The sequence below is a fragment of the Jaculus jaculus genome, chromosome 23 (assembly GCF_020740685.1).
Source record: "Jaculus jaculus isolate mJacJac1 chromosome 23, mJacJac1.mat.Y.cur, whole genome shotgun sequence".
Taxonomy (NCBI): Eukaryota; Metazoa; Chordata; class Mammalia; order Rodentia; family Dipodidae; genus Jaculus; species Jaculus jaculus.
In genome coordinates, this window is record NC_059124.1 from 1552855 (window position 1) to 1697033 (window position 144179).

General features: G+C 45.0%; 1 protein-coding gene across 1 annotated transcript; it reads right to left on the reverse strand.

Moving 5' to 3' along the window:
* Nucleotides 1-14667: 14667 nt before the first annotated feature.
* Nucleotides 14668-106794, reverse strand: Gucy2c (guanylate cyclase 2C). Its single transcript, XM_004671850.2, has 27 exons — nucleotides 106578-106794; nucleotides 93968-94080; nucleotides 88487-88551; nucleotides 88000-88215; nucleotides 86890-87011; nucleotides 84368-84464; nucleotides 81492-81609; nucleotides 80065-80200; nucleotides 78542-78627; nucleotides 75840-75951; nucleotides 69393-69474; nucleotides 68256-68361; nucleotides 62780-62842; nucleotides 61949-62020; nucleotides 60319-60423; nucleotides 54980-55066; nucleotides 53598-53730; nucleotides 49254-49391; nucleotides 48255-48343; nucleotides 39997-40088; nucleotides 36305-36463; nucleotides 29431-29623; nucleotides 28345-28519; nucleotides 21443-21541; nucleotides 20168-20262; nucleotides 17469-17545; nucleotides 14668-14842 (listed from the first exon to the last, which is right to left on the reverse strand). The coding sequence occupies exons 1-27, from the start codon at nucleotides 106792-106794 to the stop codon at nucleotides 14668-14670; spliced, it is 3222 nt and encodes a 1073-aa protein (XP_004671907.1).
* Between the last annotated feature and the right edge of the window lie 37385 nt (nucleotides 106795-144179).

Below are 144179 nucleotides of genomic sequence, written 5' to 3' on the forward strand. Positions count from 1 at the left end.
TATATTACTCCAAGCCCTTCTGGCTTTAAAAGTTTGTGTTAATAATCTGCTGTAATCCTGATGGGCTTGCTTTTGTAGGTAACTTGATTATTCTCTCTAATTGCTTTCAATATTTTTTCTTTGGTTTATGTGTTTGGAAGTTTGATTATAATATGGCGAGGAGAGGTTATTTCTGGGTGTTGTCTGGCTGGGGTTCTAAAGGCTTCCTGTATCTGCATTGGCACCTCTTTCCCAATTTGGGCGAAATTTTCTTCTATGATTTTGTTGAAGACGCCTACTATGCCTTTGGAGTGGAATTCTTCTCCTTCTACTATGCCCTGAATTCTTATATTGGATCTTTTCATAGTGTCCCGAATATCTTGAAATTCCCACTCACACTTTTCTATAAGTTTGTCTTTCTCTTTGTTGGACTGCATTAGATCTGCCACCTGGTCTTCTAGCTTAGATATTCTGTCCTCTCCCTCATCCATCCTACTGGTGAGATTTTCTACAGAGTTTTTTATTTCATTAACTGTGTTCTTCATTGGCAGTAATTCTGACTGGATTTTCTTTATTATTTCTATTTCCTTATTTATGTCTTGTATTGCCTTCTTTATTTCATTAAATTGGTTTTCTGTGTCTTCTTTGATTCCTTTGATTTCCTCTTTGATTTCTTCTTTGATTTGTTCTTTGACCTCTTTGAACATATTTATAATCATTCTTTTCAACTCTTTCTCAGGCATTTCCTCTAACTTGTTCTCACTGGAGGACATTTCTGATGCATTAATACTTTTACGTGGATTTATATCGTCTTGCCTTTTAGTGTTTCTTGTGTTATAATGTATATATTTTTGCATCTTGGATTAAGTTAATGCTTGGATTTTCTAGCTAGCTGGGTATTATTAGCTGTATCAATTGATTTGATGTAATATATTTTCAGGGTAGGACCTTAAGGTATTAGGTGTGGCTCTTAAGACTCTCAGAGTATCTACAAAGATGTTCCTAGGGGTTGAGTTTCCCTGCTATGGGAGTATTCAAGCAGGCTGAGTGGAATAAAATACAGGTAGATTCTAAACTTTAACTAAACACTGTACACACTCAATCAAAAAACAGCCCCAAGTATGTATGCAAGAGTAGTTATTATAATGTCCAGATGCTCTGTCAACAAAGAGGTTAAGATTTCTGGTCTGTTGAGGGATCCAAGTCAGCTTGCGACCAAGTGAGACCCTTTCCTGGTGCAATCCCAGTTACCTTGGGTGATTTTGGTCTCACTCAAGTTGCTGCCTGGGTCGTCAGGCTGCTGTTCTGATTTCTGGAGCTGGGCACTGGCTTTTCCTGCGGGGCAAACCGAGCCTGGCAAGTGTGGCCCTGCAGATCAGCACCCCTGCTGTTGGAACTGCTGCTGCTCAAGCTGCCCCTGCTGGGACTGTCGCCACTGCTACTGAAGCTGCTGCTGTTGGACCCACCACTGCTGCTGCCTCTGCTGGTGCTGTAGCTGCCACTGCTGGAGCCACCACTGCTGCTGAAGCTGCTGCTGCCGTGTCCACTGCCGCTGCTCCCCCTGAAGCTACTGCTGCCGAGTCTGCTGCCGCTGCTGCTGCTGGGTCTGCTGCTGCTGCCGCGACTGGAGCTGCTACTTCTGGGGCTGCTGTTACCGGTGCCGGAGCCGCTGATGTTGCTGCCGGGCTCTGCTCCTGCTTGGGTCCCGCTGTCAGCTCAAGTTGGCGTGGCCGGGTCCCGGGCCGCTGCTCTGTTCGCCGGAGCTGGGCTCAGGCGGTGGGGGAGGGGAGGGAGCCGCGGCTGCTCTGGTTCTCTCGCTGCTCCACGTGTTCTTCTACCTCGCGGTCTGCTCCTCCGCTGCTCGCTGCCGCTCTCCCCTCACGTTTCCTGAGTTGCGGAGAGCGCGGTGTGAGGGGAAAATCCCGCACCTGGCTTTTCCTGCTGCTGGAGCCGAGCCTGGCGGCTTATTGTTGCACCACTGCCGCCGCAGTTGGCCAAGCTGATGGAGACGCTTTTGCCAGCCTGTGCGGGCTCTGGATGCTCTGGATCTCTCCTACTTCTCCGCTGCCGCTTCAATTTCCTATACACCTCACTTTTCAGTAAAAGTGTATATTTTGCTGAGTTTTTTTGGTCTTTTTCCCCCCAGGCTGCTTTGGCGTGGTACCTATGCCGCCATCTTAACCGGAAGTCTCTTTCTTCTTTCTTTTTCATGACTCATGGAGTTTCACGAGGGTTGCTTACAGGAGCATGGGCGGCAGGGATTTTTTGAGCATGGGCAGCAGGGGATATTCCCAGGAGCATGGGCGGCAGGGATTATCCACAGGAGCATGGGCGGCAGGGATTATCCACAGGAGCATGGGCGGCAGGGGTTATCCACAGGAGCATGGGCGGCAGGGGTTATCCACAGGAGCATGGGCGGCAGGGGTTATCCACAGGAGCATGGGCGGCAGGGGTTATCCACAGGAGCATGGGCGGCAGGGGTTATCCACAGGAGCTTGGGCGGCAGGGGTTATCCACAGGAGCATGGGCGGCAGGGGTTATCCACAGGAGCATGGGCGGCAGGGGTTATCCACAGGAGCATGGGCGGCAGGGGTTATCCACAGGAGCATGGGCGGCAGGGGTTATCCACAGGAGCATGGGCGGCAGGGGTTATCCACAGGAGCATGGGCGGCAGGGGTTATCCACAGGAGCATGGGCGGCAGGGGTTATCCACAGGAGCATGGGCGGCAGGGGTTATCCACAGGAGCATGGGCGGCAGGGGTTATCCACAGGAGCATGGGCGGCAGGGGTTATCCACAGGAGCATGGGCGGCAGGGGTTATCCACAGGAGCATGGGCGGCAGGGGTTATCCACAGGAGCATGGGCGGCAGGGGTTATCCACAGGAGCATGGGCGGCAGGGGTTATCCACAGGAGCATGGGCGGCAGGGGTTATCCACAGGAGCATGGGCGGCAGGGGTTATCCACAGGAGCATGGGCGGCAGGGGTTATCCACAGGAGCATGGGCGGCAGGGGTTATCCACAGGAGCATGGGCGGCAGGGGTTATCCACAGGAGCTTGGGCGGCAGGGGTTATCCACAGGAGCATGGGCGGCAGGGGTTATCCACAGGAGCATGGGCGGCAGGGGTTATCCACAGGAGCATGGGCGGCAGGGGTTATCCACAGGAGCATGGGCGGCAGGGGTTATCCACAGGAGCATGGGCGGCAGGGGTTATCCACAGGAGCATGGGCGGCAGGGGTTATCCACAGGAGCATGGGCGGCAGGGGTTATCCACAGGAGCATGGGCGGCCGGGGTTATCCACAGGAGCATGGGCGGCAGGGGTTATCCACAGGAGCATGGGCGGCAGGGGTTATCCACAGGAGCATGGGCGGCAGGGGTTATCCACAGGAGCATGGGCGGCAGGGGTTATTCACAGGAGCATGGGCGGCAGGGGTTATCCACAGGAGCATGGGCGGCAGGGGTTATCCACAGGAGCTTGGGTGGCAGGGGTTATTTACAGGAGCATGGGCGGCAGGGGTTATTCACAGGAGCATGGGCGGCAGGGGTTATCCACAGGAGCATGGGCGGCAGGGGTTATTCACAGGAGCTTGGGTGGCAGGGGTTATTTACAGGAGCATGGGCGGCAGGGGTTATTCACAGGAGCATGGGTGGCAGGGGTCATCCACAGGAGCATGGGCGGCAGGGGTCATTCACAGGAGCATGGGCGGCAGGGGTCATTCACAGGAGCATGGGCGGCAGGGGTCATTCACAGGAGCATGGGCGGCAGGGGTTATCCACAGGAGCATGGGCGGCAGGGGTTATCCACAGGAGCTTGGGCGGCAGGGGTTATCCACAGGAGCATGGGCGGCAGGGGTTATTCACAGGAGCATGGGCGGCAGGGGTTATTCACAGGAGCTTGGGCGGCAGGGGTTATTTACAGGAGCTTGGGTGGCAGGGGTTATTCACAGGAGCTTGGGTGGTAGGGGTTATTCACAGGAGCTTGGGCGGCAGGGGTTATTCACAGGAGCATGGGCGGCAGGGGTTATTTAAGGAGCATGGGCAGTAAACTAGTGTGTCCTGTAGCAACCGTTAATTGCCAGTAGGTCTTAAGAGCCTCTCCCCCTGAGGTGTATTCGTACACGAGGCATGAGTGAGGGACATAATTTTAAAAAATACATTCTATTTATTTATTTCAAAGAGAGATAGAGAGTGAGAAGAGGCAGAGGAAGAGAGAATGGGTGCTCCAGGGCCTCCAGCCACTGCAAATGAACTCCAGATGTTTGTGCCATCTTGTGTATCTAGCTTATGTGGGTACTGGGGGATCAAACCTGGGTCCTTCAGCTTTGTGAGTACATGCCTTAATTGCTAAGCCATCTCTCCAATCTGAGGGACATAATTTTATCTTTTCTAAATGGCTAACCAAATTGTTCCATCATATTTATATAAAAATTCATCTGAGCCCCCAAATGATTTCAGACACCATCTTCATTGTACATGAACTTCTGTAGGTAATTAGACCCGTATCTCCTTGTTCCATTCTACTTGTCTCTCTACCACATTGCTTTAGTTATGGAGGCTTTGGAATGCGTTTTGATATTTGTTGTCTTTGTTTTTTATTGTTTCTTCTTCGTGTTTTCCTGTCTGCTCTTGCATATTTATTTTTTTCTACTTGAGCTTTAATGAAGTCTTGGCTAACTCAATAGCACTTCGTTGGCATTTTATTGAGACCATTAACTTATTAATTACTTTAGGGAGTTGAACATCTGTGTGAAGTTGAATCATACATTAACCAAGAGCACAGTTCTCAGGAACACGTTTACTGTTGCAAAAGGAAGTCATATCTTGATATTCATTAATAAAACACCTTAATGCTTAACATATGCCAACTACTGTATTGATCACGGGAGATATGGCAAAGAGAAAGAAAATTCTAGATTTTTAATGTGCCATATGAGTAGATGAAAGCACACATGTGTTTCTAATAGAGTAAAGCCATACGCGTTAAAGTCACTCGGTCTTTTGTTTGTGATGTTTGATTTGGTGAAGGTTTGCTATAGTGCTGTTTTATAGTCACACATTTTGCACACTGATTTCTTGCCGTTGCAATTTTGTTTTGAAATGGATAGAACTGGGTGCTGGCGGGTTGGCTTAGTGGGTAATGGACTTGCTGTGCAAGTATGAGTGAGTACTCCAGCTCAGAACCCCAGCAGGACACTGCGGCAGGTGTTTGAAACCCCAGCCATGCCTATGGGCAGAAAGAATCATGGAGACGGGAAAACTCACTGGAAATTCAGGGACCTGCTAATCTGCTGAAAAAAAAAAAGCAGTGAACAGTGTAAGACCACCTTGGAGGAGGTGAGGATCGATACCTGAAAGCTGCCTCTGGGGCCGGAGAGATGGCTCAGCAGTGAAGGCACTTGCCTGTTAAACCTGAGGGCCTGGGTTCAATTCCCAAGATCCACGTAAAGCCAGATGCACAAAGTGGCACATGCGTCTGTAGTTCATTTGCTGTGGCTGGAGGCCCTGGCACATCCATTCTCTCTCTCTTTCTCTGCCTCTCACTGCAAATAAATAAATAAAAATATTTTAGGAAAGAAAGTTGCTTCTGACCTTCACATGCCTGCCATGGCACACATGAACACACACACACACACACACACACACACACACACACACACACGACAGAACTGGCATTATTGAGTTTCTGGAGCTTCCAGATCACGGAGCATCACAATAAACCTCCTGAGGTGTCTTAAATGGCATCACAATGGTCTGCGTAACCCAGCTGGCAAAATGCCCAGGGTTCAGCTAGTCAGCTTTGTCAGCCTCCTGTCAGCCGGGCTCTGGCTGGGGAAAACCGACCCAGCCATACTGCTTTTTACGGTCTTCTCACTTCCTCAAGGATTGCTTTAACCCGTAACTCTTCAAGCTTCCCTCATCACTGATCTTATTCTGAGCCGGTGCTCCAGACTTTGACTATAGGAGGATGCAGAAGTCAGTGTGGGAACTCCCGCGGGCTCTCCCCGAGAAGCTCAAGCACCCCGGGTTTACCGAGCACCTCCCCACACCAGTCTGTTTCAGTGAAAGAGGTTGTTCTTCTCCATCCTCTGAGTTCCTTTCCTCTGCCTGCTTTCTGGCTTTTCTGTCTTTTTTCTCCTTTCGACTCCTTCTTGAGCCTTAGACTACCAACTGTCTATTCTGTCTTTGGTCCCTCTCCTTGTTCTTTCAATTTACAGAAATGTGTGCCTGCTGAAATCTAATATTTAAAGCAAAACAGGGCTGAGACTGTAGTATAATGGTAGACTACCTGCCTGGTGTTTGCAAGGCCCTGAGTTCAGTCCTCAACACCAGAAAAACAAAACAAACAAAACCAGCAGGACTCCAAGCAGCGTTCTCCTCTAGCAACAGCCAGATTCTTGTTTTCTTCTTCACAGCCTGATTTCTCATGTCATCAAAGTTGTGTTTTCTTTTCTTTTTCTTTTTTTGGTTTTTTGAGGTAGGGTTTCATTCTAGCCCAGGCTGACCTGGAATTCACTACGAAGTCTCAGGGTGGCCTCGAACTCATGGCAATCCTCTGCCTCCTGAGTGCTGGGATTAAAGGCGTGCGCCACCACGGCCGGCAAAAGTTGTGTTTTTTTTTTAATATTTATTTTTATTTATTTGAGACAGACACAGAGAGAATGGGCGCACCAGGGCCTCTAACCATGCACCACCTTGTGTATCTATATCTGGCTTTTGTGGGACCTGGAGTATCGAACCTGGATCTTTAGGCTTTGAAGGCAATCGCCTTAACACTAAGCCATCTCTCCAGCCCAAAAGTTGTGTTTTTTAAAAATACTTTTTATTTATTTATTTGCATGAGAGAGAGAGAGGAGATAGAGAGAATGGGTGTGCCAGGGCCTCCAGCCACTGCAAATGAATTCCAGATGCATGAACCCCTTTGTGCATCTGACTTTACTTGGGTACTGCGGAGTTGAACTTGGGTAGTTAGAGTTTGCAGGCAAGTACCTTAACCACTGAGCAATCTTTCCAGTCCTTTTTTTTTTTTTTTAAGTCAAGTAGAGACAATTCACTTGAACGCACAAATGTCCAGATATTGAAAGGAAATGTGGGGAAATCTGCAAACCTCCATGATGAATTCAGGCTTTGGGCCCTGGTTTATTCAGAGGACCTGGGTGTCACAGGGTATGTTTATAGATACAGAATATACACATTTACCTATGGCTTGATGAGCCATGCTCATCATAAATAAGACATCATAACCAAACATCATAAATAAAAATAATATGGCTTTAGTGTGGGGTCTGGAATTCATTTCTTAATTTGAAAATCTGAAATAGCAACAATTACCTCTTAATACTATAGCATTACTTGGAGCATTACAAAGCTAACGTATGCAAAGCCATGCATCATAGCATATGTCTGATGTTACCTGTTATTCTTTTTATAATTATGTTGTCAGATGGGCAGGCTTGTTCAACCAGATATGAAGAAAAAATACACGGTTGAAAATGTAGACAAATATGCCTTAATACAACTGTCTTTGACCAACAAGTGTGACTTGTGCCTCAGACATGGCATTCACTCAGCAGATCAAAAGCTCCTCTCCCATGACCTCACCCTCTTAGGACAGTCAGGAGGACATTAAGCACACAATTAAAATGCAATTTAGTAAGTGCAGTAATTGAGAAGTACAGGGCACTCTGGAAGCCCAAAGAAGGAAGAGCCTAGCTTAGTGTGTGCTGCCTCAGGAGTGAGCTACAATGAGCCAAGGGCTAGCACCGAGGTTATGGGAACCCAGAAGACACCGGGGGAGGAGGCCAGGTGCCTTTGACCACCCTGCTCAATGCAAAGACCCTAGAATCCCATGCTGCATTGAGAGCATCAAGCTGCAGTTCTCAAAAGTTACCTGAAACCCTCCAGCCTACTTGAGTGATGTGTTAAGGAACAAAGTAGGACGTGATAATCCAGCGATGAGACATAGCTTTCCTCATTGGGAGTGGAACGCAGCAGGGATTTCTGTAGGCAGGTGACACAATCCATCTAAAAGAACAAGTGTCTAAGAGTCCAGATACTGCCAATGATGAAATTGTGTAGGATGTTGTCACCACAGTCCAGGATTGTGACCCTAGGTTTTGTTTTGTTTTGTTTTCAAAGATCTATTTTTATTTATTTATTGGAGATGGGGGGTGGAGAGAATGGGTGCGCCAGGGCCTCCAGCCACTGCAAATGAACTTGAGACGCATGCACCACCATGTGCATCTGGCTTACATGGGACCTGGAGATTTGGACCTGGGTCCTCAGGCTTCACAGGTATGCACCTTAACCACTAAGCCATCTCTCTAGCCCAGTTTTTTTTGTTATTTTTTATTTAAGACCTTTATTAACAGGTGCTTGCAGTTTGTGGCCTTTTTTTTTTTAAATCAAGTTGTAAACTTTTTATTACAAATTAAAAATGAAGTTCTTAAAAATCTCACTTGACCAGATATGAAACAATTTAAAAACCTTTAAAGGTATATTGAGAAAAACCAGGCTTTTTTAAAAAACGCATTTGTCATTACCAAAAAGAGACATCTTTAGGTAAAAATAATAAAAAACCTCATGCTGCATAGTCAATGCCGATAGTTCTGGTTTATCTGGTCAATGCAGCCCAGTTTTTTTTTTTTTTTTTTGTGTGTTTTTTTTTTCATGTATTTATTTATTCCAGAGAGAGAGAGAGGAGAGAATGGGCACACCAGGGCCTCTAGCCACTGCAAACTTCAGATGCATTCACCACTTTGTGCATCTGGCTTTATGTTGGTACTGGGGAATCGAACCTAGTCCTTAGGCTTCACAAACAAGTGCCTTAACTCCTGAGCCATCTTCCCAGCCCCGACCCTAGGCTTTGTATGTGCCGAAAGTTTGTGTTGGTTAGCATCTTGTTACTGGGACAACAAACCTGACAAAAGTCACTGATGGGAAGGAGGGGCTGCTTGGGCTTACAGGTCCAGGTTCCAGCCCATCATGAAGGAGGGAAGGCAGAGCAGCAGCAGTCAGAGGCAGCTCACGCTCCTTTGACCCTGGAGAGGTGGCTCAGCGGTTAAGGTGTGTGCCTGTGAAGCCTAAGGACCCAGGTTCAATGATTCTCCAGGTCCCACGTTAGCCAGATGCACCTGGTGGTGCATTCGTCTGGAGTTCATTTACAGTGGCTAGAAGCCCTGGTGTTCCCATTCTCCCGCTCTCCCTTCTCTCTCTGACTGTAATGAATAAATAGAAATAAAATCTTTTTTTTTAAACCTTCAATCCACAGTGAGAGATAGAGTGGAGGATGAATGCGGTGCTCAGCCAACTACCTCCCTCTCTCTCTTGGTTTTTAATTTAATTTTTTTCTTTATTTATTTGAGATGGGGGGAAAATAGGCAGGGGGAGAGAGAAAGAGAGAGAGAGAGAAGGAGAGAGAGGGGGAGGGAGAGAATGGGCATGCCAGGGCCTCCAGCCACTGCAAACGAACTCCAGATGCATGCACCACATTGTGCATCTGGCTTATGTGGGTCCTGAGGAGTCGAACTTGGGTCCTTTGGTTTTGCAGCAAGCGTCTTAACCACTAAGCCATCTCTCCAGCCCTCTCTCTTGTTTCTTTTGAGGTAAGGTCACTCTCTAGAACAGGATGACCAGGAATTCACTATGTAGTCTCAGGGTCATGGAGCTCACAGCAATCCTCCTACCTCGGCCTCCCGGGTGCTGGGATTAGAGGCGTGTGCTACCACGTCTGGCCAGCTCTCTTCTTTTTATACAGGCCAGGATCCCAGGCCTTGGAATGGGGCAGCCCACACTTAATTTGGGTCTTCTCACCTCAATTAACCTAATCAAGACAATCTTTTACCAGGATGTGAGGGCCATCTGTCTGTGACATCTTTCACCCCACTGGTCACCAGGGTTGATTTGATTGGTCTGGCTTAACCCCTGGGACTCCCTAGGCCCAAGCCCCCCACCTCACATCCTAAGAACACAGCTGGTGCTTCCCTGCGGCCGAAATAGGGTACCCGTTACCTGGACAGAGCACAGGTGTCCAAGCGCTAGAGGAGCTGACGTGCCCTTGACCCTTTCCCACCCTAGGGCTCAGCTCCCTTTGCAGGTTCTTAGGGAAAATCTAGGCTTCTGGTAAGTTCTCATTGCTTGTTGGTTCTGCTCTGACAGGAACAAGGAAGAGCAAATGTAAAGGAAGGGGGCTGCGAGGGCTTCAGCAGACGTCCAGGGACCTCGGGAGCAGAGTTCGCCCAGAGAGAGTCTGGCTGGCTGGGCAGCGCTGCGCCGGGAGCTCGGGGCTGAGTTCTTGGGAAGACGTCTGGGGCAGAATTCATTACCAGAATTCCAAGACAGTATTTTAACCAATGGAACTCCATTCCTGACTTGGTTGGCAGGTGACGGGACATGGGAAAGAGCCCAGTATCCATTCCTTTCTTTTCTTCTTGGTAGTTGGTTTTATTGAGACAGAGTCTCCCAATATACCTCTAGCTGGTCTGGACCTTGTCACGTAGACCAGGTCGGCCTCAGATTTCAGCTCATCCTCCCAACCTCTCCTTTCGTGTTCTCACTCAGCATACTCTCTCAGACTGTGTAATTAATTTTCTTTTGGATGTTTAATTTTTGGAGTTCTTTACAGATAGTAGTTATTCTGCTGGGTGTAGTGGCACATGCCTTTACTCCCAGCACTCGGGGGCAAAGGTAGGAGGATCCCCATGAGTTCAAGGCCATCCTGAGACAACAGAGTGACTTCCAAATACCAGGTCAGCCTGGACTAGAATGAAACCCTACCTCAAAAAAGTATTTATTCTTTGTTAGGTATATAATTGGCAGGGATTGTTGAGTCTCTTTCATTTGCTTTCTTTTTTTCCCCTAAAATATTTTATTTATTTATTTGACAGAGAAAGAGGGAGAGAAAGAGAGAGAGAGAGAGAGAGAGAGAGAGAGAGAGAGAACGGGCATGCCAGAGCCTCCAGGCACTGCAAACGAACTCCAGACACATGTACCACATTGTGCATCTGGTTAATGTGGGTTCTGGGGAATTGAACCGGGGTCCTTTGGCTTTGCAGGCAAATACCTTAATGGCTAAGCCATTCCTCCAGCCTTCATTTGCTTTCTTTAATAATACTTTAACAATTATTTATTGATAAGCAGAGCGAGAAAGACATAAGCACACAGAGGACGGGCGCGCCAGGGACTCCGGCCACTGCAAGCGAAGCCCCGACGCACACCCTGCTTTGTGCATCTGGCCGTTAAGTTTTGCAGCAAGCACCTTAACTGCTGACCATCTTTCCTTTTTTATTGGGGTGGGGGTCATGGTAGGGTCTCGCTCTGTAGCCCAGGCTGACCTGGAATTCACTATGTAGACTCAGGGTGGCCTCGAATTCACAGTGATTCTTCTACCTCTACCTCCCGAGTGCTGGGATTAAAGGTGTGTGTCATCATGCACCCCTCCCATCTTTCCTATTATAGGTGACATGTTGTACACATGGGAGACAATTTTAGAGAAATTCTTTTTGTAAATTTCACAAAAATAAAATTATTTATAACTTCACAGAAGTTATTATTATTATTATTATTATTGGGTTTTTGAGGTAGGGTCTCATTCTAGCCCAGGCTGACCTGGAATTCACTATGGAGTCTCAGGGTGGCCTCAGACTCATGGCGATCCTCCTACCTTTGCCTCCTGAGTGCTGGGATTGAAGGTGTGCACCACCACGCCTGGAATTTTTTTCTTAAATAATCTAAAGAATAACACAATGGTTAAACATACAATATAGGGCCTGGGGATATGGTTAAATGGTTAAAGGTACTTACTTGCAAAGCCTTCCAGCCTGGGTTTAATTCTTCAACCATGCATATAAAGCCAGGCAGGCATCTGATTACAGTGTCAAGAGACCCTGGTACATATGTACACACACACACACACACACACACACACACACACAGAGGCAAATTTGAAAAATACAATACAGTTAGTGCTTATTAGGAGAAACAAACCACCTTGTCTCTATGCCACTCTCCTGCCCATGTCTCAGAGTAGTCCTCTGGTTTTTGCTTTTCAAGGTAGGGTCTCACTCACTCTAGCCCATTTTTAATTTTTATTATTGTTTAAAATTTTTTATTTTATTTATTTATTTGAAAGAGAGAGATAATGGCACACCAGGGCATTCAGCTGCTGCAAACGAACTCCAGAAGCATGCACCACCTTATGCATCTGGCTTATGTGGGTCCTGGTGAAACTAACCTGGGTCCTTTGGCTTTGCAGGCAAGTGCCTTATCTGCTAAGCCATCTCTCCAGCCCATTTCCCACCCCCCACCCCCGTTTTGAGGTAGGGTCTCACTCTAGTCCAGGATGAACTGGAATTCACTATGTAGTCTCAGGGTAGCCTTGAACTTTGGCAATCCTCCTACCTCTGCCTCCCGAGTGCTGGGATTAAAGGTGTGTGCCACCACGCCCGGCTCCAGTTTTACTTTTAAAAAATGAGACTAGGAGCCGGGCGTGGTGGTGCACGCCTTTAATCCCAGCACTCAGGAGGCAGAGGTAGGAGGATCGCCGAGAGTTCGAGGCCACCCTGAGACTACATAGTGAATTCCAGGTCAGCCTGAGCCAGAGTGAGACCCTACCTCGAAAAAAAAAAAAGAAAAACACACACAAAAAAATGAGACTTGGGTCGAATGTGGTGATGCATGCCTTTAATCTCAGCATTGGGGAGGCAGAAGTAGGAGAACTGCCGTGAGTTTGAGGCCACCCTGAGACCTACAGAGTGAATCCCAGGTCAGCCTGGATTAGAGCAAGACCCTACCTTGAACAACAAACAAATAAAAAATAGCAATAACAACAAAGACTAGGGCTAGAGTGATGGCTTAGCAGTTAAGGCACTTGCTTGTGAAGCCTAAGGACCCAGGTCTGATCTCTCTCCAGATCCCACATAAGCCAGATGCACTGGTGACACAGGCGCAGGTCGCACATGCCCACTAGGTGGCGCAAGCGTCGAGTTCAATTGCAGTGGCTGAAGCCCTGGTGTGCCAATTTTCTCTCTCTTTTGCTCTTTCTGTATTTCTAAAAAAAAAAAAAAATGAGACTATTGGAGCTGGAGATAGCTTAGTGGTTAAGGTGTTTGCCTGCAAAGGTTAAGGACGTAGGTTCAATGCCCCAGGACCCATGTAAGCAGATGCACAAAGCAGTGCATGCATTTGGAGTTCATTTACAGTGGCTGGAGGCCCTGGTGCACCTATTCTCTCTTTCTATCTATCTGCCTCTTTCTCTCTCAAATAAATTTATATATATATATAAATATATACATAATATATATATGTGTGTATATATGTTTCTTTATAGTCCCATAAAATTTTGAGACAAATCTGGGGTTTGCTAATTTCTGCTCCAACAACAGTGGGCAGCGGCATTGACAACACAAAGCAGGCCTCCATTGAGTGGTGACTATAAACCAGGCATTGGTCTCCTAATTGTAGCTTGTATGGATACGGCCCTATTTTGCAGATGAGAAAAGTGGCTCTGTAGGGTCAGGGGACGTCCCCAAGATCGCACGCTACTGAGGCCACATACTCAGATATGATTCCAGAGCCAGGAACTTCAGACAATCGGAGCACGTAGGTTACACATATGTAAGAAAACCTACACGGTGAGATATGCCATGCTCATGAACTGGAAGAACAACAAGAGGGAAGATGTCAGTTCTTTCCAAACTGACATGTTGGTCTCATGCAAGTGATGACGTTTATTGTCGACATACAGGAGTTTACAGATTTACATGGAGAGTTTATATACACACATGAAAGTAATGAAATACTACATACACAAATTGCAACACTCACAGGGAGATCATGTATCATGTGCAGAAGGGCAACAATGTACTTAGAGATTTGGTTACTTCCCAGCTAGAGCAGAGGAGTGTAGGATTTGAACCCTTGCCTGGACCCCTTCTTGGGTCATTGCCATGACTTGCATTGTGTGTCCACATTGCTAAATAGATGACTCAAGATCCCCTTGTGTCCAGGGGTGACGCTGACCTTTGAGGTGCTAACCCCTGAGCAGCAATGCTAGCCACACCATGCACCATGCTGGGGATGCTTAGTGAGGTTTTCAGCAAGCCCAAGATGTAGCTGGTGCTTCCAGGAAAATAAGCAGAAGAGGTAGTGACACATGCCAGGCTCTTAAAATGTTTAACTTTTATTCTTGCCTAAAATACAGCATATTTTCAGCAAAAAATCAATCATGAGTTAAGTATACTTTCATGGAGATAGGCTACTTAAAAGAGACTTTTTAAAAAAAAGCACACAGAAGAAAAATGTCAGTACACAAAAGAAAACAAAGAAATTAAACAGAACAGACGTCTCAAGTTCTAGGTTGTGGACTCCTTCCTCTTTTCCAGGCAGAGCTCCTTGGGCCGGCTGTGGGTGACGACCCCAAACACAAGGTTAGCATGCTGCTAAGGGGACCTAGCTCACTCTGGAAGTGGAGGCAGGGGAATCAGAGATTTCAAGGGCTGGGATATACAAGATTCTATCTCCAAACAGAAAAGAAAAAGCCACATCTCTTCCACATGGCAGAAAGTCCAAGTTGAGGTGGGCGGCAAGGTGGAGTGCGTTTCTGTGCGCCTTCCGTTTTCAGGATACAGGAGGCAGCTGAGCTGGCTCAGTGCAGCTAGATTGACTCCCTGCCGTCTGAGACCTCATCCACGTCTAAAAGTAGGTGCTTTCCTGTTCTGTGGTGTTGAGCTGCAAGTATTCCAGAGTGCCCCTCTTGTAGCTGGCTACCCGAGCGGGCCTTCGGCTTTTGATGCCCGAGGCCTGTCTTTTCTGCAAAGAGCTGACAATCATGTCAGAAAATTCAGCTTGCAAGCGCTGTTGGTTCTCCCTGGAAAGAAAGCAGGGAAGAAAACAACATAGCAGTTCACACAGGCTGTTCCTCAGGCCGGCAACCAGCAGGGCAATTTCCCCTTTACCCATTGAATCTATGCCACCCAGGGTGGGAGCCCAGGGAACACCAAGCGAGCCTCGTCCTGGCGTTGAGGCGCTTGGAGCCCTCAGCTGTGCAGGCCACAGAAGAGGCAGCTTTGGCTTTGAAGGTGAAACATGCTGCTGGAATTTGGAAGCACAGCTGGAGGAGCTGGGCTTCATACATGCCTCTGAGGTGCGGAACAGAAACCACAGAGAGCCTGCCCGGACCAGTTACCCTGAGAATGCACTGGTCTCCCACATAGCTAGGAATGTGCACATCATTTGGGGAGGGCTCAGCCTGGTTGAAGGGCTTAAAGGTTTAGAGTGGGCATGAGCATGCCTAGCAAGAAGCCAGGTTTTCTTTGCTCTGGGGAGATCTGAGTGGTCTTGATCCCTCTAGCGCCTTGCTCCTGCATGACAGGGTGTCTCCACACCAGTGAGAGCCGTGGCAACAGCCACATGGCTGATGGCTGGAGCACTTACAATCAGCAATGGGATAGCAACTTGAGTCAACTGTAAGAGGTCTCGCTCTGGCCCCGGCTGGCCTGGAATTCACTATGGAGTCTCACTCACAGTGATCCTCCTACCTCCATCTCCTGAGCGCTGGAATTGAAGGCATGTGCCTCCGTACTCAGCAGTAAAAGAGAAAGAGAGAAGAAGAGAGAGAGAGAGAGACAGAGAGAATGGAGAATGGGTGCACCAGGGCCTTTAGTTGCTGCAAACAAGCTCCAAATACATACGCCTCTGTGTGCATCTGCCTTTACGTGGGTCCTGTGGAATTGAACTCAGGTCGTTGGGCTATGCTGGCAAGTGCCTTAACCACTGAACCATCTCTCCAGACCAACTTTCAACTTTTTTTTTTTTTTTTTTTTTTTTTTTAGAGGTAGGGTCTCATTCTGGTCCAGGCTGACCTGGAATTAACCATGTAGTCTCAGGGTGGCCTTGAACTCATGGTAATCCTCTTACCTCTGCCTCCCGAGTGCTGGGATTAAAGGCGTGCGCCACCGCGCCTGGCAACTTTCAACTTTTATTTATGCCTAATATGTTGCATATTTTCTGAAAAATTATGAGTTGAGTATATTTTAGTGGAGATATGCTGTTTAATATATAATTGAGGGCTGGAAAGATGGCTCAGTGACTAAAGGCACTTGCAAAGCCTGATGGCTGAGGTTTGGTTCCCTGGTACCCATGTAAAGGCAACTGCACAAAGTGTCACATGCATGTGGAGTTTGTTTTCAGTGGTAAGAAGCCCTGATGTGCCCATTGTCTCTCTTTTTCTCTCAACCTCTCTTTGCAAATAAATAAATAAAAATATAGAAACATTTAAAAACAATGTTACTGCCGGGCATGGTGGCACACGCCTTTAATCCCAGTACTGGGGAGGCAGAGGTAGGAGGATCGCCATGAGTTCAAGGCCACCCTGAGACTCCACAGTGAATGCCAGGTCAGCCGGGGCTAGAGTGAGACCCTATCTCGAAAAACCAAAAAAAAAAAAAAAAAAAAAAAAAGTTACTGGGTGAGGTGTGATGTACAAAACACAGGACTGAGGAGGCTGAGGTGGAAGGACAGCAAGCTCAAGGCCAGCCTGGGCTATGGAGTGACACTGAGTTCTCTCATTCTTTCTCATTGCCCCTCTCTCTGCGCACGTATCTATCTACATATCACCTATCCATTATCTTTCTTTTTTTAAAAACTTTTTTTTTGTTTATTTTTGCTTATTTATTTGGGAGCGACAGAGAGAGAAGGAGGCAGATAGGGAGAGAGAGAGAATGGGCGCACCAGGGCCTCCAGCCACGGCAAATGAACTCCAGATGCGTGCTCCCCCTTGTGCATCTGGCTAATGTGGGTCCTGGGAAATCAAGCCTTAGGCTTCACAGGCAAGCGCTTAACCACTAAGCCATCTCTCCAGCCCCTATCCATTATCTTTCTTTATCACTGGGACAATTTAAGAAATTTTAAGAAAATATTTTTATTTATTTGAGAGAGACAGAGAGAGAAAGAGGCAGACAAAGAGAGAGAAAAAGTATGGACATGCCACGGCCTCCTGCCACTGTCTTTTTACCTGGGTAGTAGGGAACTGAACCCAGGCCATCAGGCTTTGTAAGGAAGAGCCATCTGTCCAGCCCTGTCGGGGCGATTCAAAAAACATCTTTTTTTGGTGGCCTGGAACTCTTGTGGTCCTCCTATCTCTGCCTTCCAAGTGCTGGGATTAAAGGCGTGTGCCACCACACCTGGCCTCAAAAAATATCCTCTTATAAGTATAAAAGGGAAACAAATAAGTAAAATGAAACAAAAGCAAACTAAATAAAATACGGACAAAATCTCTTCAGGGTCTACAGGGCGGCGAGCCCCCCGCGGCTTCCTCCCTGAGGACACTCCTGCCCGAGGCAGTCTGCTCTGGCCAGCTCCCGGCGTCGGGGTGTCGGGGTGTCGGGGTGTCGCTCACCGCGCTGCACACTCGGCAGCGACTGAGAAGCCGCTGCAGGCAGCACGTGCGACGCCCGCGCCCGCCTCCCGCCGCCCGCCTCGCCACCCAGGCTTACACGGAGGGCGGCGTGGGCAGGTGGTACTCCTGGTCCTTCATCCCCGTCAGCCAGTACGTGGTCTCCGTGCCCCTTCCCTGGGGAGACAGAAGAGGTGAGTGCCCTGGGCGCCTCTGCTCACTTCCCACCAGGGCTTGTATCTAAAGGTGCCATGCAACTTCTTATCTTTTAAAAAATATTTTATTTACTTTTTTTATTTGACAGAGAGAGAGGGAGAGAGAGAGAGAGAATGGGCATGCCACCGGCTCTAGCCGCTACAGATGATCTCCAGACACATGCGCCACCTTGTGAATCTGGTTTAAGTGGGTTCTGGGGAATTGAATCTGGGTCCTTAGGCTTCACAGGCAAGTGCCTTAACTGCTAAGCCATCTCTCTATTCCCCAATGTCACACAACTCCTTATGGCTTGTGGCATCTCTAGACAAATGTTTGTTTTTAAATTGGCTTTTTGCCCCCCCTTTTCTCTCACTTTCAGAAGTTCAAGTCTATTATTGGCTAGATGGTAAGTCCCTGGCCAGCCTTTGAGACTTTGTTGAAGAAGAGGAAGAGACAGAGAAAAATAATCCATCGCAATTCAGCTATGTCACCAAATCTAGCCAATTTCCATTGTCTATATTTTCTTTTAACACCTTTGCCATAAAATTTTGTTATAAAACTTTTACCACAACTTCACTATCTTAAGTGTGTAATTACAAACCCATTTACACCAGATACTCCTGGTGGGACATTTGTCTGGTTCCGTGAGCGTGGGTGGCTGCTGGATTATGAAATGAAAGCAAATTTACTGTAAATTCCAATTCTGGTAAAGTTTATGTTTCAGAAATAGATTGACTCCTATATATGAAGTGAGTATACATAAATGTTTAAATACCCTTAAAAACAATGGTTTTCTGTTATGTTCAGACTATAAAAATCCTCTTAAGGGAACAACGGTGTATAGAAAACATACCTTTATGTGACTAAAAGAGTGAGTGTGATGTTAGAACACTTTTACTTAAACTTTTCCAAGTTTCAGAAAAAGTGTACAGGCCAGAGCATTATGGCTCCTGGTGACAGAAAATTTTATAGCCAGTAGCTGGCTGCAGATCAGTTGTGAAAAGATTGCAATAACTTTCTAAGAGCAGTCTGGGTGCCAAATGGGGCCAGCTGGTGGCTTTGGAGGAGAGCTATGTCACATGCGAGAAGATGCCGGGAACCTTCAGCCATGACTCTCAAACTTCACTGTGGTCACAAATGTTAGAACATTGTCCAGAATACCAAAGCCTTCTCTCTCCCTCAGAGTTGCAGGAGGCTTGGCAGGGTGTCCAGACAGCTGCATTCCAATATTTTTATTAGTTTATTTGCAAGGAGAAAGGGATAAGAGACAGAATGGGCGTGCCAGGACCTCTAGCCACTGCAAATGAACTCCAGACGTATGCACCACTTTGTGTATCTGGCTTTACATGGGTACTGGGGAGTTGAACCTGGTTGTTAGGCTTTGTAGGCCAGCACCTTAACTTCTGAGCCATCTCCCCAGGCCTGACACCTGCATTTTAACAAGTGCACGGCAAATGAGGGGTAAGGGACCACAGCGTGTCATTCACTGGTCAGAGCTTCAGAATCCTGCAAACAGCTGGTAGGCTGGAGAGATGGCTCATTTGTTAAAGGTGCTTGATTGCAAAGCCTGATGGCCCAGGTTTGACTCCCCAGTACCCTGTAAAGCCAGATGCACAAAGTGGCGCATTTGTGTGGCGTGAGATCCTGGTGTGCCCATGCTCGCTCTCTGTGTCTGACTCATTCTCTCTGTCTCTCTCTCTCTCTCTCAAATAAAAAGTATATATATGAAAAAGCAGTTGCTGGGGATATGTCTTCAGAGAGCTGCATTTAGAGACAAGCAGGATTTAAGAAAATTTTATTTATCTATTTATTTATTTGAAAGAGAAAGAGAGAGAGAGAATGGGCACACCAGGGCCTCCAGGCACTGCAAATGAACTCCAGACGCATGCACCACCTAGTGCATCTGGTTTAAGTGGGTGCTGGGGAATCAAACCTGGGTCTTCTAGCTTTTCAGGCAAATGCCTTAACCACTAAAATCCTCTCCAAGCAGCTGGGCATGGTGGTGCACGCCTTTAATTCCAGCACTCGGGAGGCAGAGGTAGGAGGATCGCCATGAATTCGAGGCCACCCTGAGACTCCATAGTGAATTCCAGGTCAGCCTGGGCTAGAGTGAGACCCTACCTCAAAAAACAAAAACAAAAACAAAAAAAGAATCTCTCCAAGCCCGGGATTTTTGATTTATATAAATCCTAGACCAGATGAATTTGTGGGGATTGGAGAATGTGGATATATGCAGTGTTTTGTAGCATATTGATCAGTCTAGGATTTAAATCAGTGGATGAGCACTTGCCTTGCAAGCACAAGGTCCTGGGTTTGATCCTCAGTACCAGAAAATAAATAAATAAATGCAGACCCAAAACAAAATAGAACAAAAAACAAGGGACTAGCATATTGATCATAGCACGCCATCTCTACAGGGTGCCTTGGAGGACAGGGAAGTTGTGAGCTGCCAAGCTTCATTGAGGCTTCTCACACAGGGATGGTGTGATTGCTGTGGGGAGTTTGGAGAAGGGTCTTCATCTTATCTTCAGCTTTCCTGGTGGAGTCTCACGGGAGGTGGCCATGTGACGGAGAGCTCGCATGTGTCCTCTGGAAATTCCTTACCTTTAAGTATGTTTCTCCTCTTACTTCGTACAGGAACTTGCACTCAGTTCTCTTCAGGGTGGCTATGGTGGAGCTGCTCATGTGAATCCGCAAGGCTGGAATGGCAAAACAGAGCTCTGATAGGGCATGCCAGTTCCAACCACTGCAAACAAACACCAAGTGCAGGCACCGCCATCTTCATCTGACCTACGTGTGTTCTGGGAAATTGAACCTGGGTTCTTAGGCTTTTCAGGGAAGCACCTTAACCACTAAGCCATTTCCTTAGACCAAAAATAGCTGTGTTTTGTCAGCTTTTTAAAAATTTTTATTTATTTTTTGAGAGCGATAGGCAGAGAGAGAGAATGGGCATGTCAGGGCCTCTAGCCACTGCAAATAAACTCCAGAAGCATGTGCCCCCTGTGTGGCTCACGTAGGTCCTGGGGAATCAAACCTGGGTCCTTTGGCTTTGCAGGCAAATGCCTTAACTACTAAGCCATCCCTCCAGCCCTTGTCAGCTTTTTTTTTAAATGAGTTTTTTTTTTTTTTTTTAAATTTGAGAGAGAGAGAGGGAAAAAGAAATTGGCATCTCAGCCTCTGCAATCGAACTCCAGATGCTTGCGCCACCTAGTGGGCCTGTGAGACCTTGTGCTTGCCTCATCTTTGTGATTCTGGCTTATGTGGTATCTGGAGAGTCAAATATGAGACCTTAGGCTTCACAAGTAAGCACTCAAGTAACCACCTTAACAGCTAAGCCATCTCTCCAGCAGTCGTCAGCTTTTCTTAAAATTCCATCTGCAAATGCTTTCTCCCTCTGCTATGTCTTCACTCCCATCACTCCCATCACTGAGTTATCTACTGTATGCAGGGTGCTGTGCCTCTGTCTTGCCAGACACATGCACTCTTTGCATATAGTAAATACCTTGATCATTTTTCTTCACTAAAGTCAATTCCTAGAATAAACAAATAAAGAGAAAATATGACTGTGAACAGGGTGTATGGTCCATGTCTAGCTTACTGCGTTACATGTAGCTAAATTTCATCACTGTTCCAGGAGGAACATTCATGAACTCCTTGCCAATGACTCACAAATATTAAAGCAGTCTAAAATGGAATACGAAAGACTAAAATAATGAGCAGTAAACACAACCACAAAGCAAAGGCAGCAATGGCCAGATTAACATGGGCTCAAGCAACGGGAGGACTGCTTTCATAACACAGCACTGCTTGTCTTCTTATTGCACCCAAGTCCTATCACTGCCCGACAAGCAGGAAGGAAACAGTCCTCTCTCTCCTTACGAAGGCCAGTGGATTCCATCCGAGAGGCTGTGTTGACAGTGTCCCCAAACAGGCAGTAGCGAGGCATCTTGATCCCTACCACTCCAGCAGCACAGGGACCTGCAGTGAAGGGCAGAGACAAGAGGCAGGGGGATTAAGAGTGGAGTTAAGCTGGGTGTGGGGGCGCACGCCTTTAATAACAGCTCTCCGGAGGCTGAGGTAGGAGGATCTCTGTGAGTTTGAGGCCATCCTGAGACTAATTCCAGGTCAGCCTGAGCTAGAGCAAGACCCTACCTCAACCCCCCCCCCCAAAATAAGTGGAGTTAAGACACATCAGGAGGCTGGGAAGATGGCTCAGTGGGCAAAGGGCCTGCCAGGTGAACATGAGGTCCTGAGTTCAGATCTCCAGCACCCATGCAAAAAGCCAACCATGATGGTATGTGTCTATAATCCCAGCAGGGGGAAGCAGAGACAGGAGGATCCATAGAGCTTTGCTGACCAGCTGCTCTAGCTGAATTGGTGAGCTCTAGGTTCGGAGAAAGATCTTATCTCAATAAATGAGGCCAGGCTGGGGTTATGGTTCAGTGGTTAAAGACACTTGCTTACAAAGCCTGCTGGCCTGGGTTTGGCTCCCCAGTGCCCATGTAAAGCCAGATGCACAAAGTGGTGCATGCATCTGGGGTTTATTTGCACTGGCAAGAGACCCTGGCACACCCATACTCATTCTCTTTCTGTTTCTGATTCTCTCTCACAAATAAATAAATCAGTAAATAAATTAAAAAAAAAATAAGTTTGACAGTGACTGACATCTGACACCAACCCTCTGGTCTCCACGTGCCTGTGGACATGTGGACATGCATCCTCCCATACATGTGTCCATGCAATATGAACACGTATACACACATGTATGTATACCACACATATGCACAACAAAAAGACAGATCAGGCTCTTCTCAATGTCACAAAGCTGAATACTTTGGGGCTTGGAAACATGGCCAAGCATGTGACTTGAGGCATGACTTTTGCTTTTACTTTACTATTTTATGTTATTTCCATTTTTTATTATTTATTTTAAGAGAGAGAAAGAGGGAGAGACAGAGAGAGAGAGAGAGAGAGGGAGAGAGAGAGAGAGAGAGAGAGAGAGAGAGAGAGAGAGAGAGCGCAGGCGCAAAGAAGAGGATGGAATGGGCACGCCAGAGCCCCAGCCCTTGACTTCTGCTTTGAATTGATGCAGTGAGTCTATTTAATGACTGTGAGCTTTCAGAAGGAAAAGAAAAGTATTTACACTAACAGGAGGCATCCAGACCTTCCCCTCATGACAAACATCAACATTTCAAATAGAAGCTCTCTAGAAGGGGTCCCATAGTTTGCCTAACTGTGTCAAACAACACCTTCCTGAATTCTAGACTGCTGGAAGGAACCATAGACTTGAATGCACAAGTGCACAAGTTAGTTTTGTATTTCTTTTTTTTTAAATTATTTATTTATTTATTTGAGAGCAACAGACACAGAGAGAAAGACAGATAGAGGGAGAGAGAGAGAATGGGCGTGCCAGGGCTTCCAGCCTCTGCAAACGAACTCCAGACGCGTGCACCCCCTTGTGCATCTGGCTCATGTGGGTCCTGGGGAACCGAGCCCCGAACCGGGGTCCTTAGGCTTCACAGGCAAGCACTTAACCGCTAAGCCATCTCTCCAGCCCTAGTTTTGTATTTCTTTTGGGTGGCATTATGATGGAATACCCAGATGACAGGTGTTGCAGTCAGGTTCGCATTACTGGTAGAAATCACCCAACCAAGAGAAACTTATGGGAAAAAGAGATTTATTTTGGCTTACAGGATCAAGGGGGAAGCTCCATGATGGCAGGGAAAACAAAGGCATTAGCAGAGGGTGGACATCACCCCTTGGCCAACATAAGGTAGACAATAACAACAGGAGAGTGTGCCAAACACTGGCATGGGGAAACTGGCTGTAACACCCATAAGCCCGCCCCCAACAATACACCACCTGCAGCAGGCGTTAATTTCCAGTTGCCATCAGCTGGGGAACCTAACATCCAGAATACCTAAGTTTATGGGGGACATCTGAATCAAACCATCACAACGGGGACTTGGCATAGTCTTCTGTGAGCACATGAATGCCACTTGGGGGAAGTCTGTGGCACAAAGTTATTATAACAAGTAAACAAGACAAGGACTGGAGAGATGGCTTAGCAGTTAAGGTGTTTGCCTGCAAAGCCAAAGGACCCAGGTTTGATTCCCCAGGACCCACGTAAGCCAGATGCACAATGCTTCAGGAGTTCGTTTGCAGTGGCTGGAAGCCCTGGCATGCCCATTCTCTCCCTCTCTCTCTCAAATAAATAAAATAAAATAAATGTTTAAAAACAAAACAAAAGAAAAAAACAGGGCGAGAGCGTCAGTGTGACACCTTCGGTAGGTGTTGTGGAACAGCTGCTGCCAACTTAACCAGAGAAGCTTGGAGTACCAACAAGATGCCCTCAGTAAGGGCAGGCTTATTAACATTCCCTCATAGGAGCCGTGCGTGGGCACACGCCTTTAATCCCAGCACTCGGAAAGCTGAGATAGGAGGATCGCTGCCAAGAGTTCGAGGCCACCCTGAGAATACACAGTGAATTCCAAGTCAGCCTGGTCGAGAGAGAGCAAGACCCTACCTTGAAAAAAAAAAAAAAAAAAAAGACAAAACCTCAAAAAACAAAACATCCCCTCCTAGGCGGAGGGAAGGAAAGGGTCATTAGCTCTTGCCTGAGAGTCCCCCCCCACGCCCCCTCGCACGGTCACTGGGCCCCAGCTGCATGTGATCCCAGGAGGCGCTGGAATGAAGAGGTGGAAGCTTGAACTGAAGGGCGGAAACTCCATCCCTGCAGCTGTGAGGAAGGCGTTTTTCGTAACAGCTGTTTGGTGGCTTCCTCACGCTCCTGTAAGTCCAGTAATATACTCACTGGTTCCCCTGCTAGGCTTGGTCTACCATGGGGTGAGCAGATGTTTCTGCATGCCTCGCTAGGGAAGGTTAGGGCGACCCCTAACACAGCGTAGGTGAGGTGACTAAGTGCAGGAAGTGAAGGACAGGCACGGGCACGACCAGCCGACCAGCCCGGGTTCAGGTCGTGGCGACTATTTTGTGATTGGCTGGCTTGTTTTTGACCTATATTAATTTGTTTTTAGGTTTATCCTACCACTTTTTTTGTGGACGACACTGAAACAAAAAAAAAAAAATCGTTGAAAAGGACCGGGTGCGCCCTGAGTTCTGAGCCTTTCATAATCAAGTTTGATGCCAAACAAAACAAAAACAACTGCTCCCACTGCACCCCCCCACACACACCAAAGGCAGCTTTTGGTTCTGAAACCAGGCCCTCATGCCCGCTAGGCAAGTTTTCTACCACTAGCTATTTCCCAAGCCAATTTTGTACCCCTTTATTTATTCTGTTATCTTTATTTTGAGGCAGAGTCTCAATAAGTTGCCAGGGCTGCTCTAGAGCTCCGGGCAGCCTAAGCTGGTGATCTTCCCGTCAGCGGGGCGGCCCGGCGCAGAGGCAGCTTCGGGAGGCGCTCGCTGAGCTCCACCCACGCCGGGCTGCGCTTCGGGCCCAGCAGGTCTATTGACAAGTGAATCCTTACTTCAAAAACAGAGCAAGACTGCAAAGGGCCTACTAGAAAACTTCCTGCAGGCATTGTGCCTTGCTGTCAATTCTCAATACTTGGCCAGTCTTTGTTTGTTAGGTCTAAATACTTCCAGGCATGTGTGTGTCCCAGCTAGTCAACCAGCGGCCCAGGAGCTGCCCCGTCAGGAGGGATGAGGATGAGGAGAGACGCAGACCTCCCTTCTCAGCCTCGCTGCTGTCAGTCCTCGGCCAGCCTTCCCCAGGCCTGGCACTTTCTGATGGGTCAGAATATAGACAGACGCTGCTGCTGTCGGCCACAGATGTGGGGAAACACCTGTGACAGTGGCTGTGATGTGACTGGGGAGACCAGGGCTACGCTCCGGCCGACAGAGGAACGGCAGCAGTTCACAAACTCCTCTTTGCTGTCAGTTTGAGCATCTCACAGAGTAACTGCTCAATCAGCAAGTATTTGCGGTCTGTCTCTGTGCTGAGCAAAGGAGGTTGCCTGTTCCTCATCACAGAGCCTGGGTGGGGCGGTGCTCAGGGCTTTCTGTACTCTGACCTTCTGTGAGGCCCACAGTGTAAAAAAAAAAACAAAAGCAATAACAAGAAAGACTGATTGTTCAACAGTTAGTGCTTCTCACCAATGCAATGAGTTCACTTTGGAAATGACTTTTAGGCAGTGCTGGGATTATTCTAAAATTATTATCAATCTCAGGCAGCCCAGCCTGAGTTACGCACTGTGATGTTGTCTCACAGGACGAAAGGAAAGAAGGCAGGGATGGAGGGAGGGAAGTAGAAAAAGAAAAGTCAGGACAGGACGCCTTAGAAAGGGTTCATGGGGTAGAGAGATAGCTTAGTGGATGACGTGCTTGCCTGAGAAACCTAAGAGCACAGGTTTGATTCCCAGGGCCCATGTAAGCCACGTACATAGGGGGCACACGCATCTGGAGTTTGTTTGCAGTGGCTGGAGGCCCGGGCATGCCCATCCTCTCTCTCTCAAATAAATAAAAATAAAAAATATATACTAAGAAAAGAAAGGATTCATGGAGATGACTTATGAGTTTTCCTCCAACTATGTTTCTAAAACACTGTGACTCATCTCGAACCTGTTTAAGGCCCTCTTTACTGTTGGTGAGAGTGCAAAACGGGCGTGGTCCTAATGGAAATGCATGTGGGGGTTTCTCAGAAAGTTAGAGAAGAGCTACCGCCCAGCAGCACGCTCCCCTGGGCGTGACATCCCGTCACAGAGACTTGCACATCCATGGCCGTTGCTACTCTGTTGGCAATATCTAGGAAACGGAATGGAGCAACCAAAGACTGGATTAGGACAATGTGGCGTATGTATTCAGTGGAATTTGACTCAGCAGTAAAGAAAAATGAAGTTGCGAAATGTGAAATGGATGGAATTGGAAAGAATTATACTGAGGCAACCCAAGCCCAGAAAGACAAAAACTGAATGTTCTTGCTCATATGTAGATCCTAACTTGTAATGTTTACCTGGATGTAAATTAGGAGATGTGATTCCAACTAAGGGCTATGATTCAAGATAGTAGACCACAAAAGAGGAACAAGAGGTGACAGACAAAGGAAGCATGCGGTAGGACAGCTGAAAGAAGGCTCACGTGGGGGTTCAAAGGGAAGAGTAAGAGGGACAGAAAGGAAACAAAGTATTTGTTTGAAAACTCAGTAATAAAACCTAATTATTCTTTTTTGATTTTTTTTTTTTTTTTGTTTTGAGGAAGGGTCTCGCTTTAGCCCAGGCTGACCTGGAATTCACTATGTAGTCTTAGGCTGGCTTTGAATTCACGGCGATCCTCCTATCTCTGCCTCCCGAGTGCTGGGATTAAAGATGTGCGCTACCATGCCTGGCTCTGAAAACTAATTCTTCATGTGCTAATAAAGCAACTGAAAAGCAAGCAAGCAAGCAAACAAACAACAAAAAAAGAAAACTGAATTTTTCCTGCAGCTGCGTCCTACTTTGAGTCCCTATATAACAATACAACCATCTTGGTTCCTAAGCAGGCTGAATGCCTGAGTTAGACACACGTCTGTAACCAGTGCCTGGGCCTCAGCAGCGGAGCCTCTGCATGGATCACGGCGCTCCAGCGTGGCTGCCGTGGCGCTGCAGCCAGTCAGGCCCTCGTCCTCACTCGTTCACTTTCTGGCAGGACGTTGCCACGGAGCTCAAACTGGCCCAGACTCAGGACCCTCCTCCCCCTGCTTCCCTGAGTCCTGGGACTACCGTGTGCAGCTGGCACTCTTCTGTTTTCCATCTAGAGAGGTTGCCTGCCTGCTTTGACCACTAGAGCTTTTTGGTTCTGAGCCACGATTTATGAATTGTCCTTTGGTCAAATTGATTCCATTACTTTTCCCCAGGTTTTTTTTTTGAATTGGGGTAAAACTTTCGCGGTCTTTGAGCTGAGCCATGTGGTCTCTGTGCCACTGCAGTGGCAGGACAAATATATTTGAATCAGGCCTGCTAGTTTTTCTCCCGTAATCACATCTACTTAAAAAATTTTTAAATAAATTCTTTTTAAAAATTGTTTAAAAATATTTTTTAAAATTTTATTTATTTATTTGAGAGAAATAGGAAATAGGCAGGTAGGAAGAGAGGGAGAGAGAGAGAGGGAGGGAGGGAGAATGGGGGCACCAGGGCCACTAGCCACTGCAAACGAACTCCAGATGTGTGCACTCCCCTTGTGCATTTGGCTTACATGGGTCCTGGGGAATCGATCCTTGCTCCTTTGGCTTTGCAGGCAAGTGTCTTAACCACTAAGCAATTTATCGAGCCCTTAAAAAATATTTTTAGAAATATTTTTTGCTTACTTAAGAAAGAGAGAGAGAGAGAGAGAGAGAGAGAGAGAGAGAGAGAGAGAGAGAGAATGGGTGGACCAGGGCCTTTGGCCACTACAAACAAACTCTGCATGCATCTGGCTGTGTGTGAGCACTGGGGAAGGAAACGGGCCAGCAAGGTCCTCTAACCACTGAGCCCGCTCCCAGCCGGCGACTGTGCTGTTCACTGGAGACATGTGAGCAGTGGGGACTTGGAGGGGTGAGGTGACTGTAGATCTGATGACTGAAATGGGAGGCCCAGAGCTTCTCGCGTTCAAATGGAGTGATGTTTCCTCTTCCAGAAGTGAAAAGTGCCGGCCAAGGTGCCATTCCCAGTGTGCTCTGAGGACTGGATGTAAACATTATGTAATGGAAGCCCACGGCTGGCACACGGAACGTAATAGCATCTCGTGTGCCATCAACCATGTTGTAAGATGCTCGATGCTTTCTGCCTCACGTGCTCCCCACTTACCAGAGTGAACGCCAATGCGAATCCACACTGGGAGCCCAGGAAGATGTTCCAGCTCAAACGTGCCGATGAAGCTGAGGATGTCCAGGGCCATCTTGGAAATGTCCACTGCATGCCGATTGCCATTTCTCTTAGGCAAACCACTGGCCACCACGTAGGCATCACCAATGGTTTCCACCTGTCAAAATACTTTCTCATTAGTGTCTCTGCCCTGTGGATGAAATTAATTGAAAGCCTTAATCACCTGTCAAGCGCACATCAGGACTGAGAACTCAGAATGTTCATAATCACATAATCAGTCTCTTCACATGCTGGGGCCAGTTCATGACCAATTCTATGCCAGTGTAACCAGGGATTTTCTTTTTTTGTTGAGGTAGGGTATCACTCTAGCCCAGGCTGACCTGGAATTCACCATGTAGTCTCAGGGTGACCTAGAACTCACGGTGATCCTCCTACCTCTGCTCTGCCTCCCGAGTGCTGGGTTTAAAGGCATGTTCCATTATGCCCAGCTCTCTAGGGATTTTTTTAATGGAGATAAAACAATTATAAAATATTTTGTAACATAAAGGTACTTCATAATTACATAACTGTACAGATATAACACTTATGTAAATGTTTAAATAATTGAACTGATGTAACTTAATTATAGTAACATTACATTACTCAAGAAGTCATATTTAGCACTTATCATTTTTTATAATTTGACCACCAATAATTGTTTATTTCTGCAGGATACAAGCCGTCTTTGTGGAATTGTGCTCGATTCATTATAACTCACAATCAGCCTACATACTGCCTGCTTCCTTTTTGAGGTGATCTGCAACTATGCCATTTTCTCTAAGTTTAGCACTGAAAGTGAAGTGCGTTCTTGCTGAAATATATTTAATTTGTGCTGCTTCTTAAAGATACTTTTAATGTAATTTCAGCAGGTGGTGCCTCTAATCCTTCTACTTCTCTTCCCTTTCAGCTTGGAGTCAACCACCAGCTCAGTAACTGTTAAACCAGGGATGACAAGAGGAACCGCAGAGCAGCCTTGTCTGGAGGCCTTGGGTGGTATTGCTCTTTCGGTCGAATAGGGAAAGTGGCTACCTTGTAGACATCGTGGTGATCCACAATGTGATCAAAGCTCTTGTAGATGTCGTTCAGCATGTCCACCACCTCCATGGGTGTGCTGTACTTGCAGATGGTTGTGAATCCTACAATGTCACTGAAGTAGATGGTGACTTCCTCATAAAGTTCTGGCTCCACGATTCCTTTCTCCTTCAGAGACTTTACCACTAGCCTAGATGAGGAAGGAAAACACAACACCTTTAATGTCTGTAGATTTCTCTTGTCTTACATAAGCATTTCACACTGTAGAATTATCCACCAGGAATCCAAGAATTTGGGATTTCCAGTGAATGCCAGTGTTTGGGAAGCCCAAAATAGGTAGCATACACATTATGTTTATACACACAAACACACTTGAAGTCAGATGAGTACAATCAGATTCAGCATTCTCTTAGAATTAGCTTATTAACCCTAATACACACTGACACATAAACTTTATATATATATATAACTCTAGGAACTATATACCCTTGTCTATCTTTTTTTTTTTTTTTTTTGGTTTTTCAAGGTAGGGTTTCACTCTAGCTCAGGCTGACCTGGAATTTACTATGTAATCTCAGGGTAGTCTTGAACTCACGGTGATCTTCCTACCTCTGCCTCCCAAGAGTTGGGATTGAAGGCGTATGCCACCATGCCTGACTTGCCCTTGCCTACTCTCTCTCTCTCTCTATATATATATATATACACACACACACACATATATGTAAGTATCTAATATATATATGTATTTGAGAGAGAGAGGCAGATAGAACAACAACAAAAAAACAAAAAACAAAACAAAAAAAAAAAAAAAACAAAGAATGGGGCCCGCCAGGGCCTCCAGCCACTGCAAACTAACTCCAGACATATGTGCCACCTTCTGCATCTGGCTTCCATGGGTCCTGGGAAATCGAACCTGGGTCCTTTGGCAAGTGCCTTAACCATTAAGCCATCTTTCCAGCCCCTTTTGTCTACTTTTTCTTAAAAAGCATTTTATTTTTATTTATTTGTTTTATTTGACAGAGAAAGAGAGAGAGAATGGGTGTGCCAGGGCCTCCAGCCAATGCAAACGAACTCCAGACATATATACCCCCTTGTGCATCTGGCTAACGTGGGTCCTGGGGAATTGAACCTGGCTCCTTTGGCTTTTCAGGCAAATGCTTTAACTGCTAAGCCATCTCTCCAGCCCTACTTTTCAACTCCTCATTGATAATCAACTTCAAACAAGCACAGCTCCATATCCAGAAACAGAGATGAAGAGTATGGGATTAATGTAAACTTGACTCCCAAGCTATCAGATCTGACTTTCCCATCAAAGCCAACAGATTTGCTTCTTGGGCATATTTAACATGGTACTGTGTAATATCATAGTAAAGGAATAATGTGTTCAAAATTAATTTTGATACATTCCATATCTGAATTTATTTGATAGATTTTGAACCAGATTTTGATCCTTTACAAAGCAAAGTCAGTCACCACTTAAATAAGTTGCAACTATGACCAAAGTATAAACGTCAATGAGAAGCCACAAAATAATGCTGCTGAAGAGATGGAAGGAATAGCTTACCTGAACGAAGATTAAAAGTGGCAAATAAGCAGAGTGTGGGGCCACGCCTTTAATCCCAGCCCTTGGAAGGCTGAGGTAGGAGGATCGCTGTGAGTTCAAGGCCATCCTGAGACTCCGTAGTGAATTCCAGGTCAGCCTGGGCTAGAGTGAGACCCTACCTCGAAACCCCCCCTCCAAAAAAAAGTGACAAATAAGGGGCCGGAGAGATGGCTTAGTGGTTAAGGCACTTGCCTGTGAATCCAAGGACCCAGGTCGATTCCCCAGGATCCATGTAAGCCACATGTACAAGGGGTGCATGTGTCTGGAGTTCGTTTGCAGTAGCTGGAGGCCCCAGTGCGCCCATTCTCTGTCTGTCTGTCTGTCTTTCTTAACTCTCTCTCCTTGCTAATAAATTAAGTTTAAAAAACTAGAAGAATATGGACAATTGCTCAGTAAATAAAGTGCATGCTGTGCAAACATAAGAACTTGAGTTTGGATGATGTTGTAGCAAACATCTGTAGTCCCAGTGTGCCTCTGTGGTGAAATGGATGGGGGTGGGCAGAGATAGGAGAATCTCTTGAGAGCTTGTAGGCCAGCTAGCCTGGAGCACAGTGGTAAATAAGAAATGTTGCAGAAGGTAAGACTGGTACCTAATGTTGACCTCTGACCTCCCCATGCACACTGTGCACGTGCTCATCTACACTCATTCTTACACACACACACTCACACACACACTTGACGGACAGACAGAGAATCTAATGGGCTCCATAGTTTTTTCTTTTTTGATTGCAAGCAGAGAGAGACAGAGAAAGGATACGGACAGAGATGATGGGCACTTCAGGGCCTCCAGCCACTGCAAATGAACTGCAGATGTCTGCACCACTGGTGCATCTGGTTTTACTTGGGGAATTGAACTCGGGTTGTCAGGCTTTGCAGGCAAGCACCTTAACTGCTGAGACATCTCTCCAGCCCTGGACTGCAGAATTCCTCTATGTGTCAAGCTGCCTTTCCCTGGAGGAAAAGGAGCGGTGCTGACATGCCTTTGCCTGATTGCTTTCTGCTCTTGGGGTCACCTTGAAGTGAACCTGAGTCTAGAAGCCTTAGAATTAGAACCTGGGGGCTGGGAGATTCTACAGTAGTCCACTGAGGATAAACTTATTTGTTTTTAAGAGATGAGAGCTGACAAGAAGTGCAGATCTTCCTGGGAGACATCCTGGCACACCGCAGCATCCTGCCGTGCACACCATGTGTCAGCCACAGCCCGGGCTTGGGATGTTCAGGGAGATGGAGAAGACTGGGGGTGTGCTGACTCTCACAAATGCATGACGCCTGGACTCTCCATGGACACCCACAACCCATCAGCTCCACGAACAGGCAACAGGCATTTGAGAATCTGTGATGTGTGCAGAGAAGTCACCTCAGTTGGTGCAGTGACTCAACTTGGGACCTTTGCAAAACACCCCTTTGACGTGGCTCATTAGGCCTCAGAGACATCATTGCTGTAATGCTTGTCCACGGCTCGCCAGGTTTGGGTGCAGGGCATTTTTGAGGCTAAATGTGATGATTACATTGAGTTTTCTGCCATTTTGTCATTCTGCTTCTTGCTTAAAGTGGAAAAAAAATCGGAGGACCTTGAAAATAGCATGTTACTTAGAGCAAAACCAAGTTTGACAGGTACATGAAGGAAAGGCCGTAACAGCATGGTAGGCTGTAATAACGGGTGCTCCTGATGCTGTCTGAATTTGAGGACAGCACAGCTATCTTAAAAAGGTTCTCTCAAGGGCTTGAGAGATGGCTTAGCGGTTAAGCGCTTGCCTGTGAAGCCTAAGGACCCCGGTTTGAGGCTCGGTTCCCCAGGACCCACGTTAGCCAAATGCACAAGGGGGCACACACGTCTGGAGTTTGTTTGCAGAGGCTGGACGCCCTGGTGCGCCCATTCTCTCTCTCTCCCTCTATCTGTCTTTCTCTCTGTGTCTGTCGCTCTCAAATAAAAAAAAAAAAAATTAAAAAAGGTTCTCTCAAGAAGAAACACTGCATTTTACTATGTTTCAAAACCCTAAGGGGGCTGGACGTGGTGGGCACGCCTTTAATCCCAGCACTCGGGAGGCAGAGGTAGGAGCATTGCTATGAGTTCAGGGCCATCCTGAGACTACATAGTAAATTCCAGGTCAGGCTGAGGTAGACCAAAACCCTACATTGAACCTCCCAAAACCCTAAGGGGTACTGCTCAAATAAGTGGTTTGTTTACTCTTTGGCTATAAGTATTCCTTTTTTGTTCTTCTACCTGGAGTCCAGGCATATTTTCATTTTATTTTGCAAATATGAAGAAGTTTTATGAAGATAACCAATGCGTGCTTTTCCAGAGTCACGGTGAACTCTAGCTATGGCGATCTAGTAAAAATACTTACCATCTTGTGCTTACAGTGACATCTTGAACTGCTGACCCCAGCCTGGGAGAGGCTGAGGTGCTGAGGCAGCTGTTTCTACCATTGCAATGATGCTGTTGAAACACCGATGATAAGAGCCTGGGAAGACCACCAGGCAATCCAAAAGCTGTTTTGTCAATGAGGTGTTAAAGGCCACCAAGGAATGGGCAGCACTGAGTCAACACTCTCAGAGCTCAGGCAGAAACTACCTTCTCTGACGGGTGTGGAAGGTTCTAGTGTCATCTCGAGGATTCTGTTTCCAGCCTGTTCCTGCGTGGCATCAGGCCTCATGAGTTCTGTACCAGGCTGTTCTTCAGCCCAGGGACCAAACAGAGAATGTGTGTCTGTCCCCTACCTCTTCACTCAGACTTGTAGATAAGAAGCTATTTATTTTATTTATTTTTATTTACTATGATTTTTTTTTCCGAGGTAGGGTCCCATTCTAACCTAGGCTGACCTGCGATTCACTATGTAGTCTTAGGGTGGCCTTGAACTCACAGTGATCCTCCTACCTCTGTCTCTCAAATGCTGGGATTAAATGTATGTACCACCACACCCAGCAAGAAGCTATTTTATTTAGAAAACTCATTATGGGGGCTGGAGGGATGGCCTAGCAATTAAGGTGCTTGCCGGCAGAGCCAAAGGACCCAGATTCAAGTCTCCAGGGCCCATATAAGCCAGATGCACAAGGTGGGGCACATGTGTCTGGAATTCGTTTGCAGTGGTTGGAGGCCCTGGTGCACCCATTCTCTCTCTCTCTCCATCTCTTTCTCTCTCTGTGTGTGCCTGCCTCTTTCTCACTCTCTCAAATAAATAAATAAATGAGATATTAAAAAGAAAACTTATTATGTCTCAATATTTCTCCTTCACCTATGAAAGATAATATTCTAAATGGAGCAAGTGCTCAAAATAAACCCGAGTCATATGAAAAGCCAGCAGCCACATGTGGCAGCAGCCAGCACGCAGCCCCCAGGCTCTGATGAGCTCCTTCTGTGGCTCCTGTGAACGGCTCAGGACTCCAGGAGCCACGCTACACGGTCGATGGTGGCTGAGGCTGGCAGTGGGTAGGAACCTGCCCAAGACTGCTCACCCTCAGCACTCAGTGGAGCCATGTTTTGCAGTCAGGCCTCACTGACCTCAGTTTCCATGATTCTACCTACAGCCGGGCTGTTAGTGCGTTCTCCCTCTGACATCACAGAGTCATGCTGTAATGGAGAACATCGCTCCTGTGTGGGTGCAGCGGGGGACCAAGTCAGCATGTTTTAATTCCGTGTATCCAAACATTCTGCAGTGATTCACCTGCATGTCACTGCTTGGGAAACGTTAAGTTGTTTGGGGATTTCAATTGTCACTTCCTTCCCCCCGTCACCACTGAGCTGTTCTGACACAAGGCAGAGGTCAAGGACAGCTCATGGAGGTCTAGTGGGGAGACATCTGATGTGTGTCACCACTTCCTCTTTATTTTTAATATTTATTTACTTGAGGGGGGAAGAGTCAGATAGAGAATGGGCTCATCAGGGTCTCCAGCCACTGCAAACAAACTCCAGATGCATGCGCCACCTTGTGTATCTGGCTTACATGCGTTCTAGGGAATCAAACATGGGTCCTTAGGCTTCACAGACAAGCCATCTCTCCAGCCCTTACCATTTCTTCTTACCACAGATACAGCATACTTCTTTCTTTTCTTTTTTTCTGAGGTAGGGTCTCACTGTAGCTCAGGCTGACCTGGAATTCACTATGTAGTGTCAGGGTGGCCTCGAACTCTCAGTGATCCTCCTACCTCTGCCTCCTGAGTGCTGGGATTAAAGGCTGCGCCACCATGCCCAGCTTTTCTTTTCTTTTTCTTTTTCTTTTCCTTTTCCTTTCCATTCCTCTCCCTTCCTTTCCTTTCCCTTCCCTTCCCTTCCCTTCCCTTCCCTTCCCTTCCCTTCCCTTCCCTTCCCTTCCCTTCCCTTCCCTTCTCTTTTCTGTATTTTTCTTTCCTTCTTTCTTTTCTTTTTTTGGTCTTTCGAAGTACAGTTTCACCATAGCCCAGGCTGACCAGGAATTCACTATGTAGTCTTAGGGTGGCCTTGAATTCACAGCAATCCTCCCAACTCTGCCTCCCGAGTGCTGGGATTAAAGGTGTGTACCATCATGACTGGCTGCCTACATCTTATAAATTCTCTTCTGGAATGGAGAGATGGCTTAGTGGCTAAGGCACTTGTCTGTGAAGCCAAAGGACCCAGGTTTGATTTCCCAGGACCCATATAAGTCAGATGCACAAGGTGGCACATGCACCTGGAGTTCGTTTGCAGCAGCTAGAAGCCCTGCGTGCCCATTCTCTCTCCTTCTCTTTCTATCTGCATCTCTCTGTCTAATCAATAAGCAAATACAAATTTAAAAAATCAGTTCTGCTTGTGATATGAACAAAAACAAAGACATACACACTGCCTGAAAGTCTTTGTGGTCATAACCCCAAGGACACTTCAGTTTCCACGTTAAGGCTGAGGAAGGACAGACAGCGCCTTGTCTAAAGGTCCAGGCTCAGGGAGAGTGCTAGAGCAGAGCTGCGCATGCGAGTCAGAACAAGGCTCAGTAGCGCAGGCACCCTAACCTGACCGACCGACCGACCGTCCGCTGCAGAAATAAGAGATACCAAACACAGCCAGGCATGGCTGCACACACTTTGAATCCCAGCACTCAGGAGGCTGAGGCTGCATATTGAATTCCAGGTCAGCCTGGGCTAGAGCGAGACTCTACCTTGAAATACCAAAACAAATAAAAAAAAATTTTTTGTAAAAGAGATACCAAACTCAGCAACGATGATGTGGTGATGCACCGCAGACGTGCTAAAGCTGTCAGCAGAAAGCCACGAGTCTGGCTGTGCAGTCGTGGGAGGCCACGTGGGAGGCGCGCTTACCGGGGGAGCAGCATGAAGTTGAGCCTGTCTGCCCTGTCCCTCTCCGCCTTGTACAGCTGTGTCCTTTCCTCCACCAGATGCTCCAGGTTTCGCGAATACAGCTGGAGACGCCGGATCAAGGTGTCCATGTACGATTCATTTTTTTGGTCATGGAAAAGGCTGTGGATAGTAACAGACAATGAGCTCTTGGGCATTATTAATAAAAAATGAACACCTAGTAAAAAATATGAGAATATGAAAAACAGGGAGTCAAAAAATAATAGCCAGGCATGGTGGTGCACGCCTTTAATCCCAGCACTTTGGAGGCACAGGTAAGTGGATCTCTGTGAGTTCGAGGATACCCTGAGACTACATAGTGAACTCCAGATCAGCCTGGGCTAGAGTGAGACCGTACCTTGAAAAACCAAAAATAAATAAATAAATAAATAAATAAATAAATAAATAAAATAAAAGACCCAATAACCCCAAAATTGTTACCTTAAAAGAAACTAAAGAGATATGTACTTATAAATTATTTATATAAACATTTATTAATGTATATATTTATCAAAATATATTAAAGTTTAAATCAGCCATTGTACTGGACTACTTTAAATTAAATATTATTTCAGCCAAAAAAAAAAAAAAAAGAAACTAAATAAATAGAAAAACAAGGGCTGGAGAGATGGCCTAGCAATCAAGATGCTTGCCTGTAAAGCCAAAGGGCCTAGGATCAATTTTCCAAGACCCACATAAGCTAGACGCACAAATTGGCATATGCGTCTTGGAGTTCATTTGCAGTGGCTAGAGGCCCTGGTGTGTCCATTCTCTCTCTCTCTCTCTCTCTCAAATAAATAAATAAAACAAAATATATATTAAAAAACTATTTTATTTAGGGCCTGGAGTGATGGGTCAGTGTTTAAAATGCTTGCCTGCAAAGCTTAATAATATACAATTTGTAATGAATGAAAACACTTTAAAGATGATCTCAAAGTGATAGAGACAGGAGACAAGAAAAGCAAAGCTGAGCCTTCTTATCTTCTCAGAACAGAGAACCAGGGTCTTAAAATTAAAAACAAACAGACAAACAACAACAACATCAACAACAAAACCCAAAAATCCAGCTGGGTGTGGTGGCGCACACCTTTGTTTTCAGCACTCGGGAGGCAGAGGTAGGAGGATCACTGTGAGTTCAAGGCCGTCCTGAGAGTACGGAGTGAATTCCAGGTCAGCCTGGGATAGGGTGGGACCCTATCTTGAGAAAAAGAAATTTAGGGCTGGATGGATGGGTTAGCGGTTAAGCACTTGCCTGTGAAGCCTAAGGACCCCGGTTCGAGGCTCGGTTCCCCAGGTCCCACGTTAGCCAGATGCACAAGGGGGCGCACGCATCTGGAGTTCGTTTGCAGTGGCTGGAAGCCCTGGCATGCCCATTCTCTCTCTCTGCCCCTTTCTTTCTCTCTCTCTCTCATAAATAAATAAAATATTTTTTTAAAAAGCTCATGCCTATACCATGTGAAGGGTTAGTGGGAGGTGCTGAGGACCCACATCACTGTGGTCTCATTTACAAATTAAAACTTCTGCTCTTAGGAGTTTGCTTGGCACCTAATTCCCTTAGGTGAGGAGGGATGTTTGTAAAAAATCCAATATATTTCTGAGTCCTATCTCAGTCCTACATGAGTGAAAATTACTTGGGATTAAGAAACAGAAGTTATCAACAAGCTCCCAAGGGACCTAAGCCCCTAAGTAGAGGGCAGCTGTGCAGAATGAGAGCGGGGCAGGTGCCAGGGTGAAGATGAGGGATTTACTCCAGGGCGAATTACATTCAACACTTTCCCCAGCCTCGCCTGACCATCTCTGTCATGCCAGTCTACACCCTGGACCAGGTACATTAGACTCTAGGCAGAATCCAGGCATCTCAGGACATTCCAGTGTGCAAACAACTTTCAAAACCACCAAATTTAAAAAAAATCTAAAAACCCCCACAGAAAATAAAGTTAAGAAATGAAAGCATTACCTGGGGGCTTTATAGATTCTCAAGACCCATGTTGGACTATTTGTTTGTTTGTAGATGTAGGGTCTCACTCTAGCCCAGGCTGACCTGGAATTCACTTTGTAGTCTCCAGCTGGTTTCGAACTCACAGCAATTCTGTCTCTGACTCCTGAATGCTGGAATTAAAGGTGTGTGCCACCATGCCTGGCCCATTACTTTCCTTCATCCCTCTCCACTACTCACATTCCACCGCACCCCTTATTCTTTCCAACTAGCCCATCTTCTATTTTGATGTCTCCCCATCCTCCATCAGCCATGTTGAAATGTGGATGGGCTCAGTATTACGCAGGTCGAGGCAATGCACCAATAGCTGCCACTGCCTTGAGCTCATGCTGCATCCCAAGAGCTCTACCCACCTCTGACTCTGACCTTCTCTCCACTCCCTCTTCCACAGCGCTCTCGGAGCCTGGGAGGGAGTGCTAGAGACATCTCATCTATATTTATTTATAAAGAGAGCAAATGAGAGAGAGGTGAAGAATGGGTGTGTCAGGGCCTCCTGCCCACTGAGAACAAACTCGGGATGCACGCCCATTTTGTGTACTCTTGACTTCTGTGGATACTGGGGACTTGAATTTGGACCACATGTCTTTGTGAGCAAGTGCCTTTAACCACTGAGCCATCTCTTCAGCCTCTTCATTTATTTTTAATAGAAAAATGTATGATTAGATGATTGGTCAGAATTTTTTTTCTTGAAAATTTACTTTTATTTATTTGCAAGCAGAGAGATGGGGGGGGGGGAGTGGGGAGTGAGGCGAGAGAGAATGGGTCTGCCAGGGCCTCTTGCTTCTGCCACTTTGTGTGTTTGGCTTTGCATAGGTACTGGGGAGATGAACCCAGGCTGGCAACCTTTGCAAGCAAGCACATTTAACTGTTGAGCCACTTCTTCAACCCCAGAATTAATTAACTAATTCATCCATCTATCTTTCTTTCTTTCTTTCTTTCTTTCTTTCTTTCTTTCTTTCTTTCTTTCTTTCTTTCTTTCTCTCTCTCTCTCTTTCCTCCCTCCCTCCCTTCCTTCCTTCCTTCCTTCCTTCCTTCCTTCCTTCCTTCCTTCCTTCCTTCCTTCCTTCCTTCTTTCTTTCTTTCTTTCTTACTTCTTTTGGTTTTTTGAGGTAGGGTCTCACTTTAGCCCAGGCTGCCCTGGAATTCACTATGTAGTTCCAGACTGGCCTTGAACTCAACAGCAATCCTTCCACCTCTGACTTCTGAGTGCTGGGATTAAAGATGTGAGCCCCTATGCCCAGCTAGAAAGTTTAAATTTTTAGTTATTCATTTATGAGAGAGAGAGAGAGAGAAAGGAGATAGAGAGAATGGGCGCACAGGGGTTCTAGCCACTGCAAACAAACTCTAGATGCATGTGCCACCTTGTGCATCTGACTTACCTGGGTACTGGGGAATTGAACCTGGGTCCTTAGGCTTCACAGCAAGTACTTTAACTGCTAAGCCATCTCTTAAGCCATGACCTTGCAACTTTTCAAATGAATGTGTCCCTAAGAAAACAGTATTCTGGTCTGTAAATCATTCTTTTTTTTTTTTTTTTTTGGTGGAAGGTGTTACTACAGCCTGAGGTTTTTATTACAGCAGGCAGCCTTAGTCTTTCATATCACTAAATATCAACTATCATGGGAAAATCACAAATTGGTGAAGAAAAATTCAGCAGTACCCAAATATCTTGGCCAGCGTGTTCTCAATTTTTTTGAAATCTGGTCGTTTTTCTGGGTCTTCCTCCCAGCAGCTTTTTACGAGTAGATACACCTGCAAGGGAAAATGGTGGATTACTTCAAACTCTAGCAAGACAGACTCATGTCCTGTCCCCACCCCCATGGGAATCATGAAGGCAGGGAATATTTTACAAATATATGCGATGGCCACCATTAGGGTAAGTGTACCATTCTGCATTTTCTTTTGTTTCTTTTTTTAGTTTTTTGAGGTAGGGTCTCACTCTAGCACAGGCTGACCTGGAATTCACTATGCAGTCCCAGTCTGTCCTTGAACTCATAGCGATCCTCCTACCTCTGCCTCCTTAGGATTGGGATTAAAGGCATGTGCCACCTCACCTGGCCCCATTTTGCTTTTTCTGACATATCCATCACCACTTACCCTGTCTTACCAGCCGTCCCCCTGGGTGAAATTAATGAAAACTCTGATATGAGTTTGTATGAGGCTGGGCAGGAGAAGGGAAGGATTATATGCTTTATAGGAGTGTGCAACGTTTGCCATAGAAGATTAAAAAAATACTGGGGCTTTGTAAATACAAGATAGATGATCGTAAGTGATTCTCGTGTGCAGCCAACAATAGACTCCGCTGAGAATGGATGGCATTCCTTATGCCCACACCCTCAGTGCTCTGACTTGTGAACATCAAGCCTGTTCCCAGTTATGCAGAGGCAAAGACAACACTATATTGTTTCCCATGTGGTTGCAATGCGCAGGTGCAGTGGGCAAAGGAGAGACAGGAGGCCTGCGGGACCCTCATCTCCTCTGGCACCCTAAGTTTGTGTGTGACAAGCTTGCTGTAGCATGTGGACGGGTGTGGAGTGTGTACATGTGCATGCATGTGTGAGGAGGCACACGTGTGTGGGGGCATAAGTGTGCAGGTCCATGTGGAAGCCAGAGTCGGCTGTCAGGCCTTCCTCGGCCAATCCCAACCTGACTGTCTGAGACAGTCTCTCATTGAACCTAGAGTCCACTGACCCACCAGAATGGCTGGCCAGCAAGGCCGGAAGCCTCTGTCTTCGCATGCCCAGTGCGGGGCTGCAGGTGTGCGCTGTGGCCAGCATCGTGTGGGGGTTCTGGGGGTCCAAACCCAGGGCCTCGTGCCGGTGTGTCAACCTACTTACTGAGCCCTGCTGTGGCCTTTGGTTTTTCTTCACCCTAGCCAGAAATGGGCTTATAAATGAAAATTGCATGCAACCCCTTTGCCCTTTGCCTGAACAATGCCCCGGGAAGGGACGGGTGTCACAGCCCCTCTGGCTGCTTATATTCTCAGTGATGTCCTGACTTGTAGCCTTTCCTCCTAATGCCCCTGCCTTGGTGAGCGGCCTGCAGCAGTTGCATGAAATGCAGACTGCTCTGTGACCATAGCTGGGGCTCTCTAGTCCACCGGGACCAGCTGCACCTCAGGATGTTTGTGACCAAGTTCCAGTTCTAGAACCATCCAAGTACATCCACGAATGGAAGCTCATAATGATTTGGGGGAAAAGGTTTCGGTGACATGGAGAGATGGTCAGACCTCTCTACCCGTATCTGTGGGCTCTGCTTTTGCCATGGGTGCATTTGACCAGCTGCCTGTTGAAAATATTCACAATAAACATCGAGTCTAAACACTGAATACAGATGGACTTCTTTCCTAAAAAATATAGAATAATGATTATTTCCATAGAATCTACATTGTCCGTTTCCATATGGCTTGTATATAAGTGATCCAGAGGTGGAGTCAAGCTCTTGGGGATTGTACATATGTACATAGGTTATCTGCAAAGGCTCCAACATTTTCTGTAAGGGCTCTTGCATGCAAGGATTACAGGGTTTGCAGGATTTCTTTCTTTTTCTTTTTTCTTTCTCTCTTTTTCTAAAAAAATATTTTATTTATTTGAGAGAGAGAGATAGAAAGATAGAAAGAGAGATAGATAGATAGAGAAAGAGAGAGAGAGAGAGGAAGAGAATGGTACATCAGGGCCTCTAATTATTGCAAATGAACTCCAGACCTGTGTGTCACCTTGTGCATCTGGCTTATGTGGGTACTGTGGAATCAAACCTGGGTCCTTTGGCTTTGAAGGCAACTGCCTTAACCACTAAGCAATCTCTCTAGGTCCCCTTTAAAAAAATTTTTTTAATCAGGGAGAGAGAAAGAGATAGAGATAGAGATAGAGATAGAGATAGAGAGAGAGAGAGAGAGAGAGAGAGAGCGAATGGGTGCACCAAGGCCTCCAGCTGCGGCAAATGAGCTCCAGATGCCTGTGGCGCCGTGTGCACCTGGCTTACGTGGATACTATGGATTGAACATGGCTCCTTGGGCTTTGCTGGCAAGCACCTTAATCGCTAAGCAGTATCTCCACTTATTATTATTTTTTTTATAGATAGGGTCTCACTTTAGCTCAAGCTGATCTGGAGCTCACTCTAGAGTCCAGTCTGGCCTTAAACCACAGCGATCCTCCTACATCTGCCTCCTGAGTGCTGGGACTAAACGTGTGTGCCATCACGCCTGGTCCTCCCTCCCTCCCTCCCTCCCTCCCTTTCTTCTTTCCTTCCTTCCTTCTGGGTGGTGCTGGGTATTAAGCCCAGGGCTTTGCATATGCTAGGGACAAACTCTACCACTCAGCCTTGTCTGTGGGGTTTAAAACATACCTCCCCCACCCCAAGCCTCAAATAACTTAAAAAAATATTTATTTATTTATTTATTTGAGAGAGAGCAAGAGGGAGAGGGAGAGAGCAAGGCGGGGGGGGGGGAGAGATATGGAGAATATGCCCACCAGGTCCTCTAGTCATTGCAAGCAAACTCCAGATGCATGCATCCCCTTGTGCATCTGGCTTACGTGGGTCCTGGAGAATCAAACCGGGATCCTTTGGCTTTGCAGGCAAATACCTTAACCGTTAAGCCATCTCTCCAGGCCAAAGAACTTTTTTTTTTTTAAATTTTTTTTTTTTTTTTTTTTTTTTAATTTCAGAGTGACAGACACAGAGAGAAAGACAGATAGAGGGAGAGAGAGAGAATGGGCGCGCCAGGGCTTCCAGCCTCTGCAAACGAACTCCAGACGCGTGCGCCCCCTTGTGCATCTGGCTAACGTGGGACCTGGGGAACCGAGCCTCGAACCAGGGTCCTTAGGCTTCACAGGCAAGCGCTTAACCGCTAAGCCATCTCCCCAGCCCCCAAAGAACTTTTTTATTTGTGTTATTTGCTTGTTTGTGTTCTGAAACAGTGTCTTGCTATGTAGCCCAAGCTGGCTTCAACGTCATGATCCTCCTGCCTCAACTTTCCAAGTGCTAGGGTGGTAGGCTTGACCCACCATGCTTGGCAAATACAGAGAGAAAAATTCCATTTCCTTCAGAAGAAGGGTTTAAAGCACCAAAGCATCTTCCTCTGTATTTTCTAGATTATGGCTTCCTTTCTACCTCCTTTCCTTTTCCTTCCTTTCTTCTCTCCCTCCCCTCGCTCCTTCCTTCCACAGGTCTCACGGAGCCCAGAGCGGCCTCAAGGTCACAGTGTAGCTGAGGATGACCTTTATTCTCCTGCCTCCATTTTCCAGATTGTGAAATTACAGGTGTGTGCCACACACGGGTGAGTTTAGTAAAACTTTACACATAATTTTTAGGCTCCTTTAGTGTGCAAAACAGAGCTAGCTATTAAATTAGATTGTACATACAGGTTCTACTTTGCGCTTCTTACCTCTGTGATCCAGTCTGTTTTGTTTTGTTTTGTCTGTCTGTCTGTCTGGGGATAGGTTTTCTTGTAGCCTGAAGCTTGTAACCCTCTGCTGTCTACCTCCCAAGTGCTGCTCTTTACTGGTGTACACCACCGTGCCTCGCTCGTTTTTTCTTAAATCAGTAGAAGTATTTATAAGTCTCACGAGTGTGTCGCTTGCATGTCTTGTTCTTTTGGTTCATATCAACCGAGGCTGTGACGTGTCTCAGCAGCTGGCTTGCCCCTGGGCTAGGCGAGGAGGGGAAGGCATGGGGGATGAAAGCCAGCTGATAACAGATCCAAAGATTAGGTTTTGTCCCCCTCTTCTCCAGCCTATAACTGTCACCTAACAGCTCTCCCTTTTTATCTAGGTTAGATTTCCAAGACTCCCAGTGGATAACTTAAACTGTAGGAAGTTCAAAATCCAGAACCCTATACATGCATTCCTTTGATTAAATTTATCTATAAATTAGACATATTTATATGTAATCTGTATTACTCTCTCTATATTAGTTGGTGCAGTAACACATGTGCTTGTGGGGCATCATTAAGTAAAACAAGGGTTACTTGAACTGAAGCATTTAGTACCTCAACACGGACTCTAACAACCCGGATGTTTGCACACTGACTGACAGAAGGGCAACGTATGCATTGTGGACATGTTGGGCAACGTTTCATCACGCTACTCAAAATGCTACGTGACCTAAGAATTGTTTATCCTGGAATTTTCCATTTGGAGTTTACTATGTAGTCCTACGGTGGCCTTGAACTCACGGCTATCTTCCTATCTCCACCTCCTGAGGGCTGGGAAAGGCATGTGCCACCATACCCAGCTCCATTTAGTAATTCTGAAGCTGTGGTAAATTTTGGTAAATTCATGAACAAGACAAATGTGTCCACTGTCCCCACTTTTATTTAATATATTACTGGAAGTCTTAGCTATAGCAATAAGGCAAGAGACAGTTATAAAAGGGATACAACTTGGAAAGGAAGAGATCAAATTATATTATTTGTAGATGATATGATTCTATACATAAAGGACCCTAAAGACTCTACCAGCAAATGGTTAGAGCTGATAGACACTTTTAGCAACTAGCAGGATACAAAATAAACACACAGAAATCAGTAGCTCTCCTCTCTACTAACAACAAACATGTGGAGGATGAAATCAAGAAATCTCTCCCATTCAGAATTACCTTAGTCCTTGGAATAAACCTAACCAAGGAAGTGAAGGATCTCTACGATGAGAACTTTTAAAACACTCAAGCAAGAACTTGCAAAAAACAGTAGGAAATGCAAAGACATCCCATGTTCTTGGATTGGAAGAATCAATATTGTGAAAATGTCAATGTTACCAAAAGCAATCTACACATTTAATTCAATCCCCATTAAAATTCCAATGGCATTCTTCATGGAAATAGAAAAAACAATCCTAAAATTCATTTGGAAGCACAAAAACCCCTCTAATAGCCAAAACAATTTTGAGCAACGAAAGTAAGGCTGGTGGTATCACCATACCTGACTTTAAGCTATATTACAAAGCCATAGTAATAAAAACTGGCAGACATGTAGATCAATGGAAAAAAATGGAGGACCCAGATATTAATCCAGGCAGCTACAGCCATCTGATTTTTGACAAAAGTGCCAAAAATATTCATTGGAGAAATGACAGCCTCTTCAACAAGTGATGCTGGGAAAACTGGATGTCTACATGTAGCAAGATGAAAATAGATCCTTGTTACTCTGTATGCACAAGAATCAAGTCCAAGTGGTTCAGGGACCTTAATGTCAGACCTGAAACTCTGAAACTCCTAGAAGGAAAAGTAGCAGAAACCCTTCAACATATTGACATAAGGATTGAGTTTTTGAATATAACCCCAATTTCTCAGGCAATAAAACCACACTAATCAACCACTTGGATCTCATGAAATTACAAAGCTTTTGAATGGCAAAGGACACTGTGAATAGAGAAGAGGCAACCTACATCACAGGAAAAAAATCTTTGCCAGCTATAAATCTGATAGAGGATTAATATCTAGGATATGCAAAGAACTCAAAAAATTAAATAATAAGAAATCAAACAAGCCAATTAAAAATGGGCTATGGAACTAAATAGAGAGTTCTCAAAAGAAGAAATACAGATGGCATATAAGCATCTAAACAAATGTTCTATATCCCTAGTCATCAGGGAAATGCAGGTTAAAACTACATTGAGATTCTGTCTCACTCCTGTCAGATTGGCCACCATCATGAAAAGCAATGACCATAAATGCTGGCAAGGATGCAGAAAAAGAGGAACCCTTCTACACTGTTGGAGGGAATGCAATCTGGTCCAGCCATTGTGGAAATCAGTGTGGTTCCTAAGACAGCTAAAAATAGATCTACCATATGACCCAGCTATAGCACTCCTAGGCATATATCCTAAGGACTCATCTCATTTCCTTAGAAGTACGTGCTCAACCATGTTTATTGCCACTCAATTCACAACAGCTGGGAAATGGAACCAACCTAGATGTCCCTCAACTGATGAGTGGATAATGAAGATATGGCACATTTATACAATGGAGTTCTACTCAGCAGTAAAGAAAAATGAAGTTATGAAATTTGCAGGAAAATGGATGGATCTGGAAAGGATAATACTAAGTGAGGTAACCCAGGCCCAGAAAGCCAAGCATCGCATGTTCTCTCTCACATGTGGATCCTAGCTACAGATGACTGGACTTCTGTGTGAGTAGGAAGAAAAATCAGTAGCAAAGGCCAGTAAGCTAGAAAACAGATATAAAGTGAAGAGAAAGAAAGGGAGGCAGGTACTTAATAGGATGGTATTGTATATATGTAAGTAGAAGAATAGATTAATGGAAGTGAAAAGGCCCAAATGAGGTCAGGGGAAGAGACTGAGTAAAGGAAAGGTGGAGGGAGGGCTAATCAAAATCTAAGAGGATATAAATAAATCATATGGAAACCTACTTTTTTGGATAATGAAACACTTAGAAGCCGTAGATTATTACTAGAAAATTTTCAGCGCCAGGGATGGGATACCTTCCAGTGAGTTGTTGGCCAGGGAGGTCCCTGATGCCCCCGAAACATTACAGGCTATTGCCGAGGCCCTTGGTTTCCCACCAGGAATAGAAGGTAAGACCCTATTGCTGAAGACTCCATATACTTGGGCTGCAAGGCCACTGAAAAATCCTGCTGGAACTGAGCTGATGATCTCCTCCATATAGACTAGCTGACAGAAAGCTGGAAGAAGCCATTCTGCATGCAGTTCAGTGGGAGAAAGAGAAATCACCAATGAAGACACTCAACAGTGGATACTGCAAGCCTTATAATTGGCCAGCCAGGCCGAATGAGGCAATGGGTGCAATAGTGGCAGGTCTGTCATGGTGGAAGCCAACTGCCCTCTAATTGGACTGGAAGCCCGCTTCATGGGAGGGAATACATCCCTGATACTGAAAACTTAAAACAGTGGTAGTCATGAGCCCTAAGGTTGTAACATATGCTGCTGTCTGGCTAAATGTATATACTATGCTCATCAAACTGCCCAGTAAGCACTTCTCTTAATGTTCATATCTATATATTAATGCTACTCTCACTTTTGGTTGAGAACCTTCTCTTTTCAGATGGCAGTGACCTTGGGATGACTCAGAAGGCATCATGGTGCTGGGAAGAAATGACAGGAGTGCTCAGCACTGCAATATCTCTATCACACCTTCCAAGGCTCAGGGTCCATTGCTGAAGAGGTGGCAGAAAGAATGTAAGAGCTAAAGGCAGGGTACCACTCCTTACAGTGTAACTGTTCAGGCAGAAATTTGCCTTGATACCCATGACCTCACAGTGCCTACCAATACCTTCACAAGATACTCATAATAAGAGAAAAAGATGATGACATCAAAATAAAAGAGAGACTAATGGAGAGAGGGAGGGGATATGAAGGAGAGTGGAGTTATGAAGGGAGAAGGGGAGGGAATTATCATGGTTTGTTATCTGTAAGTATAGAAGTTGTCAATAGTAAAATTATACACTAAAAAATAGGGGCTAGGGAAATGGCTTAGTGGTTAAGATGTTTGCCTGTGAAGCTTAAGGACTCTGGTTCAATTCCCCAGGACCCATGTAAGCCAGATGCACAAGGAGGTACATGCTTCTGGAGTTTGTTTACAGTGGTTGGAGGCACTGGCGTGGCCATTCTCTCTTTCTCTCTGCCTCTTCCCCCCCCCCTCTTTCAAATAAATGAATAAATAAAATATTTAAAAAATAATAAAGTAAAAAATAATTTTTTAGCCTGGAATTTTCCATTTGGTAATGTTGGTTTTTTTTTGAGGTAGGGTCTTGCTGTAGCCCAGGCTGACCTGGAATCCACTATGTAGTCTCAGAGTGGCCTCCAACTCACATTCCTTTTACCTCAGCCTCCGGAGTGCTGGGATTGAAGGTGCGCCACCACGCCCAGCTCCATCTAGTGATTTGAAGCTGCGGCAATGTGACAGACAGGAGTCAGATACTTGGAACAGGGGCAGTGTCCTCACCTCCAGCTCTTTCTCCTCTGCAGTTTCCAGAAATAGATCTGGGCGGAAGGGTTTTATTCCATCGGAATTTTCCACTCTGTAAATCTTCTCTGATTGGGTGAGAATAATTAAGTTACAAGAAGCATCTAGCATGAAGAAGTTTTAGCACCCTCTGAGTGAGTTCTCTGCCCCCCTCCCCCTGCCCCAAGGAGTGTTGTAGAGCCTTAGACCGTTCTCCCTTGGAGAGATAGTAATGAATGAGCCAAAACGTCTTATCCCACTTATAAACCAGAGGTTACCTTGCAGATAGGTAGCTAACCCTCAAAACTTATTTCAGACCTTTCAACAGGCTTGTTCTGTCTCACACTCCAGCCCCTTCCTCATCCCTCCATCACCCTCCAACACAGTCCTGAGTAAGCACATGTTAGGTGCTCAGTAAGTGAAGACAGAAGTGGGACTAAGTGTTCTCCACTGGGTGGGTGTGACTCAGACTGAGCTTTGGTAAGAATCCAGCGTCCGTGCAGTCTTGCCAGCAGAAGAGCTAGCTCGGGTGTTAAGCAGATACACTTTCTCTTCGTGGTCACTCAGGAGGAAAGGGGGAGCTAACAAGAGAGGGGTCATTTTTGTTTGATTGCTTATTTATTTATTGTGTCTTTGAGATAGGGTGTCATGTAGTGCAGGCTGGCTTTAAACACTTTGTGAAACCCAAGTGGGCTTGAACCCCTGATCCTCCTGCCTCCACTCTCAAGCACTAGGCCACAGGCATGCACACAGCAGCCAGGAAGGGGAAGATTCTCAAGCCCTAACCCGGGCAGCCCTGTCCACTAGTGTGAGCTTTCCAGAGCGCTCAGACTTCGGATCCTTGCAATGCTTGGAGAACGTGGTGCTCAGCACAAGTTATTGCTCTTGGACAAGATGAACAACTTGAGATATGGTCCCAGAGATCAGGGTCTCTGTGAGCCCAGAAGGCAGCTAGGTGGGCTGGCTCCTGGAGGGCCTCCCGGAGGGGTTCCGAGTTACCTGTCTGGTCCCTGCAGCTCAGCGTGTAGAAGGTTTCTTTCCGCAGGATGATCTCCTGGGCGATGATTGCGAAGCTGTACACGTCTCCCTTCTGAGAGACGCTGGCTCGGCGGAGGTGCTCTGGCGCGGTCCACAGGTCTGCGCAGACACAGACACAGGCATGGCAGGGCGGGGCCGGGAGCGGCTGGGGGTCCCCAACATGCTTGACTTTCATTACTTTTAGATGGCTTAGCGGTTAAGCGCTTGCCTGTGAAGCCTAAGGACCCCGGTTCGAGGCTCGGTTCCCCAGGTCCCACGTTAGCCAGATGCACAAGGGGGCGCACGCGTCTGGAGTTCGTTTGCAGAGGCTGGAAGCCCTGGCGCGCCCATTCTTTCTCTCTCCCTCTATCTGTCTTTCTCCCTGTGTCTGTCACTCTCAAATAAATAAATAAATAAATAAAAATATTTTATTTTTATTTATTTATGAGCAAGAGAGAATGAATGGGCACACCAGGGCTTCTAGTCACTGCAAAGAAACTCTAGACACATGTGCCACCATGTGCATCTGGTTTACATAGGTAGTGGGGAATCCATCCTGAGCCCTCCAGCTTCACAGGCAAGCACTTTAACCGCTAAGCCATCTCCTTTTTTTCCCCCAGTGACGCATAGAACCAGGACCAGGGCCTTGTACATGTTAGGCAAGCACTCTAGACAGAGCCACGCTCCCAGCCCTTTGCTTCTGTTAAGTACCTACACAACCTACCCCGGACATGACGCCCAAGGGTTTATATGCTCACAAGCTTGTGGGGAATTTATGCTAGTTCTAGTAACAGAAGCCTTTTAAGCTCATTATGGGATCCCACCATTTGGGTGAGCTCATGTACCCCGATATCCTCTAAGACATCGGCTGTTATGACCCTGAAAACGTCTTCCCCTCAAGGGCTACTTAGAATAGAGCCAGGTGGGAAGTAAGTGTTTAGGAAATACATGTTGAGTAAATGTTGAGGAATATAAATATAAGTTGTCGGGGAATTTAGTTTTAAAACTTTTGCAGTGCTGAGCATTGAGCCAGCAGGTCCTTTTAAAAGCACTCCACCAACGAGCTATACAAGTATAGACAGAGTATACTAATACGTTTTTAATATGTTACTTAAGCTTTAACTTTTTTTGAGGTAGGGTCTCACTCTAGCCCAGGCTGATCTGGAATTCACTCTGTATTCTCAGGGTGGCCTCGAACTCTTGGCAATCCTCCTACTTCTGCCTTCCCAGTGCTGGGATTACAGGCAAGCACCATCATCCCGGCTTCTTAAACTTTAAGTGTTATTATGCCATATATTCACATTGGTTTTTCAATGTAGACTCTTGCTCTAGACAGGCTGACCTGGAATTCACTATGTAGTCTCAGGGTAGCCTTGAACTCACAGTGATCCTCCTACCTCTGCCTCCCAAGTGCCCAGCTCAATTCTTGGTATCTAGCTTGTAGTGAAGGAAGATAGAGAAAAAGCTAGATTTTGTGGAAGAGGTGGCAGAAAGAATGTAAGAGCCAAAGGAAGGGTAGGACTCCTTACAATGTGCTCCTCCAGACACAAAATGGCCTGGATATGCATGACCTCACAGTTCCTGGCACTACCTACCCAAGACCATCATAACAGGAAGAAAAGATCATGACATCAAAATAAAAGAGAGACTGATTGAGATGGGGAGGGGATATGATGGAGAGTGTAGTTTCAAAAGGGAAAGTGGGGGGAGGGAGGGAATTACCATGGGATATTGTTTACAGTCATGAAGTTGCTAATAAAAAAAGAAAGTAAAAAAAAAAAAGCTAGCTTTTTCTTTTTTGAGGTAGGGTCTCACTGGAGCCCAGGCTGATCTGGAATTCACTATGTAGTCTGCGGGTGGCCTGAAACTCACAGCAATCCTGCCTCTGCCTCCTGAGTGAGCCACCAGGCCCAGACTCAAAACTAGCTTTTTAAAGGCAGTTTCAGTTAAGGGTTGAGGCCCAGAGAGAACCAGGAGATGCCACCCCACAAGACACCCTGGCCCAAGAACAGAACTTGGCAGAAATGGAACTCGCGTGTGATGGAGACTGATCTACAGCGCCCCCTGCTGCCCACAGCTGGCGCACTGCCTAGACACCCTGCGCGGATGCTCTGACCCAGGATCCGCCTCTGGCGCTTCCAACCTCGCTGCAAAGGCTCCTGCAGCCAACCGCGCCCACCTCCCCGGCCGGCCCTCCACGCAGCTGTTTTTCTGGCTCGGCCTCTCTTTGCTGGGCCACAGATTGCACCCTCCGCGGTAAGAGCATGACACTGTTTCTTGGTCTGGGGGAACTCTTCTGCTTGCTTTGTAGCTTGGTGTAACTTCTCTCTTTGAGTAACTGCATGCTTTTTCTGGTCTCTAGTCTACCATATGCGTGTTTTCCTTACACTCCACATCTGCCACACACTCTCACCCACTTTAGGCCGGCCTGCTACCTGTGTAACTTCTTTAAACTTGGGGTAACCATTAGTAACTCTTGTCATAGTTCATTTCTCCTCTGAATCTCCTGCTCTCTGTTTGGTATCTTCCCTTTGCTTTCTTTCCCTGAGCCTCGCCATTTGTCCTCTTAGCTTCTCTGAAAACAAGGGCAGAAGCTCTGCCTTTCTACTTTCCACGTGCCGGCAACTTTACCCACCCACCTCTCTCTAAAGGCCTCAATTTCTCCTAAATGTACTTTATAACCTGTGTCCTGCTTCCCATAAGTTTATGATTCTGTTCTAGCTTCCTTAATAAAACCCACAATTTGTGATTTCTCCTTAGATAAACTTAATAATTTATAATTTATCCTTCTTGAGTCAATCCTTATTAATTCTTTATTAAGAGTAGGACAGCCACTTGATGTTCATAAATTCAGGGAGGCCCCTCCTGAACCCCTAAATCCTGCACCAGTACCACTATTTTCGGAGCCCCTGGAAACCTTAGGAGGTGGGACCTGGCTGGCTAGGGGACCAGGAGTTGCTTCCTTGGCACCTGCATCTGCCTGGAATGTGAATGTAAGAGCCAAAGGGAGGGTAGGACTCTTATAACACACTCACTCTTTCAGACACAAAATGGCCTGGACATCCATGACCTCGCAGTCACTGACACTACCTACACAAGACCTTCATAATGGGAGGAAAAGGTGATGACATCAGAATAAAAGAGAGACTGATGGAGAGGGGGAGGGGAGATGATGAAGTGCAGAGTTGTGAAGGGGAAAGGGGGGAGGGGAGGGAAAGGAATTATCATGGTTTACCAACTGCAATTATGGAAGTTGTCAATAAAAAAGCTTAAAAAGTATTTATAAAAAAAGAAATATGCATCAGTTCTTGGATCTGGGTAGAATGCTGAGGTAGCATGAGTTCTGTGTTTCTGAGGTGGTTTTCTGTGACTCTTAGCAAGGAAGGGAGGAGAAATGCTCAACAGGATATATTTGCATATTTTACATATCACCTGTCTTCATGTTATCTTTTTGACCCTCATCACTGTTCTGAAAACAAAAGAATGTATTGCACTGGTGAAAACTCTTACACAACCATATCTTGTTGCACAGATAAGCGGATGATGAAATGAAGAATGGAAAACGGTCCTCCTACTTTGGACTCTCTCATTCTGGCTGAAAGCCTCCCCGCGTCTCAATCCTGTCTTCTACAAAGGACAAGGGTTAAGCTAGAGAACTGTTAGGGTCCCCTCGAGCTCTGATCCTCCATATTTCCCCCACTTCTGCTTCCACAAGTCTCTGAGTTCTCCATGCATCCTCACTTCTCTCAAGGGACACACTGCTGGACATAGACAAGGACAATGACCACAGAGGACATCTGTTAGCTTAAAAGAGCATTCATTGGTTACAAATGTGAGGTGCTGGAGACTAAACCAGGACACTGCCTTTTGTGGCCCTAAGTGTTGATTTAGTGGGCAGCATCATTATTTCCCAAGTACTCCATGTGGACCTGATTTTTTTTTTTTTTTTTTTTGAGGTAGGGTCTCACTCTAGCTGAGGCTGACCTGAAATTCACTGTGTAGTCTCAGGGTGGCCTTGAACTCATGGCAATCTACCTACCTCTGCCTCCCAAGTGCCAGGAGTAAAGGTGTGCGCCACAATGCCTAGCTCTTGATTTAAAAAAAAATTTTTTTTTTTTTGAGGTAGGGTCTTGCTCTGGCCCAGGCCGACCTGGAATTTGCTATGTAGTCTGAGGGTGACCTTGAACTCACTGTGATCCTCCTATCACTGCCTCCCCAGTGCTGGGACTAAAGGAGTGTGCCACCATGCCTGGCTGATTGACACTATGTATATGTATATATATTAAAGAAAGGGAGGATGCTAGCAAAAACTTTGTCTGTACAGACCTTTTTTGGGAGGTAAGATGGAATTGCAGCCAAAATCAGTTATCTTCACTACCATTCTGCTGTCCACCACGCAGTTGGTGGACTTCAGACGCCCATGGACTTCGATCTTACTGGAGTGCAGGTACGACATCCCCTGTGGGTTTGCAGATCACAGGGAAAAAGAAAAATAAGCCATCCTCAGGGGCTCCATTGTGTTAAGGAACGAAGTGATAATGTGTAGCCATTTCGGCATCCATGTAGTAATACTGTCATATTTTAGATTTAGTGCTGTACATCTCACTTTTAAAAATATTGTGAAAACCTTAATATTTGCCTATAAACTGTTAAGTATATTTAGATGGCAGAGTAAAAAGGAAATTGTCTAAAACTCTCTTGATAAGTAGCCATATATAAGAGACGTAAGGTGTGTGTGTGTGGTTTCATTGTTTTTGCTTTTATGTGATTTGGTCTATGATTCTGTGTTGTTCCTCTGACCTCCATCTAGACATATGAATGGTAAGATTTGAATTTATGAATAGTGGTTAGCATATATATATTTTTTTTCCTTTTTTTTTTTTTTCCAAGGTAGGGTCTCTCTCTAGCCTAGGCTGGTATGAAATTCATTATATAATAATCTCTGGGTGACCTTGAACTTAACAGTGATCCTCCTACTTCGGCCACTTGAGTGCTGGAATTAAAGGTGTGCGCCGCCACGCCTGGCTTTAAATTATTTTCTAAAATGGAGCAGATCACTTTCCCTTTGGAAATAGAATTACCATTCCTTTTCATCGGAAAGGGGTGGTCTAACTTTTGGGAAGTGTGCTGCCCTCTGGTGGCCAAAGATGTCACAGCAGGAACTCTTCAGCCAGCTTGGCCAGAGTGAAATGTGGTGCAGTCAGTCTAGACTAACATTTCCCGGGGTGATTCTGCCTGACATGACTTTCAGGTACCTTAAGAATGTACAAAGGACTGAATTTTCTTCCGTCTTAAGCGAGGGTTCTGTTTACCAGGGTCTATTTCTTTTTTATATTATGCCTGAGGATTTTCCTGTCTAAATTTATTACTGCATTGGGCAAAACAGTTGCTTGTGCTTGATATCGTGTCCTATAAAGTTGAGGATTGCGTTTGCCTTCCCTACAGTTTTCTATGGCTTTTATTTCTGAAAAGTCTATGAAAATATGTGCCCTATGCTTAAAATACAGATATTCTTGTAATGAAAAGATTATATTCGATATATATCGAGCGTTCACTGGGCCTTGAATTAACCACAGGCTCACTTCAGACAAGTCCCCCCACAGGAAAGAACCCCTTCTCTTGGTCTTTTACAGAGGAAACCACACAGCGGGGTCTGGTGACCTGCAGGATCTGTCTTCATGGAAGTTCCCTGTCTCCTGGTCTCTTACCTTAGCAATATCGTACAAGACAGAGATCTTAAACTCCCAATCCATGAATGTCCCATCAGGGTAGGAAATGGTGTCATTTAAAACTTCCTGGGTAGAAGGGAAAAAGGAAGACATGAGGCACTGCCAGGAAAAATAGCATGGGGAGAGATATGGAATAGATGCTGCCATGAGCCCCAAACTGGTCAAATCCCGAGACCTTCAATCAGTGACACAAGGGAACTGCTCAGTCCTAGGTCTCGTGAAACTCGCTGTCAGAGGTTCTTTGAGAGGAAACAGTTGGAAAATGTGTTAGGAGATTTTATTGTGTGGGTGTCATGCCATAGAGCGTACTTAGACCCAGAAAGAACAATGAGCTCACCAGACACCTAGGCTACATGGTATAATGTCTACACGTGACTGAAATGGTATTGGTACATGATGACATTCACACACACCATAGTCTACTGCTCCTAGGGCCACAATGGGCAAAACAACATGAGATCAAGGACAATGGAGACACTTTACCATAGGGACTGACTGAGGCCTTCATGACCCTACAACCCCATTGTGGAGGGCCCCCCAGGGTCATGGCAGTTGGGCTGAGGGAATAAAGGCATATAAGCTATTATATATAAAATAAAATTTTAAAAAAGAACAACAGAGAAGGAGGCAATCGAGAACCTACGGGGGGCGGGGGGGGAGGCTGGAGAGATTGCTTAGTCAGTAAGGCACCTGACTATGAAGCCTATGCACCAAGGTTCAAATCCCCAGTAAGTACATAAGCCAGAGGCATGAGGCGGGGCATGTGTCTGTAGTTTGCAGTGGCTAGAGGCCCTGGCATCATACCTGTTTTCTCTCTCTCTCTCTCTCTCTCTCTCTTTCTGTATCTATCTGGCTCTGTCTTAAATAAATAAATAAATAAATAAATAAACAAATAAATAAAAACATAAGGTATGGAGGTTCACACTCGTAATTCTGGCACATAGGAATCTGAGGCAGGAGAATTACTATGAGTTGAGGGCAGTTTGTGATACACAGTGAATTCCAGATAAACCTGGGCTACAAAGTAAGACCCTATCTCCTGGGCGTGGTGGCAAACACCTTTAATCCCAGCCCTGTGGAGGCAGAGGTAGAGGATTACTGTGAGTTCAGGGCCAGCTTGGAGCTAGGGTGAGTTCCAGGTCCATCAGGGCTAGAATGAGACCCTACCCCCAAAACTCCCCTGTCTCCCCAGAAAACAAAACAAATACAAAGCAGGAAGAAGGGAAAGGAAGAAAGACAAGAAGAATAAGTCTGCAGCTGATCAACACAGCACACTGCTCTGCAGGAAACTTTTTGCTATGTAGAAGTGTGCTCTGAAATAATAAAATATATAATACAGGAAGTACATAGAGTAGCGACATATCCTTTTATTGTCATTATCAAATATGTGCAGTACTTGGGAGGCTGAGGCAGGAGGAGCAGGCGTTCAAGGCCATCCTTGGACACATTAAGGAAACACTTCTGTCTGACCTACTTGCCCACTGCCCAGGCAGTGTCTGCTCATTTCTTTACTGCTGATGGCGAAAAGCATCAACAGGAGAGAAAACAAAAACAGACACTAATGATGCTATGGCCATCGACGAGCATATGCACGACAGTGGTCCCACAGCATAACAGACCTGGAAACTTCCCGTCACCTAGTGACGTCACAGCACAGCGCACTGTGGTGTATTTGCGGGGATGCTGATGTCAGCAAACTTGCTCCGCTGCCCGTGCTACGGCGCATGCTCCCGGCTGCACGGTGAGACGGGCTCTCACTCTGCCAGGCTGAACTGGAACTCACTGTAGCCCACGCTGGCCTTGAACTCATGGTGATCCTGCATAGCTTCCAGAGTGCTGGGATTAAGGGCACGCACCAGCATGCCCAGCCTTCCTCATAGTGTTAATATTAAATTAGTCTCGTTAAATGATCCATGAATTTGCAGTGTGATCATGTTTTGGTTTAATTTTCCATCAGTATTTATGTAGACAATGGACATATCAAAGTTTAGAATTATGTTGAATCTGATATTCTTTATATAGAAATTGTGATTTCTTTTTAAAAAATTATTTATTTACTTATAAGAAGAGAGAAATAGAAGAGAGACAGACAGAGAATGGGCATGCCAGGGCCTCTAGCTGCTGCAAACTACTTCCAGATGCATTTACCACTTTGCGCATTGGCTGTCTGTAGGTACTGGGGAATCAAACTCTGGTCGTCAGGTTTTGCAGGCAGGTACCTTAAGCACTGAGCCATCCCTCCAGCCCGAGACTGTAATTTCTTCAGTGGCTAGGAGTGTGATGTTGTGATACAACCTGAAATACATCTGGCCTTCTCACCTCCAGTTGAGAAGGACGCATGTGTTGTTTATAATCAACCCGTCAAATATACCAGCTTCTGCTAATGACTCTCCCTGGACCTCTGCGGAGCATCAGACGTGGTGCCAGGAGGGAGAGCAACAAGCCACAGGACTGCAGGGAAGCTTGGACCCCGTCCCAACTCCTCCACACCCAGGCTGGGGAAAGGTGTTGATCACTAATGGTCAATCAGTCCTACTAGACAGAGCAATTACCATCAAATCCCTAAACAGAGAGGTTTGAAACCTGTCAGGTTGGGGGTGAAGAACTGCACGTGGTGATGACCCCCACCCCAGCTTCAGGGGCTCCCATGCTGGAATTCATTTGGCTCTTCATTCACATCCTTTTTTATTTTATTTTATTTATTTATTTATTTGAGAGTGACAGACACAGAGAGAAAGACAGATAGAGGGAGAGAGAGAGAGACAGAGAGAATGGGCGTGCCAGGGCTTCCAGCCTCTGCAAACGAACTCCAGACGCGTGCGCCCCCTTGTGCATCTGGCTAACGTGGGACCTGGGGAACCGAGCCTTGAACCGGGGTCCTTAGGCTTCACAGGCAAGCGCTTAACCGCTAAGCCATCTCTCCAGCCCTCGCATCCTTTTTGTTGTTTGTTTTCATTCTTTGAGGTAGGGTCTCACTCTAGCCCAGGTAGACCTGGAATTCACTATGCAGTCTCAGGTGGCCACGAACACATGGTAACATAGATTTTACAGCAACCAGCAAAAATAAGTAAACAAACAAAAAACCTGTTTCCCCTGAGTTCTGAGACCCTTATAAGTAGGATAATTTGCTGAGATGGGCCTCAGTCCTCTGGGGAAATGGGTGGCTGTGGAGGTTTATTTATTATGGGGACACGGTAATGTTGTGACGTGGCTCTGTGTGAGGCCAAAGGCAGCAGGTCACATACGCTGACTTGCTTGGGCCACTTTCAGTTTATGTCTGCTCCTTCAGCACTTAGTATAGCCTCCCCTTCACTGTCAAGGCCGCAATGCCAACAGTATGTGAAAAGCTGATGTTATCACACACACCCAGACATTGTTAGGGTGAGAAGCCAATATTTCAACCCTCTTGGTAGCCGTGAACTGGATTTGGTCCTACTTGTCCTTTTTGCAAGTTCAGCTTCTCACACCTGACATTGCTCTTGGCACAGGAACCCTCTGTGGCCTTCTAAAATATCCAGCGACTCGCTAGTTTAACACCTGGCTGTTTCGTGAACTTGACTCAGCCCCATCAGTGCTCCTCTTTCTGATTTGATCACGCCTGTTAGAATATACAACTCTGGGCTGGGTAGAAGTGTTTGATTGCAAAGGCTGACACCCCAGATTCACCCCCAGTCCCCACACAAAGGCAGATGCATCTGAAGTTCATTCGTAGAGACAGGAGGCCCTGGCATGTCACTCTCTCTCCTTGCAAATAAATAAAAACATTTCATAAAGTAAAAAAAAAGAAAAAAACTTTTAATCCCAGTGCTTGGAAGGCAGAGGTAGGAGGAGTGCTACGAGTTAAAGGACAGCCTGGGTTAGAGTGAGAAAAGCAAAATAAATAAATAAATACTTAGAAAAAGAAGGCCTGACTCCAGCAGGCACTCCTGGGGCACCCTCAGTCCCTCGCAATGGAGGGTGGAGTCTGATTGGAAACTACTTATCCTAGGAATCCCATGTGGGAGGGGTCCAGCTCCCCATGGATTAGGATTGGAACGAGGCAGCCTTTCTGTAGGTAGTCATCAAGGGACTGGCACAAAGATGCCACCCTGGCATCTAGTGAGACGAGAACTCCCATCAGGCTCAGACATCCAAGGCAGCTGTGAGCAGCAGTGACAGCAGCAGCAGCTTCCCGATCTGTCCTCAGTGTTTTGTGGATTTGCCCCTTGGGCAGCTCTCCCTAAACAGTGTCTTTCCTGGGAACCACCACCACTCAGGGCTCGTCCCAGACACCAGGACCAGCAGTCAGATTCCTTCGAATTGGATGCCTAATTCACATAAATAAACCAGTGTCAAGCCTCGGGGTGTGTGAGTGAGTGGGAGAGATGTTTTCCCAGGTTTTTCCCACTTCCCTCCCAGTCTGGGAGGGAAGGAATTCCTCTTGGCTTGGGAACTTTCATGGTAATTTTCTCTCCTGTTTCCACCTTGCTTTAATAAACTCCCCCTCACTTACACTTCTCATTGTCCATGTTTTTCAAGGAACCAAGGCTTGAGAGCCTGGGGAGTTCTAGTTCCTCCCAGGGCTCCAATCCCACCAAGGAAGGAAGTGAGCTAGAGACACTGACTTGGTTCTTAGCAACCTTCCAATGCACTTGTAACAGCAAAGCCAGGGTGCAGGTAACATGAAATGCATCTGGAAGGAATGGCTCATTTTTCACTTCTTTTCTCCATTTCCCCCCTAAATCTACACTTCTTTTCTGAACAATTTTGGGCTTATTTGTAAAGTTATAATAATAGAACAGATTGGGTACATGCTGAGGACTCAAGGTTGGGAAGCAGGTGAGCCCTCAAATATGTCCAGATAACTTTCTCGTTTCTCTTTCTTTCTTCTCTTCCTTTCTCTCTCTTTCTCTTCCTTCTTTCTCCTTTCTTCCTTCCTTCCTTCTTTCCCTCCCTTCCTCCCTCCCTCCTTTCCTTCCTCTCTCTCTCTTTCTTTCTTTCTTCTTGAGGTAGGGTCTCACTCTGGCCCAGGCTGACCTGGAATTCACTATGTAGACTCAGGGTAGCCTCAAACTTGTGGCGATACTCCTACCTGTGCCTCCCGAGTGCTGGGATTGAAGGTGTGCGCCAGGACGCCTGGCTTTGTTTTGATTTTTGAGGTAGGGTCACACTTCAGTCCAGGCTGACTTGGAATTCACTACGTAGTCTCAGGCTGGTCTTGAACTCACAGCTATCCTCCAGTGCTGAGATTAAAGGTGGACGCCACCACACCCAGCTGGGTGACTGATTTGAAAGGTCTGTCTACACTTAGAAACTTGGGGGTGAGCATGGTTCCTTACCCGGAGAGATCCTCTCTCACAGTATTCGATCACTCCGAAGATCCTGGTGTCCAGCTTCACGGTGCCGTAGAACTTGGTCAGGTTGTAGTAGTCAGACTGAAGCAGCTAGGGGACACGTGTGGTTACAAAGCCATCAGTGAGGGGGGCACAAGTGCGGTGGAGATCGGGGGGAAGAGGGACTTGTAACTCACTGTAACTCGAATGCCAGTACCTACTGAAAGGCAGGATGGAAAATTTTAAAGTACACTTAGTGAAGAAATAGCTGGTTGTTACAGGTAGGGGACAGCCTGAACTGTATATTCAGGAGTAAATCAAAAATAGGCTAAAAGATAGGCTGCGGGTGGCACAAGATATGGGCTGGTTGGGTCAACCTAAACTTTATGTCCCGGGAACAGGAAAAACAAAAATACAGTTTTGAGAAAAACCAAAATAATAAAATAGTTTCCCAAGACAGCCTGACCAAGGACTTAAACTTTGGTTATGCACAAATAAGATATGTAGACATAACTATACAAGCTTGGCAAATACCCTTGTGAAACCCCCTCCCCTTTCCCTTCCTTGCTAAAAACCCTATAAAAGGAAACACCCAATAGGGCTCAGGGTCGACTCCTCTGTCTCCTGCATGAGATACATGTCGATCCCAGAGCTCTGGTTTCCCAAATAAAGCCTCATGCTTTTGCAGCAAGTTTGGTCTCCTGTGTGTCTTTGGGTGCGTGCTATCTCAAGACTTGAGTGAAGGTCTCCCTATGGGGGTCTTTCACTACTTCTTAGTGAACCCAACCTTGCATCCTACTCAGGGGCTGTTCTTTTGCCAGCAAGAGGACAACAAAAACTCCAGGGCTGGAGAGAGGGCTCAGTGGTTAAGGCGCTTGCCTGTGAAGCCTAAGGACCCAGGTTTGATTCCTCAGTACCCACGTAAGCCAGATTCACAAGGTGGTGCATACATCTGGAGTTCATCTGCAGTGGCTGGAGGCCTTGGTGTGCCCGTTCTTGCTCTCTCTCAAATAAATAAGTAAATAAATAAATATTTTTAAAACTCTAACTGCTTTCAGATAATGGCAAGGCTATATTTTAGAACATGCTGGCAGATTTCCACATTTTTAAAATATTTTATTTACTTGTTTCCAAAAACAGAGAGAATGAAAGATGGGGAATGGGCGCACAAGGGCCTCTAGCCACTGCAAACACACTTCAGATACACGCGCCACTTTGTGCATCTGGCTTTGCATGGGTACTGGGGAATCGAATCCCACTGGGCTCTGCAAGCAAGTGCCTTTAACCACTGAGTCACCTCCCAGCCCCCAAAATGTTTGATAGTGTCAAGCTTCAATCTCCAGCATCTCTTGGTAGAATTTTTTTCCCCTGAGGAAGTGTCTCACTCTAGCCCAGGCTGACCTGGAATTCACTGTGTAGTCTCAGGGTGACCTTAAACTCAGTGATCCTCCTACCTCTGCCTCCCGAGTGCTGGGATTAAATGCATGCACCACCATGCCGGGCCTTCTTGGTAGAATTTTCAACAAGAAGCCAAGTTGTCCTTTCTCCTGAGCACTTGTCTGTCAGCATGCTAATGACACTGAAGGAAGCCTCAGTTCTGGGGGACGTGGAAGGAGCAGGAGTGTGGGACACGTACCTTGTTCAGCTCTATCTTCTGTTTCTCAGAGAAGTTGCCATCACTGTGCTTGAGATCTTTGAGAATCACTTTCTGCCGAGATCAACAGAGTTAAGGTGATATTGTAGGATAACTGTCTACGTGGATAAGATTACAGTTCTTTCTTTGCATGGCCCAATACAGTATGAGCTTCCTGGAGCAGTGATGTTTGATTGTTTATATCCATGGTGCCTGGTACCAGAGCCGGGAGCTTGGATTTGAATGTTTCTTCTAGATTGACCAGAGAAAATAGAAGAAATGAAAGAAGGAAAGAAGGAATAAAGGGAGGGAAGAAGGAAGGAAAGAAGGGAGAAAGGGAAGAAGGTGTTGGAGGGAGGGAAACAAAAACAGAAGGAAGGAAGGAATGGAGAGAGAGGGAGGGAGGAGAAGAAATGAAATGGAAGAAATGAAGGATGGGAGTGAGGGAGATGGAGGATTGCAGGGAGGGAGGAAGAGAAAAGTAGAAAGAGAGGGAAATACAAAAAGAAGGATGGAAAAAAATGGGAGGCAGGAAGAAGGAAGGGAGGAGGGGAGGGAAGAAGAGAAGGGAAGTTGGATTTCTCCCGCTGGGATCCCTAGGACAAGTCACAGTGGAAAGGCTGCCCAGGGCCATCAGACTCTGTTCTCTTTCCTTCTCACTCTTCCACCCCAGACTGTGACACGGGTAACCCTGAAGCAGAGGCTGCCCGTGGGTGAGAACTCCAGGAACAGCCCCAGGGAGCGACCTAGGCTTCACCACCAGTGCACGGCTAAAATCAGGGCCTGGGCAGCGACGGGTCAGAGCCCAGCCTGAGGAGAGGGGGGACCGGTCACCTTTTTGTCGTACTTGCACTGTCGCAGTCTCTGGACTGTGTCTCGTCTCCTGTCCTCATCGATCTGGTACAAGAAGGGTCTATGTTAATTAATATTACTATTAACTATTACCGAGCTTCACCCTGTAGGATGCCAATCAAAGGCAGAGAGGCTTTTTTAGGAGGGTGTGTCTGCTGTGTGGACAAATGCGGGCTGGACCGGCTTCTGGGAAATTTGTAACTGACTTTTTTTTTGCTCTCATTACCTACCCTCTCTGCTTCCCAGCCTTTGTGCTTAATTCTCAAGCCTAATTTAGTGAGGAATTTTCTTTCCTTCCTTCCCTTTATCCCTTTCCATTCCCAGTCATCGTCGATAGTTACAGACAGATACTCTGTTTCCAAAATAAAATATTTTAGGGCTGGAGAGAAAGCTCAGCCCTTAAGGGACTTGTCAGCCAAGCCCAAGGACCCAGGTTCAATTCCCCAGGACCTATGTAAAGCCAGATGCACAAGATGGCACATGTGTCTGAGTTTGTTTGCTGTGGCTAGGGGCCCTGGCACATCCATTCTCCCTCTGAAATGAATAAATAATGTATATAAAACGTAAATGTTGAAGTTAGGTAGGGCTGCGGCACTCCTGGATGCAAATTCCTTAAAGGTAGGAGCCCCAGGAGTCCACGGGAGGGCAGCTTGGAGCCACCTTTTCAAGCACAAGCCGGAGGAGAAGGGGCCGGCCTGCGCAGCGGTGACCGCTCACCCTGCCGGCTCCCGTGCGCACGGGCAGAACACGAGACTTGTGCAGAGGGTCGTGTCCACGCACACCTGTGCCAGAGAGCCCTGCGACCCTCCTGTCACCCAGCCGTCACGCACCGTGTCCCCAGCCCCTTCCTACAAATTCTCCTCCTAAGAACCAGTGTCAGCTCCCAGCCCTCGGCGTCCTCGAAGGTTTGCTGGTGTGAAACAAAGTCCCCAAAATGCTGGCGCCAGAGTACTGGCTTCCATATGCGACAGGCAGTGAGACGTGGTTCACTAAGCAGCTAGTCTTTTGTTTTCTTCTTTTTTCCATTCCTCTTCCCTCTTCTTTCTTTTCTTTTCCTTCTGTTTTTGTTCTGTTCTACTCCTCCTCTTTTTTTATTTTAAATTCATCTTATTTACAGAAAGAGAATGGGCATACTAGGGCCTTCAGCTACTGTAAATGAACTCAGGATGCATGCGCCACCTTGTGTATCTGGCTTACGTGGGTCCTGGGAAATTGAACCTGGGTCCTTTGGCTTTGCAGGCAAGCGCCTTAACCACTATGCCATCTCTCCAGCCCTTCTTCATTATTTCACAGATGATGCATAGAAGGACTAAGTGACATTAAATGCCACCTAAGAAGAGCGCCCTAGCCTAGGCTACTCATCCGCTTTTCCTGTGTGCTCTCTCTTGCCTCTGACCTCAGACAGTTGAAAATACTGGATCCTCAATTCTGTACACGGCAGTCCTAGTTCCAAAGGGGACTTGGGGATCTAGTGGGATAGTTTGTGGACGTTCTTGGAAGCTAAAAGACATCTCTTTTCATCCTCAAATGAGATGTTGTCATCCTTATCATTTCCCCCATTTGTTAAGTCATGTCTTGCCTTTCCTGGTTTCTCTTTCTGTCTTGACCTTCTAGTCTAGCGCGTCCTGGGACGTTCACACAGGAGACAGAAATTGGTGAGGCAGTTTAGGGAAACAAGACCCCCAAATGAACATCTTTTCCTTGCCTGTGTTCTATCTTTTGTCACTGGAGAGTTTCCCGTCAGGAAGGGTTTCCAGACTGTATGCCTTCTCACTGACCTGGAGTCAGGCGGCCTCGAACTCCCGGTGATCCCCTACCTCTGCCTCCCAGATGCTGGGATTAAAGGTATGCGCCACCACACCCAACTTAATTTATGCTTTTATATATTTTAGTTTTTAGAAAGAGAGAGAGAGCATGCCAGGGCCTCTAGCCACTGCAAATGAGCTCGAGATACATGCGCCACCTTGTGCATCTGGCTTTACATAGATCCTGGGGACTTGAACCTGGGTCCTTTGGTTTTGCAGGCAAGCACCTTAACCGTTAAGCCATCTCTCCAACCACATATTGTCTCTTTTACAGAAACCCTGATCCCTACCTACCACTGACCCATTTGAAGATCTGTGTGAACATTGCATGCCCGGCTCCTCAGCTCCTGGGACGGTGCCCACCTAAGAGCTGGATAAAACCTCATCACTGTCAAGGACACACCAAAAGTCCCAAATCAATTTGACTCTCAATCCCTTCAGCCATTAGACTTGCTTTTCCACTTCAGTCTTCAGTGCATGTCCAGAACTTGATGCCTTCCCTGTCTGGCTGGATGCTGTAGTCCACGCTAGCTAACTGCTGACCCCTGGGCTTCCTGCTCTTCCCGTAGGACTCCCAGCACGTGATGCACACAGCCTGTTCGAACCCTCCCGTTCCCCAGCCACTCGGGAGTCGGGCAGCTACAGTTCCCCATGCTCAGAATCATTTCTAACTTCCCTCCTTTGAGCTTTCTGTCCCAATGAGCTCTTTTCTTTACTCTAGTGAGTAGCTACATCTGAGAAATTTACAAGAAAAAATCCATCCTGATAAAGGTTCTATGTTCAAACTGACAAGAGTAAGGTGGATACTGCCAGAGATATTAACATTCTTTTTTCAAAATTTTATTTATTCATTTATTTATTTGAAAACAGAGATAGAAGAGAGACAGAGAGAAAGGGCGTGCCAGGGCCTCTAGATGCTGCAAATGGAACTGCAGATGCATGGGCCACTTTGTGCATCTGACTTTATGTGTGTACTGGGGAACTGAACTTGGGTCATTAGGCACTTGTCCCCATGGATATTGACATGTCAAAGAAACATACAGGTCATGATTTCAGGCTCATTCCAAAGAATAAATGCAAAATATGGCATTTTGGGGATAAAGGGAAATATTTGAGGAATGCAAAATCTGGATTTGTGCAAAAGGGAACCAACCAGGCTGGGTCCTGCTCCAGTGCCCTGGGGGATGAAGACCGTTGCTTGTAAAACTCTTCTCAGAGGTGACATTCAGAAGCAAGAGACCATTGCCCTGAGGTTGTCTCCATATTTTGAGTTCCTGTGTAACAAACTACAATTTCTTCCTTATATTAACATGTAAAAATAAAGAAAAATCTAATTTATGAGTATGTTTTTGTAGTAATAGCCAAGGTTCTGGCAGCTAACTGATCAAAAATAAAGCCCACATCTGGTTGTGACCAACCAAGTTCTTTCTGACTCTCCATATCTTCATGACCTATAACAGCTCACTGCTGCTGCATGGGACTGCCCTCTTGTGGCTTTGAGTATAGTCTAATTCACAGGTTCAATGTAATCTGTCTAAAGCTGTTCTTTAAATACCATGTGCTCAAGTTAATAATTTAAGTCAGTCAATCCTCTCTGGAAATCCAGTACTCTTGTGGTCATTTACATATTTCTGTGAAATACAACAGATTGAATTCAGCCTGACACTTCCCTGAGATGGATGGGTCTTTGTGAAGAGAGAGTTTTTTTTTTTTTCCCCCGGAAGTAGGGCCTCACTTTAGCCAATGCTAGCCTGGAGTTGGAGGTGGCCTTGAACTCACAGCACTCCTCCTACCTCTGCCTTCCAAGTGCTGGGATTAAAGGTGTGTGCTACCACACCTGGCAAGAGACTTTTAGTGTGTGAGGCTCAGTCTGAAGCAGGAGGGTTCACTAGAGCTGGAAGCAATTCTGGGACAAAGGGAGGCCCGGCCATGCCCAGTGCAAGGGGCACTCATCTGAGGGGTGTGTGTCAGCCTCTGGTGGAGATACTCCAAAGGAACTTGACCTTGCCGAGATTTCACTTCTGCTGATTGTGGACACTGAGGCCTCTCAGGTCACTCTGACAATGTGCCTCTATCCTCCTCGGAGTTTGTTTGTGAACTCCTTCATGCAGAGTCCTTGCTACGAACCCTGGTCACTGTATGGTCTCTGTCAAGTGGCAGGACTTTAGGATTTACCATTAGTCTTGATTTCAATTACAGCCACATTTCTGGAATTCCAGATCTGTCTGATCACAAATGAAGGAAAAAAGAAATGGGCTAATGAATCTGGCAACAAATAAGTTCTCAGAAAGGGTTATTTGTAGCAATCTCACTATCTAGATGTGATCCTGCACAGTTTCTTAATTTTTTTCCATGTGTATGTATGTGGTGTGCAGGCATGCATGTGTGAGAGTCCATGTGTGTGAATGCATGTGTATGTGTGTGGTATGTAGGCATGCATGTGTGAGAGTCCATGTGTGTGAATGTGTGTGCTATGCATGCATGTGTGTATGAGTAGTCCTGTGTGTGGGTGTGTGTTTGATGTGTATGAGTCTGTGTTCATGTGTGTGAATGCATGTGCATGTGTACTATCTGCATGCAGTTGTGTGTATGTGGCATGCATGTCTGTGTGTTTGAGTTTTCATGTGTGTGTATGTGGCATGCATGTATGCGTGTTTGAGTTTTCATGTGTGTGAACACTTGGTCTCTCGCTGGTAGCACTGTTTTGGGAGGTTCTAGAACCTGAGAGGTAGGACTCAGCTACAGGAAGCAGGTAGTGGGAAACAGGGCTTGCGGGTTATAGCTCTTTCCTGGTCCGCTGAGATACGAGCAATCTGTGTGGCAAGCTCCCGCTGCCGTGGACAGAAACTGGTCTCAAAACTATGCAGCATGAGCTGGAGAGATGGTTCAGTGGTTAAGATTCTTGCCTACAAAGTCTAACAACCTCAGTTTGATTGTGCAAAGCCTAACAACCTGAGTTTGATTCCCTTATACTCACATAAAGTCAGATGTGCAAAGTGACTCATGCATCTGGAGTTTGTTTGCAGCTGCTGGAGGTCCTGGCATGCATATTCTCTCTCTGTCTCTATCTCACTCTGCTTGAAAATATACATACATATTTAAAAAAAAAACTGTGTACCAAAATAAACATTTCTTTTTTATTAAAAAAAAAAGCTTTTTGAGACAGAGAGATAATTGGTGTGCCAGGGCCTCAGCCACTCTAATTGAACTCCAGATGCTTGTGGCACCTAGTGGGCATGTGCGACCTTGCTCTTGTTTCCCCTTTTGTGCATCTGGCTTATGTGGGATCTGGAGAGTCAGATATGGGTCCTTAGGCTTCACAGGCAAACACCTTAACTGCTAAGCCATCTATCTCTCCAGCCCAAACCTTTCTTTATGTCACTTCTTGCCAGGTATTTGGTCTCAGTTGTGAGAAGAGTAATACACATCCATGTTAAAAACAAATACACACCTCATAGTTTAGTCTCCATTGAATAACCCACTGGATTTGGTATTTGGGGCAACAAGGAATCAAGGGAAAGATGGGAAATGGAGAATATTAGAAAACACTCAAATCTCAGATTCCAGAAAAAATGAAGTGTCTCTGTCTGGCACGTTTTCTACCAAACAACCAAAATCTTGTCGTCTTCACCAGCAGGTGGAGAAGGCCTTACCTTCAGGCTGATGTGGTTGGTCTCACTGGTCTCCAGAGGAAAGATCTTTTCAGGAGGAATGTGGGACCATTTCTTCTGACGAAGCTCGTTATCTCTTTTGTATTTTCTGTGAAAGAAACAGGACAGTAAGTAGGTATTTATTAGCATCCACTCTATCTCTATTTAGCTCCTGGTCGCTGAGGGAAGGCTCGGACCCTGGCTTCCTCAGGCCAGCACGTGCTGAAGGAGGCCAGCAAGTGGAGCGGCTCCACGCGCGCCCCTCTGGCCAGTGCTGCCCACTGGTGGACCTGCTAGGATTCCCCACAGGCTCGTCTACTCTTCCTTTTCTTCTCATTTCTCTTTCCCAAGTCCTTCACTAAGATGGTCTTTCCCTATAAGAAGAGATCTGAACTGATGATGGAAAGAATGAGAAGAAAATGGAAGCAAAAAAAGAGAGAGAGACAGAAGAAAAAGAGAACAACCTTTAGAGGCAAAAATGTTAAATTTGAAATCAACAGTGAATGCAGTAGATTTCCAAGTAACTCAATTCCTCTTGAATGTCTTGCCATAAAAAAAAAAAAATGTTTAAAAAAAAATGTTTAAGTCCAGGGCTGGAGAGATGGCTTAGCCTGAGAGATGCTTGCCTGAAAAGACTAAGGACCCAGGTTTGATTCTCCAGGTCCCACATAAGCCAGATGCACATGGTGGCACATGCATCAAGAGTTCATTTGCAGTGGCTGGAGGGCCTGGTGTGCCTGCTCTCTCTCTCTCTCTCTTTATTTCTCTAATAAATAAATAGGTAATATTTTTAAAAATGTTTATTTCCAGCACAAGGGTTCACACCAGCACTTGGCAAGTAGAAGCAGGAAGGTCAGGGCTCAAGGTCAGTTTTGAATCAGTCTATCCTCTGTGAGATCACGTCGCCCTCCCCATCCCTCACCACCAAAAATACGTCTAGAGAAAAGGGAAAAGTTCAGACAAAAAGTGACATTTGTACTAATATGTGTGCTGTTCTTTTCAGGTACCACAGGTGAAGCTGTCCTGGGTTATGGGGACACACACTTTCCACTCACAGGTCTGCATTTTGCCACGAGCATCAGCAGCAGATGCTGGCGCTCTTCCTCCGCCCCCCTCTGTGCCGCGGGAGCAGGATGGTACCTCAGCACCAGGAGAGCGATCAGCAGCAGCAGGACCACCGTGCCCGTGAGCGTGAAGACGGCGATCATCAGGACCTGAGGGCCTGTGGCGGGACAGACGGTGCATTAGCGGCACCTCGGGAGAACAGACACCTTTCAGAGAGGCTACCTGAGTAAAAGTTTTGCATGGTAGGAAAAATACTTTTGAAAAGTACTGATCTTTTATTAATCTCTTCACTGGTAAAATATGTTCAGTGTCCCCAGTCTCTAAAGAAAGTTGTCACTTCTACATGTGGCCAGGAAAAATGGCCTTGTTTCTGCTACTGTTTTAGGGTATGCATCTTCCCTTTCTTTCCCTTCCCTTCCCTTCTCTCCCTGTTTTTTCCTCTCCTCCCCTCATCTAGTCTCCCCTTCTTCTCCCCTCTCCTCCTTTTTTTGCCCTCCCTCTCTCTCTCTCTCTCTCTCTCTTTTTTTTTCTTCAAGTTAAGATCTTGCTGTAGCCCAGGCTGACCTGGAATTCACGATGTACTCAGACTGGCCTCAAACTCACAGCTATCCTCCTACCTCTGCCTCCCGAATGCTGGGATTAAACACGTGTGCTATCATACCCGGTTTCTTTTCTTCTTCTTTTTTTCATTCTGAGAAAGGGTGTTGCTATGTAGCCCAGGCATGCTGGGATCAGGCAGGCACCATCTGCTCAACTGTGTGTCTCATTTTTTTTTTTTAATTCATAACTTTAATACATGAACTTAGTGTAATTTGATCTTATTTTTCTGCCATTATCCTCTTTTTCCTCCTCTCCCCTGCCCCCATTCCACTGAGGACCCTCTTCTTTCCAAGAGGTGGTGGAAAGAATGGAATGTTGCAGGGGAAGTGGTAAAATGAGCATGAGTGTTATTCTCACTGCCGGACAGAGAACCTTCTCTATGGAAATGCCAGTTGGCACTGAGGAGACTCAAAACTTCTCAAAGCTGAAAATAAGAGGCTATGGAGAGGCTGGGTGTGGTGGTGCACGCCTTTAATCCCAGCACTCGGGAGGCAGAGGTAGGAGAATCGCCATGAGTTCGAGGCCACCCTGAGACTCCATAGTGAATTCCAGGTCAGCCTGAGCTAGAGTGAAACCCTACCTTGAAAAAAAAAAAAAGAGGCTGTGGAGAGCTCAACATTAAATGACACATCTCTGTCACGGCCCCTTGGGCTTGGGGAACATGCAAAAGGGGAGGGAGAAGGAACACAAGGGCCACACCGTGGAGAGGAGGACTTTGGGGCATGGGCTCCAGACATGAACTGACTGGTGCACTCGTGACCCCGCAGTGGTTGGCGGCGCCCTCACAAGATCTGCGCAGTTCTGAGTCCATCGACATTTGACATGCAGTAGCCGAGAGGACAAAAGTATCTCTGATGGCCGTGGTAGCGCACGCCTTTAATCCCAGCACCTGGGAAGCAGAGGCAGGAGGCTTGCTGTGAGTTTGAGGTCACCCTGAGACTGCAGAGTGAATTCCAGGTCAGCCTGGGCTACAGCAAGACCCTACCTTGGAACTCCCTCCAAAAAGTATCTCTTTCATTTCTCTCCAGAAGCACCAAATGTCACAACAACATTAAAGGGTGTCCAGAGTACAGTTTCATCAGTGGAAGCCTACCTAGCCTTCTGGGTACCTTTGTAACTAAAGAAAGTTTATGCCAGAGAAAGAGATGAGCATGTTTTAATGTAAAACAAATACATACCCACAGGAAAACAGTCAGTCTACACTACTGAACAACCACATGGCATGCCGTTTCTCTACAGTCTTTCCAGATTACTGAGAAAGTCAATAAAGAATGTGATTCTGGGCTGGAGAGATGGTTTACTGGTTAAGGTACTTTCCTGTGAAGCCTATGGACCTGGGTTTGATTCCCCAGGACCCACATAAGCCAGATGCACAGGGTGGCACATGCATCTTGAATTCATTTGCAGTGGCTGGACGCCCTGGTGTGCCCATTCTCTCTTTCTCTATCTGCCTCTTTCTCTGTCCAGTAAATAAATAAATAAAATATTTAAAAAGAATGTGATGCTGTTGGTTAGCACACTAGTGTGTATGTGTGTGTGGGTGCACACATGTGTGTGCGCGTGCAGACTTGAGTAGATGTCATAACTCGTCAGACTCTCAGAAGCATTAAGTTGAACCCAGGAAAAGTGGGATGCAACCCCAAGAAGCAGGGGAGGGAGCAGAGTCCAGGAACGCTGAGGGCTGGGACCAGATGGCCATGACAATGATAAAACGATCAGGGCAGGGGCTAGAGAGATGGCTTAGCAGTTAAAGCCTGTGAAGCCCAAGTCACGTTCAACTCCCCAGATCCCACATAAGCCAGATGCACAAAGGTGAGGAAAGTGCAAGGCTGCACATGACCACTAGGTGGCACCAGCACCTGGAGTGTGATTTCAGTGGGTGAGACCCTGGCATGCCAATTCTCCCCCTCTCTCTCTCTCTGTCCCTCTCCCTCTCAGGCCAGTCTGTTGAGCTTGCCTCAAAAAACAAACAAACAAACAAACCAAACAAACAAACCAACAACAACAACAACAACAACAAAAAACACTGTCAGGACAGGAACGTCCTTGCTCACGCTGCCGCAGAGGATGTTCCCCTGCCAGAATAGTTAGTGGGTTCAAAATGAAAACATTCCAAGGAACAGACAGGATGTGTAAGAAGCTGGAAGATGATAGAAATCCTGCAAAGAAGGCTTGCTTCTCCTCGCAACACTGAGTTGGGGGTGAGGGAGAATGAAACAGAAAAACCCAACCAGAGAAAATGTTCAAGACAGGCATAGTCCAAACATGAAACAAAGCAAAACATGGCCTGATTTTGACAAGGTGGCATATTTTAAATGGAAAGAATCCATCTAACTTATTTATTTACTTATTTATGAGAAAGGCAGAAAGAGAGAGAGAGAGAGAGAGAGAGAGAGAGAGAGAGAGAAAGGAGGAGGAGGAAGAAAATGGGCACACCAGGGCCTCTAGCCACTGTAAAAGAACTCCAGACACATGTGCCACCTTGTGCATCTGGCTTACGTGGGTTCTGGGGAATTGAGCCTCAGTCCTTAGGCTTCACAGGCAAGTGCCTTAACTGCTAAGCCGCCTCTCCAGCCCCAGAATCCCTTTGAAATGGTGGGTGGAGGTGCTCCTGGGGAGGAGATGCCGTGACCCCATCACTGAAGCATGCAGCCCCATCCCTGTCTTCTCTGTCATGGCACCATGACGTGAAATCCTTAAGGGCATGACCCATGTCTGCTCTCTCATCAGCACCCACATGAGACCTGGGACCTGGCACATTATCAGTTGAATATGGCCAAATAAAAATAAAATAAAGAATGAAAGCTTGGTCTTGCTTATTTGGATAAGAAATGAAAAAAAGGTGCCTGTACATTAAGACACATGAATAATTTCATGTGAAAATTCTTTTACTGCAAGACATATGCACATCACATGTATTTAAATTTTTTTATTTAATACACACACAGAGAGATAGAGGTAGGGGAAGAGAGAGAGAGAGGGAGAAAATGGGTGCACCAGGGTCTCCAGGTACTACAAATGAACTCCAGACATGTGTGCCACCTTGTGCATCTGACTTACATGGGTACTGGAGAATCGACCCCGCTTGTACTTTTAAATCTATTTTTGTTTCATCACATGATGTCTTCCTAATTAACTAGTCTTTTCTTTTTCTGAAGTAGAGGGTTTTATTTAGCTCAGGGTTAATTCTGTAGTTCTTTTCCAAAAGAGTGTGCTGCTCATGTGTAATGTTCCCTTTCATTATTTGCTCTTATTTTGTGGAAAGAGGAAATTTTCAACAGTGAAAATGTGAGCTAAGGAGTTTTCTTCTCATCTTTTCCTCTCATCTGGGCAGAAGTTCATTAATGCTTCGGAATTTGATGTGTGTGTGTGCGTGCATGCGTGTGTGTGTGTGTGTGTGTGTGTGGGCGTGTGTAGTGAATTCTGTGTACCACCACAACCACCACTTCCATCATTCTCACCGCCCCTCCACTCCTTTAAGGGTCCCAGAATATTCTCTTCCCTTCCACCTGGAACCACCACCATCTGCGGTGGTGATCAGTCCAGGGCACCTCTCAACTGAGCAGTGGAGTCACCCCCTCCTGCTCTGCACCTTGACGCGTCACCCAAGGCCCCTCCCGCCAAGGGTAGCTCCCTCCTCTTCCGCAAAACCCTCTATCTGACCCTCTCTTGCTCTCTGCCTCTTTCTCTAGTGAACGTCCCTCCTCCCTTCCGTATTTCTCTCTTTCCCCAGGATCCATTGCCTTTCTCTCCTGGCACTAAAACAGTCTTGAACTCAAGAGCTAGTTTGTCTCAACGCCTCTATCCTGACCCCAAAATCGAGCAACACCCACGTGCACAAAATACTATCCAATAGAGTGGAATTACACACTCCCCATTCACGGCAAGGCCTCACTCTGGAATCCAGGGAGACCGGGATGTCACTATACAGCTGACCTCGAGATCGTGGCAGTCCTGCCTCACCCTCCTGAGTGTAGGGATTGCAGGTGTGAGCCATCACATCTCTGGTTAAATGTGAGTTTTCAACTCAAGGTACCTTTTCTTTCTTGAATAGTCAGGTCATTTGTTCTAAGGTTAGGCGTCTTCTGCCCTCTAGTGGCTGATGTAGTTATTACAGTCGTTTCAGACTAGTGACATGATAATTCTAAGGTCATATGTTTTTATAGTTGGAAAGAAGTCATTACATATGCTAATTTAGCGGGATGAAATTTCTACTTAGAGAATAGAAATGACTACAATTAAATCAGTATAGATTAGTGCTGGAGGAAGGTGCAGTACAAAAGGTGAGTTAAGTGTGATATAAGTACATGCTAGATGCCAGGTATGATTCTTCAGTGCCCATGGAAAGCCAGTTGTACAAAGCGGCACATGAATCTGGAGTTCATTAGCAGTGGCAACAGGCCTTGACATACCCATTCTTTCTCTCTTTCTTTGTATCTATGCTTGTAGATATGTAAAAAAGTTACTATGCAATTTTGTTAAGAGACGCAGTTGGCAAGCCGGGGCCTCCAGCCACTGCAATAGAAATCCAGACGTAGCCGGGTGTGGTGGCACACGCCTTTAATCCCAGCACTCGGGAGGCAGAGGTAGGAGGATCGCCGTGACTTCAAGGCCAGCCTGAGACTACATCGTGAATTCCAGGTCAGCCTGAGCTAGAGTGAGACCCTACCTCAAAAAAAAAAAAAAAAAAAAAAGAAATCCAGACGTATACACCATCTTGTGTGCATGTGTGACCTTGTGTATCTGGCTTACGTGGGATCTATAGAGGTGAACATGGGTCCTTAGACTTTTCAGACAAGTGACTTAGCTGCTAAGCCATCTCTGTACCCCTAAGTAAAATATTTTTTAAAAAGAGAAAGACTGGCCGGGTGTGGTGGTGCACGCCTTTAATCCCAGCACTCGGGAGGCAGAGGTAGGAGGATCACCATGAATTTGAGGCCACCCTGAGACTACACAGAGAATTCCAGGTCAATCTGAGCTAATGTGAGACCCTACCTCAAAAAAACAAAAAAAGAAAAAAGAAATTTCTTGGCATGCTAAGAGAAGGCTTAAGAGAGGCAAGATCCTCACTAGATTGTGAGCTTATGTGGAGTCTCTAGCAGGTGAGTGTAACTTCTTCTCTTGAGCACAGTTGACTTCTTTGCTGAGCGAACCTTCCAGAAGGCGAGGGAGAAAGTGGACGCCCATCCAGTCAGCCAGATCAACCGAGCCACTGCGGGTGACCAATGGGGTGACAGAGTCACAGGCAGATGGCCTTCACATCCACATCCCAGCTGAATCTCCAAGAGTGGGTGTTTGGTACATGCGGGGAGTGAGGACTCCCTGGCATCAAGCTGGAGGACCCTAGAAGGAGCTGAGAGAGCAGGAACGGGATTGAGGGCAGATGGCAGCTCAGCTCATGGGGGTTGGAGAGATGGATCAGCAGGTAAAGAGCTTGCCTTCAAAGCCAAACAACCCGAGTTCAATTCCCCAGTGCCCACGTAAAGCCAGATGCACAAAGTGGCACACGCAGCTGGAGTTCATTTGCAGTGGCAAGAAGCCCTGGAGTGCCAATTTCTCTTTCTTCTCCATCTCTTTCTACTTGCAAATAAATAAATAAAAATATATTAAAGAGTGAACTTTCCTGTGCACATTTTTTTTTTTTGCCAATATCCAACCCTCATTCTCTGTGGGATGAGTTATGACAAAGGATAGGACCCATTTTCAAAATAGGTTCGGCCGAATTCTGAGTTCTGTGTAATGGGAACCATCAGAACTCAGGGGGCAAAGTAGTCAAATCCCCATGAACCAGCCTGGTAAAGCTAGTTGAGATAACAAAACAAGATGTGCTGAAACCAAGCTGATGTCAAATTGTGCCCTGGGCAGTTTACTCTTCTTGGCAGGGAACAACTTGCACAAGTTAGTTCACTAAGAACATCTTACCCAGGCCTGGAATGTCATTAGGAAGTCTGTGGTTCTTCCAGATGAATGTGGGGCTCATATCCACTGGAATGGTTCTGTTTGTGTGGGTGTCGTAAGCCAGAAGCACCTTGTACTGTGTCAGGATGAAGAGAAGATGAACAGAAAATAATGAAAACAACGCTGCATGACACCGACCACCTTCCCAGTGACACCTGACCATAGAAACACTGTTCACTGGCCCAGCGGTTAAGGAACTTGCCTGCAAAACCTAACAACCTGGGTTCAATTTCCCAGTACCCACATAAAGCCAGATGCACTAAGTGGTGCATGTGTCTGGAGTTCCTTTGCAGCAGCTGGAGGCTCTGGTGTGAAGAAAAAAACAAAACACTTCTTTGCAGAACAAAGTCACTGCTAATTAGGCCAGAACTAATTATGATCTGCTCGTTGGCTCTTGTATGAACACAGATTTGAGTTCCAGGTGGGCAAATTAGTTTTATTTTTCTTTATTTTCTTTTTTCCCTCCCCTTCTCCTCTCCTTCCTCTCCCCTCTTTCTCTTCCTCCCTCCTTCCCTTTTTCCTTCCTTTCCTCCTTCCTTCTTTTTGGCTTTCTCAGGCAAGGTCACACTATGCAGCCCAGATTGGGTTCTCAATCTTTCTGCCTCAGCCTCTCTCAGTTGCTGGGATTACAGGTAGAAGCTACTATGCCCAGCTACTAACTAGGCTTCAATGATAAAACGTGTCACTTAGAAGTGTCTGGTAATGGAAATATCAACACCACATATCTTTACATCACTATTGTTAAATTGGTGCTTTTAAATATACTGCTGTTCTCTCAAAATATTCTGCTCAGGGCTGAAGAGATGGCTCAGCAGTTAAGGCACTTGCCTGCAAAGCCTGAGGACCCAGGTTTGACTCTCTAGAACCCACATAAGACAGATGAACGTGGTGCAAATAGCATTTCATTACAGGTTTTGATATAACTAAAAATTGTGAATTTTCTGAGATATTGCCCAAAATTTTTGGTGCAATTTCCTCACTCAAGACACATTTTCTCAAATGTTTACAATTTTTTCAGTTTCTTTTTTTTGGAGGGGTGGTCAAGGTAAGGTCTCACTGTAGTCCAGGCTGACCTGGATCTCAGTCTGTAGTCCCAAGCTGGCCTCAAACTCACAGTGATCTGCCTACCTCTCAAGGCCTCCTGAGTGCTAGGATTAAAGGTATGTGCCACCATGCCTGGCAATTTTTACATTTGTCATGGTAGAGGTCTTTTAAAAGTGAGGTCACCATGTATACTTAGTATTGACTTAAGCATGTTGTGGTGTTCATACTGGAAAATAAAAACATGAATAATTTTTCCTTAAACTTACATTTATGACAGGGTCTGACCTCTTAAAGGAAAAGGCTTTTTACTGAGCACTGGGCTGGCTGGCCCAGTGGCTTTCATCGTGCAGATGGACAGAACATGTGGTGATGTAAAGGCAGGTGTTTAACTCCTAAGTTAAGGGCTATTAGGCGTCACTGCCGTGCCAGTTAAGAAGCTAAGCACTGGAGAGAGATGGAGGAGGAGATCCATCCCTGCTCCTTAAAGGACTTGTCACCTAAGTGAGGGGACGGGGTGCATAGTGCAAGTCAAAATGTAATGTCATAGGTTCTTTAATGTGTACCTGAGCCAGAGGGAATTGCATAGTTCATGATTTTCATGGGTAATCCAATGGGTAAGAGGATATTTTATTAAGTCTCTCTTTGAAAATATTTTTGAAAGTGATGGAGGGAGGAAGAGAGAGAGAGAGAATGGGCACGCCAAGGCCTCTTGTCAATGCAAAGAAGTTCTCGAGGCATGAGCCACTTTGTGGGTGCACCTGTGCGTGCAGGTGCACTTGTGTGTGGGGGTGCAGGCCAGAGGTCAATGTTGGTTGTCTCCTATCAGTCTCCACCTCCTTTATTGAGGCAGAATCTCTCACTGACTCAGAGCTCACTGGCTCAGCTCGTGTAGCTGGCCAGCTGGCCATGGTGATCCTCCTGCCTCTACCTCCCAAGTGCTGGGATAACAGACATGCATTGTAGCCAGTGTGGACCTGGGGTCTGAGGTCTGAACCCAGGTCCTCACCCTTGCATGACCAGTGCTTTAGCAACTGAACACCTCCCCAGGCCTCACTGATGCCTTCAGTAGTGTAAACGAGCAATCCTAAGGAAGGTTTGTTATCATCTTACTGACTTTTCATTAATATTCTAGTGATTATGTTAATTTACTCTAGATGATTTAAAGATATATATGTGGGCTGGAGAAATGGCTTAGCAGTCAAGGTGCTTTCTGGCAAACCCAAAAGACCCAGGTTCGATTCCCCAGTACCTACGTAAAGTCAGATGCACAAGGTGGCACATGCATCTGGAGTTCGTTTGCAGTGGCTGGAGGCCCTGGCCTGCCCATATTCTCTATTCGTCTGTCTATCTATCTCGCTCTCCCTCTCAAATTAATAAAATATTTTAAAAATATATATGCATATAAATACATATATAATAGAGTGGGTTTTCTAAATTAGAAGTTCTAGGTTAATATGCTTAGGAAAATCACCCTAAGTAAGGTGTAAGGGCAAAAGAAGCTGAGATGATCCATCTTCAGATCGCAAACATAATTGCTCTAGTTCCTTCATTGTTGTCTTCCCAGTTATCCTTCCTCACCCAGTCACATCTCCCCACATTTTCTGATGAGCTGTTGGACATACTTTCCTGGTATCCACCGAGGCGTACAGAAGAACCATTATATTGTCAATGTCCCCAGAGTCATCCAACGTCACAGGTCCAGAGTAGCCTAGCAAAAGCCAGAGGGCATTAGAGAATATGATTGACTTCCGGCCTGGAGCCAGATGGATCCTGACAGAAGGTGGAAAATAGACTCAAATTGCTCTGTTTTAAATTTATTGTAAACAATTGTTCCCTTTAATGTTCTTATCAGATGGCACCTCAATTGGTTCTTGCCTCCAGGTTTCTGAAGTGTGTTTTTATAGGAGATGTTGTTTATAGGGAAAAAGTCTTCTCCATTGGGTTTAGGATGGCATTAGACATAATAGTCAATGGTCTGTTCAGTTGTTTATAATACATTTTTATTAATACTTACTAAACTAGTAGCACAGTGCATAGGTTATGTCACTGTCCAGATTGTAGACAGAACAATATTGGTTGACTATCATTTGTTGGTTAAAACATCGAAAAAAGTATTTAAGTTGTTCAAAGTTTGATTTCCTATCTATGAAATAGTAACCCTATAAGATGACCTTATAAAATGCATCCTATGGTAGCTTATATTTACATTTATTTGTTTATTTGAAAGAAGAAAACAGAGAGAGAGGCGGAGAGAGAGGGAGAGAGAGAATGGGTGCACCAGGGCCTCTACCCACTGCAAATGAACTTCAGACACATGTATCACTTTTTGTATCTGGCTTACGTGGGTCATGGAGAATCGAACCTGGGTCCTTAGGCTTCACAGGCAAGCACCTTAAATGCTAAGCAATCTCTCCAGCCCAATAACATTACTTCAAAGGAAATTTAAATATGTTTTTGTTTGGTTTATTTATTTATTTGACAGCAACAGACAGACAAAGAGGCAGATACAGAGAGAGACAGAGAATGGGTGCACCAGGGCCTCCAGCTACTGCAAACAAACTTCAGACATGTGCGCCCCCTTGTGCATCTGGCTAACGTGAGTCCTAGGGAATCAAGCCTCGAACCAGGGTCCTTGGGCTTCACAGGCAAGTGCTTAACCACTAAGCCATTTCTCCAGCCCACAAAGGAAATTTATTTAAAACCTCTGTATGAGATCAGGGAAAAGAGAAACGGGAAGCGTGGATGTCGTCTTGCCGGTGAGGGCAGGTGCTGTTTGGGATGGTGATGTCATGAGGGGCTCTGGGAGTAGAGGATTTTTATAGCCCCACATCAGTGAAGGAGAGAAAGGGTGATAGAAAGGGTTCAAGATCAAGCTGCAAATGTTTTTCTTTCTTTTTCTTGTTTTTTTGAGGTAGGGTTTCACTGTAGCTCAGGCTGTCCTGGAATTAACTATGTAGTCTCAGCATGGCCTTGAACTCATGGCGATTCTCCTCTGTCTGAGCCATCTCTCCAACCTGAGATTTCTCATTTGAACCCAGAGCTCGCTGGTTTGGCAGGTCTAGCTAATCTGCCCTTGGGATGACTTGTCTGGACCTTCTAAAGGCTCCCTTAGGTCTCTTCTTGCTTGCCCTGTGGAGACCAGTACCTGGAAAAGTGAGGTTCCTGAAGGCATGAGCAAACTTGGAAGTGGTGATTTTTTCTCCATTTTCAAGAAATATCTTCAGCATGTGGCCAAACAGCAAGGTTCCCTCCAAGTAAGCATGAGCAAAGTCATTTCTTCTCTGAATGAAAAGAAAAATCATTAAAGAAAAATCGAGGTCTGGTCTTAAACTATGAGTAAAATGTTCTTAAGATCAGCCAATAACTAGATAGATAGGGTGCTACTGGGGGAACTGGAAACGTGATATTAAAGGAGACTTCTGGAAAATTCTTCCTTGGGCCAGTTTTCCCATGTCATGATTTTGCCTTCTTGTGGGATCTATAATGCCGGAACACTGCTTGAGAGAAGTATCTAGAAGCGGTTGTAGTAGCTTCCCTCCCATGATAAACACAAACTTGTAGCCGGAAAAGTCAACCTAAAGCATTCTCATAGCTCTTTTTTTGTTTTTTTGTTTGTTTGTTTTCAAGGTAGGGTCTCACTCTAGCCCAGGCTGCCCTGGAATTCACCCTATAGTCTCAGGGTGGCCTTGAATTCACAGTGATCCTCCTACCTCTGCCTCCCGAGGGCTGGGATTAAAGGTGTGTGCCACCACGCCCGGCTCCATGTTCATAGTTCTTAAAGGACTTCACGTAGAAGTAACATTTGCTTGTAATATATGCTTTCATTAAAATGCAAAAGCAACCCTGCCTTTCAGCATCCTGAATGGGACAGGAGGAACTTAAATTGGATGATAGCATTGAAGTTGCTGTGAAGATACTTCTAACTAGGTGTCACTTGGCTGTCCCAAATGTCAAATACTGGTGATCTTCACAGGGCTATAAAGTGAAAAGCTTGTTCCCCACTGAAGCCAGGCGGGGTTTGGTGCTCCGGCCTTTTGGATCTCCCTCTTTAGAGCCAAGGGGCAGAGCAAGGTCTATGCGGCCGGAATTTGTAGAAAATGTTACAAGAAAACATAAACCCTCTCTTATCAGTTTCAGTTTCTTTGGCTGAAATCGTCACTTCATGGTATGAGAAGAATTTGTCAACATGAGGCTGGGGAAACGGCTCCGTGGAGCCAAGTGCTGGCCTGGCAGATGTGAGGGCCTGAGGGCCTGAGTGTGGATCCCCAGCACGCGTGGAGGTGCTGGTCGTAGCGATACGTACGCGCTTGTAATACAAACGCTGAGAAAGCAGAGGCAAGGGCGTCCCAGAGCCTCGCTGGCTGCTGGTATACCCCGACTGTGATGCCCCGCTTCAAGGAGACACTGTCTCAAAAAATAAAAAATTCCGGTGGAAGAACAATTGAGGAAGGTACTCGAAATTGACCTCTGGCCTCCACACACATGCATATACATGCATGTATATCACACACACACACACACACACACACACACACACACACACGCACACACACATATATAGCAAGAGCTTACCAATGAAACCTTCTTAGAGAAGGAGATGTTTGTGATGGGATTTTCAGGAGGCAGTGTTAGAATGAGGACATTGTTCATGTAATCGGGGGCTGTGACATTATCCTCAAAGTAATATTTGCTGCAATAAAAAGCAGATTTCTCATTAAAAAACAAAGTCCTGGGGATGGAGAGATGGCTTAGTGATTAAGACACCTGCCTGCAAAGCCAAAAGACTCAGGTTCAATTCCCTAGGACCCATGTAAGCCAGATGCACAAGGGGCACATGCATCTTGAGTTCGTTTGCAGTGGCTAGAAGTCTTGGCATGCCCACTCTCTCTCTCTCTCTCTTCCTCTCTTAAAAATAAATAAATAAAATAAATAAATATTAAAAAAAATTCCTCCCCAAATAGAGATGGATCTTCTACAATTCACCCAAATTATTACAGCCTTAAAGATAGTACCAGACATGTACTTCTAACAATCAATCAAATCCTCTGCTTTCTCCAGCTGTCTCGCTCTACTACGCTTGTCAGGCAGAGCGACACTTGGCAACTGCTAGTAATGTAAGAAGATAGAAAAGAAAAAAAATAGGTGTACAGAGACCTTGAGAGAATTTTTTCAGGCATTGGACATGTGAGCTAATGTTTTCCTATAAGGCTATAAGACCTTTGGTTTATACTATAAATTGTTTTCCTTGAGTGTGCCAAACAATTGAGAGCTTTGGGGACATGATAGAGAAAACAGTATCATTAAACTTCCTTTTCTGCAACACAGAGTATTGCAGGGCACTTATCATTTACGTTATGGATGGTGGAGCAAACACCTAAGAGGAGGTGACATGTTCTTTAGCACTGCAAACTCTTGACATGGGGCATTAGCTCACAGATCTTGGAGCCTCAGTGCCTAGACAACGCTTGGCATGCAATGAATCTAATAGTTGTCGATGGCCAGACCCCCCCAAATGCATCCAGTCTTTTCAGAGCTGCTGTAATCAGGATGAATGTCACTTATATTTAAGCGCATCTGCTCTGTGCTAAGGATGTTTTAATTTGCTCATATTACTGGTCTACTCTTAAAAGTGGAAATTCTGGTTCTCGTTTTGCAAATGAGAAGATTTAATCTCAAACTCCTAATACCCAAAAGTCAAAAGAACCCTGAGAATCAGAATTAAAATTTGAGAGCTGGAAAGATGGCTTTGTGGTTAAGGTGCTTGCAAAGCCTAAGAACTCATGTTCCACTCTCTAGATCCCACGTGAGCCAGATGTACAAAGTAAGGCAAATGTGCAAGGCTGCACAAGGGGCATGGGTGTGGAGTTTGATTGCAGTCCTAGAGGTCCTGGCACACCAATTCTTTCTCTCTTTCTCATTCTCTCACATTAAAAAAAAAAAAAAGCCAGTCTGTTAGGTTTGCCTCAAACAAAAAAGAATTAAAATTTGAACATGAAAGTTTTAGTTTTCTAATATTATGTTGTTCCTGAAACTTAGCCATGTACTTGTTAGGAAATAGTCATGAAAGAAAGCCAGCACATTGACAGCTGATTGAGGCTGTGCCAGAAATAAGATTATAGCAATGTGCTTTCTCTGAGGACTCCTTCCCCAGAGCAAAGCAGCTATTGAAATCAACACGAGGTGGGAGTAGAGTGATAATAATTTCATCTTCTTTCTGTTTTTTAAAAAGAAATTGTTTATTTTTATATATTTATTTGAGTGCAACAGAGAAAGAAAGAGGGAGGGAGGGAGGAAGGGAGAGAGAGAGAGAGAGAGAGGGAGAGAGAGAGAGAATGTGTGCACCAGGGCCTCCAGCCACTGTAAACAAACTCCAGATGTATGCACCACCTTGTGCATCTGGCTTATGTGGGTCCTGAGGAATCGAGCCTTGAACAGGGGTCCTTAGGCTTCACAGGCAAGTACTTAACTGCTAAGCCATCTCTCCAGCCCTCATCCTCTTTTCTATACTTCTGCAGCTAAAAGGTTAAATTGATAATTTATTTTTATGAACATTGAGCTATGTAATAGTTCCCATGCCCCATTTCCTTTCTCGATGTGAAAAGTACATTTGTTGTCCTGTAATGAGTAGGCAAGCGGGGAGGCCTAGAGCAGTGATTACCTGAGCTCTTAAGTACACACTCAGTGGTTAATAAGGCGCATTTAGATAAGCAAAGTCTGTGATCTACTGGGGGTCAAGGGGTGCAAGCATACCCCTAATACTATCTCCCTCAAACTTAAATATTACTTTGGTACAGTTTGTTCTGGGGTGTCCAACCATATTAGCTGTCAAGTGACATATATATATGTATAGACACACACACACACACACACAAATATATATATATATATATATATATATATATATATATATATATATATACACACACACACACACACACACACAAATATATATATACACACACACACACACACACACACACACACACACACAAACACACACATACATACATATACAAGGTCATGTATTGGACCTTAACACCAGGCTGGGGATAAACATCCTATAGTGACTGAGTAGATGAATGGATTGGGACTTCCATACAACTTTTGTTTTGTTTTCTTGTTTTGAGGTCTGCTTTCCCTGTAGCCCAGGCTGACCTGGAATTCACTCTGTAGTCTCAGGTGGCCTTGAACTCATAGCAATCATCCTACTCTGCCTCCTGAGAGCTGGGATTAAAGATGTGTGCCACCATGCTTGGCTCATACAACTTTGATATTCAGACATGTTGAAGGTGACAAAGGAACATATTTTCGTGAAGATGGAACTTTAGTTTCAATATTGCCATCATGTCGCTGCCCACAGAGGCTGTGCAAAGCAAGTGAGTGCCTTCCAGAAAATGTCAATGTACTTCCCACTGGAAAGAAGAGGCTTCCTCGGGTATTATACCTACTTGAACAGATCCACCAGGATGATCACAGTGTCTTCAGCCACTGCCCGGCCATCTTTTAGTGCCCTAAAGGTTTCTGGTGTGCCACACATAACAATCACTGGAGGTGAGGAAGGAAGACAAGCAGAGGGACACATGATGATCAGCACAAACAGGGATGCGCCAGCTCCCGAATTTGAGCCCAATATACTCGTCACTTTTTGTTGTTTGCTTTCTTTTTTAATATTTTACTTATTTATTGAAGAGAGAGAGAAAGAACAGGCCCACCAGGCCCTCTTGTCCCTGCAAACGAACTCCAGACGCGTGTGCCACCTAGTACATCAGGCTTGTACGTGGGCATTAGGGAATAGAACCTTTGCAGGCAAGTGCCCTAACCACTGAGCCATCTCTCTAGCCTCTCTCTCTCTTTTAAATAGGGTTTTGCTGTGTATACTAAGCTGACATTGAACTCACTATATAGTCCAGGCTAGCCTGTAATGCACAGAGATCCTCCTCCTTCCAAGTATTGAGATTAAAGGCATGAGATACCATACTAATGTCCTATATTATCTTTTTTGTTGTTGTTAAGGGTAACACCATTTCCTTAAATTTATAGCAGAGAGGTGCATGGACTCTTTAAAAATTATCTATGCAACCTAGGCATGGAGGCACATACCTTTAGTCCAGGCACTTGAGAGACAATGGTAGGAGGACAGCTGTAAGTCCAAGGCCAGCCTGGGCTAGAGGGAGACCCTACCACAAAAAAAAATCATCTATGCAATTATCTATATATTTAAAGAGGTCAATAATTGGTGCCGAAGGGCTCAAGAACTAGCAGGTGGCAGAGACAGCTGAATCCTAGTCCAGGGTGCGTTCCATTACAATGGGTGGCAGTGAGTTTACACGTTTTCATGTATGAGTGAGCCACACCTCATCATTTCTAGTAGTGTTTGAAAAATGTATGGTTACAGAGAATGTGAGAATGGTTTATAAGATCTCCCTGAGCAATTTCTTTTCTCAGAAATCAGCTTTAGAGACAAATGGTAGCATCTGCTGTGAAGCTCTTCCCCCAGTTCTTGCCAGCTACTTCCTGAGCATATGGTCCCATGTGTAGGATGGGTTGGGGACATGTCCTTAGGTCAGTCTTCCCTCATGGGGATTCAACACAATCAGTCTTCCCTTATGGGGAGGCAACATTATCAATCTTCCTTCATAGGAAGTGAACACAATTGATCTTCTCATACAAAGTCAACATGATCGATCTTCCCTCATAGGAAGTGAACACGATCAGTCTTCCCTCATAGGGATCAGTCTTCCCTCATAGGAAGTGGACACAATCAATCTTCCCTCACAGGGAGTCAACATGATCAATCTTCCCTCATAGTAAGGCCACACAATCAGCCTTCCCTCATGGGGAGTCAACACGATCAGTCCCTTCAGTCCTGATGCACTCTGGTTTGTGAGGAGAGTTCTCTGCAAAGTGCAGTGGGTCACCTACTATCTTTATCCCCAGAGCCTTTCCCACTTGGGATTCAGCTCACTACACAGCAGGAAAACAAAAAAATAGGGGACCAGAGAGATGGCTTAGTTGTTAAGGCACTTGCCTGTGAAGCCTAAGGACCCAGGTTTGGCTTTTCACAACCATGTAAGCCAGATGCAAAAAGGTGATGCATGTGCAAAGGGTCACACAAGATGGCACATACATCTGCAGTTCGATTTCAGTGGCTAGAGGCCCTGGTGTGCCAATTCTATCTCTCATAAATAAAATAAATAGAGGTCCTGTGTCAGGTTATCAGCTTGGTTACCGGTAGGGAGAGGGGTGGATCAGGTTTCAGAATTTGTGAAGATTAGTCACAAATCCAATAATATGTTAGATTGAGGTGAATTTAAACAAGGGATTTAGCTGGGCATGATGGCACACGCCTTTAATCCCAGTACTTGGGAGGCCGAGGTAGGAGGGTCGCCATGAGTTCAAGGCCACCCTGAGACTACATAGTGAATTCCAAGTCAGCCTGGGCCAAGGTGAGACCCTACCTTGAAAATCCAACCCCCCCCCCAAAAAAGAGAATCAATGGGGCTGGAGATATTGCTCAGTGGTTAAGGTGCTTGCCTGCAAAGCATAATGACCCAGGTTTCATTCTCTAGGACCCATGTAAAGCCAGGTGCAGAAAGTGGCACATGTATTTGGAGTGTGCTTGTGGGGGCTGGAGGTCCCGACACACCCATTCATTTCAAATCTCTTTCTCACCTTGTAAATAAATAAATTATTTTTAAAGGGGGGGATTTAATGATAATGGGCCATGCTATCAGTTTGGCTTATAAAAGCTTGATAGCAAGGTTATGTGAATGTTTATGTTATTTTTGTGGTTTTCTTTCAGAGAATCATGTTGACTCAATAAAACAAAGCAGTGATGTTACATACAACTGGAGGGATCCCAGTGGCACAAAGTGTAAACAGGCAATAATGATGGTGCCACAGAGGTAGACTTGTCAAAACGATGTCAAAGGAAGAAATAGCCAGAAGAAAAGACGTTGTGTCTTCTTACCATTGCTTTTCCTGTGAGGGTTTGTTAAGAAATCTTGGAATAGGTCACTGCGTCTCAGGACCTCCTTGAAGTTGAGTTCCTCAGAAAAATAAGAAACTCCAGCTTCTAGAGCATTGAGGTACCTAGCCCAGGAAGAAAGAAAACTAAGAGACCAGATGTTTCTTGATGACCCCCTCCCCTATGCCTTAGGGTCTTAGTTGCAGATATGCCATGGAAGTTCATCTGAAACTCCACCGTTAACATAACAGACAGGCAGGGCATGGTGGCGCATGCCTTTAATCCCAGCACTCCGGAGGCAGAGGTAGGAGGATCACCATGACTTTGCAGCCACTCTGAGACTATATAGAAAATTCCAGGTCAGCCTCAGCTAGGATGAGACCCTACCTTGAAAAATCATAAAAAAAGAAAAAAGAAAAAAACAAGAATATATTCCCTGTATCATATCTGCTTACATAGCCATGTGGAAGCACTACTCTCTGTTTGTTATATTTAAAAAATAAAAAGGATTGGATAGCATTTTGTTTCTCTTCTTCCAAGGCTGTATTGCAGGGAATTGTCAGGACTACCAGAGATGGACTTTCATACAGAGTGTTTGGCTTTAGCCTCTGCTGGCTGTTCTTGGAGTGCTTTATTCACTTGAGCCTCCTTGCACTGATGTGGGTATAAGAAAGTAGGCTGGGGAAGAGGTGGCGGAAAGAATGTAAGAGCCAAAGAAAGGGTAGGACTCCTTACAACGTGCTCCCCCAGACACAAACTGGCCTGGAAATCCATGACCTCACAGTGCCTGACACTACCTACACAAGACCATCATAAGAGGAGGAAAAGATCATGACATCAAAATTAAAAGAGAGACTGATTGAAATGAGGAAGGGTTTATGATGGAGAATAGAGTTTCAAAGGGGAAAGTGGGGGGAGGGAGGGTATTACCATGGGGTATTTTTTTATAATCATGGAAGCTGTTAATAAAATTTTGGAAGAAAAAAAGAAAGAAAGAAAGTGGGCTGGGATCAGTGCCCACCCTGCATGAATGGAAGGTGCATCTGATAACAACAAGGAGCTATGGCATCACTTCATGGCAAGTGCCAGCAGGGCATGGAGGGCCACCCTCACCAGAAGCAGTCCTCCAGCTCTGAGCCATCCTTGTAGACATAGGAAGAATTCCAGGAGAAAGTTTTGAATGGCGCGTCATTGACTTTCCAGAAGTTAACCAGGAAGTACATCAGCTTCCTGGCTGGGGACATCAGCCTGGTTAAGGTTTCCTTATAGTCACAGGACAGTCCAAAACTTCCAGCTGAAATCATGGGGTAGTTCAGTTCTGTGTCGAGGCTGTGCCAAAAGTGAAAGAGAACCCCAGGTTAACAGCACAAGAGAGCACCCCCATTCCTCTTTTGTAACATGTTCAGAGAAATGACAAGAAGGAAACAGAGCCAGCACACCCGAGTTACCCACACCAAGTACAGACGGCAGTATCTGGGGAAGGAAATAGCAATGATAGGAGACGGCAAAGCGCTAGGGTCCCAACATGCCTCCTTATGTTGCCTTGACAACACTGTTTGTCAAAACACTTCAATGAAGCCACGGCAACCGCACTACTTACTACATCTGGAAGGTCGAGTACGTGCATGAGGGCCCCAGGAGGACGCATCCCATACTGCGCTTCCTCTGTGAGGGAGAGAGAAGAACGTCAAGGTCTGAAATGAAACCAAATCAATGGGCAGAAACGAATGGGGAAGGAGAAAGCCAAGAGAAATGAGCCTCCCGAGAGTCTGGAGGCAGAGTAAGAAGTCCCACAGAGGACGGGCCTGGGAAGAGGGATGTTCTGCCTACCTCCTCCTTCCAGGCATAACTCCAGCCCTACATGGTGTTTTAAGAGGCCTAAGAGAATTATAAACTCTCTAAATCTGAGGTGGTATCCAAGAGAACCCTTGCTACAAAAATCTAAGAAAAGGGGCTTTCAGGAAACACTATATATAGGCTGTAGAGCTATGGTTTTAGCAGTGAAATGGATGACTTCTTGTTGACCAGATGGGTTGCACTCATGTGAGGATGGGTGAGTCTCAATCTTGGGATAATTAAGAGATAATTACATCTGAGATAGCAAAAACGGTGTGGGTGGAGGGACAGGTATTCCATAAAAATGACCTGGATTTCTTCTTGAGGAGAGGCTGAGAAGATATGGAAGAGGGATGGGAAAGCTATAACATCAACATCTGTAGGACACAGTGTTGGGTGACTAGATTTGGGGGTGAATGGAGTTGCAGTTTGAGGAAGAACTGTAAAGCAGGGCTGAATTCCTTCCATGGCTCATTGCGGAAGAGGTGGTGGAAAGAATGTAAGAGCCAAAGGAAGGGTAGGACTCCTTACAACGTGCTCCTCCACACACAAAATGGCCTGGATATCCATGACCTCGCAGTGCCTGACACTACCTCCACAAGACCATCATAAGAGGAGGAAAAGATCATGACATCAAAATAAAAGAGAGACTGATTGAGAGGGGGAGGGGATATGATGGAGAGTGGAGTTGCAAAGGGGAAAGTGGTGTGTGTGTGGGATTACCATGGGATATTGTTTACAATTCTGGAAGTTTTCAATTAAATAAAGAATTAAAAATAAGAATAAAAAGCATGGCTGAATTAACAAGGAGCAGGGGATGGCCTAATGGCTGATGTGATTTTCTACGACTTCTGAAGGGAAGGTCTGGTTAGGGACAGCCCATCCCTAGTTTGGGGAACTAGGTCAAAGCTCTCTCTATAGAGGGGAGGGACGAAGCATACGCTTCCAGAATTGTGAAGAGGAGTTACTCAAGTTCCCTATCTCAAGGCTGAGACTGAGCATGGTACCCAGCCACTCATCTGGATCCAAGTTTCACACATCAGTCAGGTGAGGTGATCTATCCAACTTCTAGAATCATGGCTCTATCTCCCTATACTCTTGGAAACCCTTCCCTTAGATTCATATAGGATGGGGAGAGTCTTGCATACCTACCTAGCTTTAGAAGCTGGGGCACTCCTGAGCTCTGTAGAGCCCTGGTTAGGGTTGGTGTGATGAATTTCTTGGAGACAAAAATAGAAGGATCCTTTACTTTTTGGTTAGGTGTCATGAATCCCTGACTGGCCTTGAGCTCACTATGTTGCTAGGAAGGATTCTGAACTTCTGATTCTCCTTCCCCCACCTCCTGAATGTAAAGGTTATAAGAGCTCACCACCACACCTGGTTTCTAAGCTGCTGGGGAGAGAAATGAGGGCCTCTCTATGTAGGCACCCTACCCACGGAGCTACATCCCCACTCAGATGCTGTTAGTTTTTAACATGCAATCTGCTAGTCTATGTGTCTTCATTCTCAATTTGAGACCATTAATATTCAAAGTGATCATTGAAAGGTGTGTATTAATGCCTGTCATCTTGTTGATTTTGTAGTTTTTGGTGGTGTCTTATTCTTCATTTGCTTACCTGTTGTTCTAACATGGTTTATTATTTCCTATAGTCTCATAGATGTGTTTGTCTTTGGGTTCAGTCTGAAGGATTCCTTTTAGAATCTCCTGTAGAGCTGGTTTGGTGGTCATGAATTCTTTACCCATTTTTTCCTCCTTAAATTATGAAAAGTAGTTTTTCTGGGTATAGTAGTCTGGTCTGGCAGCTGTTGTATTTCAGAACTTTAAATATGTAATGTGAAGCCCTCCTGACTTGTGAAGTTCTTTTGCAAAATCTTCTGTTATGCTCATGGTCCTGCATTTATATGCGATTTGGTGTTTCTCTTTTGCAGCTTTTACTATATTTTCTTGGTTCCATCTATTTGGTGGCATATAATATGGTGTAGGGAGGTTATTTTCTGATTTTATCTATTTGGTGTTCTAAATGCCTCTCTATTTGGATAGAAATCTTTCCTTTAATTTGGAATTTTTGGTGTTTTGAGGTAGGGTTTCACTCTAGCCCAGGCTGGCCTGAAGTTCACTTTGTATTCTCAGGGTGGCCTTGAACTCATGGCGATCCTCCCAAGTGCTGGGATTAAAGGCATGCACCACCACACCTGGTCATTAATTTGGAAATTTTTCTGCCATGATTTTTTAAAATGTATTTCTTTATGAGAGAGAGAGAGTGAAAGAATAGGCATGCCAAGGCTTTCAGCTGCCGCAAATGATCTCAGATGTATGTGTCTGTCTGTGCATCTGGCCTTACGTGAGTACTAGGGAAATGAACCCAGGTTGTTAGGCTTTGCAGGCAAGTGACTTAACTGCTGAGCCATCTTTCCAGTCCTATGATTTTATTGAAATATTTTTTATGCCTTTAGCATAAAATTCTTCTATGTCTATTTCTATGCTTTGTCTTTTCCTAGGTCCTATAGATCTCACATGTTTCACTGATACATACGTTTTTTGAAGGTTATTAAATATATTTTAATTACTTATTTGCAAGCAGAGAGAGCTAGAAGAGAGACAGATAGAATGGGCGTGTCAGGGCCTCCAGCCACGGCAAATGGACTCCAGATGCATGCACCACTTTGTGCATCTGGCTTTATGTGGGAGTTGAGGAATTAAACCCAGGTCATTAGGCTTCACATGCAATCTCCATAGCTACTAAGCCATCTCTCCAGCCTAAGTTTTTTTTTTTTTTTTTTTTTTTTTTTTTGAGACAGGGTCTCACTTTAGCCCAGGATGACCTGGCACTCATTTTGTAGTCTCGGGTGGCTTGGAACTCATGGCAATCCTACCTCTGCCTCCTGAGTACTGGGATTAGAGGCATGTGTCACCATGCCCCACTTCCACTAATACAATTTTATTAATTTATCTTCATCATTAACTGTTTCAACTCCCCTACCTTGTATTTGTGCCCTGACAGTTGATCCATCCTTTTTTTCTCTCTCTCTCTTTCTCTCTTTCTTTTTCATTTTTGAGGTAAGGTCTCACTCTAGTCCAGGTTGACCTGGAATTCCCTCGGTAGTCTCAAGGTGGCCTCAAACTCACAGCGATCTTCCTACCTCTGCCTCCCAAGTGTTGGGATTAAAGGCATGCACCACCACACCCGGCTTGGTCAATTCTTTTCGTGAACCTTTCCATGGAGCTTTATATTGGAATTACTGAAATTTTCATTTCCAGTATTTTAGTTTTTTTCAGTATTTCTGTCTTGAATTTCCTATCCAGTATTAATTTCCTCATTTAAAAAATAGTTTTATTTATCTATTTGAGAGAGAGAAGTACAGGAGAGAGAGAGAGAGACAGAATGGGTATGCTAGGACCACTTGCCTCTGGAGACAGTCACCAGGTACATGCTCCTCTTTGTGTGTCTGCCTTCATATGGGTTCTACTGAAGCAAGCTCAGGCTGGCAGGCTCAGCAAGCAAGCATCGTTAACTGCTGAGCTATTGCCCCATCTCTGACTTAAATTTGTTCAGCTATTTGTGCCCTTTTGAAATTTATTCAGAGGTTTCTTTTTGTCCTCTTTGATTTTTTTTTTTTTTAATTTGTTTCCTTTTAAGGTAGGGTTTCACTCTAATCCAAGCTGACCTGGAATTCACTCTGTATTCTCAGGGTGGCCTCAAACTCAAAGTGATTCTCCTACCTCTGCCCTCCTAGTGCTGGGATTAAAGTCATGAGTCATCACACTCCACAATTTCTTTGAACATATTTATAACCATTCCTTTTAATTAGTTGCCTGAAATTTCATCAATTTCCCTCCAATTGGGGGCCATTACAATAGGCTTGGTCATGTTACCTTGGGTTTTCATATTTCTTCTGTTATTGCTTGGGACTTGTATATCTGGAATTAGGTCATTGGTTGAATTTCGCAATTTATTTAAGTTTTTTTTCCCCAGTGGAAGTGTTTATAATGTTCAGGAGGAACTAAGTCGGAGCAGAGTTGACGTGGCCTTCTCATTTACTAGATTGGGTTCAGGCTGAGCACCAGACTTGATCCCCATGATTCCCCTGAGAATAGAATATTGTTCCCAACGGTTCTAATTCAATGTTGTTCACACCCTGGAAAGTCCTGTCCTTGCCTCTGGGTCTTCCTTGTGGAATAGGTTTCAGATACTAGTGAGGTCCATGGTCAGCACATCACATATTCTGGCCTCACCCCTGAGCAACCCTTTAGGTCTGTTTTGTGTTTTTTGAGATATAATCTTGTTAAGTATTCCAGTCTGGCCTAGAACTCTTGTTAATCATCCTGCTTCAGGCTTCTGACTGCTGGGATTATAGTGTGAGCCACCACACCTGGCTGGAGTTAGGACTTTATCATTAGGTTTCAGAATCTACTTTCAAGCAGTCAATCTGTGACTTGACATAGTATGATAACTTGAAATATATTTCTGGTGTGGGTCTTGCATGCCCATGCACAATAAGCATATATGGTCACACGAGAAACACACAGGCAAAAAACAGTCAATTTAATATAAAATAATTGCCCTCTGTACCACTGACTGTGCACAGATGAAACACCGCAAAGACTCTTCCTATCTTTCTGGGCTCCTGGAGGGCCCTTGCCACTGGGGGAATTTATGGGATAAAGCCAGGCGACTCTGCTTTCAAATCACACAGCTCTATGGCTCAGATAGCATAGATACTTTACAAACAGGTGCCATGTTCCACACTGTGATCATCTCCAGCTGAGGGAGTGTGTGACACACCCATGAAAGCAGATGCTGGGGCTGGAGAGATGGCTCAGTGGTTAAAGTACTTGTCTGCAAAGCTTAACAACCTGGGTTCCATTCTCCAGGACCCACGTAAAGCCAGGTGCACAAGGTGGCACACATGTCTGGAGTTTGTTGCAGTGGTTAGAGGCCCTGGTGCACCCATTCCCTCTCTCACTTACTCCTTTCTTTCATAAATAAATAAAAAATATATGTTTTAATATTCATTATACTTTTATTTATTTATGAGAGAAAGGCAGAAGAGAGAGAGAGAAGAAAGAATGGGTATACCAGGGACTCCAGTTGCTGCAAATGAACTCCAGCCACATGAGCCACATTGTGCATCTGGCTTATGTGGGTCCTAGGGAAGAGAATCTAGGTCCTTAGGCCTTACAGACAAGTGCCTTAACCGCAAAGCCATCTCTCCAGCCATATATGTATTTAAAGCAGATACTTACTGCAATTTCCCTGAGCAGGTCGAGGCCTTCGCAGGTGCTGCTTCGGCAGTCACCTGAGTTATGAATCAAGCCATCTGAGTAGATGAAAGTTGCATTCACAGTCACATTTATGCCTATTATCCAGAAATGAGGAAAAACAGAAAATGAGCATTATGTTTCCATAATTAAACCACCTCTGAGATTTATTTATTGCTAACTGATCTGGATTAAAAATGGATATTCTTTTGTTGTGTGTTTTTTTGAGGAAAGGTCTCTCTCTAGCCCAGGCTGACCTGGAATTCACTATGGAGTCTCAGGGTAGCCTCAAACTCATGGTGATTCTCCTGCCTCTGCCTCCCTAGTTCTGGGATTAAAGGTGTGCACCACCACACCTGGCCTGGATATTCATGTTTTTAGGCCTCAGATTATTTGAATTCTGAGTCCTTTTTTTTTAATACCATTCATTTCTTTCCCCCTCCTTGTTCGTTTCCTTCCTCCCTTCTTTCCCTTCTCCTTTAAAAAAAAAATGTATTTTATTTATCTATAAGCAGAAAGGGGAGAGAGAGAGAGAGAATGGGCACGCCAGGACCTCTTGTCACTGCAAATGAACTCCAGACACATGCACCATTTTGCCCATCTGGGTTTACATGGGTACTGGGGAATCAAACCTAGGCCATCAAGCTTTGCAAGCAAGTGTCTTTAATAGCTGAGCCATTTCCTCAATCCCTACCTTTCTCTTTTACTCTTGTTCTAGAGGTATAATTTACCCACTAGAGAAGTCATCAATTATAAGAGTACGATTTGATAATTTTGAATAGATATATAGTCATGAAATAATCACTACAGTACAGTTTTACAGTACAGGCTGAGAAGATTGTTAAAAAGGTTTGCTGCTTAGGCATGAAGACCCGAGTTTAAATCCCCGTAACCCATGTGAATGTCAGGTGTGGGGCACTGCACCTGTAGTCTTGACACTCAGGAGATGGAGGCGGGTGCATCCCCAGGGCAAGCTGGCTAGCTAGACCAGCCAGACTGGTGAGGTCAGGGTCCAGCAAAAGAGTCTGTCTCCATAAATAATGTGAGAGATTGAGGAAGACAATAATGTTGACCGCTGACCTCCACATGTGCACACATGTGATGGTGTTCCCATATCTACATGCATGTATGCCATTCACACACAAACCAGATACTGTCATGTACTTTTCATGGTCCTAGATCCAGAAAGGTTCCAGCATGGGGCTGGGAAGTGTTAGGAAAGCAGACATGGATGTTAACACAACCTGCTCATCCATGTCTCCAAAATGCAGACTGGCGGGGCTGCTAAAGTGTAGGAGGTAGTCATCTCTGCTTTCTGAACTTCACTGATCCAGCCGGTCATATTCATACTGAATCACTACAGTGTCTATGAGGTGGTCTTCCCTGGTCTCTGAGCGTCACTCATCCAGCCGGTCATATTCATGTTGAATCACTACAGTGTCTATGAGGTGGTCTTCCCTGGTCTCTGAGCGTCACTCATCCAGCCGGTCATATTCATGTTGAATCACTACAGCGTCTATGAGGTGGTCTTCCCTGGTCTCTGAGTGTCACTCATCCAGCCGGTCATATTCATGTTGAATCACTACAGCATCTATGAGGTGGTCTTCCCTGGTCTCTGAGCGTCACTCATCCAGCCGGTCATATTCATGTTGAATCACTACAGCATCTGTGAGGTGGTCTTCCCTGGTCTTTGAGCGTCACTCATCCAGCCGGTCATATTCATGTTGAATCACTACAGCATCTATGAGGTGGTCTTCCCTAGTCTCTGAGCGTCACTCATCCAGCCGGTCATATTCATGTTGAATCACTACAGCATCTATGAGGTGGTCTTCCCTGGTCTCTGAGCGTCACTCATCCAGCCGGTCATATTCATGTTGAATCACTACAGCGTCTGTGAGGTGGTCTTCCCTGGTCTTTGAGCGTCACTCATCCAGCCGGTCATATTCATGTTGAATCACTACAGCATCTATGAGGTGGTCTTCCCTGGTCTCTGAGCGTCACTCATCCAGCCGGTCATATTCATGTTGAATCACTACAGCATCTATGAGGTGGTCTTCCCTGGTCTCTGAGCGTCACTCATCCAGCCGGTCATATTCATGTTGAATCACTACAGCGTCTATGAGGTGGTCTTCCCTGGTCTCTGAGCGTCACTCATCCAGCCGGTCATATTCATGTTGAATCACTACAGCATCTATGAGGTGGTCTTCCCTGGTCTCTGAGCGTCACTCATCCAGCCGGTCATATTCATGTTGAATCACTACAGCATCTATGAGGTGGTCTTCCCTGGTCTCTGAGCGTCACTCATCCAGCCGGTCATATTCATGTTGAATCACTACAGCGTCTGTGAGGTGGTCTTCCCTGGTCTTTGAGCGTCACTCATCCAGCCGGTCATATTCATGTTGAATCACTACAGCATCTATGAGGTGGTCTTCCCTGGTCTCTGAGCGTCACTCATCCAGCCGGTCATATTCATGTTGAATCACTACAGCATCTATGAGGTGGTCTTCCCTGCTCTCTGAGTGTCACTCATCCAGCCGGTCATATTCATGTTGAATCACTACAGCGTCTATGAGGTGGTCTTCCCTGGTCTCTGAGCGTCACTCATCCAGCCGGTCATATTCATGTTGAATCACTACAGCATCTATGAGGTGGTCTTCCCTGGTCTCTGAGCGTCACTCATCCAGCCGGTCATATTCATGTTGAATCACTACAGCGTCTGTGAGGTGGTCTTCCCTGGTCTCTGAGCGTCACTCATCCAGCCGGTCATATTCATGTTGAATCACTACAGCGTCTATGAGGTGGTCTTCCCTGGTCTCTGAGCGTCACTCATCCAGCCGGTCATATTCATGTTGAATCACTACAGCATCTATGAGGTGGTCTTCCCTGGTCTCTGAGCGTCACTCATCCAGCCGGTCATATTCATGTTGAATCACTACAGCGTCTGTGAGGTGGTCTTCCCTGGTCTCTGAGCGTCACTCATCCAGCCGGTCATATTCATGTTGAATCACTACAGCGTCTGTGAGGTGGTCTTCCCTGGTCTCTGAGCGTCACTCATCCAGCCGGTCATATTCATACTGAATCACTACAGCGTCTATGAGATGGTCTTCCCTGGTCTCTGAGCGTCACTCATCCAGCCGGTCATATTCATGTTGAATCACTACAGCGTCTGTGAGGTGGTCTTCCCTGCTCTCTGAGCGTCACTCATCCAGCCGGTCATATTAATGTTGAATCACTACAGCGTCTGTGAGGTGGTCTTCCCTGGTCTTTGAGCGTCACTCATCCAGCTGGTCATATTCATGTTGAATCTCTACAGCGTCTATGAGGTGGTCTTCCCTAGTCTCTGAGCGTCACTCATCCAGCTGGTCATATTCATGTTGAATCACTACAGCGTCTATGAGGTGGTCTTCCCTGGTCTCTGAGCGTCACTCATCCAGCCGGTCATATTCATGTTGAATCACTACAGCGTCTATGAGGTGGTCTTCCCTGCTCTCTGAGCGTCACTCATCCAGCCGGTCATATTCATTTTGAATCACTACAGCGTCTATGAGGTGGTCTTCCCTAGTCTCTGAGCGTCACTCATCCAGCCGGTCATATTCATGTTGAATCACTACAGTGTCTGTGAGGTGGTCTTCCCTGCTCTCTGAGCGTCACTCATCCACCCAGTCATATTTATTATGTCACTGCTATAGGCTGGCCGTTCTTCTGTGAACTCATATACAGTTTTGAATAAAAATTCCCTGGTTCCATGAGGCTTACATTTCCTCTGGGAGATTACACGTAATGATGCTGTTTGTTATAGGGTAATTGTGTACCCTTAGTTTTCAGGTGGGCAGGACCTGGGAGATAGGAGAAAAAGAGCCATGCAGGTTTATGGTTTCCAGTTAGGGGAAAGACAGAAACCAAAACAATCCAGAGCATGGATCATACTTGGCACGGGGCTCCTGCTCAGTGAACGAGGGGTGGTCTGGATACAGGATAGTGATACAGGGGTCATGGCCTTGGAGGTCCCGGTGAGGACATTCATTTCATTGTGGGATGGGATACCTTTGGAAGATTTTAGAGGTGAAATGAAATTATCTGGCTATCATTTTTGCATGTTTCTCTAGATTCTGATGCCAAGAATCAATTGTGGATGGCAAGTAGAGAGAATGGTCAGGAGACTGTGGTTTTTTTGGAGTGGGGGAAGGGGAAATGCCTCTGGTCATGTTCTCAGGGTCTCCAGTGGAATGGGTCAGGAATGAAGGAAAAGCTGATATCAACACCTGATGTACCCATACAAAATATGTTATTAATAATAATAATAAAAAAAGTAGGTTAGGGCTGGAAAGATGGCTAAGCAGTTAAGGCACTTGCCTGCAAAGCCAAAGAACCCCAGCATCCATTTAAGCCAGATGCATAAGATGGGGCATCTGGAGTTTTTTTGCAATAGCCAAAGGCTCTGCCACCACCATTCTCTATCTGTCTCTTTCTCTTTCTCAAATAAGTAAACACATAATAAAATTAAATTTTAAAATGTAGTGTGGAACAAACTAGTGCCAACAAAGGGGGAGAAATGACTGCATTTTGAAGATATTTTGAGTGCAAAGCCAATGAGAAATGGTTGATGGATACTGCATGAGAAAAAAGGGACTCCTGTTGACAAGGATAGGGAAGACTGTGGGAGGAACTAGTTTGTCATATGGTGTTGATAAAAGGATCAAAAGTTCAAGTGGACAAACTGCCCTTTAAGCACTTTTAAAATTCCCCACCCCTCCTCTCTCTCTCTCCCCATACACACACACACACACACACACACACACACACACACACACACACATATATGTAATATATAATATATACATATAGGTACATATTTGGTTTTTCAAGGTAGGATCTCACTCTAGCCCAGGCTGACCTGGAATTCACTATGTAGTATCAGAGTGCCCAGAACTCACAGTGATCAACCTAGCTATGCCTCCCGAGTGCTAGGATTAAGGAATGTGCCAACACGCCTGGTTTATACCCATATATTAATGTTACTCTCACTTTTGGTTACAGAAGCTTCTCATTTCAGATGGTGAAATGAAGCAACAGTGGAGTGTTCAGCACTGAGACATCTCTGTCACACCCTTCAAGGCTCAGAGTCCATTGCAGAAGAGGTGGCAGAAAGAATGTAAGAGCCAAAGGAAGGGTAGGACTCTTTACAATGAGCTCCCCCCAGACACCAAATGGCCTGGATCTCCATGACCTCACAGTGCCTGACACTACCTACACAAGACCATCATAAGAGGAGGAAAAGATCATGACATCAAAATAAAAGAGAGACGGATTGAGAGAGGAGGGGATTCAATGGAGGGTAGATTTGAGAAGGGGGAATGGGAGTGGAGGGGAGGTAATTATCATAATTTTATTATCTATTCTTATGGAATATGTCAATAAAAAGTTAAAAACAAGCCCAAGTTGAAAGCCAGGCACTATGGGAGTTCAAGGCTACATAATGAGTTAAAGGCCAGCTTGTGCTACATAAGAACCTGTTTAAAAAAGAAAAACAAGCCAGGCCTGGTGGCCTTTAATATAGGCCTTTAATGCCAGCACTCAGGAGGCAGAGATAGGCCTTGAGTTCAAGGCAAGCCTGAGACTACATAGAGTGAGTGCCAGGTAAACCTGGATTAGAGTGAGACCCTACTTCAGGTAAAACCAACCGACCAACCAACCAACCAAAAAAACCCACATCTAAATGACAGCAAAACCCATCTCAGGCTGACCTCTTAGCTGCTCATTAGACTTCCCAATGGTGGTGACAAGTAAGGTTAAATATAGACATCAGGAACAGCTAGAAGAGTAAGTACATGTCTTGATTAAAGTGTCACTGGGCACGTCTGTTATGGGGGAAAACAACTGCTCTATAATTGGACTGGAGACCTGCTCTATGGGAGGGAATATATGCCTGGTACTGAAAACCTAATCAAAAGCCTATGGTGGGGGAGATCATGAGTATTAGGTGTGTAATACCTGCTCTTGTCTGGTTAAATGCATATACTATGCTCACCAAACTTCCCAGTAGGCACTACACTTAATGTTCATATTCATATACTAATGCTACTCTCACTTCTGGTTAGAGAAGCTTCTCTATTCATATGGCAGTGACCCAAAAGGCACCATAGTGCTGAGAAGATGTGACAGAGAAATGTTCACCACTGAAACATTTCTATCACACCTTCCAAGGCTCAGGATACATTGTGGAAGAGTTGGTGGGAAGAATGTAAGAGCCACAGGAAGGATAGGACTCCTTACAATGCACTCTTCCAGACACAAAATGGCCTGGATATCCATGACTTCAAAGTGCCTGATGCTACCTACACAAGACTCTCATAATAGGAGGAAAAGATGATGTCACCAAAATAAGAGACTAATTGACAGAGGGAGGGCATATGATGGAGGGTAGATTTGTGAGGGGGGAAATGGGGGAGAGAAGGGAATTATGATGGTTTATTGTCTATAAGTATGGAAGCTGTCAATAAAAAGGAAATACATATATATATATGGCACTCCCCCACCAAAAAAAAAGTGTCACTGGGGCCAGAGAGATTGTTTAGTGGTTGAGGTGCTTGCTTGCAAAGCCAAAGATCCCTGGTTTGATTCCCTAGGACCTATGTAAAGCCAGATGCAGAAGGTGGCACATGCATCTGGAGTTTGTTTGCAGTGCCTACAGACCCTGGTACACCCTCCTCTATCTGCTTCTCCTCTCTCTCTATCTCAAATAAATTAAAAAATATATTTTAAAAGTCACAAGGGGCTACATAAATGGCTCAGTGGTTAAGGCACTTGCCCACCAAGCCTAACGACCCAGGCTTGAGTTCCAGTACCCACACAGAGCCGGATGCACAAGGGGGCACATGCACTGGGAGTCTCTACCTACCTCTTTCTCTCTGTCTCCCACTATCTCTCAAAAAAATAAATAAAAATATTTTTTTCTTTAATTTTTATTTATTTCAGAGTGACAGACACAGAGAGAAAGACAGATAGAGGGAGAGAGAGAGAATGGGCGCGCCAGGGCTTCCAGCCTCTGCAAACGAACTCCAGACACATGCACCCCCTTGTGCATCTGGCTAACGTGGGACCTGGGGAACCGAGCCTCAGACCGGGGTCCTTAGGCTTCACAGGCAAGCGCTTATCCGCTAAGCCATCTCCCCAGCCCAATAAAAATATTTTTAAAGCATCACAAATTGAGCTCAAATTTATTCTCTTATAAGAAATTTGATGCCTCAGTTTTCTGGCACACAACCCGAGATGCAAAGCTGGGGCTCCACGCAAAAGCCTTGTTTACAATCGAGGATGAGATGTGAAGCACAGACGACAATGGTCTCACGCCGGCTCGGTTGTGACATCAGGTCCAGTCTCGCGCATGAGGGGAGGGTCTTGACCAGCTCAGCGGGTTACAGGGTTAACAGAACCTGTCGGTAGGTAAGACTGTGCTGTCTCAGGTCATTCTGCTGAACCCCAAACATGAGCCCATCTCTCTCAAGCGTTCAAGATGTACAATGACGCGCGTGTGGGAAGGCACATGGATAGCTCAGGAAGTGTCTGTGTGTCCATGTGGTTCTTGGAGGCCACAGTCACACTTCTGAGGTGACTTGAAGATGGTTACTGGGTTGATTATTATCTATTTATCATTAGGAAGATGCCACTACGGTCTGTTTCCTTCCTCAGTGGACGGGGAAAGAGATGATGTAGCATCACAAAGTCTCTGGGAAAGAAAATCCCTGCTGTGTCTTACACAGTTGTCTTCTTACTCAAAGTAATTAGGGATGATCACTAAGACAACGTCACTCAGTTAGTACATGGCAGAGCACGAATTCAAATTCAGGTTGCATGAAGTCAAACACCAAGACTTTAAGGAGCATGCTTCACTCATTATTTATTTCATAAATGGGCAATGTGCTCACAGTATCAGTGGCAATGTTGCAAACAACATCGGGTGCTCACTCACCATATGGGGCACACACTCAGTGAAGGAAACACGAATGTTCTCAGGGAATCTGTGCTATCCACACGAGCTAACCACCACTTATCCTGGTTTTATAGGTCAGGAAACCGAGGTTCAGGAAATTTAGTAATTTGCTTCAGGTTCCATGGACAGTCAGGAATATGAATCAAAATCTGTCAGAATCCAAATAATGGCCAGCTGGTGCCAATGTCCCACTGCCCTGTCTTAATGAAAAAATGTAGCCTAAAGCCAGGCATGGTGGCATGTGCCTTTAATCCCAGCACTTGGGAGGCAGAGGTAGGAGGATTGCCATGAGTCTGAGGCCACCCTGAGACTACATAGTGAATTCCACGTCAGCCTGGGCTAGAGCAAGACCCTACCTTGAAAAGCAAGCAAACAAACAAAAAGAAAGAAAAAAAATGTAGCCTATGCTGGGTAAAGATTTTACCATGTGGCCAAATGAGCCATCGGGTGCAACAGTGGCATATCTGTCACAGTGGAAACCAAGTGCCCTCTAATTGAACTGGAGGCCTGCTCCATGGGAGGGATATATCCCTGATACTGAGAACTTAAAACAGGGGTAGTCATGAGTCCTGGGGAAGTAACGTCTGCTGCTGTCTGGCTAAATGTATATACTATGCTTATCAAAGTGCCCAGTAAACACTTCTCTTAATGTTCATACCCTTATATTAATGCTACTCTCACTTTTGATAGAGAATCTTCTCTTTTAGGATGGCAGTGACCTTGGGATGCCTCAGAAGGCATCATGGTGCTGGAAAGAAGTGACGGGAGTGCTCAGCACTGCAATATCTCTATCACACCTTCCAAGTCTCAGGGTCCATTGCGGAAGAGGTGGCGGAAACAATTTAAAAGCCAAAGGAAGGGTAGGACTCCTTACAATGTGCTCCCTCCACACACAAAATGGCCTGGATATCCATGACCTCACAGTGCCTGATACTACCTACACAAGACCATCATAATGGGAGGAAAATATCATGACATCAAAAAGAGAGACTGATTAAGAGGGGGAGGGGATATGATGGGGAATGCAGTTTCAATGGAGAAAGTGGTGGAGAGAGGGCATTACTATGGGATATTTTTTATAATCATGGAAGTTGTTAATGAAAAAAATGAAAAAAAAAAGATTTTACCATGCAATATGATACACTTTTTGAAATCAGACAGAAATGGCTTTAAATCTCATTTATGCAGATAACCTGTATGACCTTAACAGACTTATTAAACTTCTACTGTGAAACCAGTGTCCACCACCTCAACTCCATGGGGCTGTGGTGACTACATAACAAAAGAACCCAGAATGTATCTAAATCTCACAGGTACTCAAGAAACAGTGCAACTGTGCAGGCTCAGAGAGATGGAGTGACCTAGCACCCAGGTCACAGAGACAGAACCTCAATCCAGGTCTTTTTTTTTTTTTTTTAAATGAGAGAGAGCAAGAGAGTGAGAAAGAGTCAGTGTGCTAAGACCTCTAGTCACTGCAACCAAACTCCAGACTCATGTGTCACCTGTACACATGTGCAAACTTGCACATTTTTGTTACCTTGTGCATCTGGCTTACGTGGAATTTGGAGAGTTGTACATGGGTCCTTAGGCTTCTCAGGCAAGCTCCTTAACCACTAAGCCATCTCTCTGGCCCCTAGTTCTCAGTTTTTTAAAAAATTTTTATTTATTTATTTGAGAGTGACAGACAGAAAAGGAGGCAGAGAGAGAGAGGAGAATGGGCATGCCAGGGCTTCTAGCCAGATGTGTGCAGCCCCTTGTGTATCTGGCTAATGTGGGCCCTGGGGAATCGAGCCTCAAACCGGGGTCTTTAGGCTTCACCGGCAAGTGCTTAACTACTAAGCCATCTCTCCAGCACAAGTTGTTGGTTTTTAAAAACCAGTGTTCTTTCCACTAGGCAACACTGCCTTGGTGTATGAGGGAATTGTATGAAATGACCTCCTAGTTCCATTGTACCTTAGATCAAACTCATTCATTTCTATGGGAATCTAGTTTCAGACATATGAAGAGGTGACTATGCACAAAGTAGTCAATCATATTTGAATTGTGGATCTCACTTCCCTAGATTTTATTTCATTTATTTATTTTTTGCTTTGAGTTAAGGTCTCAATTTAACCCAGGCTGACCTGGAATTTACCATGTACCCTCAAGATGGCCTCAAACTCTTGGCGATCCTCCCACCTCTGCCTCCTGAGTGCTGGGATTAAAGGCATGCACCACCACAACCAGCTTAAAATTTATTTTATGAGAGAGAGAGAATGGGAATTGTTCAGCCACTGTAAACAAACTCCAGATGCATGTGCACCTTGTGCATCTGGCTTATATGGATCCTGGGGATTCAAACCCAGTTCCTTTGGCTTTGCAAGCAAGAGCCTTAACCACTAAGCCATCTCTGCAACCCTCCCTAGATTTTAAATTGAGAAAATTAAGACAAGGCATCTTTAAGATCCAAAATAAGCATTAATATGTATCAAATATTCACAGGCTCAGTAATTTTACTAGTGGTAATGTAGTCTCAGGGAATTGAGAAGAACTACATACAAGAAAATGTTCATTGTAACATTATAAAAGTAACCCCAAGAAATTACAAACAATAGATATTCTCCCATAGGGAAATTTCAGACTTGTACTGTGTGCATTCATATGAGGTATTGATTTGTGCACGGTCTGTACTCATACATGTTATCTATACACTCATGATATGATGAGGAGAACTGTGAAGCCAGGAGAAAGTCACTTGTGCAATAATGTGAAGTGACACTGAAATAAGCAAAACCGTTTCCATGCCATAGTAATCACGAGTTGTGGTCCCCAAACTGTCTCTATGCCCTAGTGATTGCCAGGTGTCCCCCAGACTACATCTATGACAGATGAGTCACCAGCTGTGTCCCCCAAACTGTCTCTATGCCATAGTGACCACCAGCCATGGTCCCTACGCAGTCCCTATGACATGATCCCAAACAATCTCTATAACATATGAACCATGATCCCAAACAATCTCTATAACATATGGATTACCAGCTGTATTCCAAAACTGCCCCTATGACATATGGATCACCAACTGTGACCCCCAAACTGTCTCTATGATATACAGATCACCGGCCATCCTCCCCAAATTGTCACTATGCCATACAGATCACCAGCCGTGTACCCAAACTGTCACTATGCCATACAGATCACCAGCCATGTACCCAAATTGTCACTATGCCATACAGATCACCACCTGTGTACCCAAACTGTCACTATGCCATACAGATCACCAGCCGTGTACCCAAATTGTCACTATGCCATACAGGTCACCAGCCGTGTACCCAAACTGTCACTATGCCATACAGATCACCAGCCGTGTACCCAAACTGTCACTATGCCATACAGATCACCAGCCGTGTACCCAAACTGTCACTATGCCATACAGATCACCAGCCGTGTACCCAAACTGTCACTATGCCATACAGATCACCAGCCGTGTACCCAAACTGTCACTATGCCATACAGATCACCAGCCGTGTACCCAAACTGTCACTATGCCATACAGATCACCAGCCGTGTACCCAAACTGTCACTATGCCATACAGATCACCAGCCGTGTACCCAAACTGTCACTATGCCATACAGATCACCAGCCGTGTACCCAAACTGTCACTATGCCATACAGATCACCAGCCGTGTACCCAAACTGTCACTATGCCATACAGATCACCAGCCGTGTACCCAAACTGTCACTATGCCATACAGATCACCAGCCGTGTACCCAAACTGTCACTATGCCATACAGATCACCAGCCGTGTACCCAAACTGTCACTATGCCATACAGATCACCAGCCGTGTACCCAAACTGTCACTATGCCATACAGATCACCAGCCGTGTACCCAAACTGTCACTATGCCATACAGATCACCAGCCGTGTACCCAAACTGTCACTATGCCATACAGATCACCAGCCGTGTACCCAAATTGTCACTATGCCATACAGATCACCAGCTGTATCACCAACCTGTCTCTATGCCATAGTGCTGGCCAGCCATGCCCCTAAACCAAGAAGCAGTTCCTTGGTGGTAGGAAGTTATCATGGGCCTACGTTTTCTCTTTCCATATTTTGTGTCATGTTATAAGTTGATTATTTCTAATAAAAAGACACAGGGAAAAGACAGTCCTCATTTGATTGCAAATTCATTATACTGATTATGTCAGAATGTGATCACCATGTGAGACGTGAAGAGTAGCTGAGTGTTTTTCCCTTGCTTCAGTTTCTTGAGCAGTCACCCTGGAAATCTCAGCTCCACATCAAGTCTTGCCTCTCAGCTCCAGAAGAGAGCTGAGGCATCTCTAAAACTGGGCAACACAACCAGTTTTCACTGAGCTATTTCACTACTGCCAATGCTTTGTATGTCCTGGCTCAAAAGCCACCACTTTGGCAGAGCAGGGTGGACTTAAGGACACAAGAGTCAGGTTGTAACCCCCTCCTTAAGAGGGAAATAGACAAGGGTTTCAGACAGGCTTTAGAGAAGCATTGGTGACCAGGCAAAGCCCACAAGGTCTCTGCTTAGTAAGAGAACTTTGTCCCCAGGGCTGGTAACAGGGGAGGATTCCATGAACACACTCTTACCAGCTTCTTGCAGACGTGCTCTTACTATATCCAGTCCTTCATTCACTGCTTCTTTCAAGTTATCCAGAGGTTCTGGGAAGGCTGAATTGTTCATCATCAGGACGCTGATCTCGTAGCTGCCATTGAGGCAATTCTGCCTGACCTGGGAGGCCCAGAAGGTCAGCCCAGGCTGGGAGAGCAGTGACCACAAAGCCAAGCCCAGAAGTAGCGTCTTCATGACCTGGCTCCCCCAGGCACCATGCTCCCTGGGATGGCTTGCTTTGCCCTGGCTTGTAGGGATGCAGTAACTCCTGCTGGACAGCCCCTAGCAGAGCCTCTTGGGCCTTTCTTCCCCACACTCCTTTCCGTTCTTTTCCCACTGGTCACATGGGCTGTGGAGCCCCGCCTCCCTTGCCAGTAATTAACAGCTACATTATGGTAGGAGATAAACCAAAGTTCATTTGGTATGTTTGCGCATAGAAAGGTCAGAGCCATAAACTGAGAGATTACCAGAGCCTCACCCAATAAAAATACACCAATTTGTGACACATCACTGGGAAGAGGAAAAAGAGGAAGAGAGCAGTGTATTTTACATGGGAAGCTTTATGAAATGGAGAATCAAGGTCAAAGGGCTTGTGGAAAGCACAGGTGCATGAGTGGTCAGCTTTAGTGTACATGAAAATGGAACCCTTAAGTAGGGCAGACCTGGGTTCAAGTCATCCTGTCACTGTCATTTAGTGTGATTTCACTGTGTGGTGGACATGGACAGGGCCCTGGAAATGTGGTTATGGATGCTGTGGATATGGTAATGTCTCTGAGGACCATGCATTCATTCTGAAAAGCAAGTCAGCCATGGGATAAGGTGCAGAAAGGTTTTTAAAAATACTTTTTTCATCTTTTTAAATTTTGTTTTTATTTATCTATGAGAGAGAGAGAGGGAGGGAGGGAGAGACAGAGAGAATGGACATGCTAGGGCCTCTAACCACTGCAAACAAACTCCAGATGCTTATGCTTCTGGCTCATGTGTGTGTTCTGGGGAATGGAACCTGGGTTCTTAGGCTTTGCAAGCAAGTGACTAAATTACTAAGCCATCTCTTTAGCCCATGAAAATGTTTATTATATCCTAGAGTTTTAGGAAGAAGAGAAGGAGGGAGAGGGGTAAGAAGAAAGAAAGGCAGAGCTCTTGCATAGGGAGGCAAGAAGGGGTATGAGAAGCCCACCTTGAGACTCAGGTTGGGGATCTTATGAGCCCCATAGATGGGCAGCTGGGTTAGCCCATCTAGTCCTGATGTCAGGTGTCTGGGGTCAGGAGTTCTAGAAAAGGCCAATCTGCCCAGAAATTTACCCTTCTCATTATTATTTGATTTTTTTCCCTCCACTTAGAGTAAGAGAAACTATTTTCTTTTTTAATATTTTATTTTTTAGAGGGAAAGTGGAAGACAGAGAGAATGGGCATGCCAGGGCTTCTAGCCATTGAAAACAAGCCCCAGATGCACATGCCACTTTGTGCATCTGGCTTACATGGGTACTGAGGAATTAAACCTGGGGCCTTAGGCTTCACAATCAAGCACCTTAACCATGAAGCCTCTCTCCAGCCCAGAAGCTGTTATATTCAATAGTTGAGTACTTCTCTAGAGTCAGCCTTGTTTTCCAGTTCTTGGCTACTGTGAACTAATAAGAATCACAAATACAGTACAGTCTGATAATTCACATCCATTATTATTTGATTTATGGAATGTTTTAGAATACACTTCTTCTTTGACCAGGACTTAACATTTGTTAGGATAAGGCAAGGTAGCCAGTGTTATTCCATGCATGTTCCAGGAGGCATAATTCCTATAATTCATCCATACGGTCTATTCCAAGGTGTGTCCTGAAGAAGTCCAACTCCTTGTAGGTATTGAAGTGGTTCAAAAGGTCCCTAAAATGTCATTCAATTGACTTCTATTTTTTGATGTTTTATTTATTTATTAATTTACTTATTTGAGACAGAGGCAAAGAGAGAGAGAATGGGCACACCAGGGCCTCTAGCCATTGCAAACGAACTCTGGATGAATGTACTACCTTGTGCATCAGGCTTTACTTGGGTCCTGAGAAATTGAACCTGTCTTCTTTGGCTTTGCTGGCAATCACCTTAACTGCTAAGCCATCTCTCCAGCCTTCAACTGACCATGCAATACAAATTGTATCAATACTCTTCGGTTGGCCATTTCTATTTAAATTGGTTGAACTTACCTAGTGATTCACTTTTTTTTTTTTTTTTTTAGTTTTGGTTTTGTTTTTTGAGGTAGGGTCTCACTGTAGCCCAGGCTGACTTGGAGTTTACTCTGTAGTCTCAGGGTGGCCTCAAACTCACAGCAATCCTCCTTCCTTGGCCTCCCAAGTGCTGGGATTAAACCACACCTGGCTACATCTCTCTTTTTTTGTAAGATTGAAATTTCCATTATATAAAAAAAGAAACTTTTGTGAGGCCTGGGAACAGGAGAGCTTGCTGCACAAACATAAGGACCCAAATTTGATCCCCAGCCCCCACGTAAAAAGCTTCATGTGGTCACACACTGGTAGTGCCAACACTGAAGAGTAGGGGCAGAAACAAGAGGTCACTGGGGTTCTGGTCAGCCATTCTAATCGAAAAAGGCATGAGGGCTGCAGAGCTTGCGCGGTGGCCAAAGTGCTTACCTGCAAGGCCTAACAACCAGGGACTGATTCTCCAGGACCCACAGAGCCAGATGCACAAAGTGACGCATGCATCTAGAGTTTGCTTGCAGTGGAGGCCCTGGTGCACATGCATCTGGACACACATAAGCTTCCCCCACGTGCACACACTACACACACCAAAAAAGTATTTTTGTGAAAAGGTTGTAGTGCTAGTTAATGAACTCATTTTTCACCATTTTAAATTTAAAATATACAATTTGCCACAAATGGTGGTCAAGTCAATGTCATCAGTCATGGCACTACTTGATCCATCACACAGTGTCTCTTGGCTTCATTGCCCAACCTGTTTTTAAATCCAGATTCTCATCTCAAAACTTCTCAGGGGCATCTCACATCAGCCCAGGGAAGTGTAAAGTCAATGCATCCAAAGCTAGAAATTAGTGGTGTGTTGGCATATAATGGTGCATTGGCAGAGGGCACCCCAAAATTCCTGTATCAGTGAAGCAAGAATGGCTCAGCACCTCACTGGAAGGCAACAGAATCTCAATATGGCAGAAGAAAGTATCACATGATTCTTAATATACATGTACATTGCTAGACATATAGGCAGCAAACCAAGTTTGTGTGTGATAGTTTAAATTGACCTCCTGAAGAGGAAGGCATGGAGTGAACTTGCAAGGACAACTGCTGTCATCAGGGGCTTGAGGAGTCAGGAGGAGCTGGAGAAGTTCCTGTGGGGGGGGGGGGGGAGGAGCTGGGAGGCACACCATAAGGCTGTTTGGCCCAGTGAGCAGCGAGGCTGTTGCCTGAACTCACAGGGCTATCCTCACTCAGCCACATCTCGTGATTTTCCTCTAACAAGGTTCAACTTCTCAGATTCAGGCACAGGAAGGTGAGAGGCTAGGCTGTCCATGGGTGGAGAGTTTTCAAGTAGTTACAATGAAGGTATAATGGGTTTTAAAAAATTGGAAAATGTCGGGTCACAGAGATGGCTCAGGCTTAAGGCACTTGCATGCACAGCCTAGTGACCCAGATTTCATTCCCCCAGGACTCACATAAAGCCAGATGCACAAAGTGGCACATGCTTCTGGAGTTTGTTTACAGCAGCCAGAAGTCCTGGTGTGCCTATTCTCTCTCTTTCTCCTTGAAAATAAATAAACAAAAATATTTTGGAAAAAAAAATCAGAAAGAGCGATTGAAAAGGTAGGCTGTGAACACAAACTGAATGAGAAGCCAGGCGCTGATAGTCCACACCTATAATCCCAGCGCTTGGAAGGCTGAGGCAGAGAGATGTGAGTTCAAGACCAGCCTGGGATACAAAGCAGGACCCTGTCTCAAAATCAAAGCAGAGCTGGGGAGAAGGCTCAGTGGGTAAGAATGCCTGCTGCACAAACATGAGAGTCTGAGACAACGAGATTCACCCTGAGATTGATTTCCTAGCACTACATAAACAGCTGGGCATGGGCATGTATGCCTGTAATCAGACTTCCGTGTGGAGTGGAGGCTGAAAAATCACTTGTCTGACAGGACAGACGCCATCTCAAGGACCATGCAGAAGAGTGACAGAGGAGGATACTCGATGTGCATCTCTGGCCTTGCATGCCTGCACACAGGGCCTGTGCATCACATGTGCAACACACACACACACACGTACACACTATGCACACCATACCTACAAACACAAACCAATAAAAAGCCAACCAACCAACCAAACAACAACAACAACAAAACAAAAGCAAGCAAGCTACAACAACCACAGAAATTAGATGAGGAGAGAAGTGGGTGTGGGAAGGGAGTGAGAAGAGCCAGTGAAAAGATATCTGAAGGACTGGGACCAGGGCGGTATAAGCAGAGGCCAAAGAGGAGTCGCTGAAACAGTCACTGGATGGGCGTGCTGGAATTAGAGGGTAGATTTTTCTGTCAAGCTTTGCAAGCAAGTGCCTTTAAGTGCTGAGCCATCTCTCCAGCCCCACAGCTTATATTTTAAATGCATCTTTTTAAGTGTCAAAGCAGATTAGCATATAAAGGATGAATATGCACATATTAAAAAGCTAATCAGGCTGGGCATGGTGGCGCACGCCTTTAATCCCAGCACTCGGGAGGGAGGCAGATGTAGGAGGATCGCTGTGAATTCAAGGCCACCCTGAGACTACAGAGTTAATTCCAGGTCAGCCTGGACCAGAGTGAGGCCCTACCTCGAAAAACCAAAAAAATAAAAAATAAAATAAAAAGCTAATCAGGGCTGGAGAGATGGCTTAGCAGTTAAGGCACTTACTTGTGAAGCCTAAGGACGCATGTTTGACTCTGCAGATCCCACATAAGCCAGATGCACAAAGGTGAAGCAAATGCAAGGTTGCATATGCCCACTAGGTTGTGCAAGTATCTGGAGTTCAGTTGCAGTGGCTGAGGTCCTGGTATGCCAATTCTCTCTCTCTCTCTCTCTCTGTCTCTGAAAAAACAAAAGCTAACCAAAAGAAGACAGGTCTGGAGAGATGGCTCAGCAGTTAATGTACTTGCTTGCAAAGTCTAACAACCCAGGTTTGATTCCCCAGGACCCCCATAAAGCCATATATACAAAGTGGAGCATGCATCTAGAGTTCATTTGCAGCAGCTGGAGGCCCTAGCATGCTCATTCTGTCTGTCTGTCTCTCTACATCTCTCTGCAATTAAAATAATAATTTTTTTAAAAATGAAGACACATGTGCCCACATTCCAAATGCTTAAGATGTAGAAGATTGCTACAACCTTTGCACTCTTGTGCACTGCACCCGTATGACTTTACCTCCTTTTCCTTCTCAGATAGACAAGTGGTGAGGCAATAGTTCGTGCAGAGATAAACTATAGCAAGGCATTTGCTACTTGTGGCTTAATTGTTCCACAGGACAAAGGCAAGTGTTTGGATACAGGATGGGGAAGAAGGGAGATTGAGAAGGGAGGACAGCACGTGAGGAGAGAACGCTAGAGGAGACGGAACGCCAAAGAGGTGACGCTGTGGTCCTGTGGGCATGGTGGACGCTGAACATGGTGGGCTCAATCCTGGCCTCCTACAGGGAGCATGTGGACTGAGAGTTCAGAAGACTGAGGAGGGGGCTGCCATGATTATCTTAGAGGGATGGTGCAGGAGGGAGTGCTCTTTGGAGAGTATAGTAGTTAATCTTGCTGGTCAACTTGACATGATTTTGAACCATCTGGAAGACGAGCCTTGGGGAGTATCTGTGATGCTGTTTCCAGAGAGGATTACATGAGACGGCAAGATCCTCCTTCAAAGTGGGAGGCACTGTCCCATGGGCTGGGGTCCCAGGCTGAATACAAAGGAGACAGCAGATGGACCATCAGCACTTGTCACTCTCTGCCTCCTGACAGACGACACAATGTGACCGGGCTCTGGCTGCCAGAGCTAGAGCCACTGTCGCTATGAGAGCCGCACCTTCCCCACCACAATGGACTATACTCTCAAACTGTGAGCTCAAGTCAAACAGTCCTTTCCTAAGTTGCTTTTGTCAGAGCGATGAGGCAGTTACTATGCAGATGCAGGTGCTGGGAGAAAAGCCACTGCTGTGGTATACCTGACCATGTGATTGTTGGGCTCTTGGACCCAGTTTGTGAGAAGGATGTGGAAGAGCTGGGAGAAGTGGATGAGAAGCCCTGGAATGCTACCAGCAGAGCTTAATGGGCCCTTCTGGTGGGAGTTCAGAAACACAGAATGATGAGAGAAATGCAAATAGTTGAGGCCCAGCTCATGAGGTCTCAGAGAGGAACAAGAACCCTATCAAGAATTAAAACAGGGCTAGAGAGATGGCCCAGTGGTTTAGTTGCTTGCCTGCAAAAACCAAAGGACCCAGGTTTCTTTCTCCAGTACTCATGTGAACCCAGATGCACGAGACTTAAAACAGAGGCCCTTTGGGCTGGAGAGATGGCTTAGTGGTTAAGCGCTTGCCTGTGAAGCATAAGGACCCCGGTTCAAGGCTCAATTCTCCAGGACCCACGTTAGCCAGATGCACAAGGGGGTGCACACATCTGGAGTTCGTTTGTAGTAGCTGGAAGCCCTGGCGTGCCCATTCTCTGTCTGTTTCTATCTGCCTCTTTCTCTGTCTGTTGCTCTTAAATAAATAAATAAATAAATAAATAAATAAATAAAATTAAAAAAAAATAGAGGCCCTTTATATTACATTCTAGCAAAGACTCTGGCTACATTCTGCAGGTTTCCTACAACTTTGATGAAGGTGAAGGCTGAAATCAAAAGTAATGGACTCAAGGTTTGATGGAGGAAATTTCAAGCCATGACCTCAGGTTGAAGTTGTGGCATGATTACTACTCACTGTTCTTATTCAGAGCTGGGTGTTGGGGTAGAAAAATCCCATCTGAGAAATGTAAGGTTGAAGATAAAGCAGCTATGATTGTTAAAGGAGATTAGTGTCACTAAAAAGAACCCTCATGTTTTGTACTGGGACAATAAGTAAGGTTCCCTGAAGGCAACCCCTTACCCAGCAAAGGTTCTAGTTTATAACAAAGCAAATTCATCTCAGAGGAGAGAGCCTCAACTGAGACTACCAGAGGGCTAACTTGCTCCAAACAGCCCCTGGGGGATGTGTGTATCCAGGGTCGGTCTAGAAGGCACAAATAAAAGTGCCACAGCTGTAATTTAATGGTTCAGGCTCCATCTTGAACTTCTGGCAGAATTTGATAGAACTGTCCACTTGGTCCTGGTCTAGTAGGAATGAGAGGCATAGGCGTGAGGGGCCATGGAGACTTGCACCAAAGCTTCAGAAAAGCTCTGAGGTCAGACATCACCTTGCGGGGTCGATTCCCAGCAAGGAGGACCTGAAAGGTCATTGCATGGAGCTGGGAAGGTGACTCAAGTTGCAATGGAAACTCCAACGTGTTGGACATACCAGGACCAAAGATTTCTGCCAAGGAAAATTTCAGGCATGTAGTGGAGCTGGCTTAAGAGAGTGGTCACGTGTGCCGTGCGCGACACAGCTGAAGGAGTGAGGCCACGCAAGGCTATGGGGCCTGGACAATTCCATCGTAAGTCCTCGTGCTGGACTCGGAGGTGCAGGATGTGGTGTGGCCCTGCTGAGTTTGGTCTTGCTTGGACTTGATTTTTCCTTGTTATACTCTAATTCCTCCCTTCTGGAATCAGACTGTTTAGTTGGTGCTAGTGCATATTGGAAGTGTGTGCCTTATTTTTGATTTTCCAGTAAAGAGATTAATTCACAAGTCTTTGGATTTTAGGCTTTTAAATAACTTTGAAGCTGTTAAGACATTGGGGACATTTAGAGAGGAGCTGAATTTATTTTGCTTTATGAGATTAACATGAGACTTTAGGGACCAGGGACACAATATTATGATTGAATTTATTTGTGACTGAGAGAGAAAGAGGAAGAGAGAGAGAGAGAGAGAATGGGTGAGCCAGGGCCTCCATCCACTGCAAAAGAACACCAGACGCATGCGCCACATTGTGTATCTGGCTTATGTGGGTCCTGGGGAATCGAACTGAAGTCCTTTGGCTTTGCAGGCAAATGCCTTAACTGCTAAGTCATCTCTCTAGCTCCAGTGTTATGATTTAAAAGTGATGTGGTTGAGTGTCAAGTTCAACAGGTGTGGGCTGTGATGGTTAACCTTCATAGTTAACTTGATGGCATTTAGAATCATTGAGAAAACAAACCTGGGGACGAGTCTGTGATGGTGTTTCCAGAGCGGGTCAACTGATGCGGGAAGACCCGCCTTCAAAACGGATGGCGTCATTACACAGGCTGGGACTGCACGGTGAATGAAGAGGAGAACGTGCTCGTTTCTTTCTGCTTCCTGGTTGCTGATACCGGTGACCACTGCCCCAGCTCTGGCCGCCTCGTCCTCCTGTCACCCCACAGTGTCCCCTGCTGCCACGAGTGTCCACACGGTGGGCTGCCCTCAAAGTGTGCGCTGAAACAAGCTTCCTGTAGTTGCTGTTCTCAGGTATGCTGCCACAGCAAAAAGGTGAACAGAGAGCATTTTAGTGGATGCCAGGAAGAGCGGAACAACCCAGTGCAGGGAGACAGAGCCACTGCAAGAACGAGGAGCCTCTGCTGCCCACACACTACGCGTGAGGGGCTAAGCTTTGACTCCAACATCACTTTGGCTGGGCATGATGGAGCACTCCTTTAATCCCAGCACTTGGGAGGCAGACAGAGGTAGGAGGATTTCCATGAGTTTGAGGTCACCTGAGACTACCTAGTGAATTCCAGGTCAGCCTGGGCTAGAGTTAGACCCTACCTTGAAAATCCAAAATAAATGAACAAAAAATTATCCATTGTTCTTACTTCTTGGGGCAGAAGACAAATTGGAAGTAGTAGATTGTTTTGATATTTTAAAAAATTGTCTGGAAATGACAACTGTGAATGAAAGCCATGTCGGGGTTGATGAGGCAAATATTTTGCTAAGTGTTTTTGATTCAAATACAAAGTGAGGCAGAGGAAGGAAGGAAAGAAAGAAGGAAGGAAAGAAGAGAGAGAGACAGAAAAAAGAGAAAGAAACAGGAAGAAAGAGATAAAGAAAGAAGGAAGAAAATACAGAAAGGAAGAGCGAGCCAAGTGTGGTGGTGCATGCCTTTAAACCCAGCATTCAGGAGGGCAGAGGTAGGAGGATCACCATGAGTTTGAGGCCACCCTGAGACTACGTAGTGAATTCCAGGTCAGCCTGGGGTAAAGGAAGACATTACCTTGAAAAACCAAAGCAAGCGTGCAAGTTTGAATAAGATGTCCCTCATCAACACATGTGTTTTCTATGCTCTGTTCCTCCTGATGGCAACTTGGGAGTCAGTTGGAGCCTTGCTGGAGGAGTTGTGCTGTTGGGGTACCTTGCTAGTGAGCGCTGGGGAATCAACCCTGCGATAACTGGCTTTGCAAGCAAGCCCCTTTAGCCACTAAGCCATCTCCTCAGCCCTAACTATTGTAATCTTTTCAAATATTTTATTTATTTGAGAAAGACAGAGGCAGATCGAGAGAGCGATGGGGATGGACTTAAAAAACTTCCTTGGCATGATGTCATTTGCTTGGTAAATACACAAACATGAGTGTTTTCATACAAAATTCCTAAAGTATAAATATATAACTTTAGTGATTCTTGTTTTGTTATGTTTTTGTTTCTTACTTTGGTGTTTGGTTTTGTTTTGTTATGTTTTTGTTTCTTACTTTGGTGTTTGAGCCCAAGCTTGGATGAACTCACCAAATCTGAGTTCTGGGATTATAGTCATGACCAGCCACTCCCTGCTGGGATTCCTGTTTTTACTGATTCTTTATCCTGTGAAAGAAATAGTCACTGATCCTGTTTACATACGATAACAATGCCAGATGATTACACTAATAAGCTATGTTTTTGCTAAACACCCAAATAGGTTTGAACATGCAAATTTCCTGCACTTCCCCTCTCCTTTTCTTCCTTTCTCATATGAATGTATGCACACATCATTTTTGTATTGACATCTTCCATAATTATAGACAATAAACCATAATAATTCCCTTACTTTCTCATTCACAACTCCACTCTCCATCATATCCCCCACCCCCGTGCGTCTCTCTCTTATTTTGATTTCATCATCTTTTCCTCCTGTTATGAAGGTCTTGTGCTGTAACAGTGCCAGGCACTGCGAGGTCATGAGCATCCAGGCCACTCTGCCTCTGGACAAGTGCACTGTGCGCAGCCCTACCCTGCCCTTGGCTCTTACATTCTTTCCACCACCACTTTAAAGAGGGTCTCACATAGCTCAGGCTGGCATGGAACCCTCAGCATAGCCTAGGATGGCCCTGAACTCTTGACTCTCCTGCCTCTGCTTTCTGGGATAACAGGAATGCATCAGTACACCTGGCTTGGACATGCAAACTTTGAGTTAGGCAAATAAGTATATAATTTTTTATATAATAAAATGAGAAAACTTTCAAATGTCCAGAGGTAATTGAGGCAGAGAGTGGTGGGGAAGATAAGAGGAAACAAGGAAAGAACAAGGGCATTTTCCAGGCTTCATGGCATGTGCCTTTAATCCCAGCACTTGGAAGGAAGAGGTAGGAGGATCACCATGAGTTCAAGGCCACCCTGAGACTACATAATAAATTCCAGGTCACCTGCGCTAGAGCGAGACTCTGCCTCAAAAACCTAAAATGTAGAAAAAAAATAAGAACAAGGACACCTAAAATCAATAGAAGTTGCTCTTATTTTCCTTGAGGCTAAATACCTCCCATCATCTCTCCAGCAGACCCAGATGCCAGGAGCCCTCCAGTCCTCGGCATTTGACAGCATACCACGAACGAGCAGGCCTGTGCCACTGGGTTCTCGCGTTCCAATAGTGATTTATAGCTGATAAAACGGGTTTAGTTTTTCCCAAACTTTCAAATCTGTGCTTTCAACTCGTTGCCTCATTTTTAGGAATTATGGAAAGAGGCTCAGATATGTGTCTGGAGAATGACGCAGCATTCTTACATGCCTCAGCAGATGAGTGGGTGCTGGGCGCTCCTGCCAGGGGGCTGCCTGAAAAACCTGTCAAGTTTCCTCCTGACAATTAAATGGGCTCTTCTGCTCAGCTAGCTGTCAACAGCTGAAGGAATCACTTCCCTGAAGGGTGAACAGAAAAATCCACCGGGTTTTTAAATTTATTTTTGAGACAGAGAGAGAGAGAGAGGGTGTGCCAGGGCCTGCAAGCAAACTCCAGACATGTGCACCTCCTTGTGCACATGTGCAACGCTGCATGCTTGTGTCACTGTGCATCTGGCTACGTGGGACCTACAGATCAGAACATGGGTCCTTAGGATTCTCAGGCAAGTGCCTTAACCACTAAGCCATCTCTCCAGCCCTATATCAGATTTGTTTGTTGGTATACTGTTGAAAGCAGGGAAACCTTTGGTTTTTTTTTTTTTCCCCCAAGGTAGAGTCTCAATCTAGCCCAGGCTAAGCTGAACTGTTAAATGCAAGGGGAAGACACGATTGGTTTGTGGACTTAGAAGGAGGATCCCAGAGCCAGCCCATCCTGGATCCCATCCTGGGATCTAGATAGTGTACTAGGCTGAGCAGCATGTAAATCAGTCTTTATAAAAAAATTATCTTTGTTTATTTTTATTTATTTATTTGAGAGTGACAGACAGAGAGAGAAAGAGGCAGGGAGAAAGAGAGAATAAGCACGCCAGGGCTTCCAGCCATTGCAAATGAACTCCAGACACATGCGCCCCTTTGTGCATCTAGCTAACGTGGGTCCTGGGGAATTGAGCCTCAAACCAGAGTCCTTAGGCTTCACAGGCAGGCGCTTAACTGCTAAGTCATCTCTCCAGTCCAATGTAAATCAGTTTTGATCAGACATGACTTCTACTCTGCCAAGAGTTTTTTTCTTGTGTCAAGTCAAGATGGCATGAGGGGTGGCATCACTTGGGCCTCAATCTCTAACTAAAACTGCCTGAAAATAGCTAGCTTGGCCAGGCATGGTGAGGGACGCCTTAAATCCCAGCACTCGGGAGGCAGAGGCAGGAGGATCGCCCTGAGTTCAAGGCCACCCTGAGACTACATAGTGAATTCCAGGTCAGCCTGGGCTAGAGTGAGAGCCTACCCTGAAAAACAATAAAAATAAATAAATGGGGCTGGAGAGATGGCTTAGCAGTTAAGGCACTTGCCAGCAAAGCCAAAGGACCCAGGTTTGATTCCTCAGTACCCTTTGCAAAGAGGCACATGTATCTGTAGTTCGTTTGCAGAGGCTAGAGGTGCTGGCATGTCATCTTCTCTCTCTCTCCCTCTCTCTCATACTCTGTCTCTCTCTGCTTGCAAATAAAGAAATAAAGATATTTTACAAACATAAATTAATTAAAACCTAGCTTACTGCTATCCTTCCTCAGTGACAGGACACTCCTGGCACCTTGTAGTTGTTCAACAAGTGTCATCATTCTTCAGCTCCTCTTTTTAAAAAAAATATTTATTTAGTTTCAGAGAGGGAGAGAGAAAGAATAGGTATACCAGGGTCTTTTGCTGCTGCAAATGAATTCCATGGTTATTGGTGAATCAAACCCAGGCTGTCAGACTTTGCAAGCAAGTGACCTCTGACCAGTGAGCCATCTCCCCAGCCTGTCATGATGCTTTTCTTTTTTCTTGTTTTTTCTTTTTTTTTTTGTTTTTTTGAGGTAGGGTCTCACTCTAGCTCAGGCTTACCTGGAATTTACTATGTAATCTCAAGGTGGCCTCGAACTCACGACGATCTTCTTACCTCTGCCTCCTGAGTGCTGGGATTAAAGGCGTGCGCCACCATGTCCGGCTGTCATGCTTTTCTTTAAACAGCAGAATCAATCACTTCTTCCTTGGTGCTCCTTTGTAGATGGTAGTATTTTTGTGTATAATTTTAATAGATAATGTGTTTGATTGAAACAAATTGACTTGAAAGCTGTAAGTTTATTTATTATATTTATACTACATTGTACTATGTATTATATTATAAAAGCATTATTATATTATAAAAGTGATAGTGAGAAGAAATTTCAGTTATATTCAAAAAATGGTGATAGAGCAAGATATGCATTAAAAATTTAGCCTAGGTAGTGAGGTCAGGGGAAGAGATTGAATGAAGGAAAGGTGGAGGGACAGCTAATCAAAATCTAAGAGGTCATAAATAAATCATATGGAATCCTACTTTTTTGGACAATGGAACACTTAGGAGCCATAGATTGTTATTAGAAAATTTTCAGTGCCAGGGATGGGATACCTTCCAGTGAGTTGTTGGCCAGGGAGGTCCCTGATGCACCCAAAACATTATAGGCTATTGCCGAGGCCCTTGGTTTCCCACCAGGAATAGATGGTAAGACCCTATTGCTGAAGACTCCACATACTTGGGCTGCAAGGCCACTGAGAAATCCTGCTGGAGCTGAGCTGATAACCTCCTCCATGTAGACCAGCTGACAGAAAGCTGGAAGAAGCCATTCTGCATGCATCATGGTGCTGGAAAGAAGTGACAGGAGTGCTCAGCACTGCAATATCTCTATCACACCTTCCAAGGCTCAGGGTCTATTGTAGAAGTGGCAGAAAGAATGTAAGAGCCAAAGGAAGGGTAGGATTCCTTAAAACATGCTCCTCCAGATACAGAATGGCCTGTATATCCATAACCTCACAGTGCCTGACATTACCTACACAAGACCATCATAATAGGGGGAAAAGATGATGACATCAAAATAAAAGAGAGACTGATTGAGAGGGGGAGGGGATATGACGGAGAGTCGAGTTTCAAGGGGAAAAGTAGGGGGAGGGAGGGCATTACCATGGGATATTGTTTACAATCATGGAAGTTGTTAATAAAAAAAAAGTGTCTCAAAAAAAATTAGCCTAGGGCTGAAGAGATGGCTTAGCAGTTAAGCGCTTGCCTGTGAAGCCTAAGGACCCCGGTTCAAGGCTCGGTTCCCCAGGTCCCATGTTAGCCAGATGCACAAGGGGGCGCATGCGTCTGGAGTTCATTTGCAGAGGCTGGAAGCCCTGGCACGCCCATTCTCTCTCTCTCCCTCTTATCTGTCTTTCTCTCTGTGTCTGTCACTCTCAAATAAATAAATAAAATTATTAAAAAAAAGTTAGCCTAAGGCTTAGTGGTTGAGGCACTTGCTTTAACCCCAGTACCCACATAAACCAGATGCAAATGGTAGTGCATGCATCTGGAACTCATTTGCACTGGCTAGAGGCCCTGAACACCCATTCTCTCTCTCTGTCTTTCTGCCTTTCTCTCTGTCTCAAATAAATAGATATTAAAAAATTACCCTAAAACAATTATTTGAAATCAACAATGAGCATGTGTTTATGTATTTAGGAGGCAGGGATGTAATGTAGTTGGTAGAGGGCTTGCCTAGCGCGCAGAAAGCTTGGTTTGATTCCCACCACCACAAGAATGCAGCACGGTGGTACCTGCCTTGTGTCCTGCACTCAGGAGGCCGGGTGGGAAGATCAGCAGCTCAAGGTGATTCTAAGCTTCAGACACGTCTGGGACACGTGATTTCCTGCTAAGGAAAACCACTATATTCATTTAGATATACTTCTTTATTTTGTAAAATACATTTATAGTAAACCAGTAAGATATATTTGGAAAAAAGGACATTTTGAAATGGGTGTGATGGCACATGCCTTTAATTTCAGCACTTGAGAGGCAGAGGTAGGAGGATCACCATGAATTTGAGGTCACCCTGAGACTACATAGTGAATTCCAGGTCAGCCTAGGCTACAGAAAGACCCTATCTTGAAAAACCAAAAAAAAAAAAAAAAAGCTTAAATGTAGAATGTAAACTGGTACATTTCTCTTTTGACATTTATATCTGAGCTTAAGAAAGAAAAGATTTCTCTAATGCTTAAAACATGGCAAATATTCATAAGGATGAATCTGATGGGATCAGATGCAAAGTGAAATGAAGATGTAAAGATGGGGGGCAGTCCATCAAGAATGCAGAACCAGGGCTGGAGAGATGGCTTAGTGGTTAAGCACTTGCCTGTGAAGCCTAAGGACCCTGGTTTGAAGCTCAATTCCCCAGGACCCATGTTAGCTAGATGCACAAGGGGGCACATGCGTCTGGAGTTTGTTTGCAGGGGCTGGAGGCCCTGGCATGCCCATTCTCTCTATCTGCCTCTTTCTCTCTCTGTCTGTAACTCTCAAATAAATAAATAAAAATAAACAAAAAAAATTTAAAAAGAATGCAGAACCAGGGCTGGAGAGATGGTTCAGTGGTTAAGGCACTTGTCTGCAAAGCCTGATCACACAGGTTTGATTACCCATTACCCACATAAAGGCAGATGCAGAAAGTGGCATACATCTGGAGTGGCTGGAGGCCCTGGCATGTCCATTCTGTCTCTCTTCTCTTCTCTCTCTCTCTGCTTACAAATAAATGAATTAAAATAGTTTAAAAGAAGGCTGGAGAGATGTCATACTGGTTAAGGTGCTTGTCTGCAAAGCTTAAGGACTTGAGTTCTATTCCCCAGCAGATGTACAGGAGTTCATTTGCAATGGCTGGAGGCCCTGGTGTTTCCATTCTCTTTCTATCTGACTCCTTCTTTAAGTCCACAGGAACAGGCAGAGAACCATGAAGACTGTTGCTCAGCCAGCTCTCTCTTTGTATGCCCAGGATTTTTGGCCAGGAATGGTGTTGTCCACAGTAAAGGGGGTCCATCTTCACATTTCACTTAACCTCATCAAGAAAATACCTCAAAGGCCCAAAAGCTCATCTGCTATAGGAAATCACCTACAGATGATTCTAGGTAGGTTCTGTGAAGGTGACATCAATTCAAACCATCACAGGGACCAAGGATGTTCCTGCCACAATCTCACATATATTCACAAACTTTATTTGTATTTATTTTAGAGAAAGAGAGAGAGAGAGGGAGAGAGAGAGAAAAAACTGGCACACCAGGGACTCAGCCACTGAAATTAAACTCCAGATGCTTGCGCCACCTAGTGGGCATGTGCAACCTTGTGCTTGCATCACTTTGTGCATCTGGCTTACATGGGATCTGGAGAATGGAACATGGATCCTTAGGCTTTACAGACAAGTGCCTTAACAGCTAACACATCTCTCTAGCCCTTCTCACAAGCTTTTTAATCTCTCAGCAATCTTGGAAGTAAAGGAAGGACCCTGATGAGTAAAGACAGAATTTAGACAGTGAGGGAGAAGACAAGCTTATTAACAACTGGTACCCACTACACCTCTTTGAAATAAAAGGAGAGGATCTGGGAGATGACTAAGCAGCTAAAGGTGCTTGCTTACCAAACCTGCTGGCCAGGGTTCAGTTCCCCAAATACCCACACAAAGTCAGATGCTCACCTGAGGAACACCCAAGACCATCTTCTGCTCACCCGAGAAACACCCAAGACCATCCCCTGCTCACCCGAGGAACACCCAAGACCATCCCCTGCTTGCCCGAGGAACACCCAAGACCATCCCCTGCTCACCCGAGGAACACCCGAGACCATCCCCCCTCACATGAGGAACACCCGAGACCATCCCCTGCTCGCCCGAGGGACACCCGAGACCATCCCCCCTCACATGAGGAACACCTGAGACTAGCTCTCTGCTCACCTGAAGAACTTCATAAAACCTTTGCTGTCCTTTCTGTTTTCAATCAAGTTGTGATTTTCTCTCTGCACAAGTGGAGCATAAGAGTAAAAGGTTTTGGGGGATGGAGAGATGGCTTAGAGGTTAAGGAGCTTGCTTGCAATGCCAAAGGACCCAGGTTCAACCCCCAAGACCCACACAGGCCAGATGCAGAAGGACATGCACAAATCTGGAGTTCGTTTGCAGTGGTTGGAGGCCTTGGTGCGCCCATTCTCCCTGTCTATTGCCTAATTCTCTCTCTCTCTCAAATAAATAAATAAATAAAAATAAAATAAAATATTAAGGTCTTGGTCTGGGGACGTGGCTCAGTGGTTAAGGCGCCTGCCTGCAAAGCCTGGCGATCTGAGTTTGAATCCCCAGTACTCATGTAAAGGCAGGGGCACAAATTGGCTCATGTGTCTGGAGTTTGTTTGCAGTGGCAGGAGGCCCTGGCTCGGCTGAACTTCTTTTTTTTTAATTTTTATTTTTCGGTTTTTCTAAGTAGGGTCTCACTGTAGCCCGGGCTGACCTGGAATTCACTCTGTAGTCTTGGGGTGGCTTCTTACCCATGGTGATCCTCCTACCTCTGCCTCCCAAGTGCTAGAATTAAAGGCGTGCGCCACCACGCCCAGCACTTTTTTGTTGTTGTTTTTTGAGTTAGGGTCTCTCTACCCTAGGATGACTTCGAATTCACTATGTAGTTTCAGGGTGGTCTTGAGCTCACTGCAATCCTCCTACCTCTGCCTCCCCAGTGCTGGGATTAAAGGTGTGTGCCACCATGCCTGGCAATTTTTTTTTTTTTTTTGGTTTTTTTGAGGTAGGGTCTCACTCTAGCCCAGGCTGAATTTAAATTCCCCTGTAGTTTCAGGGTGGCCTTGAACTCAAGGCAATCCTTCTACCTCTGCCTTCCGAGTGCTGAGATTAAAGATGAGCGCTACCACACCCTGCCAAATAAGAAATGATAATGAGACTCAAGGGTTTTTTTGTTTTGTTTTGTTTTGTTTTTTGTATTTGGTTTTTCGAGGTAGGGTCTCACTCTGGTCCAGGCTGACCTGGAATTAACTATGTAGTCTCAGGGTGGCACTGAACTCAACAGTGATCCTCCTACCTCTGCCTCCCGAGTGCTGGGATTAAAGGCATGCGTCACCGCGCCTGGCTAGACTCAAGTTTTAAATTCCCTCTGTCCCTGTTAAAAGCTCCTGGAGGGCTGGAAAGATGGCTCAGCAGTTAAGCGCTTGCCTGTGAAGCCTAAGGACCCCGTCGAGGCTCGGTTCCCCAGGTCCCACGTTAGCCAGATGCACAAGGGGGCGCACGCGTCTGGAGTTCATTTGCAGAGGCTGGAAGCCCTGGCGCGCCCATTCTCTCTCTCTCCCTCTATCTGTCTTTCTCTCTGTGTCTGTCACTCTCAAATAAATAAATAAATAAATAAATAAATAAATAAATAAATAAATAAAAAAGCTCCTGGAAATAGCATACTCAGACCAAGAAAAAAATCCCATTGCACTCAGACATGTGAGGGAGCCGGTCACTGACTGCTGAGGAGGCAGGGAGCACTGCGGGCCCACTGGGGTCGCTCTGCAAGGTCTGAGACAGGAGGTGGGCCAATCCTCAGGCCTGACCAAAGACTTCATCAAACACCCCTCTCCTTGGCTACGCATTTAGTTAGGGTCTGCATTCAAGGCAAAGAAGAAACATGTCTGGACTTGACAACAGAAATTGCTGGCTTTGAAGATAAGAGCTTGGAAATTCCCAAAAGGGCCAGTGAGGTGGAAGTGAAAGGAAATTGAAATGCCATGAAAATTAACACCTTCCATTTACTGAGAATTAATGAAGAATTTGACCAAAGCTTGGGAAGTTATGGGAGAGCAACCGAACTAAAAAGTGAGAATTCACCTGCCTTAGAGTTAACCTCTGCCATTTATTGACCATGACCTGGGAATTTCAGTACTCAAATGGTGTTTCTTGCATACATAGTTTTGTTTAAGTTCCCAACTGTATTTCAGAAGATTTATTACCTTTTCCCTGTTTTATGGAGGAATAAAATTCTTTGGGTCAAAGATCACATTACTGGTAAGTGGTTGGAGCCAAAATTTGGATTATTTCTGGCACATTCTAATTATGTGTGTGTGTGTGTGTGTGTGTGTGTGTTTTGAGGTAGAGTCTCGCAGTAGTCCAGGTTGATCTGCGATTCATTATGGAGTCTCAGGGTGACCTTGAACTCAGGGCAGTCCTCCCACCTTGGCCTCCCGAGTGCTGGGATTAAAGGCGTGCGCCACACGCTTGACCTCCTGTATCTTTTTACTCAGGTCTTTCCTCTGAGAGGCTGCTGAGGCCCCAGTCGGGCTGGCTACAAAGACAAGACACTAGTTCTACTTAAATGCCAAGGGGTTCATAGATAGGAAATGAGGAAGTTTGGAGGAAAATAAGAAAATGCGACACAGTAAGTGCATAAAGTAGCTGTATAAGGACAGCAGACAAAACCGCTGAAGAGAAAATGGCATAAAAAAGTAGTGCCAAGTTTATAAGGACATGATAACAAACTTCATAAAACGTCTTGTTATGGGATTTCATGGGGTGGAGAGTTTTTCCTCCTAGCCCATACATCCTTTAGATCCCTGTCCATTTCAACTAAGAACTGAGGAAACAGTTTCCAAAAAGTGTAACTTACAAGGCTTATTTGGGAAAACAAGTATTTTGGAAAGGCTGGAACAGTGAAGGGGATTTTCAGGGAAACTTCAAAAGGGCCAAAGGCTGAACACTGCAGAAGGGGTGGGAAGATTGTAAGAGCCACAGAGGGTAGCAATGTCCTGAGACTGGGTCCCTAGCTACCCCACAGAGATGGGCTGAGGCCTTGATGGCCCACAGTGAATGACATGACCCCACTGAGGAGGCTGTCTAGGGAAATGGGAGCTGGGGTGAGGGCATAAAAGAGAACATCCTGTTAAAATTAATATAGAATAAAATTTAATATTAAAAAGAAAAAAGGGCCAGAGCTTAAAGGAACGAACACACACACACACACACACACAGGATGTGGAGCAGAAGTAAAGGCCCCATGATTTAGAAGACAGTAACAAATGAGCAAGAGAAGACAAATCCTTCCCCCATGCCAGCCAGCCCGGAAAGCTCCGCACCACAGTTCTCACACCACTCGCCTCCTCTTTGCTCTTATCACTTTAGTCCATGATAGCTAGCGTCTCTCTTCTGTGTTCTTTCATTTTTAAAAAATTATTTATTTATTTGAGAGAGAGAGAGGGAGGATGGGTGCATCAGGTCCTCTGGCCAATGCAAACAAACTCCAGGTGTGTGGGTACTAGGGAATTAAACCTTAGTCCTTTGGTGTAGCAGACAGCTTCAGGTTCACTGAGATGAACTTTCAGACCAGGCACAGGAGAGAGAGAGAGAGAGGGAGAGAGGGAGAGAGGGAGAGAGAGAGAGAGAGAGAGAAAGAGAGAGAGAGAGAGAGAGAGAGAGAGAGAGAGAGAGAGAGAAGTATAAGCCAAAAGCCAAAAAGCCACACAGCACAGCACACTTCAGGAACTCCAGCTAGGCACACTTTGCATATCTTTAGATTGAAATCTGAAACCCACCACCGCACCTTAAGATCCACCCAGTGACACTGCCTCCAGCCAGGTGGCTGCAGATGTAAACTACAAACAATAAAAAACTGAATATACTGGGGGCCATCTATTCTATTCAAACCACCACATTAGGCTTCACAGACAAGTGCCTTAACCACTAAACAATCCATTCAGCCCCTCCTGTGGGTACTTTTAGAGCCTCCTAAATTGTCTCTCTGCTTCAGCTGATGTCCCCTTATAGCTCATTTCACAACACACAACAGATTTTTAAAAATTTACTTATTTATTTGGAAGCAAGAAAGAGGCAGGTAGAGGGAGAGGATGGGTGCACCAGGGCCTCTAGCCACTGCAAACAAACCCCAGACACATGCCCCATCTTGTGCATCTGCTTTATGTGGGGACTGGGGAATTGAACCTGGGTCTTTAGGCTTTGGAAGCAAGTGCCTTCACTGCTAAAGGCCACAGACTGCAGATTAAGAAAACTAATTAATTTTTGTTTTTGGTTGTTGCTGTTGTTTTTGGGATAGGGTCTCACTCTAACCCAGGCTGACCTGAAACTAGTCCCAGGTTAGCTTTGGGCTCACAGCACTCCTCCTTCCCTCTGCCTCTCGAGTGCTGAGATTAAAGGATGCACCACCACACCTTGCTCATTTATTTTTTTTCAAGAGCATATAAAGAAATATATTTCATTATGGTATTTTCAAACAGATTTTGTTTTTTATTTCCCTTCCCCACCCCGCCCCCTCGTGCCCTCCCCACCACAGCCTCCCATCTGATGTCCTTGTTTCTTTTGTCAGCCGCCCAATATCTCATCACCTCTTTTTTCTATCTCATGCAAACAGTCACACCCTCACATTTACATGTATACAAATATTAAAGGTTGGTATCCACATATGAGACACAACACATGACTTCTGTCTATCTGGGCCTGGATTATCTCAGTATCATTTTTTTTTAGTTCTATCCATTTTGCTACAAATCTGATTAAGTTCTTTTCCTTTGCAGTTTACTAAAGCTCCATTGTGCATATATGTACCACATTTTCACTATCTCATCAGCTCATGTTCATCTAGGTTGATTCCATTTCTTAGCTATTGTGAACAGAGCAGCAATGAACATGGACGTGGGAGTACCTCTATGGTACGATGTCAAGACCTTTGAGTTCTTTGCCCAGGAGCGGTATAAACTGGGTCCTATGGTAGTTCAATTTTTAGCTTTTTGAGAAATTTAGACACTGATTTCCATATTGCAAGTACCAGATTATACTCCTACACACAGTGAATAAGAGTTTCCTTCTCTCTATTCCCTTGCCAACATTTGTCGGCATTAATTTTTTTTTTGGGGGGGTAGGGTCTTACTCTAACACAGGCTGACCTGGAATTCACTATGTAGTATCAGGGTGTTCTCAAACTCCCAGCAATCCTCCTACCTCTGCCTCCTGAATGTTGGGATTAAAGGTGTGTACCACCATGCCCAACCCATGTTGATATTGTTTTGGAGACAAAATAAAAATAAATAAATAAAAATACTTAAAAATCATCCACAGGGCTGGGAAGGTGGCTCAGCAATTGAAGGCACTTGCCTGTGAAGCCTATTAGAAAAGGTTCTCTTGCCTAGTACCCACGTACTAGATGCACAAAGGGGCACTTGGGTCTGGACTCTGTTTGCAGTGGCAGAAGGCCGTAGCATGCCCGTCTCTCTCTCAACTCACAAATAAAAAATGTTTAAAAATTCATCCAAAAGTAAAATACAATAAAAGTCTTGCAAATCCTACCTCCCAACACCAATTCCTTGGCAAAATAACCCGTTCCTTGTGCTGCTAATACTTGACAACATACTTAACTGGAAACCTAGATTCAAAAGACTGAAACTGAATCTGTCACCTCACAACAAAATGGGTAACTTGAGGTTGATGGAATATTGTTCAGGCAAACAGGTGTGTCAGGACAAGGGAAAGAAGATGGTTGGCAGAGAAAGATGAGTGTCAGAACACGTCCACCCGCACCACAGGGCTGTTGTACAGCTTCCACGTGTGCACAGGGGCCTGTGCGCACCATGTCCTTCCTACCACACACATCAAAACAACGCAAAAAACCCAGGTGCTTGCAAGTCAGGTACCTCCTGTATGTAACACATTGAATGCATGTCCTATCAAAGAACTATCTCCTCACCGCGTGTGTGAGTGTATGCATGTTACAGCCCACACTTGGAGGCTGGAAGACAACCTTGGTGCTGGTCCTAGCCTTCCCTCTTGTCTGAGGCAAGGGCTTTCCTCACTCACTGCTGCCTTCCCCAGGCTAGCTGGCCCAGAGCTTCCAGGCCATTTCCCTGCCTCTGCCCTCCACCTTGCTATAGTTGCCCTGGGTTTACAGATGCACACACTACCGGTTTTACATGGGCTCTGTGGATCTAAACCAAGGTGTTCATGCTTGTGTGACAAACACTTTATCTACTGAACCATTTTTCCAGCTTGACTTTTGTCAAAATTTTGTATCCATACCTATCCATGGCTTCTCTCGAGAGTAACTATGGCATAAGTCTTGATTGAATTCCGTTGTTAAGGACTAAATTACAGAGATGCTTGTCAGAATTTCCTATTTCATCAAGGGTATTAATGATTTCTCTGCTGAGTTGGATGTTTGGGTGTTTGTGACGTCAACTCACTGTGTAGCCCAGGCTAGCCTGGGACTCACCGTGCTCCTGCTTCAGCCTCCCACACACTGACGCTGTAGCCATGCCCGCCCATGCTCAGCTGAAGGGCTGTGTTTTGAAAAATGGGAAAGGAAAACAATGTGTACCAACATATTGACTACAGAAAAACACATACTAAAATGGTATCTCCACTATCAGTACATTTTCTATCACCTTCGTAAGCTCAGACGTCAACCCTCAGTGAATGAAACTGAGGGTTGTAGTGGCTGCCCATTTTCAATATGAAAATGTCCACGTGATGGGCAGTTGAGGCCACAGATGTGTCACTTGAAAACACGTGGCTCACTTATCTTGTTTCCAGGCACACAGAATGATAGTGCAATTCACTCTGGAGAGCAACCATTCTGGGCCACAGAGCAGTAAGGTGCAACAGCCCAGGGCTGAGGCGAGGGGACAGAAGTCAGCCCAAAGTTAGAGAGGATGAAATGAGATCATGCATTGAAAAGACTCTAGCAAAGTACAGGACTCACAGAAAGCCCTAGATTACCAGTAAAAACAAAACAAACAACCCAAAATTCATGTCTGATTTCCTATGTACCCCAGAAGCAAAGCAAGGCCCTAGCAGTCAATGTGATTTCAGAGGGGCAGCCTGGAGAAGCCTGCAGTCTGCAGTCTGTAGATCGGGCCCTTCCCACCATGCTGTACTGCAGAGCAGAAGTGATGACCCAGTGCAGATTCAAGGTCACCTGCAGGGCTTGGGATGCTGACCAGGGTCTGGAGCGCCTTGCTCGCATGCACAGACCCCAGCTTCAGCTGGCCATGGTGGTGCATGCCTTTCATAACAGCACTTGGTAGGAGGATTGTACAGAGAGCACGAGGCCACTCTGAGACTCAAGAGTGAATTCCTGATCAGCCCAGGCTACAGGGAGAACTTAGCCCCCAAAAAGACAAAAATAAAATAAAAACCAACGAACAAACAAAACCCACTGGGTTCAATCCCCAGCCCTGCATGAGCCAGGCACAGGGGTCTATGTCTGTAACAGCAGCACTTAGGAGGCAGAGGCAGGAGGATCAGAAGCTCAAGGTCATCCATAGGTCACAGGGAATTTGAAGCCAGCCTGAGCTACATGAGATATCTCCCTCACACCACCAGTTCAAGGAACCTGTGGTGTTTTCTGTTCTTAACATTAAAAACATATTGGGCTGAGAAGAGAGGCCAGTGGTTAAAGTTGCTTGTTTGCAAAGCCTTATGACCCATGTTCAATTCCCTAGTACCCATATAAAGCTAGATGTACAAAGTTTTTCATTCATCTGAACATCATTTGCAGTGGCAAAAGGCCTGGTGTGCCCATACTCTTCTTATTTTATTATATATACTTTTTTATTGACAACTTCTATACTTACAGATAAGAAACCATGGTATTTCCTTCCCCTGCCTTCCCCTCCCCCACTTTCTCCTTCATAGCTCTGCTCTCCGTCATACCCCTCCCTCTCTCCATTAGTCTCTCTTTTAATTTGATGTTATCATCTTTTTCTCCTATGATGAGGGTCTTGTGTGGGTATTGCTAGGCACTGTGAGGTCTTGGATATCGAGGCCAAATTCTGTCTGAACAGTTGTATGTAGGGAGTGGTACCCTTCCTTTGGCTCTTACATTCTTTCTGCCACCTCTCCTGCAATGGACCCTGAGAGTGTGAGATGCTTCAGTGCTGGACACTCCTCTGTCCCTTCTCAGCATTATGTTGCCTGTTGGGTCATCCCCGTGTTCATCGCCATTGAAAAGAAAAGCTTCTCTAACCAGAAATGAGACTAACATCAATATATGAGTATGAACATTACGTGTAGTGATTTCAGGGCAATTTGGTGAGAGTAATATATGCATTTATCCAGACAAGAGCAAGTTTTATACCCCTAAGGCTCATGACCTCTTCTGCCATAGGTTTTTGATTAGGTTTTCAGTACCAGGCACGTATTCCCTCCCATAGAGTGGGCCTTCAGTCCAATTAGAGAGCAGTTGGTTTCCCCCAGAGCAGACATGTCACTATTGCACTTGTTCAGACATTTGGCCTGTCTGGCCAAACTTGAGGTTTCCATTGTCCACTGTTTTCACTGCTGGTAACTTCTGTCTCCCATAAGACTGCATACAGTGCAGCTTTTTCCAGCTTTCGGCTTGCTGGGCTACAGGGAGAAGGTTTTCTGTTCAGTACCACCTTGATTTCTCAGTAACTTTGCTGCTCAGACATGTGACATCTTCAGCCATAGGGTCTTACCATCTCTTTTTCATGGGGAACCAAGGGCCTTGGCAATAGCCTATCATGTTTTGGAGGCAACATAGACCTCCCTGTCCAATGACTCACTGGGAGATATCCCATCCCAGGCACTGAAAATTTTCTAATAACGATCTATGGCTTCTGGATATGCTATTACTTTAAAAAGTAGATTTTCATATGTCTTATTCAGAATATCTGGAATTTTGATTGACCCTCAACCCCATCTTTCTCTTATACAATCTCTTCCCCTGACCTCATTTAAGCCTTTACCCTCCCTGTAATATGTTCTTCTACTTACATATTTACAACACCATCCTCTTAAGACCTTCCCTCTCATCTCTCCCTTATAGTATTTTTCTAGCTTATGGGCCTGTGCTACTGATCATTGGTTCCAGAAAAAAAAAAAAAAAAAAAAAAGTCTATACATTTGTAGCTAGGATCCACATATAAGAGAGAACATGTGATGTTTGGCTTTCTCGGCCTGGGTTACCTCACTTAGTATAATCCTTTCTAGATCCATCCATTTCCCTGAAAATTTCATAATTTCATTTTTCTTTACCACTGAATAGAACTCCATTGTGTAGATGTACCACATCTGTATTATCCATTCATCTGTGGATGAACATCTAGGCTGGTTCCATTTCCTAGTTATTGTGAACAGAGCCACAATGAACATGGTTGTGCAAGTATCTCTAAGGTAGTGAGAAGAGTCATTAAGATATATTCTAGGAGTTACCATATGGTAAATCTATTTTTAGCTGTCTCAAGACCCTCCACACTGATTTCCACAATGGCTGTACCAGATTACATTTCCGCCAACAGCGCAGAAGGGCTCCCCTTTTACCACATCCTTGCCAACATTGATTGCCATTTGTTTTCTTGATGGTAGCCATTCCGATGGGAGAGAGATGGAATCTCAAGGTAATTTTAATTCGCATTTCCCTGATGGATAAGGACTTTTTTAGATGTTTGTATGCCATCTGTATTTCTTCCAGTGAGAACTCTCTATTTAGTTCCATAGCCCTTTTTTTTTATTATTGGGTTGTTTGATTTCTTATTGTTCTGTTTTTTGGTTCTTTGTATATTCTGGATATTAATCCTCTGTTCGATGTGTAACTGGCAAAGATTTTCTCCCATTCTGTAGGTTGTCTCTTTGCTCTGTTAACAATGTCCTTTGGTGTACAAAGGCTTTATAATTTCATGAGGCCTCAGTAGTTGATTAGTGGTTTTATTTTCTGAGCAATTGGGGTTATATTCAGAAAGTCATTACCTATGCCAATATATTGAAGGGTTTCCCCTACCTTTTCCTCTAGAAATTTCAGTTTCAGGTCTGATATGAAGGTCCTTGACCTACTTGGATTTTATCCTTGTGCATGGGGAAAGACAAGGATCTATTTTCATCTTTCTACATATAGATATGCAGTTTTCCTAGCACCATTTGTTGAAGAGGCTGCCTTTCCTCCAATGAATATTTTTGTCATTTTTGTCAAAAATCGGATGGCTGTAGCTGCCTAGATTAACATCTGGGTCCTCCACTCTATTCCATTGATCTACATGTCTGTCTCTGTGCCAGTACCATGCTGTTTTTGTTACTATGGCTTTGTAATATAGTTTAAAATCTGGTATGGTGATACCACCAACCTTATTTTTGTTGCTTAAATTTGTTTCGGCTATTTGAACTTTTTTGTACTTCCAAATGAAATTTTGTATTTTTTTCCTATTCCTGTGAAGAATGGCATTGGAACTTTAATGGGGATTGCATTAAATGTGTAGATTGCTTTTGGTAAGATTGACATTTTCACAATATTGATTCTTCCATTCCAAGAACATGGGATATCTTTCCATTTCCTTCTGCAATTTCTTGCTTGAGTGTTTTAAAGTTCTCATTGTAGAGCTCCTTCACTTCCTCAGTTAAGTTTATTCCAAGGTGCTTTTTTTTTTTTTTTTTTTTTTTTTTTTTGAGGCAACTGTGAATGGGAGAGATTCCCTGATTTCATTCTCCTCACATTTGTGGTTAGTACATAGGAAAGCTATTGATTTCTGTGTATTTATTTTGTATCCTGCTACATTGCTAAAAGTGTTTATCAGCTCTAACAGTTTGCTGGTAGAGTTTTAGGGTCTTTTATGTATAGAATCATCATCTGAAATAGTGATATTTTGATCTCTTCCTTTCCAATTTGTATCCCTTTTATGAGTGTCTCTTGCCTTATTGCTATAGCTAACACTTCCAGTATTTACTATAGTAAATAAAAGTGGGGACAAAGGACACCCTGTTTTGTTCCTGAATTAAGTGGAAAAGCTTTGAGTTTTTCACCACTTAGTATTGGGGTTGGCTGTAGGTTTGTCATAAATAGCTTTTATTATGTTGAGATATTTTCCTTCTAGTCCCAGTTTCTGTAATACTTATACCATGAAAGGATGTTGGATTTTGTCAAATGCATTTTGGCATCTATTGAGATGATCATGTGATTTTTGTCCTTCAGACCATTTACATGATGTATTACATTTATTGATTTGTATATGTTGAACTATCCCTGCATCTTTGTGATAAAACCACCTTGGTCACGGTGAATAATCTTTTTGATATATTCTTGTATTCTGTTTGCCAGTATTTTTTTGAGAATTTTTTCATGTATATTCATGAGGGGATTGGTCTGTAATTTTCTTTTTTTTTTAATATATTTTTTTAATTTATTTATTTGAGAGCGACAGACACAGAGAGAAAGACAGATAGAGGGAGAGAGAGAGAATGGGTGCGCCAGGGCTTCCAGCCTCTGCAAACGAACTCTAGACGCGTGCGCCCCCTTGTGCATCTGGCTAACGTGGGACCTGGGGAACCGAGCCTCGAATCGGGGTCCTTAGGCTTCACAGGCAAGCGCTTAACCGCTAAGCCATCTCTCCAGCTCTGTAATTTTCTTTTTTTGTTCTGTCTTTGTCTGGTTTTTGCATGAGGGTGATGCTGGCTTCATAGAAGGAGTTGGGTAGCATTCCTTTTCTACTTTATGAAAAAGTTTGAGAAGCATTGGTGTTAGTTATTCCATGAAGGTCTGGTAAAATTCACCAGTGAATCCATCTGGACCTGGGCTTTTTTATTAGTTGGGAAACTTTATAACTGCTTGGATCTCTGTACTTGTTATAGGTCTATTTAAATGGTTTATCTCATCTTGATTTAATTTTGGTAGGTCATATGAATCAAGGAAATCATCCATTTCAGATTTTCAAATTTAGAGGAATATATATTCTTAAATTATGACCTTATAATTACCTAAATTTCCGTGGTATCTGTTGTAATGGTGCCTTTTTCATCTCTAATTTTATTAATTTTTGTCTCTTCTCTCTTCTTCTGGTCAAATTTGCTAAGGGTTTAACAATCTTGTTTATCCTTTCAAATAACCAACTCTTTGTTTAGTTGATTTTTTGGATTGTGTTTTTGGTTTCTATTTCATTAATTTCTGCTCTAATCTTTATGATTTCTTCTCATCTACTGCTTTTTGGTTTATCTTGTTTTTCTTTTTCCAAGGCCTTAAGGTGGAACATTAAATTATTTATTTGTGAACTCTCTAATTTCATAATATAAGGCACTTAGATCTATAAATTTCCCTCTTAGGACTGCCTTCATTGCATATCAAAGGTTTTGGTATGTTGTATTATCATCATCATTTATTCTATGAATTTATTGATTTCCTTTTTTATTTCTTCAATGACCCACTGATCATTCAATAGTGTACTGTTTAGTCTCCATGAATTTCTGTATCTCTGTAGCTTTTCTTGTTGCTGATTTGCAGTTTAATCCCATTGTGGTCAGATAGAGTACAAGGGATTATTTCAATTTTCTTATAATTGTGGAGATTTGCTTTGTGTCCTAATTTGTGGTCTATTTTAGAGAATGTTCCATGTGCTGCTGAGAAAAATGTATATTCTGCAGCATTTGGATGGAATGTCCTGTAGATATCTGTTAGGTCCATTTGTTCCGTGACATCATTTAATTCAGAGGTCTCTCTGTTTGTTTTTTTCTGGGATGATCTGTCAATTGATGAGAGTGGGGTATTGCATTTGATTGCATTTGATGTTATCTGTGACCTTAAGTCTAATAGTGTTTGTTTGATGAAACTGGGAGCCCCCATGTTAGGCGCATATATGTTTAGGACTGTAATATCCTCCTGCTGGAGTGTTCACTTAATCAGTATAAAATGACCTTCTTTAAATTTCCTCACTAATGTTGGTTTGAAGTCTATCCTGTCAGATATTAGGATAGTAACCCCTGCTTGGTTCCTAGGCCCATTTGCTTGAAATACCATTTTCCATCCTTTCACCATAAGGTGGTATAGCAGACAGATTCAGGTTTGCTGAGATAAACTTCCAGACCAGGCACAGTTATGGAGGAAGGGATTTATTGAAGCTTACAGATCCAGGGGAAGTTCCATGAATGGCAGAAGAAGCTGGTCTGCCTTCACAGGCCCAAGCAGAGAAAGAGAAGGTCAAAAGCCACAGTACACTTCAGGAACTCCAGCTAGGCACACTTTGCATATCTTTAGATTGAAATCTGAAACCCACCACCACACCTTAAGATCCACTTAGTGACATTGCCTCCAGCCAGATGGCTGCAAATACAAATTACAAACAAACAACTGAATATATTGGGGGCCATCTATTCTATTCAAACCACCACAGGTGGTGTCTATCTTTTATTGACAGATGAGTTTCCTGGAGGCAACAAATGGCAAGAGCCTGCCTTTTTAATCTAGTCTGCAAGCCTGTATCCTTTGGAGGGTGCATTGAGGCCATTGATATTAAGAGTTATTATTGAAAGGTATGCATGCATTCTCACCATTTTTCTTATTTTGTAGTGTTTCCTGTTTTCCCTTTACTCATTTGTTTTAACTGTTATTTGAGTGTGGTTTATTTGTTCTTATTTCCTCCTGTGTGTATTTTGCTTCCTCTTTGGCATTAGAATTCCTTCAAGTATTTTCTGCAGAGCTGGTTTCGTTGTCATAAATTCCTTTAGCCTGTTTTTTGTTGTGGAGTGTCCTTCTCCATCAATTTGGATAGAAAGCTTTGCAGGATAAAGTAATCTTGGTTGACAGTTGTTAACTTTCAGTACTTGGAATATGTCATTCCAAGCCTTTTGGGCTTTTAAAGTTGAGTAATCTGTAGTTATTCTGATGAGCTTGCCTTTGTAGGTGACTTGCTTCTTCTAACTGCTTTCAATATATTTTCTTTGGTTTGTGTGTTTTGTAGTTTAATTATAACATGGTAAGGAGAGGTTCCTTCCAGATTTTGCCTGTTTGGTGTTGTAAAGCTTCTGGTATGTGCATTGGCATTTCTTTCCCAATTTGAGGAAAATTTTCTTCTATGATTTTGTTGAAAATACCTACTAAGCCTCTGGATTAAAAGTCTTCTCCTTCTGTTATACCCTGAATTCTTATGTTTGATCTTTTCATAGTGTCCTGGATATCTTGAAATTCCTATATATACCTTGCTATTAGCTTGTCTTTCTCTTTGTTAGACTGTGTTAGGTCTGCCACCTGGTCTTCTAGTTTAGATATTCTGTTCTCTCCTTCATCCATTCTACTGGTGAGACTTTCCACAGAGTTTTTTTTATGTCATTAACTGTATTCTTCAGAGCCAGGATTTCAGCCTGGTTTTTCTTCAGAATTTCTATTTACTTATTCATGTCTTGTAATGACCTCTTTATTTCATTAAGCTAGTTTCCTATGTTCTCTTTCAGAAGTTTGTTTTCTTCTTTAAGTCCTTTGTTTTCTTCTTTGATTCCCTTCATTTCTTCTCTGATTTCTTTCTTTTCTTTTCTTTTTTTTTTTCTAGGTAGGGTTTCACTCTAGTCCAGGCTAACCTGGAATTCACTATGTAGTCTCAGGATGGCCTCAAACTCATGGTAATCCTCCTGCCTCTGCCTCCGGAGTACTGGGATTAAAGGCGTGTGCCACCAGACCTGGCTCTTCTCTGATTTCTTTGAGCATAGATACCATCATTTTCTTGAAATCTTTGTTAGGCATTTCATATAAAACAGGATCATTGTTGACCATTTCTGATGGATTTATAGTTCTTTGGTGGGACTGCATTGTCTTATTCTTTGAGTTTCTTGTATTATATTGTAGCGACTTTTGCATCCTGAAGTGATTTGATGCTTGGGTTTTCTACTGATCTGCAGTGTTTCCAGACTCTGAATATGAGTTCAAGGTGCCCACCAATCAAGCCACAGAAGTAATCCTAGGTGTTGAGTTTGCTTGCTAAGCAAGTATTCTAGTGGACTGGGTGCAATATTTACTGGGAAATTCTAAACTTCAACTGAGTAACATACCCAATCAATAAAAGCCAGCACAAAGTATGCAACTGTGGGGATTAAAACAAACAGATAGTCATATAAAGCCAAAATCCCTAAGGGTGTGTGTTGTTCTACACCATTAATCTTGTCAGCTGGGAGGTAGAGATTTCTGTTCTGAATTGGGTTCCAGATTAACCTGGGTCTGGATCAGACCCTGCCCCTAATAATGGCAGAAGCAAAAGACAAAGGCCCTGTATATATATGAAAGCACCAAAGGCAATAAATGAGCCAGATGCACGAGGTGGTGTATGCGTCTGGAGTTTGTTGCAGTGGCTGGAGATCCTGACGAGCCCATACTCTCTCTCTGCCCTTTCTCTCTCTCAACTAAATAAATTAAAATTTAAAAATACACTGTATATAATGTATATGAAGCCACTAAAATGGATAATTGTGTTTATAGGTAATAGTGTACAATGAAAACAACTGCTGTAAGTGTAACTCAAAGCACAACTCAAGAGTCTCTCAGTTTTCAAGAACAGTATCAAAACAGTCATTATATTCCAATTACCTAAAATAAAACATGTTTCCCTTTAGAAGTATTTAAAAGTTTTCCGAAGGCACTAAACCAACTAAGGGGGTTCTCTAATAAATTCCCTCCAACACTTTCTATACAGGTTTGCAGTTGTCGGGAGCTGCAGAGGAACTGCAAGAGACAGGTGGTCTTTAATCTCTTAACACAAAGGCCTTATCCTGCAGCCTAGGTGAGAAAGCAGCCAAGGTGAGGTGGTGCCAGTCACAAAGGCATTATTTAACATAAGACATAGGCACCGGACACAGGGGCGTTACCACATGGCCCTGGCGAAGCTGACCCTAGGCACACAGGCATCGTCGAGAAATTTTTATCTTCTGCATATAAGCTTGTGTCTGCTGAATAAACCCAAGCCTTGATCAGAACTTGTCTTGGCTCCATTCCTTGTGTTCTTGTCTCAGATCCATTCCCACTCCCTCCTTCGGGGTCTGTTTCGACCTTCGTGCTACAGGCCAGCACAGCAGTGGCCACCGCAGCCAATGAGCTCTACCTTGACTGAGCTGTGATGAAGAGTCCAGTCCGTTTTATGGTGCTGAGAATGGGGGTCTGTGGAATTATCGACCGTGTTGTGAGTTGTCACAGGAGGCTAGGACTGTCTCTGAGGTCACAGATCAAGAAAATGACTGCTGTGGAAAGAATGAATGCATGCTTTGACTTTCAACAAGAAGTCGTTGAAATTTCATGTAGCCTTTAACCATGCAGTCCATGGAGATGACACTGACAATGATGAATGGGATTTTGTGTGTTTCAGATGAAGATTCTAGAACTTTCTTCACAGTCTGTGAAGATGAATCATTCTGTGTCACCTACAGCCAAGACATGAAAGTCTTAGGCTTTGTGACCGCGTCTGCGACTGTTCTGGAATCTTCACCTGGGATGACCTTGGAAGTGTCTAGCAGATTAACTGTCAGAGCAGGACTTTCCAAGATATTGCTTTCTGTTTTCATAATAGTTCTACTAAATTGAAAATCATTCACATTTTCTATACTGTGGTACAAATTCTAGGCTTGTGGAAAAATTTGGAATTTTTGTAATACTATTTCTTTTATGATATTTCTTTTTGCCTGAGTTAAAAAGATGGCTCTTTTCATGATTGTTAGGTCATCTTTAACCAAAATATTATTCATTGAGGAATTTCTCCTCTGTAAGGAAAATCATGTTAATAATAAACTTAACAACTGGCACAGTGATTTCTAAGCATCAGATATGATTCATTTAATATTACTTATTAAGCAAAGATGTTAACACAGGTTTCGTATGTGAATAGCTATGTACTAAACATATATTATGTGACTATGTAATTTGAGTCAATAAGTTGCTCAGCTAATATTGTGTGTGTGTGGTGAAGACATGTGCATGCGTGTAGGCAAGAGGTTGAAGTGCAGTGTTTTCCTCACTTGCGCTCCACTTAACTTCCTGAGGCAAGCTCTCTCATGTGAACCGAGTTTGCAGGCTCGGCTCGCCTGGGTAGCCATCTTGTCTCAGGATCCCTCACCTCTACCTCCTGAGTGCTGGTTGCCATGCCCACCCAGTCAGGATTCACAGGGAATTGGGGATCTAAATGATGCTCCTTATACTCATGTGGCAAATGCTGTATCCACTGAGCCAGGCCCCCAGCCATGCCAGGTTGACATATTGACCTATAATGGGTTTCACATTGAGTAAGAACCCACCTGCATATACTGATAGGGTGTCACATGTATAAGACCTTTACTGCTATTTATCCAATGAAAGATAAAATAGTCCTCTTATGACACAAAACACCTTCAAAACACTTCATATTTGAAAGGAAATAAATGTGTGACTGTGTCTGAGTTATTGTTTGATTGGTGAAGCCCTGAAGCCAAGGAGTTAGTTATGTCAAGCCCTTACCTCAATAATGCATCACAGAGTTTCTTTCCAAACTTTTCTTTCAAAGAATTTACAGTGTTCCTGTTTGAAATAGAAAGGTGTCTAACTTAGATAGGATCATATTTTCCATCTCTGTCATGACAATGCCACTGTTCCATCAACACTATGAAATTACAGGTATCTTTTATGGAGTCTAACATTTTCCTACTGGCCTATTTAGGTCCAGCGAAAAACTCCATCCAGGTCCACGCAGCTGAGCACTGGCCGGGCAGCCCAGAGCCGGAACCTCTGAGACGAGTGGAGGTGGTGGGGAATGGGAGCGTCAGCGGATGGAGGAATGACACAAGTTTGGAAACTGGTTGACAGTTGTTGGATCTGGACTGAGTAGGAAGGGAGTCACCATTCTAATTTTTTTGGCTTTGGTATATGTTTTAAATTGTTCAAAATAAAGTCATATTTATCCTGGGGAGAAGGTTCAGTGGCTAAAGTGTTCTGCATTCAAGCTGAAGTATCCAAGTTCAGTGCCCTGACCCTCCATCATCTTCCAGAAATCAGGGGTTGGAGAAATGGTGCAGTGTTTAACAGCGCTACCTGCACAGGCAGGAGGAGAATTGAAGATGCCCGCGTTCAAACCCACGTCCTCAGCTGTTTATGGCTACACACGTCCATACATCTACAAACCTCGTCCTGTTGAAAGTAGAGAGCAGAGAATTGCTGGGCCGTGGGCGTGGCCAGCTCTGGAACCAGTAACTCCATCAAGGAGAACGGAGTAGGTGAGGGTTGGAGGGGACAATGGCCACAGCTGACCACACGGGCACTGCACGAGCACACACACATGCACACGCCACGTACGCTCAAGAAGCCAGAAGCCGTGATGGTGTCCGCAATTGATGTTGTCGGGGAGACACAGGAGTTTCCTGGAAGTTTATGGTGAGCATATCAAAAGACAGAAGAGAGAAAATCTAGAGAGAACAACCCTGCCTCAAAGGAGTTGGACAGGCCTGGAGAGACCAGTTATGTCTGACCTCCACATGTGCACCATGGCACATGTCTAAATGTTCTCTCAAACACATGTACATGAACACAAACATACATGTACAAACACACACAAATCTTCAGTTTTAGTATTTTATATTTATACAAAGGAGAGAGAGAGAGAGAGAGGAAGGGAGAGATTGAGGATGGGAATGCTAGGGCCTCTTGCCAGTGCAAATCAACTCAAGATGTACTGGCCACTTTTTGTATTTGCCATGTGGGTACTGGGGAATCAAAGGTACACAGTCAGGCTTCACTAGTAAGTGGCTTTAAGCATCCTGCAATCTCTCAAGTCCAATAATGTTTTGATAATTTTTTTTTTACTTAAGATAAAAAGATGTATGCAACTGTCTTTAAACATTTTTATAGATTCTTGACCTTCCATGATGTTTATACCAAAATATGCCCATGACACTTGTTATGCTATCTATAGGCATTACATAATCTTACAATGAGAAAATAGAACCATGCAGTATTTGTACTAGAATAATCTTAAGGGTAAAACAAATTTCAAGGACATTATTTCAGAGCTCAGGCACTACAAACAACTGGAGAAGGTTCATAAACCCTCAAGTCACCACACTGCTTCTGCACTGTCTGGACTTTCAGGGTGTGCACCTTGAAATGACTTGTCTTGGCAGGTGTGATGAAAATCACCTCCACAGGGACCTTACTCTTCTGCACCTGATGAGGGTGTAGGAAACACCACAGAGATTAAAACACACATGGCAGTGTGTTTTATGTTTCATGTCAGCACACAAAATGAATGCTCATTTATGATCCAGAGAAAAATGACCCCACCCTCCGAAGACTTTCAAAAGGGTTTTAAAAGTTTTTAAATTGCATTTATTTATTTATAAGAGAGAGACAGAAAGGGAGGGAGGGGGAGGGAGAAGGAGAGACAGACAGAGAGAAAGGCACATGGTGTTAGACAGATGGGCATGCTGGGGTCTCTAGGCCCTGCAAACGAGCTCCAGACACAGTGGCCACCTTGTGCATCTGGCTTATTAGGTTCTAGGGAATCAAACCTGGGTGCTAGGATACACAGGAAAATGCCTTAACTACCAAACCATCTCTCCAGCCCCAAAGGTTTTAATTTAGTTAGCATTTGTCAGCTTGTAGTGTGAACACTCAGCAATAAAATCTGTTCATGGCATTGATCAGATAATGTAGTAATGATCAATGCTGGCATCTCTGTGGTTTTCTCTGATTAAAAACATTAACTTCTAGCCGGGTGTGGTGGCGCACGCCTTTAATCCCAGCACTCGGGAGGCAGAGGTAGGAGGATCACCGTGAGTTCAAGGCCACCCTGAGACTCCCTAGTGAATTCCAGGTCAGCCTGGGCTAGAGTGAGACCCTACCTCGAAAAACCAAAAACAAACAAACAAAAACATTAACTTCAGGGCTGGAGAGATGACTTAGTAGTTAAGGAGCTTGCCTGGGACACCTAAGGACCCAGGTGTGATTCCCCAGGGCCCACGTAAGCCAGATTCAGAAGGTGGCACATGCATATGGAGTTCGTTTGCAGAGGCTTGAGTCCCTGATGCACACATTCTGTCTGCCTCTCTCTCCAATAAATAAATAAAATATATTTTAAAATCACAAGTTCAAAACTGGGCCTGGCAGAGCATGCCTTTAATCTTAGCACTTGGCACTTAGCACAGAAGTAGGAGGATCACTGTGAGTTCAAGGCTAACCTGGGCAAGTGAGTTCCAGGTAAGTCTACCTTGAAAATGCCAAATAAATAAAAGTAAAGATAAAATACAGAAATGCAATGTGAGCTAAGTTCACAAGGCCAAAATTAGGTTCCAAATTTAACAAGGATTTCTTTTGCTTGTTTTTTTCTAATACATTACTCTCATTGATTTTTATGGTGAGTTATTGGCATTTCTTCTGCTAAATGTCTCGATAGTCAATACGTTGGCTTTGGATTTTGAAGCCTGGTGAACCCACTGGCATGCGTCAGCACTTTGCTGTGGAGGAAACCATCCCAGGCCCTTGAAACCCACAAGGAGCCTCAGTCCTCACGGGCGTCGCGTAGTCTTCACAGACATCACGCTTCCTATGTCAGTCACGTCAGCAGGCATGAACAGGATAATATTTAACTTGAAGTCCTGGAGCCAGTTAGGGACAAAGATGAGGTTGACCTGGTATTATCTATGTCTTCCTTTCTTCTTTCAGAAAGGTTTTCATCTACCGTTTCTCAGAGGTGCTGACATGTCACGTAGCATTGGGAGGAAAAGGATCCGCTGTGTGGGGGAGATGGCTCATCGGTTCATAAAGTGCCAGTTGGTTAATCCTGCCAGCCTGGTTTCAATTATGAGCCTATGTAAATCCAGATGCACCAAGTGCCACAGGTGTGCCTCTGGAGTGGATTTACAGCACCACCCAATCTCTCTCTCTCTCTCTCTCCTTGCAAATAAACACATAAATAAAATTGTTAGTTTTGTTTTTCAAGGTAGGGCTTTGCTCTAGATCAGGCTGACTTGGAATTCCATGTGTAGTCTCAGGTTGGCCTCAAACTCATAGCAATCCATCTTTCCTCTGCCTCCTGAGTGCTGGTATTAAAGTTATGAATTGCCATGCCCTAATAGATATATAACATATTCTATCTATCTATCATCTCTCTCTCTCTCTCTCTCTCTC

Excerpts from the sequence above, each read along its gene's own strand:
- Gucy2c (XM_004671850.2), bottom strand. The coding sequence starts at position 106,794 with ATGAAGACGCTACTTCTGGGCTTGGCTTTGTGGTCACTGCTCTCCCAG. Across the intron at positions 80,201-81,491 it reads TCTCTAAGAAGGTTTCATTG|AGAAGAAATGACTTTGCTCA; the intron begins GTAAGCTCTTGC and ends CTTTTCATTCAG. Across the intron at positions 21,542-28,344 it reads TCGCATTGGCGTTCACTCTG|GTCCCTGTGCTGCTGGAGTG; the intron begins GTAAGTGGGGAG and ends CCTTCACTGCAG.